Raw genomic sequence first — 134,969 nt, 5'->3', positions numbered from 1 at the left:
TCAGCCCTGTACAGTTGTCACATAACATTTTTTTATGTACCATGTTAAACACATTTTAACATGGAGGTCTATAAGGACTGAGTCACTTTTCAGACCAACCCCTAGAGGCTGCATGAGGAACTGCAGTTTCTGGTACCTCTAAAAATACTTCACAGCTGCCCTCACACCATTTACACCCCGTTCACACTGGGGAATCCAGTTCCTGGCATTATCCAGTTTGATTTCAGCCGGATTGGCTCAAATGTGGCTCAAGTGTGAATGCAAATGTGGCTAGCGAATCTGGCTAGCGACATGCTACTTCCGGTTAGCGATGTGCTACTTCCTGTTCACAGGGTGCGACGCCGGACAAAAAAACCGCACGATGCATGCACACACGCGGTCCTACTGTGGCCTGAACGGACTCTGTATATAACGAGGCGCCACCTAGTGGTTTGGAGGACAGCAAACACGCTGGATGAAGCCGGATTGAGCGCAGACACAAGTGCGTGCTAGCCAGATTTGAAAATAGGTCTGAACGCATCCAGCTTAAAGGCTGTCTGGGCTCAATCCTACTCTAGCTGGAATGACTTTCTCCAGTGTGAACGGGGCCTTAATGTCACTGACATCATCACAAGACTCATGTGACACAGACAGAACACACTGGTTTCATCTATTCTGCATCTTCAGAGTCTGTTACTGCACCATGCACAGCAGCTTGTGTTCACCAGAACAAACCTCCACCACCTCCACCACCTCCAGCTCTCAGTGGCCTTCAGAGCTCTCACTGAAGTCCACAGCTCATCTGCTTGGAGCTGTTCCACAGCACCAGCAGGTTCTTAGACAGGAAGAGTCGTTATGTTTTATGCAAAAAGTGATTTACAATCTACAATACAGAAGTCATACTGTAAATGTAATTAAATAAAGTAGCATAAAAATGAAATTACTCATGACTTCATGAATGAATGTACTTTAAGTCATGGGAGTGAACCTCCTGACAGCAGCTGAGAGGGGGACAGACGGTGTCACATGTCACGGGGTTAAAACAGTCTCCATAGGACACCAGCTGACTTAAAGCAGCAGTTCAGCATTCTGGGAGAACAGTTTGATTCTCTGGGATTTCAGCTTGATGCTGCTTTTATGAACTCCTTACTGAACAACAGTACGGAGCAGTAACAGCACACAGCAGCTCAGTATGTGTCCATTGCCGGTACATGAGTCCCTCTGACATTATGAAAGCATCATTATGTTACTGCAGGTTGTTTTTTTCTTTGTTTTAAATATCTTTGACTTTCAATGGTGCTAAAGTGATAGTGAAGGTGAATAACAATTAAAAATTTTGACTGAGATCTGCGGAAAAATTGCTAAATTTGCAAATGGAGGCAGAAAATTAGCTTGTACCTCATACTGTAATGTTCACATCACAAAAACCTTACTTTAAAGTGGGTATTTTGTTCAATGAAAAAAAGGGAATAATGACATTTTTACATTGAACAGATGATTTTTGGTCTAATAAAATGGTAATTTAGTCTTCTCACATTGCTAGCATACAGTTTTATATTCAAGTTTTGCTAGACAGTGAATGTATGAAAATTAAGAGCTAAGGGTTACAGAGGTTTCTGAAAGAGTTTTGCCAATAAAGGGCAAAAAAAAAGTAGCTGATTAATGCCAGCATCAGTTGACCTCCGAATAAATATCACCTGTTCAATTCTGCACTGAAGATGAAAATCAGATTTTTCTAAGCTGAGCTAATGGTGACCTGATTGAAGATTGAAATGTAAGTAGCCAATAACATGCTGACATCAGCACATCCCTGACAGTGTGTGTCAGTGTGAACATGTCAACCTATAGTCTGTCAGCATGTCTGCCTGTATCAGGGTCTTTTCCGGAGACAAAGACTGCAGTGTGAGTGAGGACTGGATGTTACAGACCGGGCGGAAACATGGGGGGGGGGAAGAAAAAATTACACTAAAAATAGATACAACTATAAAAGAACTGCAGAGGACTCGCCGATGAGAAGAGGAACATCTTCCAGAATAGTTACAGAAAACAGATCGCAGGAGTCGCAGGAGTCCCGACTGTGACCGTGAGAGTAAATAAACTCCAGTCCAGTGAACTGGGTCAGAGTTCACATCGTCAATCTGTCTTATGTTTTTATTTTCTTTGATATACGACAGTAATTAATAACAAGATCACAAGAATTAAGACTGTTTACTGTGTATGAGGCCATATGTTGAATCATTAATTAGCCACAGGCCTGCAGCAGTTATACTGCCTGTGTGTGTGTGTGTGTGTGTGTGTTGTCCCACAGGCAACACAAGCTGTTACTGAAGAAGATGCCTTCGGACACACGCACACAAACAAACACAGAGCGAACTGAAGAGCCACACTCTGTATCTCACACATAGTGAAATAATTTGATATATATATATATATATATATATAGGATGCATTTGAATGTTATGTCGCTCTTCTGACTGTGTGATATAATTGTGAGGCATGTTGACCTCTGCGATGTGAATTGCAGCTCTATGCTAAATATAAAAATGCACATGACAGCACAACATATATCACTGTTGCACCACTGCTGTGCTGTTTTTGGCGACTTCTGCGTATTAGAGAAAGTGTCATGTCGTGGGAAACAAACTAATCATTCCATCTGTTCTGGTAATGTATGTGGATTTCCACCCAGAAAATCCCCACTGTGGGCCAAACACAACCATTTATCTGGCGAGGGAGCAGGTTTGAAATGACGACTGTTCACAGTCTTTGCTTGAAGTCGTCCTGTTGGACTGGCCGTTTCTAGAAATCTAGAAGTCTACTACTCATCATGATGCTACGCAGGACCCCATATAGTAAGCACAGGGTGACTTCAAATCAGTTACTCCCTACTCCATCCATCCATCATCAGAACGTGCCATGTCGTGCTATGCAGGGTCACGGGGGCGGGGTTGGAGCCTATCCCAGCTATATCTAGAGGTGAGAGGTGGGGTACACCCTGTACAGGTCACCAGTCCATTGCAGGGCAACATACAGACAAACAACCATCCACACTAAAACTCATACCTACGGGTAAAATTTAAAGTGACCAACTGACTTAACAAGCACATCTTTGGAATGTGGGAGGAAGCTGGAGCACCCGGAAAAACCCCACACAGGCACAGAAAGGCCCCAGTCAGAATCGAACCTTCTTGCTGTTAGGCGACAGTGCTAACCACTGCAACTGTAGTGACTAGGGGTGGGACGGTTCACCAAAAAAATCAGAACCGTTCGGTACACGTGTTTCGGTTCGGGGCGCGTGTTTTGGACATGCACATCAAGTAATACGGGGAGGCATTTTTACCACAGCATGGAGACGAGTGTTGGCAACTTGGCGTCTCTCTCGCTACATTTGGCGGCTTTCCAAACTTTTTTTAATCTAAAGCTACTAGTGACTCTCTCTGGTGACTTTTGGAGACTGACGTGAAATCATTCTGCAGTCAGGCTACTGTCCTCGACATGCAGCGACCGTGAGCTCCTCCCCCACATCAACGCACTCACAGCCGGTCACTCTCTCTGCAGCTTCATGCAGCAGGTTCAGCTGCAGGCAGAGCAGAGAGACCCGCAGCACTCTGCGTCCAATCGTGGGCAAAAGCTGCCAAGGGTCCCGTCATTGTTTGGCCATAGGGCCATATGTAGTGATTACGGAGTGATTTCGGACACAGCCACAGTCTGAGTTTCATTCTTGCTAACAACAGCTAGCAGCTAAGGTTTATTTATGCTAACAACACCTAATTAGAAGCTGGGTGGTTTCCCCTAGTAGGAATTCTGAGACTGCAAGATGATTTTAGACATGAGTTCATATTATTTTTGTGCTTAACAATGCTGTTTACTAAACATCAGCCATTTTGGTTTCATTCCATTGACTTTCCTCCGATTGTTTCTCTCATTCTCCCAGTGAATAGAAGAATGTAAACAGGATCAGTTTGGATACACAACATGACCATCATGATAACACGACAAACTATCTGGACCTGCAACAATGAACATGTTAAACGAATCAGCTGTTGCACAGATCAACCTGACAGATCGGACTCTTCAGAACACACACACAGATACTCTGCCTCCACTTTAAGCGAGCAGTTTCATCCGCATCAGCTCCTTCCTGTAGCCAAAGTCCTTGGTGATGATGTCACATCCTGTCTGGAACAACGGCCATTGTCTTCCCCAGGAAGTAAACTTCCTGCGCACAGCTTGTTCTTCCACCATTAGGGTCACTCGGTACACCCTGAATCTCTGACAAAGGGAAGAGTCCAGATGAATCAATCAACGCTCATCTGTCTCCACGATGATGGGATTCACATCTGCATAGTCTCAGGTAACAGCCTCTGCTCTGACACGCTGATTAATAAATATGCTTCTCCTTTAGGCCACAAACTTATCAGTCACCTCTTTTATCTCAGGCTCCCCAAGGAGTAATTAAACAGACTACTTAGTTACTAAGAGCAACGTGCTGCTGCCTTTGCAAACAATGGAGGGAGAGGCAGCCGCTGCTCACACCTCAGTAGACGAAACACTGCCCCGGTTCTAATTATGCTACTTATGAAACTACAGAAATGTCACATCAGAACAAGTGTTTGTGCACAGTGCTGAGGTGACAGTGGAAGTGTTAAATACATTCTTCTGCTGAGTCTTAAAGTAGCACAGAGGAAGTCTGTTAACCTGCAGCTTCATTAAGCTAATGAGCATCAATTAATTATGCTAATGAGCTGCAGTTAAAATCTCTCCTGGAGGGAAACAGATAGGCTGGTAATGAGCTGAAGGCTGAGGCGCAATCTGATTGGTTCAAGCAGCCGTTATCGCAAACGTGTGTGTGTGTGTGGGTGTGGAGGGGGTCTCCATCCTGAATTGTATCTCTCTCTGGCCCTGACCTGCTTATCTCTTGACAACTACACACACACACAGTCAGATCTTTTCCTGTCTGGCAGGAGGCAAGGCAAGGTCTGTGTGTGTGTGTGTGTGTGTGTTGTATCCAGCTGTTGGCTTCATATCTATGACCTCCTGTGGTGGGCGTATGTCTGTGTTAGGGGGAAGGAAGCTATAACGGGTTAGCACCAATATCACCTCTGATGAAGCCTGTACGTGTGTGTGTGTGTATGTGTGGAGTGTGTGTGTGTGTGTGTGTGTGTAGTGTGTGCCAGAGAACAGCAGATGGAGGTCATTTTGCTTGGACAAATGCGTGGACAAATGCACAAATCAGACCATCAAGGACAAAACTTTGTAAACCGGCTGAGTTCTACGTGTAGAGGTGTGTGTTCTGTCCACCGTCATGTAAACAGTACGTCACCAGAGGTGATGACGCTTCGTCTGACACTGTGTGTGTGTGTGTGTGTGGCAAACAAAAACTCTCTAAGTTTGTACAACCCTGACACAGGGCCAACACAGTCTGGTTCTCAATGAAAAACCAATGTTGGTCATTTGTACAATTGAAACAGAGAATGTCTATACCACTGTCTGAATGTTTCTGTCCAACAGAGACACATTCAAGACAGTCCAGGATTAATGGTGTCCTATAAATCCAAAAAACATGACGCACACCCGCACACACACACCTCTATCTGTTTTAGTGCCATTCACTCTTATTCATAAAGGACCATCTCAGGAGCGCCCTCTACATGAACTGCAGCCAGTTTTCTCACAAAGTGAGAAGATATAAGCAGGAAGAAAGTTTTTTAAACTGTGACATCACACATTAACACCTTGTATAATTTAAAGTGTCCCAGGATGTTAATCCACTGTCAGCCTCATTACACAGCATGAGTTCAGTGTCAAGTCTGGATACTGGTGAATTAAATGAACCTTCATCTTGACAGGTTCACTCATCCTAACGTCTTCTCTGGGACTGAAAACGGCTATGTCAGCATTAAAACAGAGACTGCAGTGTGATGTCTCACTGCAGCGCACACATCTGCAGCTGGGCCGTCTCCCACAGCTCTCTGACTCTGGCGTCACACTGCTGATGATTCATTAACAGACTCCGCTGGAGGTGAAGCACTCTTTCTCCTGATGTGCAGAGAACTGTGTGTCCTCGACACTGTGTCTTAACATCACACACGCACACACACAGCTGTACTTCATCATGAAATCTGATCCAGAGGAAGCACCACGAGGCTTCTGGCCACATCAGTAAGCTCATCTTGAACCATTTTTGCTGCCACAACAACCAAACAGAGTGACCAACAGGATGAGTTCTGCCCCTTCAAATAAGAGAAATCGGTTGGAAAATGTGACAACAACATGGCAGGTTTACCATGCTCCTTGAAGTCCATGCTGATGTTAAAATGCCCACCTCCTCTTTGCCTGTATTTAGATTAACTGGGAGTTTGTGGAGACTATCACATCACAGACAGTTCATCCATAGTTAAACAGTCTAAGATGATTCCAATCAATGGGATCAATGAGGAAATTGTTGAAGGAAATCGAAGATTAAGAAGTGCTTGAACTTCACTGTCATGTCTTTTTTTCCCAATTTCAAGGAAAACCATGAGGGAATTTCTTTGGCAGAAAATGTTCACTCTGACACCATGAGACATTAGGACAGGATCACACTTAAATTAATAAAAAAATAATCAACAAATTCAAATCTGAAGGATGTAAGCTGCAGCTTGACTGTTTATCAGACCTTTTCTGACTCATTTTATTTACTTAATGTCTTCTTTAATTGACTGGACCTGCCATCCATCTTGGCTTGAAACCACCGACAGTAAAATCTACTGACAAAGCTTCCCTGAAGTGGTTTCCGAAGAGCCGTTTTGAGGTTCAGTGGGAGGCACCGGGATGCTCCGACTGTTGCCATGTTGGCAGTGTCACAGTCTGCCAAATGTCCAAATACTAGGAGCTGAGGCAGGCAGGAAATAATAGGAGCTGAGGCAGGCAGGTAGTCGCAGAAGCAGGACGTTTGCTCCCATTATTATGCATCATTTTAGGGCCTAATATAAAATAAAACAAGTGAGTTACAGTACAGTTGACACTAGAAGGGAATATATCACTTGTGACCAGAATGGTTTTTTGAACCAGGCTGTAAACATGTTTATTTCTGCTGTAAAGTTGGACATTTTAACATGGGAGTCAATAGGCATTGTCTCACTTTTGGAGCCACCGCCTAGAGGTTGTGGCATTAACTGCAATTTTTTAACACTTTCACATTAGCTTCAAGTCTGAGCCGTCTGCTTGAGACAGATCCCATTTGTTTACATGTATGATGTCATTCTATCATGTGTCCTCAGTACCTTCAGGCCTTTACTCCCATGACTAAAGTTCAACAATGAAGTGACCCGATGCTACTGTTTGTCATCGAAAGAATCACATGTTGAGCTAAATTCAACATGGAACCAACACATGACGCACACACGCACACACACAGCCTCAGGGTGGTCAGCGCAACAAAACATCAAGACAACTGCTGACCAGGGAGCTATATAAAATACAACACAAACATGTCCCACATCAAATTGTGTAACAACTACAGCAGCTTAAAATGTAAAATGCATTTTATAATTCTGACATATATGCACTTTTAAAGCAGGTGCAAAGGTCAACAAAAGTGTAAAGTGGAAAATAAAGCCACATCACCTAGAGGTCAAAGGTCACCACAGTAACCACTGCTTCCTCTTAGCTAGGTTTGTTTATAAATACCTCAGAAACCATGGAAACTGTCTTGAAGTTCCTCTTTGGGTCTTGACAGAGGAGAAGAGGTTTTTTGGCGGCGGTTGGGGTGACAGGTGTCGGCTCACGCTCTCGCTCTTCCTGCCATCACAGGAAGTTCCTCTCAGCCAAGGCCTCTCCTGTTTAAAGAACATCAAAATAAAAGCACTACATGCTGACCCTCTGTCAAAATAAGAGTTTAACCTCTCACCTTTTGTCAGCGAGAAAATTAAACATCCTGAACACACTAAAACACACACACACACAACCACAGCGTGGTCTTCCTCCACATTGTAAGTGTGTTTCTGATTGGACACAGAAGAAGAGGGTCACTGTGACATGTCAGGAGTGAATTTTAGCCAACAAGAAAGTGATCTTTAATCAGTCTGTTCAGAGAGGAAATCAACTATAGTGTATTATTTTTTTGTACGATAGGTCAATATAAACCGAACAATAGCTGCATTTAACCGACTGAAATTGTCCTAACAACATCTCCACTGTTAATTCATGTCTCAAAACAACAAGGAAGTCTTCTCAACCAGCTGACAGCTGCAGACTCACAGCGTCGCCATGGTAACCCGTTTCCAGGAACTGCTGTTTATTTTCCCAGCTAAAACAAACAAACAGGAGCCAGAGGTAAGAATGGCAGGAATGGGACGTCCTGTGAAGGGGAGAGCTACATCCAATCAGAGAGGAGGGATGCAGTGACGTCACTTCCTGTCAGCTCAGCGCCATCACTGGGAACTAACTCTGATGACTGAAGCATCTCTCTCTCTCACACACACACACTCTCTCTCTCTAATGAAGGTCTTCCATCCTTACCATGGCGGAGAGTATTTTTCATGTTCATTGTGGTTGCCAGTAGCGATGTTGACATCAGAAAATAGAACAGCTGGCATAACTGGAGGCATCGCCACAGCAACACAGACCCACAATGCCTCTGGAGCAAAACAGCTGTTCTGTCCAGGGGCAAGAGACCGAGACAGAGAGAGGAAAAAGCAGACAGTGAGAGAGAAAGAGAGAGCGAGAGAGACACACACAGACCATCTCTTGTAGTGAGGACTGAAACTGAGTCAAAATTGGAGCCTTCAGAGTTCTGCTGAACATAGTGGAGGCAAAAACACCGACATTCACTCATCAGGAGGATTATTAGTAAACAAGACAACCTATTTTCATGCTTCAAATACCTCAACATATCATTAGATAAATGGGCCCACTGATGGAGGGCCGAGTCTGGATCCTGGCACAGACATTCTGAAAATACTCAATTAGTAGGTAACTTATCTCACAACATTTGAAGCATGGAGTCTTAGCTGAAGACTACTGAAGGAATGTTCTCAGAGCAACTCTGGGTCAAAATAAATATAATAATATATAATAAAATTAAAATGGGGACAAATAATGAATCGTCTTTCTGCTGTTTCTTAACATTCAGTACTACAAACCTTTATGAGCACAGATGCTGGTGTTAATAAAGCCCCATTTATGACATATTGATGGGAATGTACAGTTTTTGTTTTCACAATAAATGCCAAGTTGTTTATGTCTTCATATTTAGTGCTAGTTTTTCTTTATCCCTCTTTGTAACAGCATGTTATTTGAAGCCCTTGTGATGAATAGTAGCAGTAATAGTAGCATAAATTCAGGAAATCAGCTCTTTTTCAGAGGGTTTTGTAGCATACAAGCTAATGTAAGTCAGTGAACTTACTGAGGCACTGAGACAACAATTGTATCTAATACTGCCGAGGTTTGTTTATTTATTGACCACAGGATTACAGACACTCACAGAGAAGCTGCAAAGGTAAAGCTGACTTATCCATGTGAAGTGTGTGGCAGCCTGTGATTGGACCAGGGGTCAATCAGGCCAATCAAGAGGTGGAGCAGGTACAGTATGTGTGATCAGGTCACTGCACCTGGAGAGGAACAATAAGAAAACCTTACTGCTCTGCTGGGAATAAATTCCATTTAAACAGATTACAAACCGCACACAAGTCTCATAGCCAAACTAGGAGGAGCCATTAAGTCAACAAGAAAATCACCTAAACTGCTGAAGGTTTGCATCATGATTCTGACCTCCTTCCTGCAGGGTGGGGACCGTATCAGTACGCCTCATGGAAAAAAAACCTGCTGACATGTAACAAAGAAATGCAGACAGACGGACAAACACTGAGGTCAGAACGTCAAATATGAATCAGGACATACTTTGTGTGTGTGTGAATACCATGACTAATTAAAGTTTAAATTTGTCCTTCCTGTCCACAGTTCCCATGGCGACTGTGGGAGAGACTGAGGAACTGTTTGATTGTATAGCAACATACAAATACACACTGAGGATGGGACCGTCCATGTTGTACTGTATGTTTAGCCGTTAGCAACAGCATGTTTGTGCGGTAATGTCTTTGATTCTGTAGGTGCAGCAGACACACAGATGCAGTGTGTGTGTGTGTGTGTGTGGATGTGTGTTGTTGGTGTTTCTGCTCTATTGTTCCATTTTGTCCCAGATCTGACAAAGCTAACTGCATAAATGATGAAGAGGCTAACACACACACACACACATACACACTGTGCTGTGTTTAGTTGTTGGACAGCAGAATGGAGCTCTGTTGTCACATCTGCAGCTCTCTGCATTTTCCTTCTTAAAGAGGTCGGAGGTTGTTCCACCACTGGGAGGTCAGAGGTCAGAGGTCGCCTGCTCCCCGTCCTGCAGCCGCTCCTACCTCTCTGATGTCTTTAAGCTTAAACTTGAGTCTCAATGTGACTGCAGTTTGAGACAAAGAACTTTTTCTTCACCTCAGTGGAGCACAGAATTAACAGAGCAGTGTGTATGATTACAGATCCAGGTAAGAGTTAATATACAGATGTGTGATCTGTGAATCCAAAACCAGATGTTTCATATAGACCAACAGTTAGATGCCTGACCTCGTTTCCATCTGTAGTCAATGTCAGGTTTAAAAGAAAATGTATCTGAATCCTTAAAGAGCTTTAAGAGGGAAGTCTGTCCCCATTTTTTGGTCTTTACTCTTAAACTAGAAAATATCTGGCTGCTAAATGTTGTCACCTGTCAAGTGTAAGACAAAGAGCCTGATGACAATATTTAAGTTGAGTAGCAAATACATGCCTGAACTAAACTAAAAATCCTGGAACAGCTCAGTCAGGTGATGATCTTCTGTGGGTTTGTCAAATCTGATCCCATTAACAACAGTAAATGATCTGTCAATGTAAACAAGTTGAATATAAAACAGCGCATCAAGAAATATTTTTGAACATGCAATTATTATTTTGTCCACTAGGGGGGGGGGAGCAAGCATTGGGCAAAAGTCAATGAATTTTGGTATTTGTCTTTATGTTAAAGTAGATGGGATCACTTTCTCATTGTGTCTCAATCAATATCAATATACTGAAAATATTGACTTTATGTGCTTTAATCTGTACTACAGTAAAAAAAAAAAAAAACAGCTCCACTCAGTACAAGCTCTACCACACCAAGCGTAACCATGTATCTAAAGTGGGGCTGGTTGTGAGTCGGCCTACTTTACAATTTTCAATTTCCAATGTGTCCAGAGGAAGTTTTTTGCTTATTATTACATCGGTTTGACCTGATGATTTTGCGCTGAAATTAATCACACACTCGAGTCTGTCGGCTCCGACAGCGTTTTGATTCACGTGCATCTGTGCAATATCACAGATTTCTGGAAAAATATACCCTCATCTAGTGATATCAGCACAAAACCTGTGGAGGAATATTTAGACAATTTTTGTCATGTTATAATATTTACAGACACTATCATGTCTCTCTGCACATGTCCTGCGCACAGAGCGAGACTTAACACAGGAACGCAGCTTCGCCGAATGATGCTTGGATGATGGCTTAACATCCAGCCTGGTCTGGGTCTGTCTGAAGCATGATGCTGCTGCTGCGAGCGGGTGCGCCTACAATTTATTAGACTAAAACATTGAAATACGTCAATGTTCATATGCTTAAAATGGACGGGGCAGCCTGTTTGTAGTCGAGCTGTGACAGACAGACACATTATTGATCCGCGAGGGGAAATTCAGGATGCAGACTTTGTTTATTTCTATGAAACGCTGCCACACTGCAGATGTCTCAGACATGGTAGAGGAGGACTGACTTAAATGACACGGTCAAAACTAAATAATATTCAGAAAACCACCGGCCGGGTTCGCTTCAGTCCATCTGTCTGTCTCTAGTGGGTCGAGCTAAACCAAAGTAGTGAAAACAAGGGTGTTTAAAGATCGACTGTTACCTGTGAAACGGGTGCGCCGAAAACACCCCCATTAGCACTTGGTACATTCCTCCTGATAAAATTGCGCTACAAAAAGTCGACCAATCGGAATTTTGGTCAAGCCAGAACATGTTGACCAATAAATCGACCAGTCGACTGGGAGATTACAGGCCTAGTAAATTCAACTCAAATTCACTGGCGATACTAATTCTTTGTATAGAAAAATAATTACTATAGCTGGCGACGCTAAGCAAAACTACTGCAGTTCCTCAAATGGCCACTTGAGGCTTGTCAGAATCTCTCTCAATAGACCTCCATGGTAAAATGTCACCTGTTTTTGGTCTGTAGGGGTCATTTCTCCATTCATGACAGCTTTAAATGGAGTGAAAAGAAAAAGAAAACTCAGATCGACCAATGAAGGCCAAACAAATGCTGATCTGATCAACTGGAGCATTCTCATTAATTCTGCATCCTGAGCAGACTAAAACAAGAAAACAATGAATAATAAGGAGTGTGTGTGTGTGTGTGCAGTATTTATGCATGTTATACCTGTGGGATTATATAAAACAATGCAGCATCATAATAAGTGAACCACATATTTATCACCTGCAGTGTCAGCTCTGTGTGGGCAGGCTCCCATTAATCACAGCGGCTGTGTTCCTCCAGCGGGACGTTCTGATCTCAGGTGGCAAACCATCTGTTGCTCAACACCACTTCTTCCTTCTTCTGTGGTGAGACCTACAGGATGATAGATAAAAAGAGACGAGGAGTGACAGACTTTTTTTTCTGTGGGCTCATAATGTTTTGTCTTATGATGGACATGTCAGCAGATGGTCAAACACCATCTCTATTAAGGGACATGCAGCAGTGAACTTGAGTGTGTGTGTGTGTTTTCATTCTTCTTCTTTGGTGTTGTATTACTGCCATCTTGTGGAGATTATTATTTCCTACACTGTCCAGTTTGTGAGGTGTTTTTATGGCCTTTAAGAGGCTAAATGTCTTCTGTTATTTCCCTTTTGTCCTTTTTAGCATATGATTTGATGATAAATTTATTTTTACTGGATCATCTTTTTGTAAGGTTAGGCCTAGAAATTTATAGTTAACCCTAAAAATGGCCTGAGCTGAAAACACCACCCTCCAACAACAGCTGAGGGACAGCAACAAGAGACTGGCAGACACGCAGCAAAAGATCATCCAGACCCAGGAGGAAAATCAAACCAGACTACTCACTCTGGAAGATCAGCTGAGGCGCAAAGATGAGAGTCTGAAGACCACCCAGCAGGAGGCCAGACAGGAAGAACTCAGTGAACCACCTGTGTCAGAGAAGGAGAGAAAAAAGGACAGAGAGAGAGTATAACCAGCGCGTTTAGTCTGTCCTGTCCCATTTTACTGCATAGAAAACGTAACTTCTTATTTTAACTCATAGAACATTGAAGAAAACGGAGTAATAAGATAATCTACCTCATTGGTTCATTCGTGTTACCGCCCGCCATTTTTCATCTTCTTCTTCTTCGTTTTTTTTTCATTCTTCTTCGTTGTCTTCTTCTTCGGTGTTAAAGAAATCAGCCCAAATGACAAGCTAATCACGGGGGGGCGTGAAACCACACCTGTCAATCATCTACCCGGAGCCAGCCCGCTGCTGATTGGTCAGAACCGATGGGCCTGTGGGCTAAATGAAGTTAGCTTAAACGGTCACTAGCCCATTTATACCAGAAGTCACTGATTATCACAGTCTGACAAAAAGGATTTTTCTTGTAGATTACTTTCTCTCTCACATACATTTACCCAATAACTCTACCATCTGAACTGTTAACTGGCATTTAACTCTTTTCAGCCACAATTTAATACTCTTGCTGTGGCTAACTTAGCATCCTGAAGCAATATGAACAGAATCAACACGCAGCAACAACTTTTCTTCTGAATTTTTTTTTCTAGTATTAAATTTAACACTTTCAGAATGTTAATTTGACTTTTTATGAGTTTAAAAACCGCCAAACTGAGATTATAAGCGTAAAGTGTAGCTTCGCCTCAATTTCCCATCAGCCCCCTCGGCAATTTCTCCGGAAGAAAACCCCCCGTTTTTCCTTTGCACTTCCTCTTTCCGTCATCGGAGTTTAGGTAGGACAGCTACTTTCTGATCCCCGTCTGCAAATCGGTTCTAAATCGTGATTTTATTAGGCCATCCATTCTCATGAAACATTTCTAAGTGTGTAACAAGTATATAAGAATAATAACCGTTAATTATTTCAACTGTAGACATCTGAATTTGAGCATTTTTGAGGTTGTGTGTCGCTCATTTAGTGACATGGCGCAGTAGCAGCGGTGTGCTAACAGCTAAGAGGCCGGCAGCCGCTACACACACGGCGGATGTGTGTTTGAGGCATTTTCAGACAAAAAAGATCATTTAGTTTGTACATAACTGTCCAATGGGACAGAAAGTTGACTCCGACAAACTGCACAGACACATTTATACAGTTCGCTTTGAAAACAACGTTAGTTAGCTTGCTAGGCTAATGACTATTTAGCAGCTTGAGGGGGTTTTTGTACAAACATGTTAAGTGAAAGTTAATTTCTGTACGGCTTTAAGGCTTTTTACACATTCTAGAGCACTTTAATTTTTTACAAATGTTGATGTTTATTAAATCGTACCTTTGGCGACAGGCCTCTAAGCTAGCATTCACATGTCAAGCCGGCAAATACCAGCTTGTTTGCTTGAGGTTGTCAGGGTCTTTGAAATCATAATACATGTTAAATATTTCCTCTCATGCTGCAAACATTAGCTAAAGTAGTTTCTGTTTAGTGTCTGTATGCTGTAAGTCTAATTGTATCGTTAAATATCGATGCAGGGATCCCTTCATGTGGTCCTAATGTTCTATTTCATCTGTTTCAGTACACGATGGGACGTGTGATCAGGGGACAGAGAAAAGGTGCGGGCTCCGTGTTCAAAGCCCACGTCAAGCACAGGAAAGGTGCAGCTAAACTCCGTCACATTGACTTCGCTGAACGCCATGGTTACATCAAGGGAATCGTGAAGGTGAGTGACGGCAGGTTCAAAAAAAAAAGGTCCAGGACTCTGTGTTCGGTGGGTTGGTTGTAAAGGGTTGTTGTTGTTTTTAACCCCCTCTCAGGATATCATCCATGACCCAGGCCGTGGTGCTCCCCTGGCCAAAGTGGCCTTCCGTGACCCTTACCGCTTCAAGAAGAGGACAGAGCTCTTCATCGCTGCTGAGGGCATCCACACTGGACAGTTCATCTACTGCGGCAAGAAGGGTAAGGCCGCTGCACAGCGTCTCATGTTCTCCTGGCTGTAGGTCAGAGTTTGGCCCCAGTTTCCTGCACCTGTGTCCCCACACACTGTAGTCAACACTGTTACAGTTTGAGGCTTCTTTTAACTTGAGTACAGGCACCTGCTGGAGAGAATACAAACCTGGAGGATGAATGAACTGAACAGAATGAATTGATTTAGCAACAGCTGCTGTTTGTCATTTAACTGTTGAAGGTGGTAAAGGATCAGAATGTTTTAAATGGTGTTGCATGTACATTTTTATGAATAAGGATGAGAAGGTCTGTATCATCCGATAAAGCTTTGAAAAAGGAAATTCATGGGCAGACGTGTTTTTTTTTCAGTGTAAAAAGGACACTATAGTAGATGTTTAAGGCCTGCTAGCACAAAAATAATAATCCTGTTGTAGAGGTGTAGTCTCAGATTTTATGGACTAAAGTCTTGTGTACATTGTAGTTGAAGAAGTATGTTCAGACATGAGAGTGAAGGGTTAAAGTTGGAGCACAGTGAATACAGAGGTATACCTGAAGGTGTGATTTTTCAACTTGTTGATCCAGGATTTTTGAGCTATACTGGATGCCGTCTGCTCTTCATGCTGGTTTCCTGGATCTTATTTATACATGAGATTTGCTGGTGCAGTGCTAAGATGTCATCAAGATGGGGGGGGGGGGTGCGTATAGAAAAGATTATCTGTACTGCACTGTTCGTAATTTGCAAAGGCGCTGATGTTTCATTGTTTATCTGTTGTCCCACAGCTCAGCTGAACATCGGTAACGTTCTGCCCGTCGGCACCATGCCTGAGGGAACCATCATCTGCTGTCTGGAGGAGAAGCCCGGCGACAGAGGCAAGCTGGCCCGCTCCTCTGGAAACTACGCCACAGTCATCTCCCACAACCCAGAGACCAAGAAGTCCAGAGTCAAGCTGCCATCTGGCGCCAAGAAGGTCATCGCCTCTGCCAACAGAGCTGTCGTCGGTAAGAGACGCTTTGGAAACTGGGCTCTAGAGATGAATGTTTGAACTGCAGAATGTAACCAGACTGTCTTGTCTCCAGGTGTGGTTGCTGGCGGTGGTCGTATTGACAAGCCCATCCTGAAGGCCGGTCGTGCTTACCACAAGTACAAGGCCAAGAGGAACTGCTGGCCACGTGTCCGTGGTGTGGCTATGAACGTAAGTCAACACGAATATACAACACTTCTCCATCTAAAGTACCACACAGGCAGAGTAGACAGGAGTGGACACCGTTTAGTGGGGGGATGACAGGGGGACATGTGGGAGCTGATGCTGAGCTCACAGTGATGGACAACAAGGTCTCAGTACTTAAAAACTGAAGACATGGTGGAGGAGACACATTAGTTGTTTAGGCCCTGCTCACACATCTGAGCGCTTGCTTGGATCTGTCTTTCCCACGAAATAAGGATTGTTTGGACCTCTTGGTTTTTGTGACTCTGTTTTGAAAAGTGGGCTTTCTCTTACAATGCTTTCCCCCCCTCTCTCCCTTCAGCCTGTTGAGCATCCCTTCGGTGGTGGTAACCATCAGCATATTGGCAAACCCTCAACGATCAGGAGGGATGCACCTGCTGGTCGCAAGGTCGGTCTTATCGCTGCCCGTCGTACAGGCAGACTGCGCGGAACAAAGACCGTCCAGGAGAAGGAGAACTAAATCTGACTGTCTTGATAATAAAATGTTCCAAAAGAATCTGTTTACTGGATTTGTGTCGACTCCATATACACAAATATTTCGATTAAAAAAAAAAAAAAAATTAAATAAATTCTTTGGGTGAAGTTGGAGCAGTAGAATGATCACGTCAGTGTTAACATGGGCAGTGTCTGTTGAATCTATATAAGCAAACGCTGTACAGATACCTAAAGTGCTTTCAAAGTAGATGAAACTCACTAGATGAGGGACACGGTGTGGTTTTCAGAGACATCAGTTAAACAAGACAAAGCAGCTTTAGTTAATTAGGTGTGCAGGCCGAAAGCTAATTGCTTCATTCAGGTATAACAAGTATCAACCTCTTTTAATCTGGTGAAAAATTTAAAGCTTAAACTACAACTTTGAATATGAGCAGTTCAAGTCTCTGGTTCAGATTCTGACCTGTTGCATTATTAAAATAAACACAAGTCCTGAAAGTCACATCTATTTATAGACCCTGTGCAGAGGTGGTGCTGCAGTACCACGTCTGAACACTGGGGGGGAGCCTGAGTTTTATATATATATATTTTTTATTTTTTTTTTTAAAAAGCACTTGAGACACTGACCTCTGTCCACAGTCAAGTCATCATGTGGTCTGCCACTCAACTGAACCAGTCATTACTTCAGACCTTTAACACAGAGGAGACAAACAGGAACCACAGGTATACGTGACAAACATGGTGATCTGCATGCTGGTTCACTGCAACCGTTTATGGAGCCAAAAATCAACAGATCACAGCTGACAGATTCATTTATACAAGGAAATAAAACACCAAAACATCCGGTTCATAATGACAATAACAAAAAATCTCTGGATGCAAAATGTCTACAATTAAAACTGAGACAACTGAGCAAGATTCCATGTTCTTTATTTGCTAAGGGCGCAATGCTTTTTTTGTTATATTTCTGTGCACAAAAAACCTCACAAAGTGAAAGTCCACATCGCGACTGTAGCTCCAGAATTCAACGTCACACCATGGCCAAAACAAAAGTCGGCAAAAAACAGGGCGCAGAACTCTGTACAGTCAAATATCTTCTTTAAAAATAACACAAGGACAAAAATGTTCCTCTTAAATCAAATTCTATTTTTAGTGAAATACAACAAAATAAATTCTATAAAATAAGAGCAAAATATTTAAATATAATACGGTGGGCAGAATATTTTCATTTGCAGGAGTATTTGGTATGTTTTAGACAAAAAAAAAAAAAAAAAAAAATTCAAAAAATACACGCATTCAAGTTACCAATTAAATACAGTATTTACTGATGTTTACCTTTTACTCCTACAGAATTAACAAGTTAGCTCAAGTTGCAACATGACTAACCAGCCGCTATTCTTACGGTAAAACCCTGCTGTGGGACCTAACTCTCCATGGAGCGAGTGGAAGGGTGAGTGGAGGGGGAGAGTGGGGGTGAGGCTTTTGCAGCTGCGTTCAGGATCATGTCACTTCACCCCGAACAGCAACCGGACGCCAAAAAACCTGACCGGCCCCACACGGCAGAGAGGGAAAAAAACAAAAAACAGGGAAGCCGATGGGCAACGAGTCTGTCTACGACTAGGCTCTATTGAAGAGACAGAAGCAAAACCACACAGTCTATTATACACCAGATAGCCCAGTGCAGCGATCCTGTTGCATATGTGTTCGTTTGTCTTTTTCAGAGTTCCTATAGATGAAAGCTAAGCTGTCTAAACCCACCGAAACTTGACTGCCGAATGTGAAGTTGGAGGATTATAATGTGCAATTGAAAAGCCACTTATTCATACATTGGTTCAAAAAAAATATCGCCCTCATTGAAGATAGGGTAATATGAGTAGAAAAAAAAAAAAAAAAACAAACAAACAAAAAAAAAAGAAACCTAAGGGTAACAACACCCTCTCTGGAGATGTGGATTAAGAACAGCTTCAGGTTGTTATGATCACAAGTCTTCCCTTGGGCTACACTATTCTGGTGAGAAGCCATGCTAAATGTTACAGCATATTAACTAGAGCTTCAAAAAGGATTGAATTAATTACCAGAACAAACAAACAAAAAAAAAAGAAAAAAAAAGAAAGGCAATGAGTTTCAGAACAATGTTGCATCACTGCTTTTTCACATCAACCGAACACCGTTAAAGTCCACCCAATCATTCCATATCTCACACTAAAACCAACCACAGCTCGTGTGTTGATTTGGCATGGGTCATAAGGTTGCCAAGGAGCTTAAGAATAATAATAATAATAATAATAATAATATAATAATAACAATGCGTCCTTCTACAGTTGAATGACCGAGTAACCGTCCGATGGTAGAACAAACTTTACTGCTGAACATGGGTGATAAAACAAAGAGGAGTTGTTGTCTTCTTACAGTTTTTTTTTCCTTTTTTTTGGGAATTTTTCTTATTTATAATATCCATTTTTGTTTCTCATATATCTGCAACATCTCCCGACAGCAAACCATACAGAGTTATGGTACTGGGGGGATCTGAACAGTCAAAAACATTAACATACTATGTACACCTTTTCGTCGTGTAGACAAGCGCATCAGCATCGTCAGCTCTGGGTAAATGTGTTTTTTTTTCCTTATTAGAACTCTTGTCCACTCCCTCGCCTCTGCAGCCGCCAGCAGGCCCCTGTCACACGGTCAGGCGGCTCCAGGCCAGGGAAGAGCACCTCCCACAAAGGGGTGTGGGGGGGAAGAGTCAAGTGGCCTGGAGAAGGGAGGGGAGGGGAGGGGAGGGCCTGGCTCTGCCCTGCCCTGGGCCCACAGAGAGAGAGGGAGACCGAGAAAGAAAAAAAAAAAAGGAGAAAGAGAGGGAAATAGAGAGAGGCGCCCGGCGAGGAGCTCTGTTGACCGAAGGATGAGAGGAAGGAGAGCGGGACGATGGAGGCTCGAGGCACAGCAGAGGATGGGGGGCGGGAAGGGGGGGGGCGGGCGTTACTCCTTAGGCGGGGCAGGCGCTGGGGTAGAGGTGGGGGCAGGGGCGACCTCCTCTGTCCCGTCCCAGTTCTCTTGTGCTCGCGGGCCCGGGCCAGGTGTGGGGCCTGGGCCTGGGCCTGGGGTTGGGCCTGGGGTTGGGCCTGGGGTTGGGCCTGGGGTTGGGGTCTGAGTCGGGCCTGGAGTCGGGGCAGAGGCAGGACCTGGGCGCTGGGGGTTGTTCATGTGCTGAGCAGCAGGCCCGGTGTACGGCTGCCCATGGGGGTGGTTGTTCTGTTCAGGACACAGACAGAGAGAGAGAGAGAGAGAGAGAGAGAGAGAGAGAGAGAGAGAGAGAGAGAGAGAGGGGGGGGATGAACTCAGGCCAGAACACTGATACACGGATCAAATGTAAAACATGAAGTGCCTTAAAAAGACAAATACGAAGGGTGGAGGTAGAAGGTGACCAAAAGCAAACATTATTTTTATTTCTCTGGTTCTCATAAACCAATAAAAGCACAACCTGAGCACATCCAGCTAAACCTGTGTCTTGTTGCTTTGAGTATTGAGTATACTGTATAGACACTAAATGAGATTTAAAGGTAGGGTAGGAGATTTCATTCTGATGCACTTTTTGTTAAATTAGTGTAACTTCTCTTTACAATCCGATAGCAACCAATTAGTTCGACAGTTTCGCATTAAAACGAAGAATATGAATCATCTGTGGAAGCTATAAAACATCAGCCAATCCTCCGGGTGGACCCTGCGCGGAGTATTGGCTGGTTGTCACTCTCTTCCTGCTCTGTGTGCACCAGAGAGGTACGTGCATGATGGCCGAAGTCACAGACCGCAGCTCGTCTTCAGGTGATGCGCGTCCATGTGATTGGGAGGCGTGGCTTCAGGGTGTGCTCCGAGAGAAAGGGGCGTGTGTTTACTTTCCAAATCTCCTACCCTACCTTTAATCCACAGATCTGAAAAAACAACAAATTCACCATTTGCTCCTGTTCGAGGAACACAGCTCTGAGACAAGTCGTCCTATTTTAGATGTTTGCTATTTAAACTGAAATGTCAGGAGAGAAGCACACCGAGTCGGAGAAGTCGCCCGCTCTGTTGCTTTATCCCAAACCGACCAGAAACATGAGCTTGTGTGAGCACTCTGGCATGAAATAACCTCTCAAGGAAAAAAAAAAAAATTATCACCATGGTTACTGGCATCATTAATGGACAATGCTGGGCTGACTACGGGAATCGATACCACTTCCATGTTCCAGCTTTTCTGTGCTTTATATAGGTGAGGTACAAACAATGCAGCATTCCCAGCAGGGTGGAAAAAAAAACAACAAACCAAAAGCAGAGCAGGACTCCGAGACGCTACCTGCTGAAACTGTGTGGTTCCAGGAGAGTGAGGGTACAGAGAGGTGTCCTCGGGCGGTGAGGAGTCTTGATCATCAGGTGCTTCCTGTTCATCAGGCTCCTGTAACATGTGAGATAAAACGTTATCACAGAATCAGAGGGTAAACTGGAATTTTCACCTCAACATCAAGTGTGTTGCTGCTTATTTGTTTGGATATATAACGTGTAGCTTTTTCAGTGAATAGGCTGCGTGGGAAAAGTCAAATTTTACTTCTGCGCTGTCAAGTAAATGAGGTTTAAATGAGATTAGTGTGTGGGTGGATTCTAACACCTGAGAGCAGCCCTCTCAGCATGAAACTGGAAACAAAGCTAACAGGGTGAACAGGAACCTCTCCTCTGGCTGCTTAGTAGGTAACGTCAGTGTGCAGTTTTCACAGGATTTTCATCGTTTTCTTACTCAATGCATATCAAACTAACTTTAGTCAAAGGTGTAACAATGGTAAAGTGATTTAATAGCACACCAGCATGTTGACATACTGCAGGGATGCAGGTGGCTGGCTGCAGCACACTCAGAAGCTGAGGAGGGAGCAAAACCTACACCCTGAGATGTAAGGCTGGCAGCTGTGTCTGCACTGTTGCACCTTGTCAACAGGAGAAGAAGAAAGGAACGGTCTGTTCACCGTCTGCAGCTGCATTATGCCAGTTACACTATGCACACATTTCAGCTGAGGCCGGCTAACTTTAACTATAACAATCATTAGTGTGTGTGGTCACAATCTGTCTCATCACAGCCAGTTGAGTGAGTGTGTGGTGGTGGTGATCTCATATGTATACATGAGTGTGTGTGTGTGTGTGTGTCTAGCCTCTGACTAAGCTAAAGGCAGAAACTGTGCATTTGAAACTAAACAAGTGTTACATGTGTTCCATGCTTTCTCTGCTGATTCTTTAGGTAGATTTTTGTTTTTTCCCTCCTTTATGTTGTGGTGCCTGGAATACTGACCTTCCCTGGGCTTCCCTGAGTACACTTGAGCTGTGTATGGAATATTACAGGAGAAGTGTGTCATTTGACTGGATTTGTCATCATTAAAAAAAATATACAAGTGAAAAAACGTGTGTATTGTGACTTCAGTATTTTCATTTTTTTTTTGGCTATAAATAAAAATAACAATATATAAGACAGAGAAAATTATGCATTAACCATTAAAGAGCTTATCGCACATACACACCTGAGTGGGTCATGTAATGCCATTCACTGATTTGTTGTGTTGAAGTCATATTTATGCAACAATCCTCAGACTGCAACATACTGTGTGGCTGTGTGTATGAAGGGTTAAGATATCAGAGCCATTACCTCCTCAGGACAGAGCTCGCAGGCCTTGGCCAGTGTCATACGTGCGCTGTGTGAACGCTCCAGGAAATATCCGTTGGAGGTCTCATTGCTCTGCACAGGAGGGGACCAGTTGTTGTAGGTATACTGGGGATTTCCTGTGTATGGCCTCCTTTCCAGTTCATCCCCTAACCACTCTACCGCCCATGTCCACTTTCGTTTCAGGTCGCCATTACTCTGTACACACAAATACAGACAAACAGTGCTGATTAGCAGATGTCGTAGGAGCAATTTGTTCATAATTAGGTGTTTAATTTGATTTATTTTGTGTCAATCTGTGCTGCTAAACAAATCATTCTTGCTCAGTTCAGTACTTCAACAAGTACTGAACTGATAAAACTGTGATCGCTAATCACATTAAAGTAGTGCAACACAAGGTGTAAATAAAAAAGGAAGAGGTAACTTATGCTTTGGCTAACTGTGAAGCTAAAAACCACCCAGAAGATGAAGATAATTCATTCTAAGTGCTTCAGGAAACACTTGTCCTACACTCAAGAGGAATCATCATGTCAGTGTTTCCTCATAAGAGAGGATGGACAGGCTAAAGCAAGTAAAAGACACTGAACACCAGGAAGTGCTGGAGTACCTGTGTTAGTTATATCCTAGTATGTTAACTCCACTACATGAGAGCTACGATGCCTTCTGCAATTACATGACCCCATCTTCTACCATCGGCTGTTCCCATCAGTCACCACAGTCGATCATCTGTTCCCAACTGAATCCATCCTCTTCTCTAACACCAACTAACTTCATGCCCTCTTATAGAACATCCATATATCTCCTCTTTAGCCTTCCTTTTGACCTTTGCCAACAGCCTTCTACCAATATAATCACTATCCCTCCTCTGCATAAATTCAAACCATCTCAATCTGGCCACAAAACCCGAGCTGTCCCTCTGCATGGACATAACTGTCTCCATCTGTGAGTGAACGTACCTGTAGTATCTGGTAAGCCACAGAACAGTTGCTAAAGAGGGCCACCATACACTTAATGCACTGATAGGCCCGTTTCTGGTAGTGGTTCTTGGAGCGCTGGATGGTGTCAAAAAGCCCATCTCTGTCATCGGGAATGCCCTTTAGCACGTTGTGGATCCTACGCACCAAAAGAGCGAAAGAAGAAAATTCAGAAAACTCAAAAACCAAACCTAACAGCTCAAACTCTTCCTTCAATCTGACCGGTGTGTTTGCCAGGAGTCCTCGATGAGCAGGATCTGTAGCAGCAAGTCTAGGTAAGGCCTCAGCTCGTAGGTGTAAGAGTACGCCACCTGCAGACGGATACACGCATGTGTAATCAGAATACCACACTTATACACACACTAAACCGCTCAGAACTGAAACAGCACGGTGTTTACCTGCCAGAGCAGTTCACTGAGCACAGTGGAGGAGAACTGAGGGTTCTCCCAGCAGCTGAAACGGAGCAGCTTCACCGTCTCTTCAGAGTTGCTGCAGTCCTCGATGATCTTCTTCACGTAGCTGGTCCTCACAAACAGGATCTCTGCAACGAGCTGCTGCACAGGCATCACTGGAGCTGTCAGGTTGGTGTCCCCGTACGGGTTAGGGAGTGGCGGGTTACCTGTGGTGAGGAGAGAGGAAATTCAGAGCAACTGTTCTGAAAAGCATCCAGGTCTTAAAGGTAAAAAAAAATATATAGAATTTTTAAGCCCTCAGCTCCAAGCTATGCCACACAGCAACAGCTCAGAGTGGCTGATCTGTCAGTCACTTAGTCCTGAGCAAGGATGGAAATCCTCATCGGGCTCCAACTCACACGCCAGTGCCTTCCATCATCCAGTAACACACTCACCATTGATGGACGATTGCATGCGTGAGGAGACATCGCAGCAGCGGACTAGCTGGGAGACCACAGTGTAGAGTTTTCCCAGCTCAGCGTACTGGTACTTAATTGGAGGGCCGGGACCCTCGTCCAGAGCGACCAACATGAACGTGGCAGGAACGTTCAGCTTCAGCAGCTGGGTCTTTTCTGCCAGGCCTGTGTGTGAAACAGGACGCAGCTTTTGTCAGTAGTGTACAGCTTAATTTACATTTTTGCTTAAATCCTGTACAATTCACTGAGGCACAGATGTATATGACAGGTCGGTGCGGTCTCGGTGCTCCTTACCCAGATTGGCATACATGACAAAGAGGTTGAAGTACTGCTGCAGGTGACGGCCGTGCTCGGAAACCTCTCTTCTGAGCAGGTTGAGTACAGCTCTCAACAGGTGGTCACTCAGACTGAGGTTATCACAGCCCTGATACACAAACATGGAAGAACCACAGCAGGGTTAATCAGCTGCACAGTGATAATCTGCCAGAAAAAAAAAGTACATTCTAAAGAACCGTCAAGCTCAGCTGAGATCTGACACCGACCTGAGCTGAGGGCCCAGGCGAGGCGGTCGGGGAGGGGCAGGGGCCGTCTTGCAGGGAGAAGTGAGCGATGAAGACGATGAGCTTGGCAAACGCCCCACGGACCTCAGCGCTCGGGCATTCGAGCAGGTACTCGGAGAACCGGTTGGGGTAAGCAAACAGAACGTTGTGTGCAAACCAATAGCGTACATTCTTACTGTGTCTCAGCAGGATGCAGAGGGCGTCATACCTGGAGGGAAAGACGAGGAGAGTATTTATAGACGGGGACAAAACACACACACACAGAAGAAAACAACCTATAATCAGCAGGCGGACGGAGCATACCAGTCACTGGCAGGACCCCGTACTACTTTCTTGGTGTGAAAACCTGTGCTGAAGAGGAACCTAGCAGCCAGCTGAGCACTTATCATAGCAATCTCCTCTGCCTCTGGCAGAAGATGGTCTTGTCCTGACAAGAGGAGAGCAATCATTATCAAAAGACACAGAAAAACATCATTTACATTGACATAACCTGTCAATGATCTATGAAGGTGCAAAGACTAAATGAAATGATCATGGAGCAAATACATACATAAATGCAATATATACAAGACAGACATACTACAGCACACCAGCCCTGAAACTGATGTCATAAGAATCACTCTTTTAATTTCTTTACATAATTTGTGGACATCCTTTAAATAATGTGAACCTCGGAATGATCATTCTATTTCTAATCGGATCTGCCGAAGTACAGAACCAACACAATGAAAAGTGTGTTTCCGTTCGTCCTGCTACTAAAAGGCTTTATTTTACGTCATAAATAAAAGATACCAGGAATTTGTGTGGCCCCGAACCTTTGTCCTATCCATTTCCATTTCATCTAAAAGCATAACTAAGATAAAACTGAAATGCCAGCTCACAATAGGAGACTCCAAGCAGACAAAAACACAGTGCGCCAGCTAATATATTGATGCACGCAAAATAAAACAAACTGGGCTCCACGTTGGGCAGTATATATATAAACTATACAGACTGATGCAGTGTATTCTAGGAGATGTGAACCATTTAGTCCCTCAACCTTATTTTTCTGTAGAATATTTCTGGGCTCTTGCATGTTTAATAAATGCAGTTTCCGGCAGCTTATGCTAACCAACTGAGGAAGCTGTATATTAGCATGGTTAAAATGATTCACTTCTTATGCAAGCAGCAGCAGCATCTTTAAGAGAGGAGCCTTTGAAATCTACAGCTGAGATATGATAAGGAATTAATCAAAAGATCAAAAAAAGCCTCAGGAGGGGGGCTGGAGAGCGAAGCTGCAAGTGGAGGAGCAACGTGATTCTGTGCGTGTACAACAGTAACATTTTTAACATTCTGTCAACATAACCGGCTCGTTTGTGATGCTCCTACTTATCAGATTTCTTACCTGAGTTGTTTTATTTTTCTCTTGCTGTTCAGATTACTGTGCTGCCATCTGGGCTAAATTGTTCTCATAAAATTGGGGATTTTTAGAGTAAAGTCTCAAATATTGCAGCTATAAAGCATGTTGTGTTTATAAAGAGCTTCTGTAAAGGTGAACATAGGGTTAGAGGTCAACCTAGTGATTGAAACTTCCTTAAAAAAACAACTGAAATCAAATTTAGGAGTAGTAAAAAAAATGCTGCATACCTGGAGGAGGGTTTAAATAGACACTGTTACAGGTCAGAAGTTTCTTAATGAACTGGAAATATTCCAGGCTGTATTGCATTCGGTTGTGCATGAATTGGACGTTCTGCTTGCGGACGCTGCACTCGATGACACCAGGCATCTTGACCTGATGCGGCTTGGTGGAGGAGATGGTTAACTCCGAGATGTATTTGACCAGCTCGCTGTCCTTGTCCAGTGAGTCCATACGCTCATAGAACAGGATGTAGGCATTCCACCAGCGCTTCTGTCTGCGGTACGACATCCTTTTCATCATGTGATCAAACACCTCGCCCATATACTCCCCTCCAAAGCACTGGTTCTTCATCTCCTCCTCATCGTCCATCTTGCACTCAGTCACATCACCGTCATCAAACTTATACCAGCGATTCTTCTCGCCGTCACCCCCGTTCCTCTGGATAATGTAGGAATAGTAGTGTCCGCCGCTTGCCTGGCCTGAGTGGACCAGCACTCCTACCAGACGATACTTGGAGCTGCCTGGTGGTGTGGGTTCAGAGGGCTCGTTCTGTTGGATCACCTGGTTCTCTGGGTTGACATCGTCGCCCTCCAACTTGGCCACACCTGCTACCGTGTATGGCTCCATGTCCAGCTCCCTGGGGAACTCAAAGTAGTCATTGAACTTTATGGCACACTCCCTCTCCCAGTCGTAGTCAAAGCGCTTCAGCTGGATGGCCAGGACAGGCGGCAGTTTCTTGATGAGCAGACGCTTCACTGTGTCCACCTGGCAAGAAGAACAAACATTACATATTACCTACAGGTCCTTTAAAGACTGTGGGTCAACACCGTTTTCACATTTTAACCTGAAGGAACAACAGTCTCACCTTCTTGTTGCACTTCTCACAGTGGTAGGCATTGGCTCCTTCCAGTAGATCTCCTTTAACATACTGCTCCATAGAGTCCAACAGATTCTGGTGATTTCTGATGTCTACATTGAGTGTTGTGAATGACTCCTCACACTCATACCTGACAACAAAAGTTATTAAGTAAAAAAAAAAAACAATCCAAGAGATGTTAAGTTTCCTCGGATGACAACACTTACCTGTGCGGGCATCCCTGGCAGATTTTCTGGTCAGCGAAGGACCCTCCCAGCACCTTGCTGAGCATGGCAGGGTGGCCCAGTGCTTTCAGAGCTTCATCCAAACTGTCCACCAAAGAGTTGAAAAATTCCAGCGCATCATGCTGTTCCCTCAAGTTAACTGGCTCACCCCATAACCTTAAATATAATGCACAGGATTAGACATCAGCAGTTGCGCTAAAGGCAAAACGCAGGTCTAATAAAAAACGAATGAGTCCTTTAAGAATACCTGAACTGTTTCCAGAATCCCCTAGGGACATAGTACTGAAGTCTGGATGCAGCCAGGTGGCCAAAGATGACTTGTAGGTGACGGAGCACCCCGATGTTATACTCTTTCCTGTCCTCTGACTTACTGGAGGGTTTATCATCAAACTGGTGATGGTAGCTGAACACTTCATCGCGGGGATCTACATTACTCTGTGGAGACGAAGCAAACAGGTGAAACACTATCCCTGGAACCACAGCTGTTGGATGTAATAGTGTCATTGGGTGAGAAACGTAACTAAATTGTCACAAGTGGTCCTGTAACTACAAAGCCCTCAGCTCCAAGCTGAGCCTTACAGGGCATACAAGCTTGGAGTATGATATCTGTCAGTCATCAGATGCTGAGCAAGGATGAAAATCTTCATCGGGCAAACACCTTGTTGTAAAGTACAAATTCCAGTGGTACCTCATTCTCTTGCTTCTCATCCCCAGACATGTCATCATCTACATCGGTGCCCGTGCCTTCAATGGCCAGGATACCATTGCGGATGGAAGGGATCATGTAGAGCTGCTGAATGACAGAGTTCATGTAACAGGTGGCACCAGCATTCTTCAGACCTACGAAGCCTTTGTTAGGCCGCGGCCCCACTGGAGGCAAGTACTCCCACTCTGTCAGTGTCTCACAACCTAGAAGGAGAGGGAAGAAAGAAAAAAAAACGCTCTCGCATACTGTAATTTACAAGGTGTCACCTGTGAAGCCGCAACAGCACCGTCTACTTACCTAAGTAGTACATGTCAGTCAGAGTGTCGACTATTTGTTTGAGGTTGCGCATGCAGCCGACAGCCAGCGCCACCAGGAGCTCAAAGCCAGCGTTGATGGAAGCAGGGGTGCTGCACACTGGGATGGCCTGCTCTGTAGGGAACTCGCCACTCTTCATGTATTGCAGGTAAACATTAGATGCCGGGAAGATGAAATCATCAATCAGCTCCTGATTAAGAAGAGAGAGAGAAAAAAAAATCTTAGTAACATTTTCAGCAAGGAGGCAAAACAAGAGACGTTCATCATACCTTAATGAGGTTTGCTCCTCCCTTCTCACAGCCGATGTAATATTTCTTTTCTGGTGTCTGGAAGGCTAGAAGCTCTTTGGTGACCCCAAGGTGGCCCTCCAGGATGGTCTCCTCCACGCCTGTCTCTCCTGTCCTCTTTACCTCATCCTGGTAAATAAAAACATATCGTGAAGCATGAGTTTGGCTACACACTTCGGATAGTCACGACAAATATGTTTAAAAAGTCATCTCACCCGTATCCGTTTCAGCCAGTCGATCTCGTTGTTGAGCAGCACCTCAGCGTTTGGCAGGTTGATGTTGCTGTTGTAGGCATAGTTCAGCAGATGTCTGAGTAAAGTGAAATAGTCCCCAGCGTGTTTGGCTCGCTCTTTGGCTGTACTCTGCACAGATATGGGACAATTAGGATTATTTGGACTGTGGTGATGCTGATGATGATGATGGAGGACATAAAAGGGACATATAGCCACTCACCCCCAGCACAGTGAAGAGGAGGGTGATAAAGAAGAGGAGGGGTCGATGGCCCATACAGCACCTAGTTGCCATCAAGAAAAACTGCTCCTGGGCCATTTGACGAACAGATCTGCGAGAGATATGATTCAGCATGACAACAAAATCTACTCGGTACATTTATGAATCAGCAGTATACTAGTACACTTACTTGCTGTGGCAATGTAGCAGCAAGTCGATGATGAAGGTCTGCCAAGCCTTCTCCTTACTGAGTGTATCCAGGGCTGTGGGCATGAGGGCAAAGCACAGTGTCATCACTTCCAAGGCCTCGCAGCACACCTGCTCATCTTCTCCATCTGGCTCCTTCGCTGCGTTCGTCTACAAAGAAGAAGAAAGATTTTATTATATTAAGCACAGTGCTGATCAAGACTTTTGTTGACAAAGCTTGCTCGTCTATCATTTTAATGTCTTGCTGGAAGTTAACAAAACAGAAAACAAACTTTTACCAACAGCTTTTTACCTTCTCGTATATCTTGCTGATTTCTTCATTTGAACTGAAGACGAGCTGCACCGTACCGCAGCCTGAAGCCCACACTATTTTCTGTACAGCTCGGATCACACAAATGTCTGGGATGTACTTCGATGCCTGGAAAAAATTCTGGTGAAAAGACAGTTCCATAAAATCTATTATTATAAACTACAAATATAGACTTCCATCTGCTCAGCCAGCGTTTGCCTGAACACGTATTCCTTAAAAGTCCATTTTTTTAAGCTTTACGACTTACTCTACAATAAATATCACATCATATCATATTAACCTTTGGATCTCTATTGAGACATGACCCTTTTAATTACCCCTCAAACTTCATTACAGTCACTGTATTCTATTCGAACCGCTCCCTGGCAAAAATCGATTCCATTAAATGTCCGGTTACCTCATCAGAAATCTGCTGGGCCAGGCGAATGGCTACATTTCGCAACATGCATTCAGAGGCAGGGTTGGGGATATTTTGCAGGGCACTCTGGAGGACCAGCGCCTGGTCATGAGTGGCCTGATTTATCTGCAGACATGCAAAGTGGGGTGGAGAGACAAACACAGATATGTCAAGAATATGGCTGAGACACCAGTTAGACAGGTTTGTCACTGTGTGAGTTATGTGTGTGAGTGCTAACCGGAGAGACAGGAATATTTCCCTCAGCATTGGGCTGGCAGGCCTCTGCCACAGCCTTCACATGCCCAAAGCCAACCGCAGTCAGGAGGAGCTTGGCAATTTTCAGCGCGTTGAGGTACGCCCCACGCCGTGTCTCCATGTCTGCCGATGGCAGGAAGTTGTTCCTGGTGAGCATGCTCAACACCAGGGGCAGACCACCGCTTTTCAGGAAGTTGTACTGGAAGTCGCTAGCATCTTCGCCCAGAGTGGCACTTGCTGGCATTAGCAAAGCATAGACGACCTGGAACATGCAAAAGAATTTAATCAAAACAACAGATATTGTAGAATTGTACTACTACTATAGTACAACTATAAATCCAGTTCAACTCAAGAATTGTGTATCATGAGGTGCCACATACCAACACAAAATTCATTTTTGAGTACCAAAACGTTGCAGCACTGTTCATACACACAAGTTGGAGCTTTACTACAACACAAGCCAGTCAGTATCAGAATGCACAGCATCACAACTTCCGAGTCTCACCTCAATGAGGTAGAGCACTTGTGAGGGTGAGGGGCCGAAGAAACGCGAGTCCAGTGAAGGGCTCAGGCTGTTCTCGCCAAGCTTGGCGTGATCCAGACACACAGCTCTCAGATTCTCCACTGTTGTGTTATCTACAGACACAGAAAAAAATCACAAACATGACCACTGTGTGCAAGAGTGGCAGTCCCATTTTTCCATCATAGTTGGATAATATTGCGAGCACAGGCGCACGCATACCTGGCGGCATGAGCTTCATGAGAACTCGAGCTCCATCTCTGAGAAGAGGCATGTTTAGGTTGCAGCCCAGGTCGGCCACTTGCCACAGAAAGGAGATGTAGCGCAGATGGAGCGACATAATCTGTAAAAAAAAAATGGAGCACATAACGGTGTCTTACAATGAAGGGAAAAGAGCACAAATCACTGTCAACATCATTACGAGTGACTGACATTTGGTAACACTTTTTACATGGCTTAATAATATGGTTTAGTATCTGTGGTGTTAAAACTTACCACACCAGGAAGACAGCTCTCCACTTCAGGATTGGGCCCATCACTGTAGTGGTTGCCATGGTTACCAGGAGAGCCAGTGGATGAGTCAGATGAGCTGTCTGGACTCGAGGGCATGTTGGCACTCACCTGGGTCAGCTTGGCTGTAATCAGCTGTAGAAAAAAAAAAAAACAATACATATGACAGTGAGTCTGAGATAATGCTGGATGAATATCTAAGCACTATTAGTGCAAGGACACACACACATATTAAAAAAAAGTGTAACACCGCAGCCCTTTCAGTAAGATTATTTCCTCTTTTATTGCTAAAGAGAAATACATTCTCACCGTTTTGTCCTTCAAATTGAGCTGTCCAATAAGCTTCCTGTCGTCAGCTGGATCCACTACCTCCCCACCAATGAAGAGCTCAATCTTTGTATGAGCAGGATTAGCTTTTATCCTGTTTAGGATGCCACGCCGAACTGAGCCAATGGTGTCATTGGTGTGTGACCAGATATCCAAATCATCGACCTGACGCCCTTGGTTGGGGAAACGTACGATCAACGTGATATGCTTCCCACGGAAAGCTCTGCAAGAGGAAAAAGAATACAGAGATTTAGATGGAACGTGGCATTAGCACACAATACACACACACATTTGCCATTTTGTGACGCTGAACCTCTAAGTGCAAGGTGTCTCTGGTGATGGTCTTAATGGATAAATGGACAATAATGGCCCCCGTGACTATACCTGGACATAGGCAGTATAGTCCTTTCCTCGTGGTAGTCACTGTCACACTCGTTGATGTACTCCTTGAGCACGGTGAGCACTCGCACCATGCGGATGGCCTCCTGACGGGCACAGTTGATACTGTCCTTGTCCCCGTCCAATACACAAAGGGTGTCATAGGATGCTTTCAGACGGTCAAAACATGACTGGATAAAGTCTTCGTGAATTTCAACCTAAAGGAGGAAGCAAGGGTAGATCTTGTAATTACACAAAATGTAAAAAAAAACATTTGTCACCTAAGACAATTATTATTAAAGCTGCAAGCAGCATTGCGGGCCAAACAAACGCATGTTTACAACAGAAATTTCCTGCTTGCCAGTAGGTGGCGCTGTGACAGTATCATCCTATTAGCCAGTGTTAATTTTGTTGACGAATCATTTTCGTCATAGTTTTCGTTAACGACCTTTTTTTGCTGATAAAAACGAGACGATAACTAAATAAAAACTAACGCACGGTGCCAAAAACGAAGACGAAATGTATTGACACTTTCGTCAACGAATAAAAACGAGACGAAATTATTGATGGAGACGAGATCCAATCAGAGCAAATTTTGTTTGTGGAAAGGGAGGGACAAATCAGGAGACGGCGGCAGAGCGCCAATCAGAAGTGATCTCTCTGTGTAAGGACGTTGCGCCGCGATGCTGGAAGAAGGCGTCCTCATGCATGGTCACACAACACAGGAGAAGAACAGACACACGGACACGTTTAATTTCAAGACAATCAAGACGGTTTACAAACCGTGCGGAGCGACTATCAGCGGTAAAAACAATAAACCTGAAGCGACATTTGCAGACGAGTCATCTTAACTTCCGTTCAAAGATACACGTGACAAAATCTATAAATGAAGACCCCGCTGCTGATGGTTTTACAGCATGCGACCTGTTTCTAAGCTGTCACTGAAGTGTTTTGCTGTAGTTATGGAGGATTCATGAAGAAGGTCATGACTGAACAGTGTATTCAGGGAGAGCAGCTCACTGTTCACTGCTGCTTTTGTGAAAAGGTCATAGCAATTAAATAAAGAGATGTTTGTTTCAAATAACACAAGTTAAAGCTGTGCCTGTTTTTATTGCACGATCAAACCTTAAATATTTCATGAAAAATATATATCATAGAATTTTAGTCGACTAAATCCACGGCAGATTTAGTCGACTAAAATTATTTGATATTTAGTCGACTAAAACTAGACTAAAACTTTAAAAATGTTGATGACTAAAACGTGACTAAAATCAAATGACATTTTAGTCACAAGACTAAAATAAAAACTAAATCCGAAATTGCTGCCAAAATTAACACTGCTATTAGCATAATATATATCTGTTCAGACTTGGGTCCATAGCAGTACTATAAGATTTTGTCCACATTGCATGAAGTATGTTGGTGGTACTGCAGAAAATACAGTGTTTCTTTGTAATGGCGAATGGTCAACTTTGAGGCCACGCCCCCGCCACACTCCGGGGGCGGGGGCGTGGCTCAGCAAAGTTCTAAATTTTTCAGCCGAATGAATTTTTCTACCAAGTTTGGTGAGTGTTAAGGCCTCCAAAAAGGAAAAAGGCCAAAAATCTTAGGGGGGAAAAAAATAATAGGGTTTCAATAGGGCTCTCGCACATTTCGTTCTCGGGTCCTAATAAAAAAAATGACTTGAATAAGATTTTAAACAGGCACAGTACCTGATTGACTTGCAGTTTTGGTCCAAGGTTGGTGTAGATTTCTTTCAGCAGGTCTATGGCTCGGCTGGCAATGTCGTCACTACCTTGAATTACGACCTGAGAGAGAATATAACCTAATAAGTCTTCAATGCAAACATGTCTCAACTACTCAAGCACGGAAGAGCATCATTATTAATCTCACAGAACACATTAGGTGTGGAGGGGAACTTCAATATGCAGAGGTTCATGAAGAATAAAATATTCATCCCAACAGATGTAGATAAGTGAATTAAATACGTGTTTATATTGTGTAAATATGAATAAACATTAAAACCGTTAAAGGCATGTTAGCAGAATGTGCTTTGTCAACATGCAGTAGTGACACATTCTAAACAGAAGCTTTCCATTGTTTCAGTTAGCTGAGGGGAGTTAAGTGGTGGTCAACAAAATTCTTGTGTCTAGCCCAAATAGGAAATGTAAACAAAAATCGGTTGTGTTGCAATAGCTGTCCTCACCCTCCAGAGATAGTCCAAGCCTATGAGCTCCAGGTCATCCATCATGTAGGCCCTGCGCTTTGCTACGAGCTTGCCCTCTCTGCAGTTGACAGCCTTGAAGAACCTCTCAAAGCACTTCATGCCATTCTCCGTCAACAGAGATGGATCCAACTGCAAAACATTGTTCTCAAAGAAGTCCTTGTTGATGTCTGGATCCAGGTCTGGTTCATCACCCATTAGCTTCGAGTACCTTTTGAGTGTCAAGAAAGTTAGCAACATTCAAAATTTGCAAATGTAAGGGAATGAATTCAAGCTAAAAAAAAAAAGGTGAGCAAAAGCAAACGGTACCATTTGAAGCAGGCTTCTCGGTCACAGAGAAACACAGCGTTCTCAGCCAGACACTTCCAGATCTGCTTGGCCTGAGGGGCGCACAGCCACAGCTGGCCATCTTTTAGTAAGAACCTGCAAAACAAAACAAAAATCAATAATGAACACTGGAGCCCTGAAGGTCAGAGTGAAGGTGACGGAGGTGGTCCAGACTCGTATTGTAATTGCTGGTGGGGGATAAGTCCCTAGGTAGCACTTGAACAATCCTAATTACCTAAAGCTGCCCTTGAACAAGGTACTCCAGTGGAGCAGGTTGAGGCCAACAGCGTGTAAACAGACATACTACTATACACAATCTAAACAGAATTAAACTCATTTCACAGTAAAAATCAATTTTAGTACAAAAACTTGCTGAATATTTCATTTTTCTACACTATATTTTTGGCAAGCATGCTCATCATGGTGACGTACCTCAGGAAGTTTAGTCTTTCCTGCACTTCCTGGACATGGCTGTAGCGGCTTCCTGGTCTAACTGTCTGGGGGTCAAACTCAGCTTGTTCTTCTGTAAGAGCACGCATAAGACCAGTGAGACAAAACAACCAAACCAACCACACAGTACCATTTCTGGTGCAAGATGGCGTACCTTTGGAGAACTGCCTCATAGTCTCCATGTAGGCTGAGAGGTTCTCGGCCACCAGAGTGACCAGAGCGTGATTATGCTGCAGCTGGTTGATCAGGTCATGGCGGTAAAACACATGTGGGCTTCTCTGGGTTTGACTGAAGAGAGAAGAGTGGTAGGAGTTGTGGATGTAAGAGATACAAAAACACATGCTGAGGGAGAAAGCAACAAAACAAAGCTGATATATTACACAATTTTATTATTATTATTATTATGTCTGATTAAGAAAACATAGAATGACTGGTTTCTCATTTGTTTCTATCAGGGAAATAAAGAAAGCAGCTTTGAGTGTATGAGTGTGTGTATGCACGAGTGGGTCATAGTATAACCAGCAGAGGAGGTCATTTGAATAAAGGCCATTTCCTGCCTTGTCTCCACAATCATGTTTTTTGGTGTGAGAACAAATGAGACTGCAATTCACGCAGCTTTGATAGGCATGGCAGTAAAAATAGCCAACCGGAAATCTGCACCATATTCCACAGAACTTTAAAATTTGAAATACTGCAGTTTCACAGTGACTGTTTACCCTTTGGTATCAGTAGCATTACTATAGTAACAAGAATCAAGATATACCAACAACAAAAAAACAGGAAATAAAAATAAAAATCAGGCGATCTAATCAGATATTGTTATAAATTTGAATACGTGGGTCCAAGGCATGAAATACCCCTGATACTTTGCATTGAATGATTGGAGCTGAAAGGAGCTGGCATCAGGAAGAGTGGGGCTCCATCTCAAAGGACCTTTCATTAAGTTGGGCAACTGACTAGATTAAAGAGCTGCTCTGTGTATGAACGATGAGCTGCGTTCAATACTGACAAACTGCACAGAAACTCCCAGCAAGTGTGTCTAAAAAGAAATGATTCAGCAATTATGTTCAGAAATGATGTCACCACACCTAGTATGCTGTTTTGGCTTTGGTTTATACAACAACCACACCTTCATATAATCATAGTTATATCCTGTAGTCTCTCTAATTATGTTTCAACTGATTTAAAAAACAAAAATCATTACATAACACTCGTGATAATTGGAAGCTGCTGCATTAAAAATCACATTATGTGGTGGAAATCCTCCCACAAAATGTAATAGAACAAAACACAATCCTCCTGCCAAGAGTTCAACAACAAGAGCATGACATCTGAAAGGCCCCTGACTATTATATTCAGACTACAAGTGCCATGTCTCAACTCCTGTCACTAGTATTTAGTCATTTGAGATGAAACCCAAGAAATAATTGCTTAAGCAGATACATGGCAGAGATTGACATTTTTACATAGTGTGTGTATGTATATATATATATATCATAATAAACAAGAGAAAGTTAGACTTGACGTAACACAGAAATAGGAAGAACCCTGGAATTAGCACTCAACTTACCCCACTAAGTTCGTTTGTATGTTAATTGGCATTTTCTTTCTGAAAAACAACAGGCATGTATACTACATATTTTCTATAGTGACTATAAGAAATACATTTTTTAAATAATTACTGTTTAACAATATGATCTCAAACCAGTCAATTATGTGTTTTTACGCCTGTAAACACTGGTTTGATTTTCATGACTCAAAAAAACAAACAAAAAAAAAAACAGGGTGTAAACAATAAAATTAATCATAGCTGGAGGTCATTAAGCTACATAAGTTTCAGGGTCCTGATATTTCTAAAGCTGGCATCCTGTCGTAAATTACTGGGACATCTAGACAGCGTGGAACCGTCTGATGTCCGAGGGGATTAAAATCAAGGCGAGTGGACTTAACGGCACAATTTTTGAAGATGTTGCACTAATTCCACAATTTTTCTTTTTACCTGAAATAACTAAACCCTCACCAAAAATGTTGCTGTAGACAGTTTTAGTTTGTGGTTGTGCTTATACTGAAGTGGACATTGTGATTGGACAGACTTGATTGAGCTTTAAATACAGGTTTAAAGTACCACTCAGCAGTCTTTGAGCTACAGTTACAGAGTAAACATTGTTGCAGTACAACAAAGCAAAAGAAGAGTGCCCATCAACCTGAACTCATTACCGCACACAGTGGGGGCATGTTTTAAGTGGAGTCATTACCACACAGTGTGGGGCATGTTTTCAGAAAATACAGAATCGAGTCAGGCAGTAGAGATTAAAACATAATTTACTGAGAGATATTTAATGTAAGTGGGATAACGGTGCCTGCTGCCCAACCCTGTTAGTTGGTAGTGTTAGTGTAATTAGCGCACTGTAAGAGGTTTCATTTTCTATAATCCATTTACTTTTTATGAATACTAAAGCGTGTATTCTAAAACTGATGTGCCTCAAATACATATAATAAAAATGCCACACACATAATGAGTCTTGTTTCTTACAGCTTACCAGGCAACATGAACAAATATGTAGTGATAAAAGACGTAGAACTATATAAAAGGAACATTACAAATATCCTGCATGTGATCCATGATCTTACCTAAGGTTTTGAGGCGCTTCACCAAAGAGGCTGCAGATTTCTCTGATCTGCTTCAGGGCAGGGATCACCCATTTGTCATTGGTTCGTAGCTCTTCTATGAAGCGATCTATCCACTGAATCTTCTGTGTGTCTCTGTCCTGTGAAGGAAAATTATACATTGTGAACCAGACGAACCCTTCATCTGTTATGTTACATCTCTCTTTATCCTTAAAAACATATTTACCTGTGAACAACTGTAGTCCAGTATCTTGATGTGAGCACTAAGAGCCTGGTCCATGATGTCTACAGGCACGTCATCGCTGTGCGCCAGGTTCCATAGCAGGTTGAGGACCTTGTGGGCCATCACGCCATCCTTATCGTCTTCAGCCAAGCGCCGGATAAGTTCCAGCAGTTTCTCACGCTGCTTCTTGCTGGCATTAGTCCAGCTTGCCTGCACGAGAGGATCAGCGGGAGTTCAGAGGTGAAGGCAAGCCACAGCACAGGATATTGTTCGGATATATAACAATTACATGACGGCACATGGTGTACAAAACAACACAAAACCACCAAACTGACAACAACTCCGACTTACCTTGAAGCAGTCGAAAAGGTGATCGAGCTGCTCAGGTGAGAAGTCCCATGCCAGCTTGGCCAAGAGGTCATGGACATTTTTCACAATAGCTTCATGTTTGCCAGCCTGCAGGCGTACAGACAGCAGTTATGATGGGCCACGTAATTTCTGACTTAGCTTATGAGGGCCTCGTCTTGTTTAAAATAAAAGCACAAGCTGAAAACTGTTTTTTTTACACATAAACTATAGCATCTGCTATGAAGAGGTCAGTAACATAAATGCTGGTTTAGATTAATCTGGCCTAAAATAATAACAAGAAAAGGGAAAGATAAATGGTGTGTTCCTCTCTCTGGTGAAGAACTGTGGCATTCATGAAAACATTCTAACCAGTTCAACAGACGCTCTTGTGCCCGTCCAAAACATTCTCAGAGGCCACAAAAGCACACTGTTCATCTCTACAGTGTTGCACAAAACAACATAACTACACACTTACGTCATGTTCTATTACGTGACATCACATACAGTATAATGATTTGTTTGTCCAATCTAGCAGTAGTGACCTCTAGAAGCTGGATTATATAATAATACTTCTAACGAGGTAAACTGTAGATTACCTGTGCGGCCCAGATGTTGTCCAGATCCTGCATGGTAAGAGCTTTCTCTTTGATAACGAAGCGAAGGATCTTCTCCAGTTTCTCAACATACTGTGGCTGATGCAAACTGTCCCTCAGCACAATAGACAGGATGTGGTTCTGCTGGATCCACTCCTGAGGTGGGATAAATGCATATTAGCGATATGGAACCATTTATGGGCAAAGTAGAAAAAGGAAGGAGCTAATCTTACCGCCATGCGCTCTGCAGTCAACCACTCCTCCTCTTCAGGGTTATGCCGATGAGTGTAGTAGGACACACTGGAGATCACCTTGTTAACTTCGTTTAGTGCATTCATTTTGCCGTTAAAAGAAGAAATTTGCAATAACCTGGACACAGAAATGAAAATGTCATTAACACCCCTCTCATGTTGTAGAGAATTATGAATTTTAAGAAACCACTTCTCACCTAAGAATCATTTTTAACCTAAAAATCTCTAAATTCTTTACGGTCTCCTCCTGCCCTGGTACACGAGAAGCCAAATTCTTCAGGGACTTGATTATCATGGACAGTGCGTCATTTTTGGCTTCATTCTTGGCCTCTTTCTTTAGCTCCTCATCGGTGAGATTCTCTAGAAACTGTGGAACCATCTCGATGACTGGAAGGAAGTACTTCTTTACTGTGTGCAATGTGAGGAACTCATAACACTGGCCAAAAGGCCTGTAACACAGACAAGAGGGAAAAACAAAATCAGCTCAAATCAGCATTGTAACATAACCGTTATGTTGCAAAGCGCTCGGTCAGCAAATCAAATAAATATTGCAGAGAGACCACGGTTCAGTCTCACTTGATAAGTGCAGCGATGATCTGGACGTTCAGTGCTTGGCCGCTCATGAAGCGATCGTGCAAAATTTGAAACCCGTTTAACGTGCCAAATTTGTTTATTAAATCCACCAACCAGCCCTGTGAACAGAAAACAAAAAGAGGGAAAGAAACTCAGTACATTTCCTTTGCACTGTGGTAGTTTGTTTCACAAATAAATTTTAATCCGTTTTTCCCCCATGCTCATTTGACCGGGAACACCTTCACACACCTCCATCTTCACAAAAACACAACTGCTTTTCCTTAAGCTACATTTTACGCCGACAAAAATGTTGCACTGTCAAATATTGAGAACTGACTGATTAGATGTCAACCACACTAAACTAAACGGCAACAAAATCTGACTTAACACTTGCACAGCGTAACCCTAAGTAGTCCTGGGCCCACTGCCAACAGAGGCAGACAGGAAAGCGGCGCTGCGGTGCTGCTAATACTGACCCTGTGCCCACGCTGAATTCATCACTCTTTCACTGTGAAATTCCTATTCTCTGGTGTATCCACCTTCTCCTTCTGTATAATCTGCTTTCTGACACAAGCACTAAAGTGGCATACGGACTGCGAGTTCCATATTTTCATTATCATGCTACTCCAGAGACAGTTTCTCTTTGTTTCAGTGGGGAACCACGGGATAAGACTAAAACACCACTTGATGGATTTATTCTCAGAGGAAGAAAGACAGGCCAGCTGTTCCAAGAAGGAATAAAACCCTTTTTCTTCTTGATTTTTGATGTTCAATGAACCTAGCACCTGCTTTCTACATATGTATTATCATATTATAAATAAATTACAGACAAAAAAGGCCAAAAAGGTCAGTTTGGGGGTAAAAAAAAGTTAAGAATTAGCTCTCAGACTCTATGACGTTAACATGTTTTCTGGTGATTATCTGTTTGTTTACCTTGGGGGATCGTGGGTCTGGTGGTCGGGCAAAGAGCTCGTCGTCAGCCAGCTGTGCTCCGGCAGGTACGGTCTCGGAGGGCCGTGTGCCATTGTAGATGTGGAACTTGCAGTGAGGGTTGGTGGCCATGGCCAGGAGCTCCAGTAGAGGGAACCAGTCCTGAGAGAGCTTTGCCACACACAGCTCCACCAACCGGTGTGTGTTATTGATGATACACCTCTGTGGGACGAACATAGGGCAACAGAATAAATGAATGCTTAAACTATGAGATGTGGAGAAAAACAAATGCTACACAAGAATTATTAAAAAAAAAAAGTCAAGGCCAAAAGGGATAATATCCTTCCTCAAGGTTGCAGGGCTTCACGTCTGGTTTATTAACACTGTTCCTTGACAAGAGTTATATTAAATCTTGCCAACCACACCAGCTGTGGAGCTGATGAAGTTGCTGTAATGTTAAATTAAAATAAATAAATTAAGCGAAACATGTGAGCCAGACAGGCAGGCGGCTAACACGGAACATTTTACACTTCTGCAATTCCATTGGCCTTTAATTAAAAGAAAAAAAATGCTTTAAATATTACGCATGATTGAGTTTTGCTTTACTTTAGAGCTGTTCTGAGAAACGCAGTACTAGTCATGATATCTGCCCACTGACCCTGCAGTCAAGTGTCCCCAGACTTACAGCTGTCACACACACACACACACACACTTTTAAAATAGACAACTCACATTTTATTTAAGACACTCACATCTTGCAGCTTCACTGGGATTTCCACATTGTTAACAGGTGTGACGTAAAAACAAATAAGGCACACGCATGCTAATCATGCCATAAGTGAACTGCCAATAAACCGAACATCCTGCATGGTTAACGTGTCTGAAGAAACCAGATATGAGTAATCAATATGCTGCTGACCTACTGCAGCATTCCAAGTAACATTTTACAGACTTTAGTCACTCACTTTAAAAAGGCTTTTGAACTTTAGACCACACTTCGTACCAGAAGTAAGATCAGAAGGTATGATCAATCCTGATCCTGATGAAAATTAAAAATGCTCATCAGGTGACAGGGGAGACAGAAAGTTCTCCTCTTGATGACCTACTCCGTCTCGGTGGTTTATTGTGAAAAGGTTGTAGAGATCAATCTCCCTAATACAAAACAACAGCCCACCTCACCTACTTGTAACAAAAAGATCATTGATCACTGCTGACGTTGCCCCTTTCCCTCAGCTCTACAAAAGCTTGACAGAAAGCTCGGTGTGGACAAAACCCAGGTCTGAACAATGCATGCTTCCAATTAAGCCAAAGAAGCTGAAGAATGAATACAACTAAGATGACTGTGCTGAACCTTTACTTCCTTTTACATAGGTCTGTCAGAATGTGAGCTCAGTGGGGTTCCACATACCCATCAGGCAAAGCCAGGGCATGTAAATGTAAAACTTTTATTTAAAAAAAAATGCTGCATATATTCATAAAAAGGCAAGAAAATGATGACAACTCACATGAATCTCAAACTTCCAGCCACTGACCGCCTCATCTGTCAGGATCTTTGTGAAGGAAATGGTCAAACCATCTCGGAAAAACCTCTGACATGCCTCACACTTCACATCCAGTCCTGCAAGAAAAGACATCCATGATATGATAACATAGCAATCAGCCTGTTAAACAGGCAAAATATATCAGGCGGAGAAGGCATCATTCCAGTGGGTTTAAATAAAGTAAATCTCAGCATCAGCACATACAGTGTGATCCATGAAGCAGTTAACAGAAACAACCTTAGCTGGCAATGGTTTTTATACTCTACACACATCTTTATTTTCTCCATTATACTCATTTATTTGCTGTGTTATATTTATAACAGACAACAGACACCATGTTGTTGCTATGTAAAAAGGACATCTTGGGTTCCTGGAGTATGCGGAAGGCTATTAATTTAATTGATCTTGTTAAGGATAAGATCGATTAAATCGTAGAGCAACCTGTGCAGCCTACCTTTTTTACTCAGGTCTATTGCAGCTTCCAAGAGGACTTCTAACTCTCCTTTTGGCAAAACTGGAACAACCCAACGAGGCCTGGGAGAACAAACAGACATGAATAATAATAAAAAAACAGTGTGTGTGTGGAAGGCTGGGATACTGCATGTGACTGTTGTGATGTCATGTTCTGGCTTTGAACACACACTGGATTAAAGAGGAAAAAGAGGCATCTAGAACAAAATAAGAGCAACGAGTGGGGATTTTAAGTCACATGACCATGGATCCAGCAAGCAAGTAAAGTACCTGTTGATCATGTCATCAAGCTTGGCTAGATCAGTGTGAGGAAAGGCGGGCTCTTCCTCTTCCAACTGTGGGGGCCCATCAGCCTGACCCTGTTCATCTGGTGGGCTCACTGGAGAGTTCTCATTAGATGAGTTAGGAGATGATGTCTAGAAAAAAAACAGCCAAGAATCAGCACATTGATCTCTGAAGGGGAATATTTCTACAGCCTGTCTACAGTATAGATACTAGTGATGAGAAAGACTGAATTCACATGATGCCGGTTCGCTTACTTATAACCCCCATTCATTTAATAATGAGAATCTTTTAATTACATAACATCAGGAACGCTCAAAGCTGCAGCACCTGTGACCAGACACCACAAATATTCAAGCGAAACTGATATAACTGATTAATCTCTCCCTAACAATGCTGGTAGATAAACTTGCGCATTCATCACATAATCGCCATGAAGTTCATGCAAGTATGACAGAGGGAAGACCAAAAAGAGTTGAATATAACATACAGCAGCATCATCATTGTATTTTAGATGGCGTCCATTTCCTAAACCACAGCAGCTTTTGCCTGGTAGCTGACAATCACTCACAGTCATATAATCAGCTGAAACCAAAGCATGATATTTAATATTTAATCACTCGTCTGGTCATTTGCTAATAAGCATGCAAATCGTGCCATGGAGCAGTTTTGATAACTGATGTACATGCAACAAAGAAATAAAACATCAGACAGACAAAATATTTTGTAGCTGATATACTTGATAATACAATATATATAGGTAATAGCCAAAACACACACATAGCCAAATGTGTTTTTCATTACTGAAAACATCACTGGTGGAACTGACTTACTGACCTGCAAAGAAAGAGTGGAACTTTCTATACGTCTGTTTCTATGGAGACGTACACCAGTTAAGAGACAAGAGCCACTATTTGTTTGGGGGTTTCTTTTGTACTGGCTACCAAGAGTACATGCTCCTAAAGAGATTCTACAGAATGCTATTCTCGAAATACAAATTACTTGTTACTTTGTGGGTGTATCTCGGTTTCGTTACTGTCAAATGAAAAGACTGGAAGGAAGAGCAAAGGCAACACTGAGAATCAATGAATGTGCATTTAAGCATCAGTTCCTTTCCCTTCTTTATGTCCTCCATCTAATGAGTGTGCATCAACCTGAGTGGTGGTGGTGGTGGTGTGAGCAGCTGTGTATACGTGAGAGTAAAGAGGGATACACATCATCGAGAGAAATGCATAACTGAGAAATATAAAATGTGGGGGTGTGTGGTGAGGGCTCCTTCTGCTTGGCTGACCTACATAGGCAGCTTGCCTCTCACGTCTCACCACGGCTCATCTCTAACCAACACAGGCCTGCACATGCACACGCACAAAGACACACACACACATCCTTTATCCATCACTCAGGAGGCTCTGTTCATTGATGCCTCGCCTTCACTCTCTTTCTCCCTCTTTTCCGCTCCCTCCTCCCCTCCCGTGTTGCCCCCCTCAGGCATCTGTGTGTGGTTAGGTATAAGAAATATTGTAAAGCTGCAATGTTTTTACTAACAAGAAACACACAAAACATTCATTCTCCCTTCTTCCATTAATTACACGTCACCTTTGTCTCACTGTACTTTGAGTGTTAGCTAGAATGAGAACGCTGACCTGGTTCTGTGGCAGTGGGGGTTGGCTCTGAGCGTCAGGTGCCTGGCCCTGGCCCTGACTGTCATTGCCCCCCACCGGAGAGCCACGCGTAGTGGCCGTCATGCTCGCCACAGGGCAGATCTTGGCAATCTTGGCCTCTTAGGGAGCGCTGGCCAGGAGGGAAATCACTGCCACCTCAGCTGTGGAGCAGAGGGAAGAGAGCCCGAACACGCGAGAGAGGGACACAAGCACCTGGAGATCTGGATGTGCTGCTGAGACCATTGCATAACCTAGAACAGGGATGAAGGGCAAAGGTCAGAATTATCAGCTTGCTGGTTAAGTCATGCACTATAAACACAAAACAAATGGGTTAGCAGGTTGTTAGAAAAATGACAGCAAAAGAAATAGACTGTGTTTGTTAACCAAAGGCTACTAAAAGAAGTTATGAGCCAGGCATTAAAGAGCTCACACGGATCACCAATTTAAATGTCATTAGGTTAAGAATATACAAATCAAAGATTTGTTTCCAATTCACCACTTCCTTATTGCACCTTACAAAGTCTGCTACTGCAATTTATTTTCAATTACAGTTCTCAACTTGTCTCCTGCATTGACAAAACATTTGATATTACAACCGCAGCCTCAACAGTTAAATGACTACAAACATTTTTCTATTAGACACCAAGGACATTTGTCAACCTGTAGAAAAATCTGCAACATCCACTGTCGGCCCATGCAACCTCACAACAATAGTATCTAATGTGTCAGAGTTCTTACATATTGACGTGCGTAATAACCTAACGTTCCATCGTACAATCTGCATGCATCAAACTTGACGTCGTACAAAAGTTTACTAGATCCACGTCGCATAGTGTCACACAATGGTCTAAAAATCACATACATGTGTATACAGGCCATTAGTCACAACAGCTGCAGAAGTGCATGAGAGGTGCCTGAATTCAAACACGCTGGCTAACCACTGGAACATGTCCAATTCTGAGAGAACCCAAAAGTAATCATCCAAAAGCCTGATATTAGAGAACCCAAAGTAATTGCTTAAGTCTGGAAACCCCGGTGATATTGATATATATGCCACAGTCTGATGTGTGCAAGCAGCCCCCGAGATGTACATAATCAAACGGTCCAAACAGTTGGGCAGATAATTCAACCGCTTTATGGCACAGGAAAACTGTGTGCAACTGTACACAAGGTCAAAGTTAAGTCCGAAAGCTGGTCTATAAACTGTGAAGATTGTTTACCGCCAAACTTTTGGTTCACTTTCTTTTTCATATGTCTTATCAGAGCAACACACTCCACCTGCCCCATCTGAGCCACAGTCACACCATCTACAGTGTGTGAAATAAAACAACTACTCTCAATATGAATGCAGATAAAACCCATGTTAAATGAGACCAGACATTCCCATTAAACACTGCCTACAATCAGCAAGACACAATACAACACATGAAATATGTCACTGCAAAGTTAAAAATAAATTATTTCTCTGCCATTTCTCCACTCATTAAATTTATATGCTGGTTTAGCTGCATAGTTTTTAGCTGGAAAAGTGTAATGTCAGCTTTACTGACTAGGAATCAAGCCAGAACCTTCTTCCACAGTGAGTCCTGGTTACGGATAATATGAAAAACCATGTGTTCTGTGTAAATACTATGCCCTGAGTAGAATCAAAACAAAAAATAGATACATGGCTGGTGTACTACTGTGCCTGTAAACACACTGAGGTGGGCAGCATCATTAGTAAAAGAGGAAATGACAAAATGCATAAACATCAACACATCATCATCTCCAGCTGAAAGCTTCAGTGAAGTTGACAATAACAACACAAATTGTCACTAAGCTCCAGGGGGCAGGAGAAGAACACAATGATTTCAATTTATTTTACTCCCTAAAATTCCCAGCTGCACACAAACATCAAAAGTTTACAAGATCAACAAACTATATATATATATAAATATTCATATTCATGTAGGCCTTTAAAACAGAGACATTATTACTGCTGCTGTTCTGCCCTCTGGAATACCGGCAGGTTATTACAACTAAACAATGACAGTATCTCACAAGCATCTCCCTGACATACTGTGAGTACACGTAGGCTGATTTAACTACATTTTGAGTTTGTCTTCTAATATACTGTAGTCTTTGTTTAAGTGGTGGTGGCAGTGTGCTTTGCTTCAGCATTTTTTTTTTTTTTTAGGGTTGCAGCTGCCATTACAGACCAGACAGTACAGTCCCCCCCCACACACACACACGGGCAAATTTTAAAGAGAGTCTCTGGCTTGCTGGGAACGAACTGTCACATTTATCTAGGGCTGCTATCGGTGAAGCCACTCAGTAGCTATCAACTAAAGGGGTACAGGGTGGGTGACATACATGACGCACAGACATCAACAGCCACTTTTAGGGGGACAAACATTATGCTAGGTGCAGCTGGGGCCTTTTGGACAGAACCGGCTTTGAGATGTTAGTATGATTTAAACATCTAACTTGTATAAATCGGTCATGTGATGTTACAGGTTCTATGATGAGCCGTCTTTAAAATGTAATATCCCAGGCACATATAACTGTGACATTATGTAACTATCGCTACAAAACAAGCGCAGCGAACTACCATTAACAGCTGGTGGTTTAGTTAGTTATCGCCTGCTGCTAGCTAGCTAGCTAGCTGGCTGGCTGGCTGCCGCAACTAACGTTAGGTTAGCCTGCAAAAGGCGATCCGCCCAGACAGCAGAGCGGTGAAGGCCTTATCATCCAAAGCCCATTGCGCTGAGACACGCAGGCCTCATTATTTCGTCTGGGGCCTGACGTTATACTTTTGCCCTGCAAAAAAAAAAACATTGCTGCACAACTGACGAGCATGAGTACACAGATAAAACGATAAACAAGTGTTAGACATAATCAATCTAACGTCGTCTTTACAGGGCCTAGCTCCCGACCAGCCATGTTTCTGCTGGAACGCCGTTTGCAATGAGCATCGGTCGTGCTAACAGGGAACAATCTAAACAGTCGATGGTGTAGCTAGCATTTAGCTTGTGTGTGTGTGTGTGTGTGTGTGTGTGTGTGTGGATAAATACCCAAATGTACACTAACGCTTCTTGTTTTGACAAGCGGGGCTTGTGAATATGACTCGACAACAAATTAGATATCAAAAAAAAGGACCAGTCTGATAAAGCTCAACGTCAGTTTTCAGTTTCCAGCCATGGCAGCGTTCAAAATAAGTTAACCTAGCTTGCTGCTTGGATAACGTAAAATGTTAGTGACAGGGGAGACGTCTATTTCCTGAAATTGAACTGAGTGTTCTGACCCGTATCGCCTAGAGCTAAGTTATAACTTAGCTAAAACAAATTGAAATTCTGATTTCGGAGGTCCGGTTGAGACAAAAATATGACTGGCGATGATGTCTTTATATAGTCTTCATAACAAAACAATACAAAAATGTTAGTGGATGATAAGTACATTTGCCTAACTTGTAAACATGAGACGTTTAAAGGAAATGTTCCTTCTCAGTCTGTAGACAGCGACGAGGACCATTTGCAGGTAGCTAGCGTTAGCTTGACTTCAGTGAAACTAGCGGGGTAAGCTAATCCGACTATGCGCACTGTTATGGTCATGAATTGCAGTTTAATCGCGTTGACATTGTCAAAGAATCAGTCATCAGCAGCTACCAGATAGCTAATCGATAACACAAGTAACCCCCCCAAAAATACAGCAACGTTACCTTGCACACAGCCACCAGCTGACGCTAATATTAGCAGTAGCCAGCTAACAATCACCAGCCAACATACCGAGCTAGTTAGCTAACAACTCACCAGGAATTTGATATGACTTCCCCCTCTATTCACGGTCTACGTCCAAGCCTTGAACGATGGTGTCGTCGTATATTACATAAACGTGGCCTATATCAGTGACAGTTTCGCAGGACACAAACCTGTTACTAGAAAAATCTAATTCCTACGTTTTTTCCTCTGCTTCTGGGTGTTTTTCCTGCGTCACCGGCGCGGTAACAGCCCCCTAACTCTACCTAGTCCGATTTCTGGGGCTTGTCACTTCGGTCCCAGCAGTCACTCACAACTTGAATCAGTTCAACATGGCGGAAGCGCAGTCGGACACAAATGCTGCTCAGAAAATTAGGCCAGACGACAGCGTTCAAGTCCAATAGTCAGTGATGTATGTGAGCAGGTTTGCACCACAAACCAGAGCAGCTCAGCTAACGCAACACCCGCTGAATGGAAAGGGCATAAAACCCTTCTCAATTCTGAAGAGTGACTCCGGGTCCAGCAGTAAAAACCCTGATCCGCAGTTTGGTTAAAACCAGGAAAAAAAACAAGCGGAGCGACCCCAAGCACTCGACTACACCGCCCCCTATCGCACCGGGTGATCATTAAAATACATAAATATTATTCTTTTATACATTAAAATGGTCATATTACCATCATACAATGCAATAAAATATGGCATGACAGTATTTTTTAGAAATTAAAAAATAGAGAAAATAGACAAACTTCATCTCAAAGCTCCAGTTTCCTCTAAATAAAAAGCAATAAATTGCAAATAATAATACATTATCTATGGTTAAGGTGTACCAAACTCCCCCTATATGTGCTGTTTATACCTGATTCCCAGGTATAGTCCCAAATATCCCTTATGTCATAAGTGAACAGCCATATGAATATCATACCAGCAACACCAGCGTGGGTGGTGTCCCAGCTAAACATTGCTCCATAAAACACAGTATTAAAGCAGGACATATTTTCTATATTGCTTACATGATGATGGGTATTTTAGTCTTTAATAGCAATGGCCATGTGTCATTTGTTTAAGAGTTAAGATTAACTTTAATCCCCACAGTGAAATTAGGTTGTAGTATCCAGCAGCATATATCAAAGAGAGACAATAAATGCAATATATACAGTATAAGCACACATAGCAGCACATGTATGAACATACAACACGTGTGTTTGTGGGCAGGACTGCCTGCCATTCAGTGCACACCAAACAGAACAAATCACTCGACGTCCTACTGCAAAGAATCCAATAATTCAGTGGCTTAAATAATAAATATAGAAATCTGATAAAATAGCAATGCACTTTTTGTTAGGGGTGTTTTTATGGCTCTCTGATACTGAGATGCTACAGAGGAAGGATGAGAGGAAAGGCAACACAGGAAGACAACTGATCTGCCCACATCTCCAGATGATGAGACAGCAAAAAGCAATGCCAGTAGCATCGAAGTAACCGAGCCCTCCACTCCTTCCCATCCTGCATTACTGAACGTCCTTCCTCCTTATTCAAATAACGCCTGTTTAACCCAGGAGTAAAATGATTTTATTTCAACACTCTAAGTGCTTTTAAAGGCAGACTTGACTATGATGGCCATTCCTCTCTCCTGTGTATGATTACGCATCATTTTTAGGCGTCTGGACTGATGGTAATGGTGTTACCCCTGCAGATAGACAACTGTATGTCTCCCATGCCTGAACCACTATGCCCCCTTGCTTAAGGCAGCAAATGGAACGGGCATTCTGAGGACTTCAGGATCTCTTCAGGCTGACTTTTGTTTAAATATGTTTTACACACACAATTTAACCACTGTAGCATTTATAATTTTAATATTATTATTTTAAAAAAATTATACTAATACCAATACTAATAATAATAAAACTTATTTTAAGTTTACCTCCTTAAATCCTCGAGTTTCTTAGAAACAGCTGCACTGGATACAAATATAAGTCTATATATAAGTATTTATTAAAAATATATAGCCTTGTTATTGCTTTTGTTTTTGGATTCTGCTTTTTTGTTTACTCGACTTCGTCACCTGTTACCAGGCAACAGATTGGATGAAAATGACTACATGACAGTCTGCTACAGGCGTTAAGCTAAGCTAAGCTAGGCTGTAAACATTACTGTGCATTACACAGTTGTTATGGTTTGTAAACCTGGCATGAAACAAATCGTTTGGCCCCGCAGCCTCGCTAGGCGCTGAAAAAACACAGGGACCGGGAAGACATCGATGACTCTCACTCCTGAAAAGTCTTGTCTGGGTTTTCTTTCCCACCGCACTATGCTAATCTGTCCCGACAGCAAAGATGGCGGCTGAGCGGCGTTGAGTCTTCCCCGTTATGAGCTCCAAAATTCTGTGTATTTGCTGAGTTTTTCTACGGAACAAGAAAAACAAGTGCGTGGCAAGAGACTGCTCTGATTAAAGAAATGTTGTGAGACTGCAGGGGAATTCTTTTCACTCAGACTACAGCTTTATTAGTTTACGTTGTAGCGCCTGGGCGTGCATCGGCGCAGCTAGCTGCTCTGTGTGTATCGTCATTGTAAAATGGCTCCGGTGCAGATCGGGTCAGATGGGCAGCTCGTCCCACTCAGTGGCCCGGTTGTTTCGGGTCCACAGCTACCACCACCGGGGACACCGGCCACACAGGGGGTCCGACTCAGCCTGCTGATTGAGTTTCTTTTACAGCGGACCTACCATGAAATCACGCTACTGGCGGAACTGTAAGTAATATTTAGCATTGTAGGCCTCGAAGCTAACTGGTAACTGGCGGGCTAGCCGGCTAACGTACCTAAACTCAAAGGATGCTCTTCTTCCAAACACCAAAATATAAACTCTCACGGCTACAGACAAATTTGTATGTTGTTAATTTAAGGGCGAAGAGCTGTAATAATTTAGATATAGTATAGTAATAACACGTGTAACTACTGCTACATGAGCAGGCTTAAAAGTAAATAACACAATCATGTCTGGAATATATCAATAGTGATTATATGTGGCAGCTGTTTCAAAGCTAGTGCCAAATTGTCAGTGCACAAAGTTTGGAAGGAAATATGTATTGATAGTTTGATAATTGTGGATTTCATGCTGTTTTTTAGGCTCCCTAGAAAAACAGATATGGAGAGGTAAGTGTTCATAAACATTTCATTCATTCCTCGTTATTCTCTCTTATATTCTTATATTTAAATGCGTCTTTAACTCCTGTTTCCCTTTTCAGGAAAATTGAGATCGTACAGTTCGCCAGTCGCACCAGGCAGCTGTTCGTGCGCCTCCTAGCCCTGGTGAAGTGGGCAAGCAATGCAGGGAAAGTTGAGAAGTGTGCGGTATGTCTTGCGTTATTACTAATATGTTACTAATATAGTATCCGCCAGAGCCCAAAATGAACTCATCCTTGCCTCTGTCTGTCCCATGTATCCATGGTAACAGATGATCTCCAGCTTCTTGGATCAGCAGACCATCTTGTTTGTGGACACAGCGGACAGGCTGGCATCGCTGGCCAGAGATGCTCTGGTACACGCACGCTTGCCCAACTTTGCCATCCCGTTTGCCATCGATGTGCTCACCACAGGGTCATATCCTCGCTTGCCCACCTGCATACGAGTGAGTGTTAAATGTCCTTTAGTGTCTGCGAATTATGAACTTATATGATAAGATGATCATTTCTGCTAATTGTCTGTGTGTGTAGGACAAGATTATTCCACCAGACCCCATCACTAAGGTGGAGAAGCAGACCACGCTGAACCAGCTAAACCAGATTCTACGACATCGCCTTGTCACCACAGACTTGCCTCCCCAGCTAGCAAATCTCACAGTTGGTAAGCACTGACAACCCTCAGTGATGCATTTTTAAATGACAGCTATTCTTTTGGTTTGAGTATTGCCAGGATATTTACCTTTTGCCTGTGTATGTATTTGTACAGCTAATGGGCGTGTGAAGTTTCGTGTGGAAGGAGAGTTTGAGGCTACACTGACCGTGATGGGAGATGACCCTGATATTCCCTGGAGGCTGCTGAAGTTGGAGATTCTGGTGGAGGACAAAGAAACTGGAGGTAGAGCAGGCACTCCTCCAGCTTTACTCCACACTGAATACCATTACAAGCTGACTGACTGTATGCTTCATTGCTAATGTTATGCCTTCCCCATTTTTTTTTTTTTATCTATTCCCCTCTCCTGCTATATTTGGACAGACGGCCGAGCTTTGGTCCACAGTTTGCAGGTGAACTTCATCCATGAGTTGGTCCAGTCACGTCTATGTGCGGATGAAAAGCCCTTACAGGACATGTACAACTGCTTGCGTATCCTTTCTTTGTCTTAAGTTCGTCTCCACATATACACCGGCGTTTTGTGTATGACCTGCCTGCAACCACTTGGCTTTTGTCCCAGGCTGCTCTGAAGTACTGCAGTGGGGTGAGAGTGTGTGTGTGTGTTGGAGCATATAGGGTATTGACTGGCCAAGCAGAGGAGGGCAGCATGCCAATGAGAAACACAGCTGCAGAATTGCATCCTTCTTAGCCCCCCTTCATTAATTCTCAACACAAAAGTCTTTTGTCAACGACAAGGAAAGAGCAGCACTGTTCCTACTATAACCAGGCACAGGTCATGGGAGATGCTTTTAATGTTTTACGGAGATGAGTGTTAAACACCTGTTGATACTAGTAATGGTAGCAATAGTAGTAGTAGTAAAAATTGCTTTTTTATTTGTTTGTGTATCTTTGACAGCAGCAAGTTAAATTACCTGCAAAAAAAAAAACATAAAAGTGTGTCATCTTACCTCAAATTAGGTTAGCAGTCCTTCCGTCGGACACTGATAATGGTAATGGACCTGTCAATCAGTGGTCCAGTCATGATTCTGTAGTAAAATATATACGGCTTTCCTGCAGGGAAAGAAACAAGTGCTTGTTAGCATTCATACTATCATCAAAGTCCTTAATCAAGCATGCGAGCTGAGCACAACTGTGCTAATCACAATGCTAATCAGTACATCTCTGCTCTGCCTTTCCCGCAACACTCTGTCAAAGAGCGGTCTGTGTGAGGCACAAACACCCCTTTTACTAAAGAAGTGTGTCTTGAGGATATGTGTGTGAGTGAGTTTTGAATGTTAATGGCTAGATGTGTATAAAGTACTTCACCTCCATCCACCTGGACTTGGTATTTTCCCACACTGTTTTCTTTAACTGCATTGTCTGCAGACTCCTTCTGTCTCTCGCTGCAGCTTGAGGTGCTTCACTCTCAGACTCTGATGCTGATCAGGGAGCGCTGGGGGGACCTGGTGCAGGAAGAGAGATACATGCCCGCAAAATACCTCACGCTCACTGTCTGGAAGTAAGAGTTACTTAACCGACCTCACATATATGGACAAGAACACAATGTTCTTGAAACAGAAGTCAAAATTAGCAGCCAGAACGAACAGTTTTCATCACTTTTCTCTTCGTTTCTATAGCCAACAAGTTGTGGGTCGTAAAACTGGAACAGCTTCTGTACACAAAGTCACCATCAAGATCGATGAAACGGATGTATCTAAGCCATTACAAATATCTCATGAGCCTCCTCTCCCTGCCTGTGACTCCAAACTAATGGAAAGAGCTATGAAGGTAAATATCAATTATATGTACAGGCCAATGTAAACCCGAGCTGAGTTTGGTAACGTTGCTTCTCTCACTTGTTCAGATTGACCACCTGTCGGTGGAGAAACTGTTGATTGACAGCGTACATGCACGGTCCCACCAGAAGCTACAGGAACTGAAGGCCATTCTAAAAACCAGCAATCCGAGTGACAACTGTATGTTTACATTCTTATATATTTGTTTAGCAACACCCATTGAGACCAAGATGCTGATGGCGTCATTTTTACCTGTGTATATCTGTGTATTCCAGCATTCATTGAGACTGCTTTACCCACACTTGTTATTCCAATACTGGAGCCATGTGGCCGTTCAGAGTGCCTACACATTTTTGTTGACCTGCACTCTGGCCTGTTCCAACCCATGCTGTATGGATTAGGTAAGCATGCACAGAAATACACTCGTATCTATCTTTGAAAGCAATCATTTGACTTTAATTTACTGTGTGTTGTCTGTAGATCAGTCCATGCTGGATGACATTGAAAAGACGATCAATGACGATATGAAGCGCATCATATCTTGGCTTCAACAATTAAAGTAAGTCCTCTGGAAATAAATGTGAGCATGCAGCTAAAGGTGTGAAGTTTTTGTTGCACAGTTGAGAGCAGGAGCAGAAATGGGAGCGAGTAAAGAGCCAACAGTAGGAGACAGAGTCTAACGCCTGCTGCTAGCTTGTCAAAATTGAGTAATTGCAGGCAGTGGCAACAGTTGGCATAGCAGGTGGGATGATGGGTTTAGAGATGAATTGGCTGTGCTGTGTGAGTCCTGCACTAGTGAACCGTGTCAGGGCAGTAAGTATGAGATATGAACCCTGGACTCTTTTGCAACTCAGTTCTCATTAACAGAGATTTTATTTCTGTCTTTGGTCAGGTTCTGGTTGGGGGAGCAGCGCTGTCGACAGTCTGTGAAACACCTTCCTACTGTGTGCACGGACGTCCTTCACCTTTCCAACTCTGCTTCGCACCCCGTTGGAAACTTGTCCAAACACAAACTCTTCATCAAGCTCACACGTCTGCCGCAGTACTACATTGTGAGTTCCTCAGCCAGCATGTTGCAGAAAAAAAAACTGCTTGACTTTCATCCCTCTTACTTTTTTCTCATATTTCTTTCCCCTCTTTCCTTTTTTGTAGGTGGTGGATATGCTTGAAGTGCCTAGCAGTCCCACAGCGTTGCAGTATAAGTACTCATTCTTGTCAGTAACACAGCTGGAAGGAGATGATGGACCCATGTGTGCACAACTTCTGCAGCATTTCAAGCCTAACCTAGAACATCTTGTTAAGGACACTACAACAGGGAGAGGGTCCCGTCCTGGGACTAAGAGAAAGGTGATTATACTGACACCTTTCATTATAGAGATCAATACATTCTGTTCATAGCATACCCGTCTTTAAGTAAATACTGTCTGGTCTGAGTACATAGGAATGCATAAAGCCATATATATGTCCCTTTGTCTCTGTTGCTCTGCAGATTTCTGGAGATCAGGGGGACCCAGAGCCAAAGAAGCCTAAGCGGTCTGGGGAAATGTGTGCCTTTAACAAAGAGCTGGCTCACCTAGTAGCAATGTGTGATACCAACATGCCTTTTATTGGCCTCAGAGTGGAGGTAAGTCACAGTGCTCAGAGAGTTTTCATATTTTTTATGAAGTGTTTAAATCATTCACAGTCTTTCTAATGCTGCATGTCTTTGTGTCACCGAGTAGCTGTCCAACATGGAGATTCCTAACCAGGGTGTCCAAGTGGAGGGAGACGGCAGCAGCCATGCAATACGTCTGCTGAAGTAAGGAACTCAAAGGATCTCAGATATGCATTTAAGAGCGCACATCTTTTGTTGGCAGTGATTCTACAGGGTTTGTTATTATTTTGCAGGATTCCTCCCTGTAAAGGTGTCGGAGAGGAGACCAGGAGAGCTTTAGCTCGATCCCTACTGGACTGCACCTTCCGTCTGCAGGGCAGGAACAACCGAACTTGGGTTGCTGAACTGGTCCTGGCCAACTGTCCTCTCAATAGCACACATAGCAAGGAGCAAGGTATACACTCATTTACAGAGTGGTTTTTATTGACCTTGTCTCATATTTTTTGCTAAGTGGCTCCAAATTAGGAGTAAAAAAAACATTGGTTTTTAAGAGTTTCTGTTTCTAATCCAATCCATCTCTACCCTGTGTTAGCTTCTACGCGACATGTGTATCTGACCTATGAAAACCCTCTGTCGGAGCCAGTGGGCGGGCGGAAGGTTGTTGAAATGTTTCTCAATGACTGGAATGCCATCAGTCAGCTCTACCAGTGTGTTCTCAATTTCTCTCGTGCACTGCCAGGTAAGTGTGTGTTAGTATGGAAAGCCAAGATTTCACTTGAATACGAATAAATTAAAACACAGAAATGTGTACATCAAGACAAAAGAAACCATCTAATATATCTGACTTTTTTTCCCCACCAGAAATGCCATCTTTCCTGAGCCTGTTCTCTGAGGTACGGCTATACAACTACCGTAAACTGGTGCTGTGTTACGGCACCACCAAGGGCAGCTCTGTCACCATCCAGTGGAACTCCAACAGCCATCGTTTTCACCTCGCCCTGGGCACAGTGGGCCCTAACTCTGGCTGCTCCAACTGCCATAATATCATCCTTCACCAGCTACAAGAGATGTTCAACAAGAACCCAAATGTGATGCAGCTACTGCAGGTACACGAGACCACAAACCACATGTGCCACACACTTCTATCACTGCTGTTAAACCAGAAGGAGGAAGCGAATGAATGAATGTCAAAATTCAATAGTCAAAAATGCTCATTGTGCTTTTTAATTTTATCTAAAACACACACACTTAAAAATATGATGCTGGTCTTCCAGCTAAACAGATTTCAAACATATTTCCTTAAACTTTCTCGTATTTTTTTGTGTTCCTGATCATTAGTAACATTCTCTTTTTGGTTCTTCAGGTGCTTTCTGACACGCAGGCTCCTCTAAATGCAATTAACAAGCTACCAACAGTGCCCATGCTGGGCCTCACCCAGCGCACCAACACTGCCTACCAGTGCTTCTCCATCCTACCCCAGTCACCCACACACATCCGCCTGGCGTTCCGAAACATGTACTGCATTGACATCTACTGCCGCAGCCGTGGAGTGGTAGCCATCAGAGACGGGGCCTACAGCCTCTTTGACAACACTAAGATTGTGGAAGGCTTTTATCCTGCTCCAGGGCTCAAGGTACAACACGCTCAGACACACTGTAGTGACAGAAGTTTGCTTTACTTTACCTGTGGCTTCGCCAACCAAGGACTATTTTTTCTCTTTCTAGACTTTCCTGAACATGTTTGTAGACAGCAATCAGGATGCCCGCAGGCGCTCTGTCAATGAAGACGACAACCCGCCCTCGCCTGTGGGTGTAGACGTCATGGACACTCTCATGAACCAGCTGCAATCTCAGCAGCAACAACAACAGAATATGAGAGGTGGCGCAGGAGGAGTATATCCTCCTCTCACCTCGCCACCGCCAAATTACCACGCCAATGTAACTCCCTCACCATCCATGATGCCCACCCAGTCACCAGGTAACGGAATGTGTGTCACTGTGGTGTTTGTCTAAGTACGTGTGAGTGAACCGTCTGTCATCTCAGATTGTCGAGCTGCCACACAGCATCATGACCCATCACAAACATTGTCACCAGCCTCGCTGCTGACTGACTGTCAGAAAAAGCGCCAACATGTGTGCCCACTTTAAGTTTGTTAAACCATCGGATCAGTTGTGTCTTCTCATGCAACATGTACACGCCTTGCAGCCACGTGGAAACAAAGCATGCATTTAGTTCTGCTCCTTCCATTCTCCTCCATCTCAGCCCACCAGCCAGAGACTGCAGCCCTTCCGCCCAGCTTTATCGTGTATGCACATGAGAGAATGCGTGTGTGTGTAAGGAGTTCTTGTCATCCTTAGAGTCTGATGAGCCCTTTGATGTATATGTGTGTATGTGTGTGTGTGTATGTGTACAGGGAACATCCATGCCTCTGGCTCCCCTAGTGGAGCTCTGAGGGCACCCTCTCCTTTTGGGCCCACCCCGTCTCCGTCTTCTCTGGGCATAGCCATGGGCCAGACCAGCTTTGCCAGTCCCCACGGTAAGCAGCGGGGTGGGCATAAACGCTGACCCGCTGGTGACTCTGCTCTGCTGGGCAAGGGGCTGGAACGGGCTGATTTTGAATGTTTTCCAGGCTGCAGACATTTGCAGACATAAGGCCTGGAAAGTGTGGGCACGCAGTGGTGTATTTTACTTGGCTTTATTTGTTGATATAGGTCTTGTCATGTGACTGATGACGGTTTCTTTTTCACTCTTAGGTCCTTTGGACCCAAGCTCTCCATATGCCATGGTGTCTCCGAGCCATAGGGGCCAATGGCCAGGTTCACCCCAACTCTCAGGTCCTTCTCCTGGTGCAAGGATCCATGGAATGTCCCCTGGAAACCCTTTGCTGCACTCGCCTATTCCTGACCCTCATTCTCCACGTGCAGGTACCAGTAAGCACTGCAGTGTTGATGACAGATGATGATATCGATTTTTTTTTCTCTGCAACTTCACATTTATCCCTTTTGTATCTCTGTGTTTGCTTTAGGTTCACAAGTCATGCCCTCTAGTATGCCTCCACCCCGCAAGCTACCTCAGCGCCCCTGGGCCGCCTCCATTCCTACCATCCTCACCCACGATGCCTTGCATGTGCTTCTGCTCCCCTCCCCCACTCCCTGCATGGTGCCAGGCCTGGCAGGAAGCTACCTCTGCTCGCCGCTGGAGCGCTTTCTGGGTTCAGTTATCATGAGGCGACACCTGCAGAGGATTATCCAGCAAGAGGCCAACGTAAGTGCCACACGAATTCAGAAGAATCAATCTCTCGATCATGTTACATCAACGATGTCGCCTCTCCTTCAGTTATCTATTGTGAACTCCAACGAGCCGGGTGTGATCATGTTCAAGACGGACGTGCTCAAGTGTCGCGTGGCTCTGAACCCAAAGAACTACCAAACGCTGCAGCTCAAAGTCACTCCAGAAAACGCAGGTCCGTGGTCTCAGGAGGAGCTTCAGGTGCTGGAGAGGTTCTTTGAGACCCGTGTAAGTAAAGGCGGCGTGCAATATGCGTCTCAGACAACAGGATAGAAAGCACGGCTGCATCCTTCATCTTCTGTTGTCCTCCTCTTTAGGTTGCCGGTCCTCCCTTTAAATACAACACTCTTAATGCATTCACTAAGCTGCTGGGGGCACCCACTAACATCCTTAGGGACTGTGTACGCATCATGAAGCTTGAACTGGTGGGTGAAGCAGCGTCACAGCTGTTAGTTATTGAAGAGTATTTTGCGTCTGTATGCGTGAATGAATTTGCCCGGCCTCTTCTTGCAGTTCCCTGACCAGGCTGGACAGCTGAAGTGGAACGTCCAGTTCTGTCTCACAATCCCTCCCAGTGCTCCCCCCATCGCGCCTCCTGGGACCATTGCTGTGGTGCTCAAGTCCAAGATGCTTTTCTTTGTAAGTGTCCGCCTTCATAACGATGTGAAATTGAATTACCAACTTGACCCTGAGTGCATTGGGTCTGTTCTGCCCCACAGCTGCAGCTGACCCAGCGTATCCCAGTCTCCCAGGAGCCAGTGAGCATCATTGTGCCCATTGTGTACGACATGGCCACAGGCCTCACCCAACAGGCTGACATTCCCAGACAGCATAGCTCCTCTGGGGCTGCAGCACTCATGGTCTCCAATATCCTTAAGAGGTTCAATGAGATGCATCCTGCCAGACAGGGTGAGACTCTCCACAACAGACTTCCATTTTAACAAAGTGTCCTCAATGTTATACTGACTGTCTTCTTCTTCTTCTTCCTCCAGGTGAGTGCACCATATTTGCATCTGTTCACGAGCTGATGGCCAACCTCACCCTTCCTCCTGGCACTCGTTAGTGGAAGCAAAAGAGCCAACATGGTGAACAGACCATCGAGAGAAGAAGCTGTGGTCCTTCTGGACTTCTGATCTGATGCATGGTTGCTGTTGAAAGTGGGGGGAAAAGCCCTTTACGTTCATGGACTGCAGTCTTTTCTGTCAAGTTAGATTTTGGAACAAGGATGACGACGATTAGATACATGAGGATATAAATGTTATTTTTTCCACAGTGCACTTGTAAACAAGATTATATATTGAAATTAAGGTTGTTTACAAAAATATGTACATTGTTGTATATTTGCGTGTTGAAAAGATTCAGGTGAGGAAGATTTTTTGCTAGAGCTTTGTCTTCTGTTTTTTTTTTTTTTTTCACTTTTATTATTGTAGTATGAGAGATATATTCGTTAGCACACTATTTAACTTTTTTTTTCTGGCCTTCTCTTTGTTCATACCTCTGCATTTCTGTTTCAAGCTTTGGATACGGTTAAACTGTGACAAACTTTATAAGCCAGTTGTATTTTATTAAGACGCATTTTGAGTCCTGATTGAAAGATTTGAGGCATCTTGTCAATCTTTGCTATTTAATAAACCAACCTCGGAGTCGGTTTGTGCTTTGAGAATCTTCACCGGCACGCCTAAACGAACCTTAAGTCAGCTTAAGTATTACGAACAAACTATGTAAAATATAAAAAAAAGTAAAGGTGCTGATCATGCAGTCCCTTCAGCCACTCATTATTATAGTCTATTATAATACCGTGAAGTGTCGGTACACTTTACAGTATTATATTTGCTGATTTATTGAGTTCACTGAGTTCACGTGAATTTTATGTTAAGCGGTAAGATTTAAGTTGATTTTTGGTGTTTTAATTTGTAACATTGGATCATATTCAATTTGTAGACATATATTATGTTATTACTATCAAAAATAATTGGCAGTGACTGGACAATTAATCAATTCAAAACTAGATTGTGACCCTGTTACAGTTGATACATTTTGATATAATTAACAAATTATAGGCTAACTTTATCAATTAACTGCTGCTGCAGAAAGTTCAAGCAGAAGGAAGTCTGAAAACTGCACTGTACGGGACTTTTCAGGTAAAATCCTGTTTTATTCTCAGAATTTTTGGGCAAAGTCAAAATGTAGAACACATTTTCTCCCTCAGAATTATAAGCCCCCCCCCCCCCCCCCCCAAAAAAAAAAAAATTCTAAAAAAAGATTCAGATTAAAAGTCAGATTATTCTTATTTTTTTACAATGGGCCTAACCCTGCTGTCAGTGAGGGAAACACCTCTGCGTCTCTGTGTCTGCATCCTCACCAACAAGTGATGCTGTCATCCTTAGACCATGACATCATTGTAAGAGGCTGGTCCTCTGTGTGTGTGTCTGCGGGGGACGAGGCGCGTTCAACACCGCAAATCACAGACTGCTCGGTTGCTGTTGCAAAGGGCGTGGATGTTGTTTTACTGGTATTTCAGCAGCTACATGGTTCCTCCGGGTGTTTTTAATCACTTCTCGCATCGTTCTCTGCACGTAAGCGACAAATGAAGGATGAAAAACGGGTCGTCGGCTCTTCTTCACCCGGCCTGAACGTTTGACACTCGAACGCACCTTCTGCGATAGATACCTCGGACCAAATGCAATGAAATAAACGGACTATGAAGTTGCCTGCGGTTCCATGTGCTTCAAGCGGCTTTTAGGAGCAGGACAATAGGATACAAGGTGCGACAATCAGCCGGTTGTGTTCAGACATGGCAGTGAGCATAACGGAGCCGCTCCGTCAGCCGTGCGGGTACCACGAAGCGTTTAAAGGTAAGTCCCGGTGTCTCTGCTGCAGGTTCTGACCACTCCCCTTCAGTCTCCATCCGCCGTCCTTCTTCCTGGGACCTGCTGTAGATGACATGTGCACGTTGTTTACAGGGTGGGGGTCAGGGGTGGGGGGGCAGGCCTACTGATGTGGTTTTTCTATGTGGTCAGTGGAGCTACAGGTGAAGAGACCGCTGATGCCCATCCAGCTGAGTCCTGAGCAGGTGGGCCTGGAGATGCTGTGTCTGTGCGGGCAGCTGGACCTCCTCATCAGGGCGCAGATGCAGCAGGTAGAGTGACATGAGCAGGAAGTTCATTCCTCCAACCGACCAATGCTGACACTACTGAGGCTACACTGAAGTCCTGGAAGTAGCCAAAGAGACTCATCAGACAGAAGTATGAGCCTCTGTCCTTTATTCCTTCAGTACAATGATCCAATGCTTCATATGTGTGAGTGGTAACAGTGTGTGAAGCTCTGCTCTCAGTGTCTGCTGTGAGCTCCTTGTGCAGCAATAACAGCAGCTAAAGGTTTCCAGTAGCTGCTGATCAGTCGTCCACAGCAGCTTGGAGGAGTCCATTCCTCAGTACAGAACAGCTTCAGTTCTGACATGTTGCTGGGTTTCCTCACATCAACTGCTTGTTTCAGGTCCTTCCACAACATCTCAGGTGGATTAAGGTCAGGACTTTGACTTCAGAACATGAACTCTGTTCTTCTGGAACCGTTCTTTTGTAGAACCACTTGTGTGTTTGGGCTCGTTGTCTTGCTGCTCTTTCTCTTCAGATCCAGCTCACAGACAGATGTCCTGACATGTTCCTTTAGAATTCACTGCTGTCATTCAGAATTCATTGATCCATCAATGAGGACAAGCTGTCCTGGTCCAGATGCAGCAAAACAGGCCCAGACCATCATACTACCACCACGGTGCAGCATTTCATTCCAACCAAACAGTTCTATCTTGGCCTAATCTGTCCATGAGACATTTTCCTAGCATCCCAGCAAATTACAGCTGCAATATTGGATCACTTCCCTGAATAAATTATGACAATGTCTAATATTTTATCTCATTTGTATGACTGGGTTCTCTGAATGTAAGTCATCTCCATTATCATGTCTTACTTCTTGTAGGTTACTCAGCCTCTACCGTCAAAATATGGACATAAATCAATCTGCAGTAAAAGCCCAAAGAACCAAGAGCACATCAGCTGAAGTGAAACAAAATGTTCCTACACACCCAATAAATGAGTCAGTTAGCCCTGGGTGGGCTGCATGTCAATTACTGTGCATCTGCTAATGTTACTCATAAATCACGTTATGTTCAAAATGAATGTCCGCACAGCTACACGGCAGACTTGCACACATTCTGCATCATTTATTTCCTCCTTCTAAACATTTATTCTGCTATAATTCACATCATCATCACCAGGAAATGGTGTTTCCTTTAGTTCCACCAGCCCACCGTCCTCTGTGTATGATGAATTCACACAGTCCTGAACTGTTTACCTCCGTGAATTGTCCCTGTGAGCCTGCCTCGTGCCTCCGAGGCCCACGGCAGCACTAAAAATGCAGCCTGAACATCACTCTGTACACATGTTCCCTCTTTTTTTTATCCTGCTTTATTTATGTTGCAGTTCCAGGAACAGTTAGGACAAGGCTGTAGCCCAGAGGAGTCAGACACTTTCCAGGCTCAAGGTTTGCATAATGCAGGATCTAAGAGGTGCATTTATTTATTTTCTACAGCTTCTGTATTTTTGAGTTTTTTTTTCTGCTCTATGCTTCACAAAGGATCAGAGATTCTTGACCAGATGCTGCAGTGCCTTGAACATCTACCAAAGCCTATGCCACAGCTGGAGGTATCCCACAGATGGAACAATAACACACATATGATCCGATATGATCTGTTACATGCTGTATGAGACGTGTGTGTGTGTGTGTGTGTGTTTTCTCAGGACTACCTGGACATGTTGGGCCTGTCGGCGATGTTTCCCCGTGTAGAGGTGTTTCTCATTCAAGGCAGTCCTGTCGACATGCTGGAGAGGCCGCTGATGGACGGTGAGACCTGCATGAAGAGTTTGATATGTTAGTTCAGTTTGAGACAGTAAGACATTTTCACAGTAAAAGCATGCCCCGAATATATGCACTCACATATATCAAAGTACTGTTTTCTTTATGTCCTGATTACATTATCAATATATCTGTCAATATTTTTCATCCATTCTTCATATCTGTACATGTGACAGGTCAATATCAGCAGATAATGTGACCCGATCCATATGTTTTTAGTACGACTCCAGCTTGTAGACGAACAAGCTTGGTACTTAAGTAAAAGTACAAATACCCAGCAAAATATATACTCAAGTAAAAGTAGAAGTGCTGCATCAACAATCCTACTTAAGTAAAAGTCTTAAGTACTTTTAAATGTACTTAAAGTATTAAAAGTAAAAGTACTCACACACTGAATATATATGATTGATTTCCATTGCAAAGGATCTGAACAGGTTAAAATAATCAAAGAAATCATCTTAAATGAAAATGGACCATGTGTAGTTAATGTACATGTTCAGTCCAGAAGCAGCTGTGGACAGGTCTGTGTGTCATGAGGCAGACTGTGGGCATCAAGTGAGAGAGGCTGCTGATAACAAACAGGCATTCAGCATGTTTACTGTGTCAGTGTTCCTGCTGTAGATTCATGTTATGATTCATGTTCATCAGACATTAATGGATGGACCTGTGTTAGCAGACAGCAGCTAACTAGTTAGCTAACTGAGCCAGAGCACCGGCAATCATGACTGAGGCTCATTATAGAAACACAGCTGGCAGCGTGACACCACCTCCATGCAGAGTCTGACCTCTCATCAGTCCAGCACTGTGTTCATCACATGGAACAAGGAACTACAGACACTGTAGAAATGTAGTGGAGAAGAAAGTACAGGTAACAGCTGCAACATGGAATGGAGTAAAAGTATAGAGTATGCACTATTATTTTTACTTAAGTAAAGTATAAATACATAAAAAAAATACTTAAGTACAGTAACGAAGTACAAATACTTAGTTACTTTCCACCACTGAGTGTAATGTATAATTTTTTGTGTATTTTTGTGTAATGATAGGATATAAAGATCAACAAAAGGGGTTCCAGCATGGATCCCTGTGGAACCCCATAGGACAGATTGGTCCGATTACCTTTATACTACCACTTTATAAGGACACTTATCCTTCCAATCTTTGTAACACGGTTGTGTCAGAAGCACAGGATTGGCATTAACAATAAATAAATACATAAAACAATAAAATAATCAATATAAATAATAAACAAAAAATAAAATACAAATCAAACCAGAGTAGGCTACTTGACCAAATTGACTCCATGGTAAATGTTATTTATAATTATTAGGAGGGCTCCTTAATCACACAGCCGATGTCGTTGCAGAATACTTCTTCCATATTGCCAAACTGAACCAACTCCTGGTGCTGAGTCAGCAGCTAGAAGAGGACATCCGGCACCTCGGGAGCCATAAGTACATCGCCCACCAGCTCTCCGTCATATACGTGAGCAGAATGGATTACAGACGATGTTCTCGTCTCCTCTGTGTTTTCATTCAAACGCTGCATCTTAATGTCTTTTGTTATTATTGCAGCAAGTCATCAGCTCTTTCAGGGGAATTCAGGTCTTCTCTGAAATCAAGAAGGATATCGAGGCCAACTTCAAACAGATGAAGCAGTCCCTGGTGGTGGAGGAAGGCTCCAGGCACGAGCCTCAGCTGGCTGCTCATTATATTAACTGGTGGGTTTTAGACTTTTAACTGTGAGGCGGGCAGGGTGGAGGTGATGCAGTCTGATAACAGCCGCTGTTCTCCGTGCAGGATCTTAGAAATAACTCAAAGCTTAACGTCGCTGGTGTCGTCACTGCCAGAGGAGCTGATGGAGGACGTCCACCAGGCCGTGGCCTTCATGTCCCAGTTCCTGTCCTGACTCTGATGAGTGAGCTGATGACTGTGAAAAGGTGCTACACAATTCACCCAACCATGGTGGGACTGGACTTCTGCATTTACACATCATGTCGGTTTTTTAACGTGGTCTTTCTGAATGTGGTCCTTATTAGTCCCTGTGGTGAGTCAGCTGTTTGGGATTGAATGTATGCTTGCAGAATCCCTCCTTGCACTACTGTTCCTTTTTTTTTTTTTAACCTGAAGTGGTCTAATAAATCTGAATGCAATAGTGTGCAAAATGTGTTTATTCTCTTCTATGACTTTAATTCAAGCATGTGGGATCAATCAAGTTGATCAACACTGTGTGTGGAGGCGCACAACATGCAGTAAACTATACACATTTAAATGTAACATGGTAAAATGTTTCTAAATAACAGTTTTTTTAAGATCTCTTTTATAGTAAATTATAAAAATATGATGTCACTTACATTAAACAGCATACAGATGGTGCAGAGTCTGCAGACCCCATCATAAGTGGATCCGATAACCTGTGCGGATCATTAAAAAGACTCTTAATGAGCAGAAAAATTACCCAAAATAAATATACAGTGGCACAGAGTAGCACTCAATTCAACACAAGTAACCACAAAACTATATACAACTACAAGATGACCACAAAGTGACCACAAGAGTACTATAAAATGACTATAAAGTGGCACAAAGTCACCACAATGTGACACCACCACAGCTATAAAGTTACAAAAAACAACAAAGTCCCGCTTTGACAGAGAAATCAAGAGTGTTTGTAGCCACAAATGACACACTGTGCCAAAACGAAAATGACCAAATAAGCTGCACAAAATCACCATAACTTCATGCAATTTACAAAATGTGTCACACAACAGCCATAAAGTTAAAAAAGTGACACAAAATCATCACAAAAGTAAACATGAAGTGAAAGCAGAATGACCACAGGTGGCACAAAGTGTAATTTATCAACTAAATAAGAATATGTTGGCACAAAATGACTAAAAAGTTTTGTAAAATTACCATAAAGAGGCACAAATTGACCATAAAGATGATATAAATCGAGAAAATATGCCAAACAATTACACAAAATAACAAATAAGAGATGAAATATCGCACAAAATGGCCACAGGCGTCCCACAGTTAGACCATAAAATGATCAAATGTGAGTCAGAAACAGAAAGTGACCTTTAACCTGCTGCATACAGCTCACCTGTTGTGTTCAGACTAGTATTAAAGATGAGTAAATGGCTCCCCCTGCTGTTCAGTCAGTGCATAACACCAAAGCAGGAAATACCATCACTGCTCCCTCCTGAATTAACAACTGCTGCACAGTGCGGCTACTCAAAACACACAGGACGCGGACCAGCAGCAGGAGCGATGACACGACCCGCTGCGGTGTGTTGTTGTTGTTGTTGTTGTTGTTGTTTAACGTTGCCGTACAGACGTGAGACGTCCGTGTGACTCACCGAGTTAACCCTCTCCTCTCACATGTGTCTGTGTTTGCTCACAGCGCTGCGGCTGCACTAAAACTAAACCGGACGGCGCTTGTCTGTCTGTCTGTGAGATGAGACATGAGTGACGTTTGAGAATAGCCAATCACAGCCTTCTGTCTAGGCGCGGCAACCAATCAGCAGGGGTTAGGCTGTCCAAGACAACTTGACTGTGAGAGCTGGGGCAGAGAAGAAGGAGGATATGTTTGAATTCTGTCAGTCTGACAGGCTTCGCACTCAAAACAGAAGATTAAAAACCAAACGGAAGGATGAATCACTGTAAAGAGGGTAAGATTAAGAAGTTTAACATCGAATTAACCGCCTTTATGTCTACTCCTTAGTTTAAATCTGTTGTTGCTTCATCCTATAACACAATAACCAACGTAACTTCAAGTCATACTTACTTACAGTTTAGTTTTTAGGAAGAAATATGACAGTGTCAAGATGTGTTTTCTATTCTGTTTCCTAAGCTAAGCATCCACTGTGTGTGCCGAAGTGTCCTTGAGCTAATCTTTAGCAGCTCCTCCCAGTGGAGGGAAGCATCATCCTGTCACCCCAGCTGCCTGCAGGTGTGACCACATGTTTATGCCCACAGAAACCATGTGTTGGTTCTACTTGAATGCAGATGTAGACCCCCATCTGAACCCAGTGTAAAGATCTGAGGAGGACATGATACCAGAGCCCACGGCTGCATCCAGATCCTCGCAGCAGAAGTAAGAACCCTACACCAGAAACAAGCATGTGTCGCATCTTTACACTGACAGCGTGATTTCCTAATGATTCATTCATTAAAATTGTTGATTCCCAGTAAGAACCCTCATGATGAGGCCACTTCGTCTGGTGCTGTCAATCACTCAGAGGAGGATTCTGGGAATGAGAATAGACAAAAGAGCGTGGTAGGTGCATGCACGTGGTTTTCTGCGATGATTAAATCCTGTTCTTGTGGTTTTATCCATGTGTTTACAGCCCTGTGTGTTAATATTTCTAACGCCGCAGAGACGACGGAAAAGAGCCCACAATGGCTCCGAGAACGTCAAACGGAAAAAAGGCAAAGCCGGCTGCAGCCGCCGTGTCGGCAGAGCTGGAGGCAGCCATAGTAAACAGAAGCACGTGGAGGCGGTTACACTGTTTGAGGTCATCACCATGGGCAGAAGCGCCATGCAGGTAAGACCTCAGCGATGGACGCCTGCTTTGATAAAAATGTGTAAGTAAGGATGATAATGCTGTGCTGTCTGAGCAGGTGGTGATAGACGACTGGATCGAGGCGTACGTGACGGACAGAGACTCCTCTCTACTCGACCTCATCAGCTTCTTCATCCAGTGCTCTGGGTGTAAAGGCAAGACAGCACACACACACACACACACACACGTAGAATACACTGTAATCATGGCAACTCTTTCTTTCTAGGTGTGGTCACAGCAGAGATGTGTCAGAGCAAAGAAGACAGCGACGTCAAGAGTAAGATGGTGGAGGAGCTGGATGAGGTATCACATCCTCTAGATTCACACGTGAAACAAGCGTGACTTTTAGGGACAGAAAGTGTGTGTTTGTGTGTGTTTCAGGTTGCTGGTCTGCAGTATAAAAAGTTTCTGGCATTTCCCTGGATCCTCACCGTCACATGGCCCATGGACTCAGTAAGTCCACAATGTCTCATTCTGTACATTATAGCAGGTGTAGAGCACACTATGAGAAGGAAAAGTGCAGTCATTGCAAAAAAAAAGGGTCAGTACATGCTATGGACACACACAGTGGAGGTACCCTGACTGCAGAAATAAGGCCTCCCTGGTTTCAAATGCAAATAAAACTGTAAAAAAGTGTCTGTTTTTCAAAGTCTAGCACCTACTAAGTGACAATAGAATGAAAGGGAAAGTAAACAGAAGCTCTGAGGAGCTGGGGTGTGTGTTCTGATGCAGCTTGGGTTCACTGAGCATGAATCCTGTTCTGCAGGAAGACACCGTTCCACATCAGAGTCGGATTTTATTTTCACCTGCAGCAGCTTCAACTGAAGGCTGAAAACTAGAAAATGTTATGAGAAGTTTTACGTGAGGTTGCAGCTGTGTTTGCAGTCACCCACTCACTCCCTACTCATTATATAAGGATGTGGCTGTATAGGAATATATAGTGATCTCATCGGGGGGAAATCAAAAATGCATTTCAGACTCCACTGGCATCATTGCTTTTGTTTAATTAAAACATACTGCATCACTACTGGCTGAGTAAACACTGAGCACAATGCACGATGGAACATGATGCTAAAGTAGTGACTAAAGCTGATGATGATGCACTATGGGTTAGTGTCTCGTCCGAGGCAGATGGCGTCAGACAATGCACTAACACACTGATAAAGCTTATTACTACAGAACTCATTATTACACAAAACATTCATGTAAGAGTAAATTAGGCAAACTTCCTCAGTGGACTGTGTGTGGGCCAACCACAATGATCAGAACTTTCTGTTAATCACAGCTTCGGAAATAACAAGACCTCAGAATGCAGCTGTGTAATCAATGAATATCGTCATTTAGTTCAGAGTGGAAGGACCCAAACACACGACAAAAAGCCAGAAACTACCAACAAAAGTTGAGCTTTGATAAAACTTAAAGCCGAAGAAATATCCAAAATTTCTAAATATCCAGAAAAGACAAAACAAACAAAAGCCAGGTGTGTACCTCTAACAAAACAGGAACAAACCAGAGACGACGCTAGGACAACACTGACAAGAAGAATCGAATCAGGTGGCAACCAGGCGCAACACAAGAACAAACACAGACAAACTGACAAACAGACACGACAAAGGGAGCACGAGGCCTAAATACACAAGGCACAGGTGAAACACATTAGGGCGGAGACAGCAATCACACCAGGAAGTAAACAGACAAAGATACACAAGGAAGACAAGACCTTCAAAATAAAACAGGAAGTGGAACCAAAACGGGGCATTTCTCAGTTTATGATAACATAATATTAGGATTAGGATTGACTATTAATCCCTGTAGGAAAATGTGGTTGTCACAGCAGGAGTATAAAAGAAGAAGTAACAGTAAAAAAAACTCATATGCACATACACATAGCAACACACACACACATGTAATTAATGCATAGATAGAATTGTCTTTGACTTTGCTGGCCTGATGCTGAGCTTCATTGCTTCCTCTCTGCTGCAGGACAGCGCGGAGTATCCCCTCGTTCAGTCCGGACCGTACGGCCGCTGGTTTCACTCGGAGTTCTGTGAGTTTGTGTCGGTGCTGGTGGGTCAGTGTCAGCACAGCGTCATCTTTGACGGCTACTTGATGAACACCCTCATCTCGCTGCTCACAGAGCTGTCGAACTCCTATGTGCGTGCGTTCAGACACACCTGCACGCTAGCTGGTAAGACACAGCATAACAATGAGTACAGCTACACGTGCATGTAGTGTGTGGTGTGTGAATGAATGTGTGCTCTGTGAAGCGGTGAAGCTGCTGAGCTCTCTGGTGGGCGTGGCTCTCAGCCTGAGCGTCGGGATCGAAAACAGTCAGAAACTGTACGACGTGCAAAAGAAGAAGACAGCGAGGCAGAAGAGCGCGCAGCAGCTGGAGAGGATCCAGAAGAAGATCTCAGAGGTGAGGGCGTCATCTGTGCAGGCTTTGTGTGAAGGAGTCACAATCAGCTGACTGTGTGGCTTCTTCTTTCTCCTCAAGTTGCAGGAAAAGCGAGCGGAGGTGGAAAGCATGATGGACGTCATCTTCAAAGGAGTGCTTCTCAAGAGATATCGGTACAGATGAAGTGAACTTTCTAAACTCCTGATCTGATTCATATGTTGTTTATTCAGTTTGAGTTGGTGTCTGTGCAGCGATGTGCTTCCAGAAATCCGCTCTATCTGCATGGAGGAGCTGGGTTTGTGGATGAAGCTCTACAGTTCTGCATTTCTCAACGACAGTTACCTCAAATACATTGGCTGGATGATGCACGACAAGGTAAACACGAACCGTGTGACAGCACAAGAACCAACTGAACACTCACAGACTGAATTAAAGGGACGGTCATTCTTTCAGGTACCAGATGTGCGTCTGAAGTGTGTGTTAAGTCTGCAGGGTCTGTACGGGGATCCGGTCCTCCTGCCGAAACTAGACCTCTTCACCAGCCGCTTCAAGGTAAGCCGGCCCAAAGGAGAAGTTTAAGATGTTAGCTTCATATCTGGAGCATCCATCCATCCATCCATCCACCCATCCATCCATTCATCCGTCCACCCACCCATCCATCCATCCATCCATTCATCCGTCCACCCACCCACCCATCCATCCATCCATCCATCCATCCATCCATCCATCCGTCCACCCATCCATCCATCCATCCATCCATCCATCCATCCATCCATCCATCCAACCATCCACCCACCCATCCATCCATCCATCCATCCATCCATCCACCCACCCACCCATCCATCCATTCATCCGTCCACCCACCCATCCATCCATCCATCCATCCATCCATCCACCCATCCATCCACCCATCCATCCATCCATCCATCTATCCACCCACCCATCCATCCATCCATCCATCCATCCATCCATCCATCCATCCATCCACCCATCCATCCATCCATCCATCTATCCACCCACCCATCCATCCATCCATCCATCCATCCATCCATCCACCCATCCACCCATCCACCCATCCACCCATCCATCCATCCTTCCTTTTTCCAAACCACTAATTCCATCAGGGCTGTGGTAGTAACAGGGAGCAGAGATGCCCAGACCTCCCTGTCTCCAGTCCAAGGCCATATATAGTGCTTCCAAGAGGTCCTGGCTCTGGAATACGGGTCTCATGCAATGTCACAATAAGTCTTAAAAAGCTTTCTATGGCTCCAAAGCTGCCTTCTTATACATAAAGTATTCCTTCTGTTGTGTTCCAGGACCGAATGATCTCCATGACTCTGGATAAGGACAATGAAGTGGCAGTTCAGTCCATGAAACTACTGGTTCTCATCTCCAAGTGAGCCTCTTTGTTGCTGTCTTCTTTTTGATTGTCGCTCTCTGCTGAGCGTCTCCTCCTCACTCCTCAGAACATCTGACGATGTGCTCACTCCAGTCGACTACAAGCAGCTGCTCCAGTTTGTTTACTCCTCACAGCGCCCTCTGGCGGCCACTGCAGGAGAGCTGCTCTTCTCCAGGTACAAACGCATCCGTCACCCTTTAAAAACAGTTTGTTTTGAATCGATGTTCATATTTGAGGCTGTTTGTCTCTGGTAGGCTTCTCAATGCTGTAGCTCCTGCATCTGATACTCAGGATGGAGTAAATGAAGAGGAGCAACTTAAACAACAAATATTTGCCAGACTTAAAGCTCTGCTGGAGTTCTATCAGGACTCTCAGGTGGCTGTTTACTTGTGCTATTGATGGGACATGATTGATATGTGGAGTGTGATGCTGACTGCTTCTGTCTGTGTACTTCCAGCTGCACAAGCATGTGGTGTACCTGGTGGACAGTCTGTGGGACTGTGGTGGATCTCTGCTGAAAGACTGGGCCACACTCACATCTGCACTGCTTCAGGAACCTTCCTCACACAGTTCAGGTCAGAAAATACTCTGATTGATAACTGTTATCCACTAAAAATGGGCTCAGACTGCAGACACTTTGAGCCTGTTGTGTGTGTGTAGGTTTTACTCAGGCAGAACAAGCAGTACTTGTTGAAATCCTGGTAGCGTCGGTGCGTCAGGCCTCAGAGGGACCAGCTCTGGCAGGAAGGAGTGGAGTGAAGAAGGTAGAGAGGGAGATCAGAACATCATTTCTTACACACCTTCAGTGTAATAGTCCTGTATAATCATATAAATGTTCATGTTCCAGGTAATGAACGCCAGAGAGAAGAAAATTCAGACTGATGACTGCTTAAAGCTCACCGAGCACTTCGTCACGGTGCTTCCTAAGTTACTATCCAAGGTATTTATTCCACATGTAACAGTTAATATATGAGTCACTTTGTGCTGCACAGGCCACCATATTGTTATAATGCTAGTTCTTTGTTGATGTTCTTGCAGTTTTCAGGTAGCTGCGACATCGTTGCCTCTCTGATGAGGATTCCTCAGTTCTTCCTCTCAGAGGGTCCAGAGGCTGAAAACACTCAGGTCTGCACATCTATTCTGTATTTAACTGAAAAAAAAAACTGGGAAACAAACGACTGCAAACGTTTGTGTGATGAAATCATCAAAACTAACGTGCAGCTATGGCACTGACATGGACCTGGGACTGGTCCACATGGGTCTGATTGGTAGCAGAACATTTCCAGCTGCAGAATCAAGCAGATCACATCGTAAATGAAGCTAATAAAAGGTGATGAAGCGTCACGATTACCTGCCGACATCCTCACACGTGTCACTCGGTGGCCCATCTCCTCTAATCTGTGCCGCAGTCAGCTCAGTTAAAGTAACAGCCAGAAACTCCACATGGCAGCACAGAAACTCTGCAGCTGACTGTGCACTACAGCAAAGGCTCAGCACAACATCAGAATGAGACGAGCCTGTCCCAGTCTGAGGACATTAACAGGGTTTCCTTTGTATTTGAGGGGTTAAACGTCAGGGCTGGTTGAAAATCAGAACACAGTCACTGTTAGTCCTGTTTCATTTCCCGCAGGTGGCGTCCACCCTGCTGGCAGAGATGGTGGCTGTTCTGCACCTCCACTCGGGCCCTGCTGTTCTGGAGGCAGCGGCCCGCACATACCTCAATCTGTGTGGGGACGAGACAGCCTGGTGCTCCGTGGCCCGAGCCTCCAGAGACTCTCTGGTACAGAGCTGGATGGACCAGCTGACGACACTGCTGGAGGACTCAGTGAAGGTGTGGTGGAGTATAACCAGTATATAACCAGTGTCACTGAGGTCAGGGGCTCATTAATGGCCGCCTCTCTTTTACAGGGCGACACTTTTTCTGCTGATGAGGACAAAACCAGAGAAACTGTATCTACACTGAAGAAACTCAGAGCTTTCCACAAGTGAGACTTAACACAGTGATCCCTCATTATTGTTTCACTGCGGTGCCTTTATGTGTTGTTGGACCTCTCTCTGTGCAGCTGTCATGACCTCGGCCAGTGGAGTGTGTTTGAGCTGCTGTCTCCTCTCCTGTCAGTGGAGAGCAGCCAAGGAGGAGCGCCGACGGAGGTACCATCATAACCAGCTATATGTGTGTGTGTGTGTCACGTGTGTTTGTGTCTGAAGTATTGTTTTGTCCTCAGGTGCTGCTGGAAGTTCTGCAGTGTTTGTCCTACTCCCTGCTCTGGTCTCTCAACACAAGCGGTGAAACTCTGACCTGCAGGGTGAGTTATATCTGCGTTATTGTGGCTCTGAGGCGGGAACCTGGCGCCCTGAACCTGTGTGTCATTAAAGGGTTTTAAATTGTTAGTGGTGTATCATGGTTCCATCCATCCATCTTCTATTAACCCACTTGTCCCGCAGTGCAGGGTCACGGGGGGGCTGGAGCCTATCCCAGCCAGCTTTGGGTGAGAGGCGGGGTACACCCTGGACGGGTCACCAGTCCATCGCAGGGCAACACAGAGACAGACAACCATTCACACTCACTCACACCTACGGGCAATTTAGAGTGACCAATTAACCTAGCACGTCTTTAGAACGTGGGAGGAAGCCTGAGCACCCGGAGAAAAGTCCCAGACCCAGTCAGAATGGAACCGGGAACCTTCTTGCTGTGCACCACTGTGCCACCCTGTATCATGGTTTTGACCTGTTATTGCTGCTGTTATTGGGGTCACAGTAGTAGAGAGTGCACAGAGCACACTCACAAAAGTTAAATACAAAATAAGTAAACAAATACAGAGGACACGAATGTGTCAACTGTGTGAAGGTAGTATTTGTGATGTTCCCTCTCTGAATGGCTTTAAATGCTGCACATTTGTCTGTGTGTGTGTTTCAGGAGAAGGCTGTGGCTCAGAGGCTGCAGCTGCGTCTCTTCTGCGACAGAAGTCATCGCTGTCTGTCCCACTGCGACCTCAGCGTGAGGCATCAGGTACGGGTGGAAGCACCAGCCGACCTGGTCTGCTTCTTCTTCTTCTTTCTAACTTCCTGTCCTTCCTCCATCCTTTCAGGCGTTTCTGTGCGTGTGTGACGTGCTGACCGCTCACTCCTACCAGCTGAACGTGTGGGACCCCACCTCGTTCGGCCCGCTGCTCTACACGCCGAGTCCTAAGCTGCAGAGGGCGCTGTTGACCTTCGTGTGCACGCACGTTTTTATTGGCTCGGACTGTGACAGCCAGAGCCGGGGTGAGACTTTGTTCAGCCTGAATGATTGTTTCCCTTTAATCTTTGTGCAGATTTGAATCTACAAAGAGAACACGAACTCTCCTTTCATCTGAGAATATGCTGAAGCTTGTTGTATGAGAAAACGTCTCTATGATAAAATGTCACGTTTCAGGTCTCTGAAACATAAAAGGAAGCGAAGCAGGACTCACTGCAAATGTCATTGTATCGTTGCACAGCAGGTGGCGCTGTCACTCCGCCGCTGTAGCACTGATTGCAGTGGCAACACTATTAAACGCACGGCCACACATTTGGCCTAATAAGCCAGCGCAGCGCTGCCTGCTGACTGTAAACAGGCTCTGATTTCCACACCTGGCCTGACAATTGACCCCTTGAATTACAAAGGAAGCCCCGCTCATGTCCTCACACTGAGCCCGGCTTGTCTTAATTTGTATGAAAGGATGTTACAGACTTTGTTATGCAAAGCGACGCGGATGGTAAATGCACGCCTATCTGTTCTAAAATGAAGATTGACAGGTTGGGGTGTTCCCTTTGTGCGGGGCCTCCAGGTAAACTTATGAATTCATTCATCGCTCACTGTAACAAAAACATGTTATTATTACATTCATACAATGAGCTCCCTGCCTCAGAGACGTCCAAATACGGCAGAGTCCAGAGAAGTCAATAACTGTCCTGGTGGGAATCTCTTAAATGTTCCATACAAGGATTATTGGTTTCTGAACATGTAATAAAAAGCTATTGTTTTATTGGATTTGCCTGGTAACGGTTTTGTGATACAGACGGTGTTTTCTATTAGCTGCTGGATCAGAGATCACTCGGAGGGCAAGGGCACTGAGTTAAATCATAAAATCAGGGCAATCTCTTTCCGTGAGAAAATTCCATTAACTCTGGCTCACCTCCGAGTCTATTTTATTAGGCCCTGTGAAAGATTGAAGCCACATGGTGTCACAACCATAACTCCAGTCTGCTGTTATCTTTGATTTCCACCTGCTAAAGCCATTGTCCTGAAACTGACTAAAACACTCTTTCCTGCCTCTGCTTTGTTCTTTTCTTTCTGTTATATGATTTCTTATGATTAATCACTCCTCTCTCTCTCTCTCTCTCTCTCTCTCTCCACCACTTCACATCCAGCCATGACTGCATCTGGCTCTGCCTCCGTCAGCGAAACGTCTGAAGTGGAGAGGCTGGAGGACCTCCACAAGAGGAGGAATCTGCTGGCCGCCTACTGCAAGCTGATCGTACACGGGGTGCTGGAGATGAGCATGGCTGCGGAGGTCTTCATGTTCTACATGAAGGTAAAAGCTCTGGGAAGAAGCACTTGTTTGCTTTCCCACAGAGAGTTCACCGAGAAGATCAATAGCTTTCTCTGGCAGGTAAATACAGGCAAATAGGAGGAAACAGCTAGCTGACAGAGTCCTGCTCCTTACAGAGCACCACATGCAACATATGTATTATATAATATGAATTCATTATTTGATCCTATTTGATTTAAAGGTAAGAAAATTATTAAAGAAAGTCACCTCTAATACAAAGGAGGAGGTGATAATCACATCGAGTCTGATCATGTTCAGGGTTTCTGGTTAGATGCCTAAAAAAAGGATGAAATAAAGTCTGTAGTTGACTTTATTTCATAATCATCTTGATCATTTTTCAGTATTATTGCAAAAATAAAACAAACGTTTCTATTTAAAAGTTTTGTTCAGTGAAATAATTCTCACTAATAATGAACACGTATTTTTTATTAAGCCTAAACACAACCACCAGGTGTGAAAAGCTAATGCTAAGCTATTATACCAGGGTAGGTGCAGCACGGTCACATGACTATGACATCACCACCAAGAGTACCAGTCATAGTAATGTTAGCAATCATAAAAACAAACAGTAGCTTCTATATACGCATGTATTTTTTTTTCTTGTACCTTAAATAAAAACCCCACTGACTCCAGAATAAGAACAGGAAGTTCTAAAGACCTTCCCTCCTCGCTGCTGTGTGTGTCTGACAATGACAATATTGTCTCTGTTTGTCCTCAGTATTACAACGACTTTGGAGACATCATCAAGGAGACGATGTATCGGACCAGGCAGACGGATAAGATAGAGAGCGCTCGCACACTGGTGCTCAGTTTGCAGCAGGTATAGTCACAGTCCATGCACATGATGGACGAACTTTTGGATGCAAAAAGACGCTGATGTGTTGTGGATCTACTTTCCACAGCTGTTTGTGCGACTCAAGCGTGAGCAGGAGAGCGGCGGCAGGGCTCAGCCAGGAGTCCAGACCTTCACCAGCATCAAGGAGCTGGCCAGGCGCTTCGCCCTCACCTTCGGGGACCTTGTTAAGTTTCGGGAGTGTGTGGTCATGATCCACAGGTCAGCGGCTGTTTCATCCGACTCGTCGGATCTGTTTCTGGCGGAGTTTTGTGCTTGAACTGTGTGTTTTTACGCCTACAGGAACGGCATAGAGTTTGTGTTCCAGGAGTTCAGTCAGACTCCAGAGACGGCTACACCGCCCTACCTCTCCTATCTGACCATCCTCAGCGAGTTCTCCAGCAAGCTGCTCAAACCAGACAAGAAGGCAGTGTGAGTGCTGCAAGAAACACACACACACACACACTCTGTTACATTTCTGAAAGCCTGTTCTATCTGTGCAGGTTCTCCTACCTGCAGAAGAACACTGCCGAGCACATCATTGACCTCAGGGAGGAGTGCTGGCAGCCCCTGATCTACTATCGAGCCTCCCTGTTGGCTGTTGCTGAAGGGGAGGATGCTGTGTCCTACGTAAGCTCAGACCGGAAGCCCAATCGCTCCCCCTTGTACAAACAAAAAATAGAAGGTACGGCACAGCTCACAGAATCACGTCTTCATCATCATCAGGAGCATCATGTGTGCATCTTTTTCCTCCTTTTAGGCAGCAAGTCTCCTGGTCCGTTCAGCCCTGCTGATCCCAAAGCTGGCAAAGCTCCCAAGCTCAGCTTCAGTCCCAGGTGAGCCTCAGCAGTTCGTAACTAATCTTCATCCCTAACACCCGCATGACTTTACATCTCCTCCTCATCCTCAGCCTTCAGGAGAGGACAGCTGACACAGACCCATTCTCTGTCCCTCTGGAGCCGCCTGCAAAGAGGCTGCACACCGAGGGATCCGTCCTCAGCACCGCCAACGACCCGGATGACGGCACTGTGGAGGTGGAACTGTGAGGAGAAGTAGAGCTGCTGGAGCACAAGGGCTGATTGACCTCCTCTGCACCTTATACGTGTCCCAGGTTTAACCTAACAGAAGACTAAAACCAACAATGACAGCCTGACAGACATCATCACACTAAACACTGCACTTTTCAGTAAGATGAACAAACACCCTCCTTCTGCCACATGTGTATTAGTCCACAGCAGAAAATAGTCCCCAACAAATGCACTTTTTACTCCGATATGAACAGGTTTGTCCAAACACTACAGCGCCAAGCTTTTCCTTTTTGATTTAAGTAAGAAAGTTAGTCGGGCAAAAAAAATTGGTTTTACAAAAAAAACAAAAAAAACACGACCAACTGTATTATAGATATGATCATTGTTGATTCGTCACTTTAAGGACCATTTCTATGAGAATGTGTAGACTTTTTACATGCAGTTTGCTGTATTTGAATGTTTAAATTACCTTTTAATCCTAATTATATATTAATAATTTTTTTAATTTGGATTGCACTTAGTTTAAAGTTCTATTGCATTATGAGGTTTTATTTTATTTTGCTACTCGCCACTACTTGATGTAAATTAATTTAAATAAAAAACGTGCAAGCATCGTCTTTGCAGTAGTTGTTGTTGACGAGATGAATGATATTTTACAGCAGGGATACCGAGGTGTTTTTTTTGTTTTTTTGGGCGAAACAGAAATGTTGCAGTAAACAAACACTGGACAACAGGCTTTATTATTATTAATACAAAGAAAAGCAAAACATTTTAAAATTGTTCCTTTCATTCTGTTAAAGTACATTCACAAATGTTTTGTACTTTTTAACATAGAAAAAAAAACAAATATCTAAAACACTTGCTCAAATCATTTACAACACAGCAAGCACAAAATACATATTTACAATCATTTATAAATCTTTAATAATAATAATAATACATAACCCCATCTCACGCATACATTAAAGTGAATACAGACCTGTACAGCTGTGTGTGGCCGTCTGAACTGTGTGTGTGTGTGTGTGTACAGAAGGCTGGACTGTGGCTTGTTTGGCGTCTACGGTAACGTCTGACTGACAGCCTGGTAGAGAAGCCTTCGCTGTGATCACTGGAATGTAACGTTAGCCAATAAGTTCCATACCTGACTGAAATCAACATGGTTTCTGTCCAACAATAACAGCAGCAGCTTCCAGTGTGAAACTAAATGTGATCCGGCTCATGTGAATGTGATTACACAACACCGATGTTCGGATGAAACCAAAAAAAAGTCGCCCCGACGTTATTGATGTCAGAGATTACACATGCAGGAAAAACAACCTGTTAACTAGCTGTGTGTGGAGGGAGCGAAGGTCAAAAGCACAGCGCCTGTGAAGTCCTCTGTGGGGAAAATATGAATGTGGTTTGACCTTCTGCTCCTCCTCCACCACTTCACCAACACACTGACTGTCCTTTGTCCGGTGAGGTGTGTGTGTGTGTGTGTTTGTGTGTCCTCCACCAACACAGCTGAGCAGACGGTGCTCGAGAGAAGATGCATCACTCGAAGTCATCTTCATACTCGTATTCATCCAGGTCCAGGTTGCAGTGCGGACTGGGGATCTCAAAGAAGTGTCTCTTTGTCAGGCCCAGCTCGTTGGTGATGTGTTGCCCTAAAGGGCTCACGGGATTCTCATACCTGAACAGAGACATGGAGCAAAGAATCCATCACAGGGGAAGTAGGAAAACTGTGGCATCAGACACATGGTATCATTTTATAACAGGAGAAAATACACGGGGGAAACAAAACTGTATGAAAATCATACAACATGTGCCCGAACATGTTACAGAGAGAGTTAGGGAACACACAGTTTGCTTTCTTGATGGAATAAATGTGCCAGTTAGCTTAGCTTAGCACAAAGATGGGCAACTTTAGAGGCAATGTTAGGCTGATTCCTAATGCTAAGCTAACTGGCTCTTCATGGTAGCCATTACAGTAACATTTCTGTCCTGCTGTGTAATTCTTGGCAAGAAAGCAACCAGGCGTGTTCCACACTGTCAAACTGCTCCTTTAAAGAGAGGAGATCATCAACAAACCAGTGTGACTGGAAAGGCCACAGGAGCACCACATGAAGGCATGAACAGAGGAGCGGCAAAGATGTCCAGCTAAAAAACAGACTCCCAGCGATACTGGCTGACAAGGCGACTGTCGGCTGTCAACAGTGTGCTCAGATTGGTGGGGGGGGGGGGGGGGACTGGGTAGAGGCTAGGAGTGGGTTTAGGACTAGACCCAGAGAGGAGGAGGAGGAGAACACTTAGTCCCTGCTGAGAGTCTTACCTGCTCTGGTCAGCAGCCTGCCTTTAGAAGTCAGTGGTGTTCCTAAAACCGCCACACAACATACCTGTCAACAGCCTCATTTATCACTGACTGACTCTCAGAGGGGCTCTGCTGCAGGACACAATCCTCTAATCAGAGGAACATCAGGATCTGCCGGGGCATGCTGTCTATGAGTGTATCGACTTTCCCTCATACTCCAAATATCTATTAGAATTCGTCACACTCCACGTTTAACACTCAGCAGGCATAATATCATTACTCCCACTAATATCACACAAAGAATTACAGTGAATGATTTAAAATTTAACAAAAACATGCTGAGAAAAGAAGAGAAAAGGTCCAACAGATGTTAAAAAACAAACATCTCAAGCTGCAGCTCTGTTAAATTTCTAAACGTAAAAACGTTTTGAACCGTTAGCGGCGGTGCACTTACACATCATTACACTGATCGTTGGCGACCTCTTCAGCCACCAGTATGTCATATTCCTCTGCGGCGTATTTTTCCCAGTCTGACACTTCCTGGCCGTCTGTGTCTGCCTCCTTTTAAAAAACACACATACAAGATCACGTGATCCCTTCAACCTCCGAGGAGAAAACTTTCACGATAACATTCCGTTAGAACGTCACCGCTCTCACCCTGATGACAGAGAACGGGTCCTTCTGCTCGTGGTCCAGGTACTTCTCAATGTTATAGAACGTGTCGAAGAAGATGTGGGACATCTTGCACCTCTTCAGGTCCCGCAGAGTGATCTTACCTGGACAGAGAAATCCGAGATGTAAGATAAGTTCTCTCCGTTGAGGTGCTCATGAAAAACAGACTTTTATTAGTTAGGGATATGAAATATGTAAGAAAAGAGAAGCCTCACAACAACTTTATTTTTAGATTCTGATGAATCAAGTGCTGTTATATGGTAGATACTGTAAAATATTGTGATGCATAAAATATGCATGACACTGAATGCAGAGTTTAATATCGGTGAAGCAGTGAATAATGCTGGTTTGAGAGAGTTTTGGAGGAGGTACACTGTAAATGTTTGTTATGTCAGGATCAGGTCATCAAATGTAACGTCTTCATCTCCAGCTGCTCTTTATATACAGTTGTATATGGTGGCAACAGGCCTAAAATGTTACCCACAATGCCTCTGAATTAATGCTGAAATTGGAAAAAATAACTGAGTAAAGATGTTACAGGTTATATTACACAACTCCAACAGTGGAGCACAGCACCCAGCTGCCTAAGGGTCACATTCCTGCTGTGGCTGTCGATACTAAACATGCACGCCCGGCCGCGGTCGGTTCTAAATAACACAGTGGAAAAGCTAAGTGCCGGAGGGAATTTGTTGACACGGTGGAGGACACCAGCAGCTGGTGGTCCAGAATGGTCCAGTCTCTCGTCTATGACCGCTCCCCTCTGCTAATGATCCCCCCACCCCCGCCCCCGCTGTGGACAAACCTCTTACACTCGTAGCTGTGTGAACTTCTGAGAGTGTGTATAAATGTAAAACAGGCCTGACCTTCGACCTCGGGCTTGACGAGGTCGAGCATTTGGCAGAGGCAGTCCTCGAAGGGAAGGGGCTCGATAGCCATGGCCTCCAGCTTCTGGCACTGTTCGTCGTAAAAGTACTCCAGTTCATACATGCTGAGCACCCCGTCCCCGTCCAGGTCCATGCAGCGGAACCAGTACTCTATACTGGACACAGGAAACAGGATTTGGGCAGAGGTCAGTGTCAGTGCTGAAAGGAACAGGAAGGACGGTGTGGACGTGTGTCGGGATACCTGGTGTCAGTCTTCTTGTCTTCCTCAGAGATGAGGAACCAGACAAAGTCGGCATAACTGAGCCGCCCCTCCTTATACGCACGTCTGTCCCTGAGGGAACAAACCACCAAACTAATATTAAAGCTGGCGCAGGAGACGAGGCAGCCATCTTTTTCACCTCAGTGCTGTTTTTTTTCTTCTTACCTCGTTACTGCTCCTGAGAATAATCTCTCAATCATCTTGTGTGAAATGGCTGGAAAATATATACAGCAAAGAGGTTACTGCCGGGAAGAAAAATGTCTTTTCTCTCCGAGACAACAGCTCTCTCAGTTACTGTACAACTTTTGCACAACACATGTAATCCATTCTCACAGACTGTAAATCCAGGCAGGAGCAGAGCAGCTCCCTTTTTCATCTTGACAATACTATAAATCCTCCGGTCATCATTTTGACCATATAGTGGTAGAAATTGCTCCAGACATGGCGTCATTGGAGCGGAGTATATATGCTGCTCTCTTATTGATCTTGTGTCTCATTTCCCCTGCCTCACTCACAGGCCATCAACCAGCAACATGTGGTGGGGGGTGTGTGTGTGTGTGTGTGTGTGAGGAGGAGGCGTCAAAGACAAATCTTTTTCCTGGCGGTGTGGGCAGTAAACCTGGCCCCATAACATTACAAATGTCATTTCTCGTTAGTGTCTGTGGACCGACCGTGTCGTCAGGTGGCAGGAAAGGTTAAAGAAAAGTGAGAGGAAGAAAGGTGAAGGAAGGTCGTGCACCTTGGTCGTTGTGCCGTGCCAGGTCCTTCGGGTCGATGTAGAGGTCGTGGTCAGTGTCCAGCTCCCAGAACTTGCAGTAGATGACGTAGAAATGCTCATAAGAGAAGAACTCCGTCAGCTGGTTCACATCCTCCTCCTGGTCCAGCAACGCCACATTCTGGCCGGCAAGAGAGAGTAAAGTTATCAGTCAGTCATGGTTCCTTAGACGAGTCAGTCCCCATTGACTGCCATGTTAATATCTCCAACAGCCTGGTACAACAAACCGTTTCATGGCAGCTGTTTTATATATATTTTGTGAGGTACATTTCAGGACAAATAGGCAATTTACCTGAAGAAAGTTGCTTTTCCTGAGCTCAGAACATGTTATCTTCCCCGTCCATGACCGGTTCACATTGTAAAATATCCTTTGAATCACCTGAAAAACCACAGTGAACAGTGTTCGTACGACAAAACACAACCGCACTCTTATAAATCAGTGCCGTGTCCATGTTACAGTAACGCACTGTGGTGATGTATCGTGAGTGGAAGTCCGGCGCCTCCTTCAGAAAGGCCAGGCCTGCGTGTGTGTTCACCACATCCTGAAAACATAAAAGCCCAGTCAGATCGCTGTCTGTCCTTTTACAGCATGACAAAGTGAACAAACACACACAAATGTTACAGACCAGCTCAGTGTGTCATGCTACGGCCAGCATGCTAACAAATACATATGTTCACTTCAATCCTTTCCAACAGCAGACCACATCTGTCTCGGTCTTTTTTAGTTGACAGAACACGTTCAAAGCAGGAAAATAAATGCACGCTGATTCAAACATCAGAAGTTGCCAGTTTCTATCTACATCACTCTGTCATGCCATATGCTTTATAAATTGTGCTATAACAAAAGGCTCCAGGCCTCATTGAGAGAGAGAGAGAGAGGGACCGTCCAACTGAAAGGTTTCTTTGAAATCCCAAACACCGGCTGAACCGGTTCTGGGATGAGCTTTTTGATTTGTAAAGATGTTTGCTAGCTGTTAACCTTCTCTCCCACCTTACGCCATAAAGTCAAAGGAAGTGTGCTGCATTTCAAATAAACTGTAGCCGTGAAACTCCCTCGTGTTTTTTATTTTTTGCTTTGTTCTGCCCCCCCCCTTCCTTTCATTCGACCGGGGGTTGACATAAATGCGAAGGCGGCAATGAAATTAAAAGGCCTTATTTCAGGGCAGCCGTCGTGCCTCTTTGACTCTTACTGTGAGAAATTAAATCATAGAGAAACACATAAATCACAGGGCACAGGAAACAGGCGGGGACAGTCAAATCTACTCCACTGCAATCCGCCTTTCATTCATCAAAACGGTCAAAGACGATTCGCCCGGGCCGAGCTGTACAAATTAAACAACGCGTGCCACAAGGCATCTCTGCTGGTATGCTAACGTGTTCAGCTTGGACCGGCTGCCCTGCCAGCGTGAAAATGAATCAGGTGCAGGGTGGGGCCGGAGCGGCACACTGACAGCCTGTCAGCTGGACTGAGGACACAAACAGCCACCACAGCAGGTCCACATGGAAGACTTTCCAAGCGCTCAATTAAACATGGCTTTTAACACAAACGAACGAGCCCACCATTTGTAATATCATTTCACAATGTGTGTCACGTTATCATCTCATTGTATTAAGTGCTGGGCTTAAATCCTGCATCGGGGGGGGGGGGGGATCTCCCTTCAGTATACCTTATTACTGGCTTACAGTGAGGTCCCTGAATTAGTCCTCCACCACATAAAAAAGCTCTGCCTCAGCAGGACTGTCTGAAAATTAAGTCCAGTTTGCACCACCCAAGCCAATGCAATTTCAATGCAACTGCCAAGTCCAGCCCCCCTCTCCCTGGGTGTGCTGCAGCCAGTACCTGCAGGAATGGAATAAAGTCGTCTTGTTCCAGGTAATTACAGCCAGGCTTGGCCAAGAGGTGCACAAATTTAGAAGCATCATCGTGACAGGTCTGCAGAGTTCTGGAGAAAGAAAAGAGAGAACAGATGGTTGCAAGGTTACTCCCTACTCTGGCCGTTGTGTTCTGTCTTTTTTTAAAATCAGTCTTCCAAGTTTTACTAAGGATTGCAAGCGCAGGTACAGTATAAATATATTCTGAAATTAGGATTCTGAATTGCTGCCGGGTGATTATAAGCACGGAGTGTTATGGTAGCAACAAGAAAATAATACGAGTGTCTGTTGTGGCCCCTCATCTAAGAATGGCTCAGTCATGAGCTGGAGTCAAAGGCCAGGCCTGTGCAGTCCTCTGGAGGCTCTCACATTAATACAAGAGCATGTCTATTGCACACGGCTGAAATTCTCAAAGCCCCGTGGTATTCCTTTCAGTTTCACACAGAAAGTCACTGAATGGATGTTTTCATGTATATATATACTGTACAGATGCACGGAAACCTCCCCCTTGTGGTGTTTATGAGGGCAACAATTTCAGTTTAGAATTGAAAAGGATAATGGGATAATAGCAGAGAGCTGCGATCCCCAGCGAGTGGCCATCATTGTTAAGATTGTACGAGGCTTTTGGCTGCGAGTGAATGCACCAGTGGTCTGTTGAGAATAAGCGTAACCATTGTCTTACTTTCTCCACATAGCCACAAACTTGTGAACGGACACGAAGCCCGTCCTGTCGCCTCCAGCCAAGCAGAACAATGGCACTTTCCAGTAGAGGGGACACTCACAGGCCTAAAGAGACCAGGGAGGCCAGGGAGAGAGAGAGAGAGAGGAACACAATAAACAACAACATACAGTTTAAACAGACACGGTTCCAGACTCATCACTCTGTTAAATCACTTTCAGACCTCCCTAAGGAAACCTAACATATCAGGGACATTTTAAAAATCATCAAACATTCTCACCTTGGCAACCTGCCCCATGTCCTCAATGGTGGCCCTTTCATTTGGGAATTGGGAAAATATTTTCTCAATTTTGGAAATGAGGCCGTCGATGTTGAGGTTGGCCTGGGGCCGGCCCTGTGGGAAGTAGAACTTGGGAATGCTTTCACTCAGTGCTGTGGTGACGGGCTCCTCCGTCTTCACCTGGGCCTGAGGACACACACACACACACACAGACAGACACAGGAACTGTTAGCCACTGGTGCTAGCAAATGCTAACACCACTCAGCTTGAGGACTCCAGCGCGTGCCGAGGCCCGCCTTAACGCAAACTCCACACACAGCCAGCACTCATATAACCACAGCTCTCAGATTCCCCTGAGTTTTGACTACTCAGCATTCATAATCATTATCCATTTATCTGTAATAGATACCCCGTGACTGAGATTCCTCTATAATACACCCTGTAATGGATTTCCACTAATATGTATCAGCGGTAATTAATGCCATGTATATAATAAACACAAATAATAAGTGACAGGGAGGATTCATGTCAGGTAATTCAAATAATTGTGGTAATTTTTGTTCATCAATCATTAAAAAAAAAAGCCCTAATGTGTGTTCGGTCTTTAACTGGAGGGTGGAATCAAGAAGAAACATGGCGCAGCCATGAAAGTGATGTATACAATTTATAAAGTAAAGGAATAAAAGTATCAGCCAGATCAATACATTTGACTAAACATGCATGAACAAGCGCATTTAAATGAGCAAATCAAACTGAACTAATGTCTCCAAGTAAACCACACACACCTCAGGGTTTCGGTACATAGCGCTAAATTTAATTTACTGGTAGGAAGCCACAATACCCACACAATGAGAACGAAATGATTGCAAAATGATGCACTACAACAAGAGAGCGAGTTTAGACAGTGCTCCTAATTACAGACACGGTAGTTGACAATAACAGGCCTACATATAGGATTAAAGGCAGGCATGTCGTGTATGTACAGCATGTGTTACCTCTGAACCCCAGACAGGAGGTACAGTACGGTATTACTACGTCAGACATACCGCACAACATCACATACATACATACATACAGCGATAAAAATCTACACAGTGTACAAAACATGAAGCCGAGTAGCTGAAGCTGGATATTATATTTTTATAGCCATTCTGCATGAGGAGCCAAATGTGCTGTGATGTTGCTACATATCAGCCGGTTACTAAAAACAGCTCGAGCGGAGCATGCTTCGCTCGTAATCGTCATCTCATATCCAAAGACTATTTACATGACTCGAGAATTTGCTAACTGAATCACTCTGTGGCCTTTAGTAATCACATAAACACACGGATACTCAGTACCCGGTTACTAAGGAATATAAGAACAGCCTCAGGTGTTTGTTTTGGTTCAACACACTCTACCTATTGTTCCTTTTAACAAATCTACCTAGTCTGCATGAAGCAAAACTTCTAACAATAACTCAATAAAGACATTTAGAGGGGTGTGTGTTTTAAGTCATCTTCTATACATGTTGATTTCTGTGCATCAGCATCGACTGTTCTGCTGTGTTCAGTCAGTCATAATCTGCTCATTTAAACTGATGAATGCTGCTGCTCCTCTGTCCTGTGTGTTGGTGTCAGCCATGGCTATAAAAGGACATAAACATCTCCTGTTGCCCTGCCCTGCACTGTCCCCTCTCTCTCTCTCTCTCTCACTTCATGCTAACCACTAGCAGAGCTCTTGAGCACAACTGCTAAGCCACATGACATTTTACACATTCACCGCACAAAGATGCGGTCTGAAAGGGGACAGCGGAGCAAATGAGCACAACACACCGCACAGAAGGAAACATCTCGCCTCATGTCTCTCTGTGGAAATGATCATTAGTCCTTCAAAAAGTCTAAATGATTGCACAACACTCATACTTCATAAAGCCCAGTAATGTGAGAAGGCGTGTTGATGCTCAGCGGGTGCACCTTAACATAAATTGCACAATGCATTCTAAATACTAAGATCACATGAACGGCCCAGCCCCCCCGTGGCTGACAGGCCAGCGGTGGTAGAGAGAACGCTCACACAAACACCTGCCTGTCCTTGCTGGAAGGCTCTGAGCCTCTTCTTGAACCGAGAGGGCAGAACAAAGTCACATCCTCGTGCCAGCAGAGCCAGCTCCTTCCTCAGGTCAGGGTCCTGACGCAGGGACAGCTCCCTCATCCTCATCCTCGCTCCAGACGGGACGGGGCACACATATACACAAACGCACACAACTCTCAATCCAGCGTTATCCTCTTGATTTGCAGTCAGCCCTGTGAGAGTAAAATTCAGTGGAGGTCCTCTGTGTGTGTGTGTCCCTGTGATTGTCCTCTGTCAGAGTGAGAGCCTCTTAATGCAAGGGAGCAGCTGCTACTGTGACTCTCTCTCCCATTCCAGATCTGGTCGCACAATCTCAGCTCAGCCTGCTGCTGTGTCCCGGTCTCGACCTAACGTGCACACACACACACACACGCACACACTCACACTGACACACTCTCTCTCTCTCTCTCTCTCTGTGGGGTCAGGGAGCCCTTGCCTCAAAGCTGCTGGGGAGATAAGGAGTGACTGGGTGCATGTGTGTGGGAGTCTCTTAGTGTATGTGTGGGATGGGAGGGGTGTGTGCGGTGGATCTGCCCTTTCCAGTTTGCATTCCTCAGTGCTCATGGAAGGTTATGAAAAGAGACAGACCTGTTGTTGCAGCCTGCGGCAGCCACTGGGTCCACTTGAGGATGCACCGTCATAACATGATGACACACTACTCAGTGACTTCTGAAAAGCTCCCACACCCTTCTAAGATGGAAACCAGTAAAAGCTGTATATGAAATATTTACTATATCTCCCAATAAGTGTTAATTAGAGTAACAGAATGCCACTGAAGAGAATGAACATGCTATGACAATCTGATAGGTAGGTGACATGGTACGTATTTCCAACCATTCTTCACCTTACCAACCGGTGGGCTTTGTTTTGCCTTCACTTTGCAAGCTTGGGCTGCCAGCCATTCCATGTCTTATTATAGTTGATGGGCAATAGAGGAGGAGGAGAGGGGGGGGGGGGGGGGGGGGGGGGGGGGACATGTCAAATTCAAAGACTGATGACCAAACCCGTCTGCGCCTATTAAAAGCACCACCAGCGCTGTTTAGGCAATCCATGAGGAAACTGGATCAGGAGAAACAAGAGTGTGTAGATTTACTCCTCAAACAAACATCCACTTCCGGTGGTTGCTGTCCTGGAATGATAGCAATTACATCAATTCTCCATAAATATTCTGATCCAACAGCTGCGCCGCCGACTGTACATGGGGGATAGCCCAACATGGCTACTGATACGAGCGCTAATTAGACAAGGCTGGCACAGTGATGTCCACAATAGAATAATACATAAATATAAACTCACATCTGTGGTTACTGTAATACAGAAACTAAAAGCAGGCCTGTGGTATTTTTAGACGACAGGATCAAAGTCCACAGTTTTCCACTGGTTTCTGCTCAAACCCAGTTCCTGTTGTCCTCCACACAGGACACACTGCACATGCTTGATAAGCTGTTTGTATGATGGCTTTTCACAATGGCTGCAGATCAATTCAAAACAAAAACATGGAAAGGAAAACACCAAAGCCAAAAACACTGGCAGACCACATGAAACCCATCAGCTCTCATGTTCATGTTAAACAAACCCTGAGGTCTGTTCCATAAACAGAGACGTCACAAAACAGCAGGTAGAACAATGTGCTATTTTACACCTATAAAAATAGACCCACTGTTTTAAAAACACACACACAATTGGAGGAGAACGGCACTGACAGTGTAAAAAAAGAATAGCTCTAGCAAGCAGTTCCACTAACCTAACTATTATGGCCCCGTTCACACTGGAGAAAGTCACTCCAGCTAGAGCGGGATTGAATCCAGATAGCCTTTAAGCTGGATACATTCAGACCTATTTTTAAATCTGGCTACCATATATGCGTGTCTGCGCTCAATCCGGCCTAACCCGGCTTGTTTGCGGTCCTCCAAACCACTAGGTGGCACTTCGTAATATACAGAGTGTGTTCAGGTTCAGTAGGGCCGCATGTGTGCATGTGTCGTGCATTTTTGTTTGTTCCGCGTCGCTCGTTTTTTCGGTTTAAAAAGCAGTTTATTCCTTTGTAGCCCTGTCGAAAATAAACTCGGGGCAAAGCTGTCATAAGGATGGTTGTTTACATATGGCTTTTGTACGCGACCCGGACACTGTCCCCATGAACCGGAAGTATCATGTCGCTAGCCGGATTCGCTAGCTGCATTTGCATTCAGACCTGAGCCACATTTGAGCCAACCCGGCTAGATCCAACTCCTAGAGGTGGATTGAAACCAAGCTGGATATAGCCGGATTCGCGGTGTTCACACTCAGAAAAAAAAATCAGGATATATCCAGATACGGCCCAAATCCCACTCTAGCCGGATTGATTTTCCCAGTGTGAGTGTCCGTGCAGGCAGGATGTCCAAACAATATCCCCTTGAGAGGCCGCCTTTATGATTGAGACAAGCTGCTAACCTGCCATCATGTCCATCGTCTGATGGGTCACTGTGACAAACAGAGGAACATGAGAACTCAGACTGACCCCACAATGTGTCTAAATCTGCTAAATCTGATTTGTACACAAACATGTGTCCAGTCATGTCCGCTCCATTGCGCAACAGATTAGATTATGAAACACACAGTCTGGAGTTAGAGTCCATTAGCAGGTGCAGATGTGTTAGAATTCAATACGGTCACATGACAAAATTGTATTTTTACGTGAGCTTTAAGAGACGACAACAACAACAGGCAACAAAGGGCAGAGAGGAGGAACAGACTATACGAGGGTGGAGCAAAGCCGATCAAACATCCCTCAAGGCCTTTCCCATATGTCAATATATGTCAAATACTGTGTTCTGCAGGCTTTAGTACTATCAGCATAACTAATGTGATCGAACCAAACATCCAAACAGAAGGGATCTGAACCATCTCACAAGCCTGTGGTAGTGCTGCAGTGGGCTAACAGCATGAGTACAAGATCAAGGCCAGCACAACTGGACGTCTAAAGCAGGGATTTGGGACTTTGTGCCTAAAATATGCCAGATTGACTGATCACCCAGGGAGCTCACTGACTGACAGAGTGGTCCTGGGGATGGACAACAAGGAGGACATGATGTAGACAGATTGCGTAAGAGGTATAATGCAACTCAAAAGAAAAAACTGTGTAGCCTACATGGCGCAAGAAGCACAGCAATGTGTCTGGAAGGCACTGCAGATAAGAATCCCCCCCATACTTACACAACAGTGTAAAGATTCGACTGTATGACGACAGCTTGGGAGACCACAGGTATACTTATTATTACCATATTAAACCTTCATCTTTTTCACCCTTTAAAACCAATGACAGTTTAAGCCTTTACCAGGAAATGCATTAAAATATATATAATAGAAGAAAGCTCTACTATAAAAGGTTATAACAGGATACTTTTCAATTGACAATTGTCAGTCATAGAAGAATTCTGGCACCTCCTGATAGAAAGTAAAATTTGCAGCATTGAACTCTCCTCCACATCTGCTGCTCTACTAGTATGGTACTAGAACAATAGATGCAACATAAGAAATATCCTCTACTCTTCCACTGTTGGAACATCAATACATAAAATCATCAGACCACTCTTTGTAAATACACTCTGCAGACTCACAAGTGACCGTCCGGGACTCTAAAATAAAAGCGCTTGCGGGAAACAGTTTAACACCTGGTTCTCTCTGACAGGTCAGGCAAATGATAACGTGACCCTAGACCCCCTGCTGCTTCAAATAGCTCCTATGTTGCTAAGCCCGACACCAAGCATGTTATAAAAAGGCATCTTGAGAAATCTGTGATCCTAAATGCAGACCCTGAGAAGAACAGAACAAAAGTAAACTTCATATTGCTGCTCTATATTTCATGTCTGACCTATTGCACCCTGAGGCTGTTTGATGTGTCGAGCTGCGCGGCGGACCTGAAGCCGAGCATTCATGGAAATCTGATATTTACTGTACATAGTGTAAATAAAAGATCTGCAAGCACACATCCTGACAATGAGCAGCATCTAATAGAAGCAAGTTTCAAAGTAAATTACACAGAGGATGAATACGCTGCCACACCTCATCTCACTGGCAGAGTTCTGGGTATCTAATGCCAACACAAGGAAACCAAGGCTATCTATATCAGTATCTGATGTCAAAGTCAGACCAGCTGTTGCAGGCTGCATCAGTGTGACATAAATTGAATTTTTGAGTAATCCTTTGAAGAATGCATCTGTATGCAGGAATTCATTTTGTTGTCTTAAAATAGAAGTATTACATTCATACAGCCTCACAATCCCTTTAATATTGAGTGACACAGTGTGGCCACATGCCACATGGTGCATCACAGCAGAACGCACAAACTGTCCAACAGTTGTTTTGTATTAATTCGTGGCAAGAGGGCATTGGGGTCATTAGGGGGCAAAGGTCAATGCAGAAGAAAAAGGCATAGATGTGAAAATAATAAGGCGTCTGCAGGCGTCTGTCAACCCTAGCTCAAGCAGTCTGACAAGATGTGTATCTTGATCTGAAATCGTCAAGTATAAAGAACATGCTATACGTTTGTCTGTTTATATTATTTTTACTGTTGCAAATTAAGGCTAGATCTATTTTACGTGACCATGTGCAGGTTTTTTTCCTCTCACTCAGAGAGGATGGTGGATGGATGGTTGAATAGATTATTGAGGGGAAATTCAGGTATATCCAGTAGCAACATTGGAACAAACAGCATAGCATGCAAACACAGGGTACTAAAAATAAAAAAGCTAATTAGTGCATGTACAGGGTGGACTAAACATAGGCACATATGTGGGGAAACTGCTGATGGATGCTGGCTGCCAGCATCAGATGTGCAAAAATACAAGAGGTATTTACCATTTGCAAAATATAATAAAATACACTACAAGCAGGTAGGACGTATGTGTAATGTATAGAGGAATTTAAGGTGTGCAAATATACAGTATACATACAATTAGTACTGTATATACACTATACAGCATATCAATAATCTATGTAAGTGCACAACAGTATTCATGGAGTCTGTACAGTACAAAACAAAAAGTAAATGTGGCGTTATTGTTGTTTTTTTTACTATTTAATAAACAAAATGTCATGTTCGAAAAGTAAAACATCAAATATTGGAACATAGTTCCAAACATAGTAGATGAAAAGGGGGGCCTAGACCAGTGAAAATCCAATATATGTTTGAGTTTATTAAACTGTGATTAAACGCATTCTGTTTCCGGTGAAAAACCATTTGGAGGCACCCAAAAAATATTTTTGTTTAAGGAAATATTGTTGCTTGTCAGTCCTGGTTACATGCTCGACATAATAATAATAAACATTAGCTTGACAGAGAGACATAAATATCTCACTTCTTGTCTACTATTAGGTCTGGTTCTCCTGGAGTTTAAGCCAGAGACAGAACAGATGTCGCAGCAGTGACTGCTTGGACGTCTCCTCATGCCCATCTTTAGCATGTAAACAGCGTGTAGAAGGTGGAGTCTTGAGGAGCACGTGGCCCCAGCTGTCCGGCTGTCTCACTGTCATCACACTCACTAATATCCACACTGTACCACAAGCCCCGGCTTTGAATACACTTCACATCTTGACACAGTGTGAGTCCTTGAGCACACTTACGAAACATCTTGAGCCTTTTAATTGTTTATGTGCAGCTGTAATTTTTCCATAACTGAAACCATCCATAGCAAAATGCCATTTATCTCTAGAGACTTCAGTCACACAGCAAAGATCTACAACACACAGGCTGCAAAGCAGCAACCAGAGTGCCAGGGATAGGCTCGGTTCAGACACTCCCACCTCTCATACCGCACTAATTCATGGGTGAGGTCTAAACATTTGGAAAGAATTTGACTAATAATCACTACATATGCCTACAGACACGGAGGCTCCACTATGACAGTGCAGAGTGGACAGTCTCCCCCAGGCCTTTGATGCTGCAGGCCTCTCAGCGGCCTCTTGTGGCCAGCCAGGGAAAATAACCTTTTAAAATAAACATAAGTGCAGAGGATCAAAAACTGACATCAGTCAGCAAACAGACTGGGAGGCCTGAAAAGTGCATGCACAGTGCATGAACCTGCAGCGGAAGCTGCTACATACACACAACATTCACCACAATTGCTGATAATCGCTATAAGCAACATTGTATGTATGTACAGTATAATGTCATACTAACAATAACACATTTGGCATCTGAATTAATCAATAATACGCCTGAACAAATCAATTTAAGCATGTTAAGGTAACTATAAACTTAGTTTTGCATGTAAATTGTGTAATGTAATAATGAGATAATAAATGTAAATAAGTGCCATGAGACAGAGCCTGAAGTTTTTGCCACACACCACACAGCTCAAGGGAAACACAGTGAGACACTCCTTGTTTCGGTGTTATTAGAAGAAACTTTAGATGAATGCCTGTGGCATGAGGTTCCATCTTGTATAAACCTGTAAATGCTGACTCACATCCAATGACATGCTCAATCTTTTGTATGAGTATGAGATGAATTACCTTCTTTGTGCTGACAGACCTCCGTAGTACTCTGCTGTTGGGTCCTGTCACTCTGCTGGTATTACTGCTGCTGCGGGACGGCAGGGTGCTGGTAGATGGGGGGCTGGAGGTAGCACTAAGGGGACCAGGTTTCTTCTCTGCCAGGTTCTTCTGGGATGCCACGTTGTTGTTGTTGGCACTGAAGCTGAATGACTTTTTATTCTGGGCGTCCACAGGGCTCAGGTCAACGGGTCGTCCACTTTTGATTAGGTCCAGGTAATCTTTGAGTAGTGACTGAGTGGCAGGGTCACTCAGCCAGTTGAGGAACAGCTCATCCACCTTCATCTTCAGAACAGGCTGCAGGACTTGTGGTGACGGCATTTTGCTCATTAATTCTTCCCTCACAGACGTAAACAAAACCTCACAACACACCCCTCTGGCTCTGAACTCCCACTATAACGTCCATTACTGGTACACACCTGTGGAGTGGACAAGATTACAGTGAATAAAGTGCATGTCTGATAGAAAGTAACACGATGGCACAGCCTGCTGTCAGCTACCCTATGCTTTGTGTACACACTGAGGGCTCACTATTGAATTTTAGCGCGAAGCATCAATGCGTTAGCCCAGAGGCGAAAGTAAACGCGAATATATATCGACTCCGGTAATATCACTGGCTATTTTAGTACCGTTTCTGCAAACCACAACTGGTCAAAGTCTGTGTTTGCATAGAGAACACGTACAACTACCCCGCTATGCAGGAAGGAGCAGCCAGAGATAACGGGAGATGGTCAAATCTGTGTTTACGCTAGCTAAAAACTACAATCGTGTTAGCTTTAGCAAGCTAACGCTACATGGCTAACTGATGGTACTAACCTCGTAGTGGATGGAAAAACAAAGCCGAATCACTCTACAGCATTCTTCCTTCATATGTGACGCTGCCGTGGCCGTGATTAGCAAACTGTGAAGCACTAAAGCCACACCGCGGTTCCGTTCTTCATTTCTCTGAGAGAGAAAACAGAGAAGACAGGCAACTTTTCAAGATCGCGTTCCCCTGGTAACCACACCGAGATATCGCGAGATTTCCCACCGAGCTATGAGTTCTCGTCCAGTAAACAAATGCTCTCCGTCCTGTTCATTTCAAAGTCTTAAAAGTACAGAAATAATTATTTGTTTGTCGTTATTTCTGCACTATTTTGTCATTTGATCTATTCTCTTATTATATATATTAATTCTCAACATAATCTCAATTAAGAATAATGTTAAAAAGTAAGTGTTATAACCAAAATGTTCAAAATAAGATGATAAAACGTTTTATTATACTGTATTTGTTCAATGTTTATAATAAGTGTAACAGTTTTTATATTTAGAGGAAAAATTAGGAAGTTAGTTACCTAAAAATTGAACTTAATTACAGCATAAATTGTGCCTATTGATATAAAATGCTGAGGTAAGCAGTGCTGATTTTTACTACATTGTTAAATTGTTGTCTTCCTCACATTTACAATTAGGTTCTACATTCTTTTATGTTTGTTTTATGTCATGCAAAATCCAAATTTGAGCTGCTCATTTCCTGGAAACTCGCCCTTTGTGTCCAATTTAGCCTCATATGAACTTGATCCTGACTCTTTTTGCATGAATAACAATGATACATCTGCGCCCGATTCTACTCGCTTCTCCTCAAAGCAGCTGGAGGAGATGAGCACCTGGTGCCCATGGAGCTGGACATCCTTATTGATCACGGTAGTGGGAGGAGGAGGAGGAGGAGGAGGAGGAGGAAGTGGAGGAGGAGGAGTGGACTCAGACACCATGGCTCTCCTTTGACTGCATCCCCAACGCAACACAAGGAAAGGTCAGTTTAAAAAATGCTGTACACCCGCAGCAAAAGCAGGATGGGAACATTTTATGTCAGACCATAAAAAAAAACATATTAATTTAAGCACATTTATAAGATGAAGAAACACATTTTAACTGACATTAACTGACTCCATGGCCGCGGGGTCAGGCATTAATGGTGCAATAACAAATTCACAACAACAACATAATCACTGTGTTCCTGTAAACACAGTGTTGCTGTGTAATTATACTTATTATGCTGCAAAAATAACAAGTTTGTCTAGACTAATCTGTTCCCTTTTGGGAAAGATGAATTATAGCTGTAAATCATTTTTTTAAACTTTCCAGTTTTTTGTCATTTCTGCGTAATGATTTGTTATAATTCTTCCACTTTGAGCAGTATGACTGAGCTTTTTAATGAAGATCATAACACAGCTGTATGTAAAGTTGCCAACAAAAAAAAAAAAAAACAACCTTTTCTCTCTTTGCTTTAAGCATTAAAAAGACATTAGGGACACCTATCGGTCCAAACCTCTATCTCTTTAATAACCTCATCCAAAGAGCCTCTAGCTTTGTTTTAAGAGCAAATTAAGAGTGGTTCCACAGATGTGAAAATTATTGACAGAGTTCTTCTTCTTGATTGCTTCCCTTGATAATGCCTGTAAATCAAATCTAAAGACATCCAGAGTTGTGTGCGGCGCAGCACGTAATGAGAAAGCTCTTTGTTGTGCAGAGCGGCGAGCCTTACATGCGTTTTAGAGCCCGATCAATATCTGAAATGAGAAGAGAAAAAGTGAAGGTCTTGAAACTTTAAACTTTGCAACTTTTCAAAGTGTAATTATGCTGTACAAATAGGATTTTACCCAAAGCTGTGTGCATGTTGTTATTTTTTTTTTTTTTTAACGCCTTGAAGGACATTTCAAAGGTTTGGCCGAGGCTGAAACCACGGGGGGACAGCTGGTTAGCGTAGGAAAGTGTTAGTGAGGAGTTCATGTGTGCAGCTCTGTCAGCTATGCTACATGGGCGCTCTGTGAAGTAGACGATAAGCAATCTGCTCTAATAAGTAGAGTGAATAAAGTTGAAAGTGTTGTGCTGCAGATATGTGCTGTAAGAGAGTTATTTGGACCAGATCATATTCACTTAGGCCACAGGCTCATTTTAAGTTTGTTTGGTTGTTTGGACACAACTTCTTTCCCATTTTTCTACATTTTAGATTTTTTTTAATTGGAGGGAGTGCCAAGTTATGAAATTAAATTACAGCAGAACACGCTTCACTTATTAATTTAATACCACTTTTGGCTTATTTAAGTTTAAATTACAGCAGTTTTTGTCCAGTATTTCAAATTATTCAAGCAGTACTTGGATTGCTTGGATTGCAGCCTGCCATCCGTCCAAGACCTGTACGTCTCCAGGACTCTGAGGCGTGCAGGTCGGAGGTCACAGCCGACCCTTCTCACCCTGGACACGGACTCTTCAGGCAGAAGATTACGGTCCATTCGGACCAGAACCTCACGCCACAAGAACAGCTTCTTCCCCTCTGCTGTTGGACTCACTTCACAAGGACACTTTAGTATAGTCACTGCACAATGACGACTATCTGCACTGTTTACTTCCATCTTGCACTACTATGCACACCAGTACCACCTCACCGATCCATGTGGTACCTGTTACACTTTCATATCAGGGTCTATGTTTGCAACTACAACCACCACTCATGTCCGGTTCTGTTCACTGTATGTCTGTAACGTCATGTCAATTTATAGCTTTACTCTTAGATTACAGTATTTACCTTGTTTACTTGACCTTATTTGATCTTATTTACCTTATTTTTATCTTATTCATGTTAATTATTATATGTTTTATGTATGCACCAATCACTAAGGCAAATTCCTAGTAATGTGAAATCTCTTCACTTACATAGCAATAAACACTATTCTGATTCTGATTCCTTGCAGATATTACAGATCCTACTCCTCCAGTCAAACCATCATACCTTCAAGTCAGCCCAGGTATTCTATAGATATTCTAACCTGTCATTTCTGGTCTACATTCGACCCTCAACATCACACGGTGACATATTTCCTATTGGCTGAACCCTCCTATCTGTCTGAACCCATTTTTAACCCCTGTTCAGACTGTTTATTTACTTAGCAGCTGATTTGGTTACATTTTTGTGTGATAAGCACAAACCTCAGTCAGACCAACAAATGACCTCAACATCTGTTCCAACTTTTCCAAAATTACCAAAATAGCTTTAAGAGATTTCCCAGAAGATCTGCAGAACGTCCTCTCAGTTATTCCCATTCATCTATAACTAGATTGTAAATTGTAGAAATAATTGGTAGAGATATTATTTTCTATACGGTATATTTATTTGTGTTCTTAAAAGACTCCTTGCTCGACTGCCTGCTGTTGTATTATCTCTCCGTCATTAGACCTAAAAGGATCAATATTTTTGCACATGTGGAGATGTCTTATTCTCTGGATTCAAACACAAAGACAGCGGTGGAGCCGTGTACACTAAACTCGCTGTTCCGTCATCTGATTATTAGTTTATTTATGCCTCAGCCATCCGTGTGTGTCTTATTATAACTAATCCTGACAATGTTCTCCTTCCTTTTACAATACGATGTCAGGACAGTGCTGTAGCAAACAATAAATAAATAAATTGCATAAGCCATGTGTTGTTTTTTAACAGCTGTATAAAGGAGAAGCTGCTGAAAGTGAGCCGCAGACCCAGCTGTGAATGTATGTAAAAGTAATATTGGAACAGACAGCGCCTTACCTCTTCTCAACATCTCACGGTCACGGGTGAGCATTAAGGGCAGCGTGCGGGTTTTTATCTTCTCGTTCTTTTATCTACACCGAGCTGAAAACAGGACTCGAGTTATTGTAGATGCAGAAACAGCAGCGTTTTGAGACACTCTAAGCTGCCTGCTTGTGATGAAATATTCACACTGTTGAGGAGAAAATGTTTAATATAATGTTTAATTGTTGTAAAAGCTTCACTTCCATATGTCTAGGACATCATAAAGACTCACTGACTGTTACAGGAGCTGTTTTTTAGAAGCAGAGCGAAGCCACAAAAGGTTTTTCTCTGTGTGAAAGAGTTGACTTGAACTTTACATCCAGTGTGTGTTAAAAATGTTAAAATACAAGAGCTTTAATACGTTTGGATAAAGAAAATCTTTTCACATTTATTATTCTTTGTCGTACTTTCTTGTATTTACATTATATGCCCAGCAGTCATGCAGCGACGCTGTCAAACCCACACCCACTGAGCTCCGTCTTCACCTTGAGGGCTAGTCTGTGGGTGCTGGATGAGCTCAAATCCACATTAAAACACCAAAAACTGATTGACATCAAACTCCTGCCTGTGTAAGGAAACCTGTGCAACCCTGTCCTTCTACCTTTAGTATGTTTTTAATCACTCCTTTTCAGATATAGCAAACAAATGTGGCCCACGTCTGGCATTGATACGGCACTGGTGGAGGTAGCCTCTTTTGGCTAAGATGTGGCACTGAGTAATCTGCCTGTGAGTCTATAGTTCACAGTTGCAGGTTACTTGGATCATTTTTTTTTGAAATACTTTAATAATCCCATCAGGGAAATTGCTTAAGGCTGCCCAGCAAAGAGCGCCACACACCAGTGAGTGCTCTGGAGGCAAAGCGGGTAAAGTGCCCAAGGACACACAACAGTGACTAGGGTGGAGTTGGGATCGAACCACCAACCTTCCGTTTATCAGACAACCACAGAGCCACTGCTGCCCTTTTTTTTTTTAAAGGATTAATTTTTTGAATTTTTACATTTTGAAATACTTTAATAATCCCAAAAATGTAATCATTTTGGTGCAGATGTGGCTACGGTCTGGCTCGCTCGCTTGTGGTTTCGATGTGGCATCCCACGCCAGAAGTGGGCCAGATAATAACGCTAAAGTGAACCAGATCATTTTCTGGGACGTGTCTCTTTGGTGCACATCAGTTGTAAATCAGTTGTAGATGATCCACCAACAGTCCTGAAACGTCTCTTCTTCGGCCCCTTGTGCACAGTGTGTGTTTTATTTCCAATAATAGGCAGACTCTGTTGAAATCTCTGTTAGCATAAAGCAGAAATTGAACAGGAATATTGCGAGTGTAGTGATATTTTTGACCAGAAAGCGCTTTGATCTTTGGTCTTAAACATTCTCTGTTTGATATGGCTTTCATATGAACCGTGGTGTGAACCTCACTTTTTTTTTCCCCCGCCTCCCAAAATGGCATCGAGTACTGATGAGCCTTCTCATAGCTCTTTCATGGCTACACTGTAAACACGCTACACTGTTTTTATTCCTTAAGAAAATCACAGACGGAGAATCAAACTGTCTTCAGTCAACATTTAGATTCCTAATACGCTGTGCGAAACGGAGGCGCGGAGGAGGAGACTTCTTTCATTAGACACTTCACTGAGGCTCTGAAGTTTGCTGCTTCCATCTGAGATGACTTTAAAAGAGAAACAATGCCTCTGCCTATTGGGGTCTTTGGAGATTTTCTCTCTCATCGCATATTAATGAAAGAGGTGGCATGTATGGAGATGGAGAGCTTCAGCGAGCAGCGTGTATTTTCACAGTTTTGTAGCTACTGTACATGCTAACTCTCAAAAAAATGATGCACATATTCCTCACACAGGATGGAGAGATGCTAAACAGCTGCCTGTAGAGGGCGCACTTCACCTGGGCTGCACCTTGTTCATGCTCTCTCTCTCTCTCTCTCTCTCTCCCTACATGCACATAAACACTCAAGAATAATCATCTTATATCAGGCACACAGACAGCATGAATTAGAGGTGAGTCCATGCCAGTTATTCTGCTGAATGTACTCTACATCACTGGCCTCCATTTCTCCTTTAATGAGACAAGGCCCATCAAGACGGAGCGGGAGCTTTTTGATATCCTCAGAGGGGCATGGCGCGCAGACACATTAATGCTCATAATTCATAGCAAATCAAGAAGGATTTTGTTGGAAGAGAGGATCACACCAATTACCAGTTGTTTATTGTTTGCTATTGTTGTGTTTACTGCAGTCTAATCACATTTTGGAGGTCGGCCACAGCACTAACATCAGCTCCAAGTGGAAAAAGCTCTTTTGAAGCCTTTCATTTTCGCTGCGCCATATTAGCTGCACTGAGCGGGCCCCTCCACAACATGCTGCCTGTGCTTTCAAGATAAAAAGAAGCCAACATTACATCACGTTCTAAATAACTTCAAGAATTAGGGAAATTGCGAGTAAATTGGTCACCTTAAAAAAAAATAAAATAAATAAAACAACCACCAGCCCATTAAGAACAATGTGTTTCATCTATTAATTTGCCTCGAGATAACCATCGTTTACATAATGGCTCGAACATGGGAACAAGAGTTTGTGTTCGATTCTGGCCAGACAAAGCTCCCCTCTTTTCCCCTTCTTGCCCCTCCTATATGGAAAAAGCAGAATCGTGGCATGAAAGCAAGAAAATCATGGAAATCAGCGAGGCCTTCATTATACCAAGGTCATTACAGCTGGCTTTTATCCTCCTCTGTACTTATAGGAGGTAAGGGAATCCTACTCTGCATCACCCAAGGCCTCACCTTTGAACGCACACGCAGGCTTACACTAAGGCCAGGATTCACTCTCTCTCTCTCTCTCCCACACACACACACACACACACACACACACCGGTTTCTCTTTCATTTGGCCTCCTTGAATTTCATCATTCATTTTTACATCACATTATAGTGTGGTGTGTTAGTGGTCGGCTTGTCTGCGTGTAAAGGGCGGCTGTTACTTCAGGAAAAGCCTGAATAATGCACTCAGAAAAGGCAGGAGGACGATTCGGAGGGAGAGCCCGCAACAGCAGGGACGACTCCCAGTTTACACCATATATATGGATACATTAAGTGAGGCAAATAGATCAGTCAGAGGGCGCTGTAGGTGGAGCATGTTTTGAGGCCACATGATTGAGTTCTAAGATTGTCGTGTTTCATCTTCTTATGAGGGTAATATGAACTAAATCTGAGCTCCTGGAACAATGGAGCGCACTAACTGCAGACTCCGGTTACCATTTCAGCGTATAATAATAATAAAACATTAAGTTGATGCAATTAGGCAATTACTTTCAAAGTAACCCAAACCCACAATTTGAAGGAAGAAAAAAAAAATAAAAAGCGCTCCACCTTTAAAGTTAATATTTTTAATGGGCATCAGAAGACAGTTGAGTCTCAGTGGCTCCATCAGAAAAAGGAGGAACTGTGATCTTTAGGCGAAGGAAAGTGTTCTCTTAATGTGAGCCAAAGATGGTCTTCTCTTCTGTCTGCCTCAGTGGCTGCGTCTGATTTCAAACTCTCCATTGATCTGATACCACCAAGAACTGGCCTGCATATTAAACCGAGGCTCCTCTGAGACACATGAATTTTTGTGCATGTGTGTGCTCGTGGCTGTCGTCCAGGTTTCAGAGTATTATAAGAAAAAAGAAAGAAAAAACGTTTTCAGAGTTATGTGCTGTGTCCACTGCTAGTCATACCACACTGTAATATCCCTCAGAAGTCCAGCTCAGCGCCTGCCAGCACACATTGGCCTTCAGTTCTGATGCTGACATCATTTAATCTTCAGGAGGAGCTTGCAGTTTCTGTCCCAAATCCTTGATCTGGTTCACCTTACAGGATAAGCCCTTTCTGTGCGTCCTCCAAAGTAAACAGGCTCGTTATTGTATATACTCTCTCTCTCTGCTGCCCATCCACGATGCATTAAAAATAATTAAAGCTGCAAAATGGACACAAATGTTCTCATCTGGTCTGCCTGGGAACTGACAAAGGGCCAGGAGATATCCTGTTTCACCAAAGAACACGTGTGAGCACATAAACACACCAAGGGAAAAATGTTCTCTCCTTTTTTTTTAATGAAACCTTCTCAAACTGTATGAAAACAATCCTCTGCTGTCTGTTTCTGTGTCTGCGTGTTTTTTTCCAGGGCTGTCTCTCATCAGATTATAGGACTGGCAGAGACAGCGCTGGTAAAGGATGAACACCGGGCACCTGATCGGACAGGATCAATGAAAAGCAATTAGATGATAAGTCTGCGGGAGCGGGGTTGCATGTGCGTGACTACAGGGGCCGAGACCTTTACAGCAGGGAGGAGACAGAGGGGGAGATAAACGGGTCCTCTTCAGGTGAAGGAGCCTGTGATGATATGCGTGGCGTTCGGTATTTATGTGTCTCCTCGTGTGATTTGCGCCCGGCTTATGTGTTTTGCCTAACATCTATTGTCATAATGATGTGTGATTATTACGGGAGCAGGGTTTTCACAGCAGGGGAAAAAAAAAGGGGGCTGAGCTGACAACAGGTTGGGCCTCCCTTTGTGTCTTCGTTTGAACGCTCAGCAAATACATATTCATGCTCCCAATATGCACACATTTGTTTATAATCTTTGTTTATTTGGGTTGCATACATTAACAAAAGCACCCTTGTTTTCTGCTGTGGTAATGGAACACAGAGGTAAAAGGTATAAGGAGACGGAGCCTTGTTATTTCACTGGTATCCTTATTCTATTAGGCTAAACTGGGATGTGTTGTGTGTGTGTGTGTGTGTGTGTGTGTGTGTGTGGGCTGAAAAGACAACTTCCAACCGTTAAGCATATCTCCTGTGTCTGGATCCAGAGTGCATGTGTGTGTTTTTCTTCCAATTTGTGGGTGTAATGATGACACACAAACAAAATAACTCGAGCCTAATCCAGCCTTTGTTAGTTCATTGTCATTTTGTTTCCATCTTTGTGGCCCTTAAAAAAAAAAAAAAACACACTGTAAACACAGTGTACAGCTGCAGTAAGGTGCCCCCCCCCCCCCCCACTTTGATACATGTGTGTGTGTGTGCATGTGCTCATTTCCAACACTAGATGGCTCTGTGTGCTGTGTGTGTGTGTGCTGTGTGTCAGCACCGGTGCAGCCTCCTCACGCTTTTATTGGCCTCAGAAATGCAAAGCTGAGCAAAAGACTTTTTGTTAATAATGCTTTGAGACACGCAGGTTATGAAAACACACACACGGCACCCTAAACTTAACGTTTTGATGTCTGAATTTGCCAACCTTTCATTTTTATTTTATTTTTATGAAGCCGCAAACAATGGATTAAATACACTGTCATCAGAAAAGTCACAGATCCACACACACGCTGAGGTGAAAGTGCATCTGAGTGTATTTAAAAATAAACTCTATGCAATGTCAATTTTAATATATGTTCCACACATTTATACTTTTATTTTTTTTGTGGATCAGAAAAGAAAGACAGAGTCAGAGGTAGTATTAATGTCAAAAGAAACCACTGAGAGAGTTATTTATCATCCTACTTATCATAATTATTCTGACTGCAGTGTGTGTGTGTGTGTGTGTGTATAAGAGGCTATTTGTAGTTTCATTATGTGCAGTAAATGCAACCACATAGAGGCACTTGGCTGTATTGACTTTGAAGATTGCCTTTCTTCTTCTTCCTCTTCTTCTTCTCCTTCAGAGGCCGTCCGGCTCTTTAGCCCGGAGCTCCCAAAACCGCACAGCCGGCCAGTTCACGGTGGCCTTTTATTATGATGTCAGCACTTCCCTTAAAGAGCATTCAATATCTCCAGGACGACCGTCGGAGGAACATCAATAGAATATAACACAGATGCACACTGGGAGCGGCTATGATTCCTCATAGCTGGTCAGTTCATTTGCTCATTGATTTATTGGTAGCTGACAGTGTAATGGAATTAAGTAGCAGTGATTAGCATCACCGAACAGGTTGTTTGTTTGTTTGTTTGTTTTTTTTTAACTCAACCGGCTGCTGAACACACACAAAGAAAAAAAAAAAATCAGCGTCTTTGGGTTTAAGAACAATCAGAACAGTCCCAACGTTATGTGACTGTAATTAGACTCTCCACTGAAGACAGAAAGTCTCCAGGCGAAACCAAGTAATACAAAGAAAGAGCAGGAAAAACAAATGAAAAAAAAAGGTGCCAAGTGCAGGAGAGGGATATTAGAGGCAGGCCTATTAAAAGATCAGGGAAATAAGCAGAGCTTTGTCAGACAGTTGCACCGAAATCACCCACATAAATCAGGAGCTGAAGTTATTAGGTTGCTAACACAGGTTATTCTAACAGAAACCGAATAAATACATGAAATAAATGACATGCATTCAACTGGTGCAGCTGGGCAGGTTTGGGTTAAAGTTTGATGAGGCCGGATGCTTTCTGCATCTCACCATCTCTCCATCCACACTACAGCATCTCCGGCTCCTGTAAACTCATGCAAAACTGAAATGAAATGAAAACCTTCTTAGCAATATGCAGATTTCTTTATGCAAAGCAGCGTTACCTATGGTGCGCGGACGGCAGCTTACGCCTTTGATCAGTCTCTCTGACATCCTCTAACTACTGAGAAGAAAAGAACTTAAAAATTGTAAAGGCTCTTAATTGAAGTGAACATAAAAGAAGATACATGGTGTTAATTGGTATACGCTAAGAATAATCTAGACCTTGGAGACCACTGTCCCTTACCGGCCCCCCCACCCCTGCCAAAGTGTCAGGATTTACATCTTTAATTCAAGATTTCCCCACATTAATTACCTCGCAGGCAGCGAAATGCGGATCACTTCATTTTAAAGTATAATAAACATCCAAATACCCCCCCCCCCCCACCCTCCTCCTCACCCTCCTCACCCATGAATATCAATTTTGGTTAGTGTGCAAAAGCACCGAGTCTCCTGTTCTTAGGGAGGCTGTGCAGAAAGGAGGAGGAGGTGGAGGATGTGGTCCAGATAGAATTTATATTTAGTGAAAGCCTAATCGAGGCGCACACTGTTGGACAGAAACCTTCACTTTAATCAGAACACGCAGAAAGATGCAGAATTACAGATAAAATTCCAATCACAGGTCGCCGGGAAATGCACATTGTTTTGGGAAATGCACAACATATTTGGCATGTTATCATTTTGGCATGGCAACTAATTTGAGTGTGTGTGTGTGTGTGTGTGTGTGTGTGTGTGTCCTTTCTGCAGTGAAGTAAAGCAATTTGAACACTGGGCTCCAGTGTGACCTTTGATTATGAGAGGAATACAGCGCCGCTCATATCCCAGGCCTCTCTCTATGTTCCTGCTCAACATGATGAATGGGACACCCTGAGCTGCAGGACAGAACAACCATTTGAGAATCCACGGTGACACACACACACACACACACCTGCACCTGTGTGCACACACAGAAGTGCTGACAGACAAATGACACTCTGATGGAAAGTGAAGCACTTTTAAGTCCTTAAATGCCACACACACACACACACACACACACACACACACCTGCACTTATCTCCTTCTGTTAAGCACATTTAACACTTCGCTGCCCTTGAAAATAACCAGTTAAGTTGAGGCTTTTATCTGGTGCACAGCCTCATGTATGGATGTATTAGTAGAAAATAGACACATCTACTATTGAAGCAGGTTCACAGAGCACCCCAATGTGGTTAATATTATGCAGTTTATTAAACAACAATAAGCAATTTATGTAAACACAGTTCAAACGAGCGCTGCTCCTGTACACCTTAAAGGCCTCCTTTTTTATTTGAAGTGTTTTATTTTTTTTATTTTTGGGCATTCGTTGTAATGTATCGACTCAAAGTGCACGATACAGTGTTAAAACTGATTTGATATGGAAACCTGCAGGGACATATTAATTAAAATAGCAATCTAATTAGCATTCCACTGTGACCTAAAAGTTGAATATTATTAGAGCTGCAACCGTCGGCTGTGATGAAAAGAGCTTACATGACAGTGAAATTGAAATTCAAAGAGCTGCACATAATGTACACACAGATCAAAAGAACAAACGGTGGAGAGAAAAATAACACAGCAAGAAGTTTTACATTTCCTCAAGAGGGGGGGGGGGGGGGTGTACTGCACCCACACACACACACACACACACATGAAAACACACACTCAGTATTATTAGGTAGCTGGGCGGAATTTAATCTAAAAAAATAATCCATATACAAATATGATGCTATCACAATGAATGGGATCTCAGTGCTGCTTTACAAACATTTGGCCACGGCATGAACCTATGAAAGTTTTTATAGCTGTTATTATAACCTGATACAATGAACAAGGAGCTAATTTAATGCATTTCAATGCGACAGATGAGTAACTGTATATGACAGTGAAAGGATGCAACTACACCCAAGACATGCCGTAATACTTTAATAAGTATAAACGTTGTAGTTCACTTCCTGTTTACACTGCTACCTGCTGACTGACTGACTGCAGATCAGCCTGCTAGCATTGTTAGCACAATAGCTAGCTTCCTACACAGGTCTAACAAACAATAGAAAACAGCCACTTTGCTACATGTCGCATATTTATCATTATTTTCATCCATTGCACGCTGCGGGGAAACAGAATACGCTTATGTTATGTTATGTTTTTACTAATTGATGTCAGGGAAACACTGGCATCATCATCACCATCATCAGAGAGGATCCTGGGTGATTAACGTGCCACATGCATTCAGTGTTATATGGAGCGGCAATGCAGGAGAATGTTAACTGACCCAAAGTATTTCAAATACATAACAACGCTGAATCTGCACTCTGAAACACTTAAATATCTTTCAAAGTTTCACATCAGTACTTAGAGTTAAAGTACTCACAATGGTACAAGTACTGTACTTAAGTAAATGTTCTTTCCACCATTACTCAGCTTTCTAATACTGAAGCATATCAGGAGGTTTACAGGACGTACAGATCTTGTTTTTACACCAATAGTTATTGACAGCTTCGTCCACATTGATCAATAACTGAAATGTCCTCATCCTCCCGGCACTTAAAAATGTCAATAGATGATTTTCTGACATGAGTACTTGTAATATTTTTATCATGATGGTTGACCTGAGGTCAGGGGTTTCCAGCCGTTTTTATTCGTCACCGTGTCCCCGGTTGAAACTCGATAACCAGCCCTCCACGCTCATATTGAAGTATGGATTTCCTGGAGTACAGCAGCAGCAGAGAGGCAGAGGTTTACACGGCAGCGATCGTTGACACCACACTTGAGCTGACATGCTTCATCATATCAGCAAACAAGCTGCTGCTCACAGTCTCTGAGCGCCTGGTTAACCTAAATCAACTGCCACAGCTTACCCAGATATACATTAAGCCTCGCACAGGTCACGACAATCAAAACAGACCTCACAGGGGTCAGCGCACTCCGGTCCTGCTCCCTGTTACTTTAGTTTAACCTTGAGGGGGTTGTGCGCTTCCTCTGCATCCCCTTCAGGGACGCTTGCATATTCCAGCCGAGCTGCACTGCACTGCACTCTGGGTAAGGGCCTCTGCTGCTTCTCCAGCGAGCTCCAACAAGCGGCCGTGTTAACATGTGTCCCTACAGTGGGGCCGGCGCGCCAGCCAGCAAGTGATAATTATTCATTAGTATTCATTAGTGTGAGGTGCTGGCCGGAGCGGGGCTCATGTTGAATCAGTGTTCTGACGAGGCCTCGGCCCCGGCGCGGGTCAGTGAAGAGCCGGTAATTAGGCCCACCAGTCAGGAGGCATTTTCCTAAGCACAGCACGTGAGCTTAAGAGGGGAGAAGATGCAACCGCCGGGAGAGAGGCTGCAGGAGCAGAGAGGGTGTGTGTGTGTGTGTGTCTTTTTCAAAAGAAAGTCAACCTTGGCCTTCATGCTACCCTGTCTGGGTGCTGAGTAGCTTAACCTTTCTCCATCAGTCACTCCATCAGCGGTAAAAATGCAGGATAACCTTGGCTGTCTGCTGCGTTTCTTGTTTTTATGTTTTCCTTATTCCTCTTTGAAGATGTTTTTGTTCTCAGCTCTCTCCTCTCCCTGTTTTTTTTTTCAAATCAAATATGCATACATGTTCCCGTTTGTTTTACTCTGCCTTTGTTGCATATGTTTATTTATGGGTCTTTGCATGTCACATGGTTGATAATAGCAGCAGTTATTACCACTTACACACATAATTGTGTAATGGTTAGCATGACAGAGTGGTCGCCTCCCAGGAACGCTGTTCCGAGGCCTAACCGAATTAATCTAATCGGGAGATAATTACGCTGGCTGGAACGAAGCTGCATCAGATTCATCAAACTGCTTCCTGCCCCCGTGAGCCATTAAAGGAAGGAGATCCTGCGAGCTCGCCGAGGTTAAAGGCGCCCCGCGCGCGCTCAAAGCTGGTCCGTGCCACAGCTGTCAGTACACATCTGACGCAGAAACGGCAGCTTTGACGTTGACTGACAGCAATTGAGGAAACAAGGGGTCAAACATTGAGACAGTGTGAAAGGAGAACGCTCAACACCCCCCCTCCTCCCAGATCCAAGTCCCCGTGGAGGACAGCAGAATCAAGCAGGATGATGGCTTATCCTCTCGACACATAATGTCAGTTTACCTTGAATTATAACAAAGAGTATAAAACACTGACAGCCCGTCTCGCTGTCTTGTTCTTCCTCTCTTCATTCACTCATGTACTTGTGTGGATACACATGGGTGAGGGGAGAGGGAGCGCCATGCATAGCCTCACTGCATCCTGACATGATTCCAGATTAGACAAATTCCCTAAACTACAAGAGAATGGCATGACACTCTCCTCCAACCACCCCTCCCCGCGCCCTCCTCTCCTCCTATTCCTCCCCCCTTGGTCTCCACCATGCACATTTTTCTCCTTCAGATTTATGACATTGGCACATAGGTGCAGTTGACAGCTCTCAGATTGGCGCTGCAGAAGAGGGAGATCCCAAAGTGAGACTGGTTAGCTGGGTAAATCTATCAGGGGTCCTTCCAGGAGGAGGAGGAAGAAGAAGAAGAGGAAGAGGATGAGGAGAGCATGTGTATGAGAGGGGGAGAAGCCAAGGGAGAGCTGGAGGAGGAGAGAGAGAGAGAGAGAGGGGGGGGAGAGAGGGAGAGAGAGAGAGAGAGAGAGAGAGAAGGAGGCTCGGTGGGGCCCTGCTGAGCACATAAGCTTCCATGCTGAGCACAACCGTGGCTGGCTGACAGTTGTGCTCAGCCTTCACTGTAATAATGAATAAAAGGAAACTCCCTGCAGATTACACATCTTCCGTGTTTTGACATTGACCTTAATACATAATTTAACCACAAAGCCTGAAGAGTGTGTAACGAGATAAGAGAGGACCAGAGGATAGAAAAAAAAGATGCCTGGGCTAAAACATACAGGCCAAAAAACCCCTCAGCTGTAATAGCTCTAATATGATCGAGCCTGCGAGGACCAACAGATTTCTAAACAAGATGGGGGAGAAGACTGGAGGATGGAATATTATGTGTGTGTGTGTGTGTGTGTGTGAAAAATACAGTGATTTTCCTGCTTATCGAATTCCCAGTGGGAGGAGAATGTAGAGCTGCTAAACCTCAATAGAATAGTAATGTGGCAGTCCAGGCTGTTGTGTATAAGTGTGTGTGTGTGTGTAGGTGTGTGTCACCTCACCTCCCCACACCCTGTTTGTATGCTTCTCCTACAGTGTGTGCAACTGTAGACCCGCGGAGTGTGATATCTGAAAGAGGTATTTGTCACTGTCAGTGTCACTTCTTGGTGTGTGTGTTTGTGTGTTTGTGTGTTTTCCTTCGGGCGTCTGAGTGTTGTGATGTTTTGAGTGACTGTCAAGAGCAGTGTTTGCTGAGCCAGCACTCTCATCCACAGGTTATGTCACTCCAGCTGAGGTCACCATGTCACACAGACTGTCAGGAAATGCTTTCTTTAGCCAAATCCCCCCGAGGAGAGAACTACCAGACTCACACAGCGGTTAGACTCATGTGTGCAATGCAGCCTTAAAGGTGCAATTAGTTTAAAAAAGAGAACTTTTCTCTAGTGGGGTCACTATTGTAACTGTCTGGACACATGTTTACAGATCAGGCAGCCGGATTCTGGCTATAATTGTCGCCATGTTGGAAGTGTCTGAGTCCACCTAAACTCCAAGTTAGTCCAAATACAGGCAAAGAGCACGAGTTAGCGAGTAACGAGTGAAGCTTAAGTGGGTGTGCAGTCACTCATTTTAAGTCTTACTATTATTATTATGAGTGAAAACATAAGTGTAAACATAACCCCTGTACAGTACAAAGTACAACGTGAACTTATCTTTAGAGGCCGAACTGGGCCGGAAACATGTTTATTTCTGCTGTAAAGTTGACATTTAACATGGATCGGGTGTCTCACACCTGTGGCTGGGTACTCAAACACTTTGTCAGCTCTCCCAATAATCCTGCTCTGCTAGCTTTGTGTCCTGGTGGACTGAGGTCAGATCAGACACCACAGGTAGGTAGCAAGCTAACTTTAGCAGATATCTCAATACATGAGCTGCATCTCATCAGCAGCATGACAAAGCATGCCTTTATAGCATCCTCAAATGTGGCCAGAGCCTCTTATCTGACAATGCTCAATGTGACCTTCAACAATTAGGATTCACCCGCCTGAACTATAAATATTGTATAAAACCTCTCCTCTGTCTATTTTATGTTTGGTGCGATCACTTGTTTTTTTTTTTCTAGTGGGAAATGTTGCTGCACATGATTCATGCATTAACAATCGTTACCACCCAATTAAGGAGGCGGTTACGTCACTGGTGGCCTGCTAGGTGCTGTGAAACACAGATGCAGATATTAAATATGAATTAGAGAGGCCGTATATGCCCCCTCCTCCCTTCGCTCTCTCATCATCTTAACTCCTCTCAAACCCTTTCGTCTTCGGGCTCTACAAAGACAGACTGTTCTGTAATTGAAGCAGCATGTCAAAGTCGTCTTCCTGTCCGCATGTAACCCTCTGATTCACACTCTTCTCATTAGTGTCATAATTACCTCTGGTTGAAAAGCATAAGCCTGAGCAAGCTCCTTCGGCGAGTGCTAAGGTGAGAGTGCGGGGCCTGTGGCGCTCTCTGTCGGGGGTTGAGGCTGACCTCCAACCCAGTAGGGGGCGGTGGAGACGTACTGAACCCAGCCTGCATGATGTCCACGGCTCTGCACATAAAGGGCCTTTTTAAAGGCGCCATGCCGCTTTGTATGGTAACAAGCAGAAAAGTGATTGGCCGATAAATGAAACATGAGAAATTGCTGGCTGGATTAAACGAGCTCTGCTGCATTTTTTGCTCCTTCTATCATTCACGCCTTAATGAAAATGCCTTCTTTTCTTCATTTTGGGACCCCATGAAGACTCAGACACCTGTCAGTGTGTCCTTAGGCCTTGGCCTCAGCCTGTGTCTCTGGGCTCTCAGAGCTCTTCAGGGGATTTACTTGGCTGCGGCCTAACCAGCCCTGAACAGCCTCCAAAGCGGTCCAGCTGGGTCGGACATCTAGTGTGTGTGTGTGTGTGCTGTAAGTGTGTCTGTGTGTGGACTTGTGCCATCATGGCTCGGTTACCACACGGAGCCACAGCTATGACTGTGGTGGCAATAGTACTTTGGTGCTTTGCCATCAGGCTTCTCTCCAAGGACTATGTCAAGACAGAGGGAGTCTTGGTTGCGGATATGTGTGTGTGTGTGTGTTGGATGATGCAGGGCGGTGCTCCACTTCTGCAGCAGTAATCTAATGAGCCTGTAAACACACTCATTTGACATCATTAATTGGAAGGAGATCAGAGATCGGGATGTGTGTGTGTGTGTGTGTGTGTGTGGTAGCGGTTGGAGGGTTCTCCCATCAGAGAGGGTTCTCCCAGATCAAAGATTTAGTGTGAAATCCCTGATTATGCGACAGAGAGACACATTAGAGGCAGTTTTCTGCCAAGCTGAGAGAGCAGCAGAGTGTTCGGTCAGTGCCAGCAGCAGGCCTTGATTTCAGCAACACACACACACACAGCTGCCCTCTGTTTGGTCCATTTTAACCATGAGTGGACAAATCAAAGTGGGAAGACAGGGAGTTAGTCTGCTCCCGGTTTATTGATTTTGAAGTATTGCAGCAAATTTAAACACATGAAGCTATAGTTTGGACGCACAGTGACAAAGCGTCTGCCGGTGCGTTTGAAAAAAGTTTGAGTCCTCTTTCTAACTGTCGCACAGTGCGATCCATTAGCTTTAATTGTGCTGCCATACTGGTTCAGTCACATTCGTCAGCTGGATCTAAGCTGAGGGAAACAGAGGTGCAGCGCAAGAGTTGCTTGTTCGTATAGTCGGAGTGCTCGGAGTGTAACCCAGTCCGGTCCTTAATGATCTATCTGTCTACCACCCGCACAATGGCCCACACTGCTGTTCGCTTTCATTTACAGAGTGCCAGTCTCTGAACTCTGCTCATCAGCCCTTTGTTCCTGGCTGTTTCATGTTTTTTTTTTTTTTTTGGGATGGGGATGGGGTCGGGTGGGGTGGGGGGGGGGGGGGGGGGGTAGCTGTGTATGGGATACTTTTGAGCAAGTGGTTTAGAGAGACAGCTAGAGCAGGAATTTTCCAGTGCAATACATTATGAAGATTTCACTTTCTGCCTTTGATTCCGCTCTGACAGTTATCCTTCAGCCCTCCTTTAAAGTCCCACTTTCAATCCCTAATGGCTGTCATGTCGCTGCGCTCTCTGGACTCTTACTCAAAGTGTCATTGGCATAATGGTCGGCAGCCGTTGGCCTCTTTTGATCATCCATGCTGTGTGCGAGAGCAACTGGAGCTGAAACAGTGAGGTGTATGAGGTGTGTGTGTGTGTGTGTATGTGTGTGTGTGTGCACTGCTTGCGCCCCTGCTCGGCTGCCACTCCCAGGCAGAGCTCCACGACCGGAAATCTAAAATTCACTTTCAAATAGTTTTCCTCCTGTTCTTGGTGCCTAATAGCCAGGCAGTGGAAAGTGTGTGTGTGTGTGTGTATACTCATTAAAGGGATAGCACAGGTTTCTACTGTATCAGCATCTCAGGCTCAGCCCAGTTTGGCACTCCCTCAACGGTTATGCATACGCCAACAAAGAGATGAAGGGCCGCGAGGGAGCCAACGAGACCAGGAGTGAGAATGAAAACTGTTGTGTGTGTGTGTGTGTGTGTGACAGTGAAGCGAGGCCTTGGACACAGCCAAACTCGAGTTCAAACACCGCGGCCTGCGTGTCAAACCAGTCCAAGTAAAATTAACACTCACCAGGCCAGAAAGAACACATCTAAGCAAGACAATCAGGGCCAGAAAACATCCGGAGGAGCTCTGATACCTTCCAGATAGAAGCCGTGTGCCTTCACCGAATGACATTATGTTCAAACATCCTGCGCTCTGTGCCTGGATCCAAGCACTGTCACACTTCCAGCAACACCGTCTCTCTCTCTCATTTCCTGCCTGCTTCCACTATACCACTACCTACCTATGCCCCACAGCATCGCAGGCTTCAATCCAGGTGTTAGCCAGAGCCGGTTCCAGAGCCCTGGGGCCAGAGATGCTGTGATGCCCGGATAGCAAAGACAGAGCTCTGAAGCCAAAACATGGCCTCTGAATTTGACAAAAGCAGCATATGATGTGTACATATAGGAGTGGAATGACATCTCTGATCCCTGACGACCCTGCCTTTGACTCTGTTGCTCTCTTCATGCTTCAAATCTTTCTGAAACTTCTAACATAATGTTGAATTATCCAAAGCAACAGTCTGAACTTTGACCTCTGTGTATTTGATGCATTCAACATCAGTATGATCACAGTCCTGCCTCCAATTCTTTATTCTCGCCTTGTTTCTCTACTAAAACTTCTCCTCTTCTGCATGAATCGATTTATTTTATACACACACACACACACACACACACACACACACACACACACACACACACACACAGATACATACATGTGAAGCCCTCCCCTCCCCTTTTACACCACAGAGGGATACAGATCAGAGCACACGGCCAAGATTGTGTGTGATGTAAAGTTCTGGAGAATAAAAGGTGTCTCATCCAATAACATATTTCCTCCATGTATCGAAAGACGTGTCAATTTCACTTACACCTGGCGCAGCGGTTGGAAAACAGAGAGTTCTCTGCTTCTGAAAGACAATGCCATACCAGTCACTCCCCACCTGAATGACTGATACATTAAACATGCAGAAAGCAGCGGGAGGACACTGGGGAAGGAGCGTTCAAAGACGAAAACAACGCATCCAAAAACATGGAGGAAAAAAAAAAAAAAAGGAAATACAACATGGTGCAGCTGCCTGATGCTGCAAACTAGCACGTGCATTAAGGCTTTCCAGGAAGAGACAATATTCTGCTGTGCAGTGCTAACATTTAGCTGGCTCTCTATTCTTTCCCTGCTGCCACACACATCTATTTCTGTGTCTCTGTAATGTTCTCACTTTGCCAAAGTGAGCATTTCTCTGCTTTTCCATACGCTGAAAGCTTTTCCGGAGAGGCAGCTGATCACACAGGCTTTTGTACAAGAAGCAGAGGAGCATCTCTGCCTTCTAGTTCCCTGACAGGACTGTCAGAGTCCTACACGCAAAGCCTATAGACCAGTCGTGTTACTATCCGCAGTCTCCGCCGTGCTGGTGAAATGCTGACACAGCTGCCCTAGGCCTGGCCTGTTGTAGAAAATTAATTCAGGCATGTCAGAGGACACCTCAGTCAGCGAGGCAGACAGACAGAAGGGGTCCTGTAAGGCACCGGTGTGAAGAGGAGTAAAGTCTCCGGTCTCCTTTGTTCACTGCTGGACACGTTAAGACTCCATTAAGGAAGCCTGACACACAAGGCAATGGCTGTCTCTGTTCTGACTGAGCAAGCAACTTATTAGCAGACTGGAACTTCTGCCTTCTCTCTCTGAGCCTCCCTCACACAGAAACATCCACCATCTCAACAGATCTGAGGTCTGAAGCCCAACTGACACTAGAAACCATTTTTAACGAGGAAATCTTATCGTTCACTTGGACAAAATCAGACCCTTAAAAAGACACAGATGATACTAACATAACAAAACACTGCACAATATAAGTGGTAACATTAGCAAGTCACGCTAGTTAGCTTCAACTTTCCATCTGGGTACATCTAGCTTTTAGTTTCTGAGTGACATAGGATCAGATGTTAACCATGGTGTTGTAGCCAGAAGCTAGCTATTGAGATGATGAAGAAAATAGGTCATATGACTTATTTTATTTATTTTTTCAGAGCAAGTGGTAATCTGTGGGGCTGAGAAAAGAAGCATACAGCGAAGCATTAAAAGATGCAGTTCACACCTCAGCCTCTAGAGGCCGCATTCAAAATGGAGTCAAACCAGATAAGATAAGATAAGATAAGATAAGATAAGATAAGATAAAACTTTATCAATCCCAAAAGAAATTCTTTTGCCAGAGTTAAATTAAATCCAAAGAAGTAGAGCAGTATGACTGAGCACAATACATGTTGCATGGCTGTAATATAGAGATAAGAGGTGACATATAATATAATATATAGAGATAAGCGGTAGACACCCGTGTTAAAAGGAGCCACGTTACAGCAGAAACAAACATGTTTACAGATTTGGTCTGTTGTTTTGGAGCTTGTAAAGTCGCCCCCTGCTGGCTATTATTATTATTATTATTACTGTTGATGCTAACAGCACATCATCATCATAACCTTTGGCCTTTTACTTTGGATCAAACCTTGTGCCCTTGTTTATTTCTAACAGAGCTGCTTGTGCTTGATTTATCTCACTGACAGAAAGTCAAACAAAACTAGAAATAAACTGTAAAATGTCACTGTTACATAAATGTCATAATTAAGGCTAACAGATAATTTAATTATAAAAGAACAGAGGGAACTGTAAGTTGCAGATGTCATCATAAACATGTCCGTTCATTCAAGATTTCTAGCTTTTATGTAATGAACTGAATAGCCTGTAACTGCTTCCCATAGACGTTTGACTAATATCACTAATTGTGGCTGCTGTATTTCATCTGCAGATGAAGATGTGATTTTTTTTTAATCAGCCTGCAGCTTCTGTTTCTAGACCTACGTTCAGACTGCAGTCTTAATCTTCAGTCTTTAGTAAAGGCCTTGGGGAATCCTTCCTAATAGATCCTCTTGCTTAGGGCCTCTGGCTTAATCCTCGCCATATTCCACTTCCTATGCTAGTTTTCTAAATACTTTCAATTAGGTGGCTGGCAGGGCATTTTGTATCACTCCATGTTCTGACCACTCCTCTTGTTCTGTTTGTTTCGTGGTTATTTTTTTTTGGGGCAGGGTGGGTGGGGGGGTTTGACCTTGGCGATTAGGAAATAGCCACGATGGGACCTTGGCGATTCATCTTCAGCATCTCTCTTGATATACAGCTAACTTCATAGTGAAATGATAATTAACTCCCAGCATCAATTAGCATTCAGTGTGTAGAAGGGTAACGAGAAGCCAATTACAAGAAAATATACATAATCAATTATTTATTCACTCTTAATTACAGTGAGTTTTACCCTGTTACAGCAGCGGCAGTTCAATTAATGACCTTCAGCTATCTTCATTTGAAATTGCCGTGGAGCAGAGGAATTTACCAAAAACCCCACCGTGAAACAAAGCCGGAGAAACACAAACACACACACACACACACTTATACACACACTCATGCACAAACTCAGAAAATGAACAAGGGAAAGTGAGAGAGAGAGAGAGAGCGAGCTAGAGAAGGAAGAGCAAGAGAGAGAGAGAGGGAGAGGGAGCAGAGGAGGGACGGGACTGGCACTATCTGTCAGTCAGATGCCCAGAGCTGCGGTGTTACACGGTGTCACCCACACGACCGAGCCGTCTGTCGAGGCCACCTGCCTCATTATGGGAAATGTATGCATCTGGGGCAGGCTCTGGCTGGCTCATCCTCAGCATGGGCAGGAGGGAAAAAATGGCACACTGGCAACTATTACTGCATTATGTTAGCAAGCTGTACACACTGCATGCATACACACTCAGAAAACTAGCAGGAGCCCAGAGTTTCAGTGAATGGAGGCTGGAAAAATGATGGAAGTGACTGGAGGTGTGTGTTTAGATTTCTCGCACGGTCGGTTTGTAGCATGTGGCAGCAGGATACGTGGAAAAATAATACACTATAAGGATGGAATATTTAGTATTTATAGTTTTTTATGTGTTGAAACTTTGCAAGAGGAGCCTGATGAAGTGAGCAGGTCTGACAGAAGAGGTGTGTGTGTGTGTGAGAGACAACATGTCAGTCAGAGGACAGTGGAACGCAGCGGCAGCCTGGACCCTGTGTGACTGTCCTCCTCTCTGGCCACAGGGTCTAACAGAAAGCACTGCGCTCAAATGGAACAAACTGATCACAGCAGAAAACTTTCTGCCTGTCCATCCCCACCCCCCCTCCCTCCCCGCTCCTGCCTTCAGCCCATACCTGGCCTGAATACCATTAGACCTAATGGAGCGCGGTGTGAGGGACAGCCAATCATGATGGCGTCCCGTCAGTGACACCGACATGTATCTTGGTGCTCATTATCATCCTTGAACAGCGCCAATTTACATCTGATGCTCTGACTAATTCTGCTCCAGTGTTGTCAAGAGGCATAGGAAGTGGCCTGGCCGTGATGACAGCGCGGCTGTCAGGAGCCCGTGGATGGAGGATTCCTCGGGGCATGATTTAATGCCCATGTCAAGCCCCGCTGTCAGCCTCTCTCTCTCTCTCTCTCTCTCTCTCCCCCTGCTCCCTGCGCTCCTTCCCTCCATCCAGCCATTAGGATTCAGCCAGCGGAGAGATGGAGCGATACAGCTGGCGATTGGCCTGCTTAGGATTCACACTCTGGGCAAGAAAATAACACGCCCTGTTTCACAAGTGATTACCCCTTCCCCTGTAAACTGCAATTAAGGCTAAAAAAGAAAGGCGGCAAAGAGGTGATGGAGAAACAAAATGTGTGTGACCGTCGAGCGGAGAGGAAAACCTTCAGCGTTTTCCCGTGTAGCTGCTTGTTTGTTTAATTTCCACTCGACAACTTTTGCCTGGTGTTGCGCTGAGTTGTTGCGGTTTCTGTTTGGTTGTGTAACACCCACAGACTTCGTGGCCCCTCGCCCTCCCCTGTTGTAGAGTGATTAGCATATTGCATGATGTCTCCTGATACTTCTTCTCGCTCTCTGTCTATTTTTCTGTGGAGAATACTCTTAAAACGTCCATATAATGTCAACATTCAGTATTCCAGACATGCTGTTGGAGTTGAGCGTAAAGCTGCGCAGGTTTTTGCATATGCATGTGTGAGACAGACGCTCTGAAACAATGGTCAAACCTGAGACGGCTGACCTGCGTTGACCTCTGCCAAAGGTCAGAGGTGAGCAGGACAGATGGCCATGCAAGAACAAGAGAGTGGACAAGGGTCCGGACGGTCTACACTCCCAGCGTGTGTCACATGAGTCGGAAACATAGATCTGCAAAAACATACACCCCCCCCCCCTCGGTCTGTGTGGTGGTATTCCTGCAATATGTTGCTGCAATATGTTGCCCTCCCCCGGCCTCTTCCTTTCTGTAACAAGGCGGTGATGGATGACCAGAGGTCCTGCTGCCTAATGTGCAGAGTGAGGACATATGGCTCAGTCTGGTGCACGAGAAGAGCGCTAACACACAACACCGCTAGTGCCTGAAAAACAGAGGCTGCTGCGGTTTTCGTGATCGTCATCCGGCTTCAAGATCACAGTAGCAGAAATTAACCTGGCCGTTTCCCCTGCTTTAACTTTTAATGAACATTAATTAGATTCGGTCTGCCTTGTGCGTGTTTTGGCTCGGCTTCACGTCCTCTCTGGCCACATTAGGCTGCGCTTGCAGCCACTGATTGCAGCTCTCACAACGCTTCAGCTGTGTGAGAAAAAAAACACATCGGGTTTGCAGCATTAGCTCTGGAAATCAGTCAAGAAAACAGGGAATGTTTATGTGTGATTTGGGTGATAGATGATAGGCGTTTTTATGAAGTGTTTCTTTGGTATCCTTAAGCTCTGGCTCAGCATTTGGCAGACCGGAGGAGGCAGACTGGGGGAAGTTGGCTGCACTGGTTTGGGGATCGGGCCAGTTAGCGTTGGCTCTGCCTGGTGAGTGTCTGGGTTAAACCTGCAGGCCTGCAGTTCACAGCATTCATTCACCCCGAGAGTCTGAGAGAAGGCTCCGGAGCTCTTTGTACACTGAACACAAGAATTAAAAAAATAAACCCACAACAATGGTGGAGAGTAACTAAGTATTTGTACTTTGTTACTGTTACTTAAGTAATTTTTTATGTATTTATACTTTACTTAAGTAAAAATAATAATACATACTTTATACTTTTACTCCATTACATGTTGCAGCTGTAACCTGTACTTTCTACTCCACTACATTTCTACAGTGTCTGTAGTTCCTTGTTCCATGTGATGAACACAGTGCTGGACTGATGTGAGGTCAGACTCTGCATGGAGGTGGTGTCACGCTGCCAGCTGTGTTTCTATAATGAGCCTCAGTCATGATGCCGGAGCTCTGGCTCAGTTAGCTAACTAGTTAGCTGCTGTCTGCTAACACAGGTCCATCCATTAATGTCTGATGAACATGAATCATAACATGAATCTACAGCAGGAACACTGACACAGTAAACATGCTGAATGCCTGTTTGTTATCAGCAGCCTCTCTGTTCACTTGATGCCCACAGCCTGCCTCATGACACACAGACCTGTCCATAGCTGCTTCTGGACTGAACATGTACATTAACTACACATGCTCCATTTTCATTTAAGATGATTTCTTTGATTATTTGAACCTGTTCAGATCCTTTGCAGTGGAAATCAATAATATATATTCAGTGTGTGAGTACTTTTACTTTTAATACTTTAAGTACATTTAAAAGTACTTAAGACTTTTACTTAAGTAGGATTGTTGATGTAGCACTTCTACTTTTACTTGAGTATATATTTTGCTGGGTAATTGTACTTTTACTGAAGTACCAAGCTTCAGTACTTCCTCCACCACTGCCCTTCAATATATCAATACAGTGATAAAAGAGAGTAGACATTCTTAAATAAACTTTATAAATATTTACTATTTGATTTGTTGTTCAACAGGTGGATCGAATGCATAAAAGACAATATTTTAGCATGTAAACAATTCAGGAATTCAATAATATACATGTAAAATTCCATTGTTCCACTTGTTTCATGTTTCATCTAGTACGACTGACATAGAACTATTTTTTTTCGTGCCTTAGTCTCATAAAAATGACATTAAAATATTTAAATAGCATCGCCTCCTTCCACAGGGACACCCTGACAAATCTATATTGCATAAAGTTTGTTTTAATGTTTGCTTTAATGCCTAATGCATAAATAATAATCATTCAGGAGGTGAAAGAAGAGTTGTTGTGGGAAACGAGGCGCCAACGAACCCACGCAGTTATTATTTCCAGTTTGTGGTTAACTTCCTGTCTGAGGATGGAGATTGATGGATAACCAGAGTGCTCCTGCGTGTCTTGAAGGGAACTATTGATCGCTGTTACCGTTGGTTTCAGTCTCCATTTGTTGATCTGCTCATGTTAGACCAATGGCTGCATGGATCATAGAAATGACCCCGGCTCTCTTTGTAATGATGTTTGCTCCAGACCGGACTTGGTATGTTAGTTTTTTTTGTGTGTGGACGCTGATGGGCTGTGATGCTACAGAGTTGGGAAATGCTCATGTATTCACAGATGTATCATCGCACAACAATTGTAGCAATTTTGATAATGATGCTCTGTGAATTATGACACTTCGGCTCTCCGTTCATTTGCTAAATTGTGTTTAGTGTCGTTTTTATTGCAATTTTCATCAGTGCTTTTTTTTCTCCCTCCCCTTTAAGAAGAGACGGGATCATTAGCTCAGGACTGTTCAAGCATGCACAGAGGAAAAATGCCATCAAAGTTGTCACAGAAAATGTCCTTGTTCTCTAATTTATAAACAAAAAACACAGATTTTCCCTTTCATGTGGCTTCTTGGAGATAATTATGACAAGATGAAAGCAGTTAAATTCCTCCCTCTGTTCTCTGCTCTTCAGATGGTTCCCCCATTGTCAAAAATGGAGATGAGATTTCATGTGGCTGTCACTGCCTGCGTCCCCGTCTCTTTTCCTCCTCCTTCCTGTCTCTCTCTCGCTCTCTGTCTCGCCGTTTCACTCCTCTTTGTCAGTTTTTATTGAACTCTGATATCAGAATCTGTAATGTTTTCAGAACTGCCAATCAATCAGTCACTATCTGTCTCAGAGGTTGCTGTCCCCTAATGGAAGGGAATGATTAGCTTTTATCAGCTCACGGATTTATATGGTTTAAAGCTCTCGCGCACAATCAAAGGGACAAATAAGTCCTCTCCTTGCTCGCATATGTTTCTCTGCACACACACACACACACACACACCGCAGTGTTGACGGGATGTCTGTGGACCCCTCCCCTCCCTCACACACTCCGAGGCTGGTGCACTGCAAGTGTGTCGTGCCACGCTGTGGTGTCTGCGAGTGTGTGCGCCCTCCTGGGAGGTAATTACCAGAATAAATACAGTAGAGGCCACGGCTGCTAATTTATGCCTGATTGTTGACAGTCAGAGTATTGTTTAACATGCACGGAGAGGGCCCTCGGTGTTGTGTTGCATGATCCTGCTTGTATGTATGTGTGTGTGTGTGTGCCTGTGTGTAAGAGAGAAAGAGGACAGCTTCTTGTTTCTTGTGATTATCCTTCTCTGTGTCTGTGACCCCGCTGGTTAAACAGCAATGCAGACAGTTACAGTGATAATGTCTGAAGTGTGCGTGTGTGTGTGTGTGTCTTACCTGAGCAGTTTGTGTACATTGCTCGTGTTTTTTTTGTGAGGGCCAATTTGAGTTTCAGGCCTTGTTAAAAGAAAAGCAAGGACACTGACCGGCCTCCTTCAAAGGACAGTTTGAGGGTTCAGACTTGGATTTTTGGGTTTTAAGGCGGAATTTATCTTTAGCATGTCGCTCCGATGTTCAGGACAGACCACAGCACTGTGTGAAAATGGAGCTAATGAGGCCACAGTGTCGACATGGCAGGGGTGCCGACAAAGGGGGCTTCAGTGGAATAAAAATATGGGGTTTCACTATTGACAGTAAAAACTATGGACAAAGCTTCCTATTTGTATGTGAAGAGCTGTTTTGAGACTCGGTCAGACGGTGTCACAGTCCGCCAGAACTCCAAATACGGACAAGGAGGAAGAGCACGAGTGGAGCTGAGGAAACAGGAAGCTTGCGCCGCCTGTCGCTCGAAGCGGTAACGGCCATAAATGTGTGCGGAAGTCTGAATATAATTAAAAACGAGCAAGTATTCACCCCTGTGCAGTTGACACCAGAAGGGAACTTATCAATTGAGACCAGAACCGTTTTTTTTTTGGACCAGGCTGTGAACATGTTTATTTCTGCTGTGAAGTTGGACATTTCACATGGGAGTCTATGGGACCAGCCCCTTGGACCCTGTTCAGACTTGTGTAATCAACCCGGCTACAGCAGGATTCGGGCTGCATCCTGCTCTAGACGGAACAGTGCAAATCCTGATTTCAATCTAGCCGGATTCGCTGAAATCTGGCTAAGGTCTGAACGCAAATGCGGCAAGTGAATCCAGCTTGACACGTCATACTTCCGGGTTCACAGGGACAGTATCCGGGTCATGTACAAAAGCCGCGTGTAAACATCTGTCAAACTACGAACTACAAAGGAATCAACTGTGTTCTGGACCAAGAAAAAAAAATGAACAAATGAAACTAAAGAAACTGCACAGCACCTACCATGGTCCGAACGGGGTCTGAATTTTACAATGCGACGCCAAGTGGTTTGGAGGACAGCAAAAACGCTGGATTAAGGAGGAAGTCACTTCGCACTGAGAGCACCTGACCTGCTCGCTTGACGATCCAATATGGCGTCTTTTTCCGACATGGCGGTGCTCCTAAATGAGACCATTTGGATTTACTTTTGTGCTGTGGGTGGTAATGTTTCGAGGTGAGGACCGGCCCCTTTGCACACAGACACTGTTTGTGTCAGACTCACTTAGATTTCATTGATAAATTTGATCTTTTCTAGGTTAAAGACTTTAAATCGGGTACATTTGGATCTGTGGTTGTAAAGAAATCCTCATCAGCTCACATCTCCTCCAGTATCGCCCACAAGCACGTTCTATTGACTTTCCTTCTGTTCCTGCACCACACGCTTGTTATCAGATAGAGCAGCTGTGACTGTGTGGTTGAGGGGCTTTTAACGCCTCATAGACACCTCGTGAACTTTATGAGCATGAGAGGATAAAGAGTTCACAGTGCTGCAAGTCGGAGCGCTGCTGAGGCTCAGCGTTACGCAAATTAACTGCAAAAAGTCACTCGAATGGAAGTTCAGACGCAGCCGCCCCAAATGAGGCTCCAATGAAGTTAACTCTGGGTCCAGAACTTTTAACGATAGCCTGGGTCTATCAAAGATATTGGATATTAATTCATTAATAATAGATGCTAATGAGCTTTGAAGTGGTGTACTGTTGGGTTTTAGAAGTCCCCAGTGAGTAATGAAGCATGTGGAAACACCTTTGAGGTGCTGAGGGCCGGGGGGCCTGGCTGGAGGAAACACTACAAGCCTTTGTATTAGAGCTGATTGAGCCGGTCTGCACCCCGGCTTCGTTACAGCCGACCACTTACACGCCCCAAATCCTACCGAGGAGACCGCTGATGAATTTGTTTAATTGAACGTAAATAATGAATTCCCAAGGAAGAGATTTGGCCCAGTTGTAATTGCCAGAGATCAGAGTCCACAATACCAAACTTCAAAACGCTCGAGCCAGGCGGTCGTAAGAGCCGTAACGATGACTTCGAAGAAAAAAGAAAGGAGCGATATCGGGAGGGGGGGGGCAACAGAGGAGGAGTAACAGGGACAGAGACGGAGAAAAGACGACGGACTAATGAGGAACAAAGACCTAACGAGTTTTGCGAGGAAAATGAAGTGTTTCCAAAGTCGTCTTTAAACTTGGCGAGATGAAACGCGGGTGCAGCAGTTGTTTTTGACAGCTCGGGACGAGATGGGCCACAGCTCAGAGAGAGCAGGGTAATTCCCTATTCCTTTATATTACCCGCTCTCTCTCTCTCCGCCTCTCTCTGCCTCTCTGCTGGGAGCCTGCTCATCCCTCTCTCCACTTCCCTACATTGATTCTTGAATTAGACTGTTTTATTGAATAATTAATAGGCCTTTTCCCATGATTGATGATTTGCATGGCTTGAATATTAGCTTTTCAATCAAACGCAGCTTGTTCTAATGTAACCATATTGAAAACATGTCAAACACTGTTTACCCACTTTGTGCGCCATGTTGTCTTAAGTTCTGGGTGCCGACGCCTCACAATGCTCAGCGGTGGGGAGCGGTCCTGTCGAGCGCTCGCTCAGAGCTGATTACAAGGCCCTCGAGTTCTGACACACTGAGCACGCATACATACATACATATACATACATATATACAGCTAACGGGCCAATTCGCACAACGACTCTAAGCAGTGTGCATGTTAGCTACACAGACCCTCAGAAATATACACAGAAGAGCCCTTATCTTTCCACTGAAGAGCCATCAGTTCCCCAAAAGAGCCTGTCTAACAGTTACAGTAGCGCTGTGCTTAGTTTGAGTGGCAGTGAGGCCAGTCTGGGAATAGATTGTCAGGCATATTGCGTCTACCATCTCAGCGCTGTATCACAGAGAGAAAGCACATCAATGCTGGGAGAGACACATGCATTAAGATTCCCTTTTAATTTGACTGGGATTGAAGTCGAGCGCTAAATTACGCCGTCATCCCCCCCCCTTCTGCTTAGGCTCGCCACCTAACCCCCCCTCCCCGTCGCACCCGAGCTTGTTTTTTGTTTGTTTCGCTTATTTATTTATTTCCCGCCTTATTTATTCATTCACTCCAAGAGTCCGATTTTCTGAGAGCGTGTCAGCGCGTCGCTCGGCGCATGAAAGCGCTTTGCGTGGCGTTGTGTCTGGTGTGTTTAGACGGTTCCAAACATGTGCATGGTTAAATAATTTACAGCGAAACTGACTAATGACAGGCAGTGATCATGTCGAGACGAAGAGGCCTGGGTGACTGCTGATCAGGGACAGAGCCTGTCTCTTTCCCTCACACTCACTGCTGCCGCCGCTGCTGCTGCAGTTTGTGTGTGTGTAGTTGTGGATTCGGTTATGTTGTGGGTGTGGGAAGAAGAAAACATGCTGGTGTTGGTGGAAGCTGCACAGATTACAGTTCACTCCACTGCTATATATGGAGTGGATGGATGCTTCCCAGGGCATCTGTAGAAAATTGATTGTGAGTTTCATTCATCACTTGGGTTTGGTGTGTGACAGTTCATTCACTGTGTACACAAGGAAGCTGTGAGCTCTGCATGCTTAAAGTTCCCGAAACGTTTCATGAAATAAAATGCATATGAACCTAACGATGAGTGCTTTGCACAGCTTTATATCCAGTGGGGGAGGAAGTACTGAAGCTTGGTACTTAAGTAAAAGTAGAAGTGCTACATCAACAATCCTACTTAAGTAAAAGTCTTAAGTACTTTTAAATGTACTTAAAGTATTAAAAGTAAAAGTACTCACACACTGAATATATATGATTGATTTCCATTGGAAAGGAAGAAAGAAAGAAAGAAAATAATCAAAGAAATCATCTTAAATGAAAATGGACCATGTGTAGTTAATGTCCATGTTCAGTCCAGAAGCAGCTATGGACAGGTCTGTGTGTCATGAGGCAGGCTGTGGGCATCAAGTGAACAGAAAAACAGGCATTCAGCATGTTTACTGTGTCAGTGTTCCTGCTGTAGATTCATGTGATGATTCATGTTCATCAGACATTGATGGATGGACCTGTGTTAGCAGACAGCAGCTAACTAGTTAGCTAACTGAGCCAGAGCACCGGCATCATGACTGAGGCTCATTATAGAAACACAGCTGGCAGCATGACACCACCTCCATGCAGAGTCTGACCTCACATCAGTCCAGCACTGTGTTCATCACATGGAACAAGGAACTACAGACACTGTAGAAATGTAGTGGAGGAGAAAGTACAGGTAACAGCTGCAACATGGAATGGAGTAAAAGTATAGAGTATGCACTATTATTTTTACTTAAGTATTAATACTTAAAAAATTACTTAAGTACAGTAACAAAGTACAAATACTTAGTTACTTTACTTACGATATAACATAGTTGTTAAAAAGGGTTATGTTCAGGTAGTAGACATGAGAAAATTCAACACAAACTGATCAGTCAAAGACACATGTAAATAGTAAGGCTCGTCATATTCTTTATATTTTCACGCGTCATTTTGGTTTATGACCGACTTTACAGCACAAACCTTGAAATCAAAAACTCTGCTCAACAGCACTGAAAGTTCAAATAATACAGGCTACTATTACTCAGCATGCATGTCTCCCTCTGTGACCAGTTTCCAGCTTCATGTTCATGTTTTGTGGCATTGCATGTGAAATGGGACCACTGTCAGCTTGGGTGTGTTTTCATTACTACATCTGACTTCCAGCTTCCAAGGTCCAACAGGAAGCTGCTCACAGAATGGCTACAAGAGAGGAGGACATCCCTCAGCTCCCTAACTGTTAGAAACGACAGCCGAGAAGGCCGCAGCACATATTGTACATGTTTATTTCCACTGTATTGTCTTCAGACGGACGCCATCTTTATTTATACATTAACTGATTTAACACACTACCAGAATTATGCAGGATTTATTTTCAAGAAATCAAGACTCATTCTTTTATAGTAAGTATTACTATTTTCATTTTACCTAAACATTCACAGGTCTTTTAGCACTTATAGCTTCTTTTAGGACTTATTGTTTAATTCTGTTGATTCTGGGGGGGTTTAACTTCTTTAGCTTCTGAAAATGTTACAATGTTTGTATGAAAGGTGCTATATAAATAAAGTTTGATTGATTGGTTCGATTAATATTAAGACTTTGATTATTTTATTAAAGGCATGAATACACTTCATGAGCCTCCTGCCTGCCCATCTCCACCTCTTTGCACGTATTCGGATTAACTAAGAGTTCAGGTTGACTCTGGCAACATGGCGACGGAAGGACGCTCAAAACAGCTCTTTAGTGATGCTACACAAACTCTGTTCACTGTAGCGTACAACCTATGGCTGGCTGCGCTGGTCTGAGCTCGTTCTTGTTAGGTTTTGTAGGTTGGACCCAAAAGCAGGAGAGGGAGTTGAGTGCACTTTAAGATGATTTACTGAGGTTAGGACAGGGTTAAATACAGAGTCACAGGTGATGGTGTGGTGGCTGGCAGACTGGCTGGAGGTTCTGCGGAGACAGAGGTGAGTTCCTGGAGACAAGAAGCATCAGGTAAGTCCAAGCAAGGTAATCAAAGGTTTTCCAAGTTTTAACCACAGAAACTGTCCAACATTGATATACCACGTGGTAGGGCAGCTCACAGGAAATCCGGTGCAGGTGAGTCCGCCTCCAGCCAGTCTGGACCACGCCCCCCCCCGCCCTGAAAACACAAAGAGATCCCCCCATATGGAGGACAGTGAAAACACCAAGCATGAAACCATACCCAAAAAATAAACAAAGTCCAGATTCACAACAGTTCTTTTATCTTGGGACTAGGGCTGCAACGATTACTCAAGTACTCAGGTAATATTCGTCAGCATTCGGGATGGTCAGCATTTTGGGCGCAAGAGGTCCCGGGTTCGAGACGCGGGTGAGCCGTTTACACACAAACACACACACAGGTCCAAAGCAGGTATCCACCTGCTGCTAGATGCAGCCGTATCTATGGAAAAACAATGACATTTACGTGTGATCCGAGTACTCGAGTGATCGCAAAAATAATCGGCGACTATCCGAGTATCAAAGTACTCGTTTGTTGCAGCCCTAATTGGGACACAATAATGCATGAAAATGTCATTTAACACAACCTGCCGTGCCTCACTAGCTCAGCTGTATGGGTGAAAAGTTTCTGCAGAATGGACGTAATTAAAAAATGTTAAAACACAAAACGCCTGAACTTCATGTTTTCACCTAATTAAGTGGCATATTTTCATTGTATAATTTAATCTGATTAGCGTGAAATACAAGGCAGGGATTCTGCAGATATATTCAATTTCCCACAATTCAATAAGAAGCCGAGCAGCTAAAGAAAGAAACCCAGCATTAAACAAAAACACATATAGCACAATAACAACCTCCCAAACCTCAGCTCCTCTCACTATAAAGGCACCTTGAAGAAGAGGGCCACTCCCTGGGGCTTACCAAGTATCTGATCTATTATGCAAAAAATCATTAGGCTAAATTAAAAAGCTGTTTGAGGGTAACCAGATCCTTTAATGAGGTCAGCGAGCAGAGGAGCGACATTAAAACACAACCCCAGAACAGAAACACAAGACAAGACGAGAGGGAGGCCATCGATTATCAATCACGCAGGTCATTATCTCGCTGACTCTCTTTGTGTGTTACTGTGTGTGTGTGAGAGACACACACACAGTAACACACTCAATTACAAGCACATTCCGTTCCTCTCACTGTCTCCTTCTGTCCTTATTTATCAGACAGGTAAACTTTTCATCCTTTTAAGCTTCCTCACAACTTCACTGGTCAGTCTGTGACAATCGCAGTAATCAGGACGGATTCTGCATCTTCTCCTGCATGTGTGTGTGTGTGTGTGTGTGTGTGTGTGTGTTTAGGTTCGTCTGACAGTCTTAGCAGAGTTCCTGGGAAAAGACATCAGTTTATTTGGCATGGTGGGCGTCTCTGTCTATTTAATTAGCGGTGTTGAATCTCAAGCAGGCTGCAGATCTAAAAATACAACCAAAATGATGTTAAAGAGACAAGATACAGTAAAAGCTGACAATTATGTTAATACAGCTCAGTTTTGATAAAGATATACACTAAGATGTGTCCAAACTGCCTGCTGGAGACGCACAACGCTGGCTGAAATGTGTGTGTGTGTGTGTGTGTGTGAGCCTGCTTTCTGTACATTAGCTGCATTGATTTATAAACAACACATATGCTCCTGATTATATTTACATCTCATAACCATAAAAACAAACACATTATGTGAGTCTTAATTGGGTGACAGTGAGCGCTTTAAAGTTTCGAATCATTTAGCGTGAATCAAAGGGGACAGCCGGCCTCATCAAGTCACGCAGAACGCCATTTGACTTGCAGGCTGACATCATGACCTCATGCTGTACTTCAATGTTCTTTCTTCTGGGACTAGCTGTGTTATCTATGTTCTGTTACAGGGACACGTCCATGTCACCGTTTACATGGATATTTATTAATAACAACAAGTAATACACGTTAAACGAGATCATGATGATGATAAACATGATCAATATGCCATCAACTATCTGATCGATTTTTATCATAAAGTGGACAAAAGGCAGACCTGCATGGTTGTCTTCATTCATTTATTCATTACCAGGTAAGCATAAGGTCTTCTTCAACTGCAGGATCCTACAGAAAAGCCTTTACTGCTGGACCTCTTTCAGGCCTGATTCACTACACACGACATCTTTTAGGCCCCGTTCACCCTGGAGAAAGTCAGTCCAGCTAGAGTAGGATTGTATCCAGATAGCCTTTAAGCTGGATACATTCAGACCTATTTTCAAATCTGGCTATCACACACGCGTGTCCGCGCTCAATCTGGCTTGTTTGTTGTCCTCCAAACCGCTAGGTGGCGCCTCGTACTATACAGAGTCCGTTCAGGCTGTGGTAGGACCATGTGTGCACATGCGTTTTTTTTTTGTTCTGTGTCACTCGTTCCTTCGTTTTGTTTTCGGTTTAAAAAGCAGTTTATTCCTTTGGAATGCCCTGTGGAAAAACAACTCAGGGCAAAGCTGTCATAGTTCGACGGTTGTTTACATACGGCTTTTGTACGCGACCCGGACACTGTCCCCGTGAACCGGAAGTATCACGTCGCTAGCCAGATTCGCTAGCTGCATTTGTGTTCAGACCTGAGCCACATTTGAGCCAATCCGGCTAGATCCACCTCCGAGAGGTGGATTGAAACCAAGCTGGATATAGCCGGATTCGCGGCGTTCACACTCAGAAAAAAATAAAAAACTCAAGATATATCCAGATACGGCCCGAATCCCGCTCTAGCCGGATTGATTTCCACAGTGTGAACGGGGCCTTAGAGGTTAAACTGTAATGGAAACAGCTAAACAGCACAATAAAGCTGCTGTATGGTGGACCCTGGTTTATAGCAGGGGCTATGTTCCAAAAATAAGTGGGCCGCTTTATTTTTTACAATTATTACAGATGTTTATAGATGTTTCAAGGCTGTAAAACCCCTCACTACACACATTCTCACACTGTTCTCTTTAAACACTCTCAGATTCAAACCTCCGTAGAAAAATAAGTCCGGTATTATAGAATGAAACCAAAGATCAAACCCTGTAAAAAAAAGCATGCAAAATTGCACCGAACAAAAAACAAAAAACAAAGATGAACCGCGTTACAGCGAGGAACACCTGTACATGTAAACATCTGGCTCAGTCCTGATAGGTCAATGCTCCGTTGTGCTTCCTACTATAACTTTCTAACATTCTATGCTTGATGGTAAATGTGTTTTTTTTGTGTGCAGGAACAAGAAACATCGTCATTAACTCTTCTTATTCTGATTTCATTGCATATAATCAAGCTTTTTTTCCACTGATCCGTTGCACTCAGACCCAAACAGAGCTGAAAGAAATTCTCTGCTGTGCCACTCATGCCCTACAACTCATGACTTGTCTGTGCATATATCTGGTTGCATGTGTGTGTGTGTGTGAGGTGTTTGGAGGGTTGATTAAAACCTAAAATAGCTACCTGGTGATGTATCCAATCAATCACTCTCGCCCTCTCTGACCCTGTGACCCGTCCTCTCTCTCCTTCCCCCCTCCATCTGACCGACTGTCTGCGTCCATTTTCTCATCTGGTATCATCTCTCCGTCACCTGGCCATGCTCTGGGGACGGTGTGTGCGTGCTTGTCTGCGTCAGTCGACCCTGTGACCTCCAGGGAGCTGAGTGAGGGGTCTCAGTCTGGGCCCGTATCAAACAGGACAGTTGGCACGGCTCAATCCAATGCAATTACGGCGGCTGTGTTTAGCGCTGTCAGTGCAGGAAACCGGGGAGCTATGGGTGGAGGCGAGTGCTGTGAATAATGGAGGAGTTGGCGCTCGCCGCAGAGCTGCAGTCTTCAAATATGTAGCCGCTCTGGCCCTGATCGCTCTTCACCTGTGAGAAGGGCTGTGCTGGTGTTTTTAGCCGTTATTATGTTACTCACAGGGTTCTGTCAGTGGCGACTGTCAGATTTGGAGGCCTGAAATACTTTAAAGGACACGCAGCACTCATTTCGCAGGCTGCAGTGCTTTCAGAGCAACAGTTGTCAGCTGATCTGAGGACAATTATTTCAACACCTGCTCACTGCTTTTTGCTAACATGTGGCCCCCCTCCCTGAGTCTTGTGATAACCCCTCAAAAGCCGGCACAGACCGGTCTGACACTGACACCACAGCAGCCTCTCCCCTATATGTTTTTAATCGTTGGGGTCTTTCTTTTGTCGTTTTTGATCCATTATGACTGTGGCCCAATTAAGGAAATGCCTAACATGGTTTCCACAGCGACAGGGGGGGGGGGGGGTCAGATGTCAATCCTCCAACCTCTGCCTTTGATTTTGCTGTTACACTGTAGCTGGATTGGCTCTGACGGATGTGTGATTGTGATGGCAGATGAGAGCGAGGCCTGTGTGTGTGTGTGTGTGAGGCAGTGTGCTGCAGAACCCGATAAACTTTAAAGGTTTGTTTCCTCTGTGTTCTTCCTGTTTGAGTGCGACTGAGCGGTTCTCTGTGACCTTAAGGTGGTAGGCCTGCAGCCTCATGATTAGAGGGTCACCGAAGCAAACCCGGCTCCAGCTGTTCCCCTTCAATCCCCGTACAGTTCCAGCCACAAATGGGAACAGTTTGATGACATCACTCAGTCACAGAGAGGCCAGTGGGAAGCCTGCTCTGCCCCTTTTCCCCCTCACCTCTGAGATGGTGTTAATGAGGCGTGCCTCGTGGAGCTCTCGCTCTCTCGGTTTCCTTCAGCTGTGCTTCCATGGTTCAGAGTCATCACTGGAGGAACCTGCAGGACAGAGCAGAGTAGTACTGTCACAATAAAGGCTCAGAAAACATGCAAATGTCATCCATAGGTTTTCTGACCAGAGATTTTTAATAGATTAAAGGTCGGGTAGGAGATTTCATTCTGATGCACTTTTTGTTCAATTAGTGTAACTTCTCTTTACAATCCGATAGCAACCGATTAGTTCGGCAGTTTAAAACGAAGAATATGAATCATCTGTGGAAGCTATAAAACACTAAAAACATCAGCCAATCCTCCGGGTGGACCCTGCGCGGAGTATTGGCTGGTTGTCACTCTCTTCCTGCTCTGCGTGCACCAGAGAGGTACGTGCATGATGGCCGAAGTCACAGACCGCAGCTCGTCTTCAGGTAATGCGCGTCCATGTGATTGGGAGGCGTGGCTTCAGGGTGAGCTCCGAGAGAAAGGGGCGTGTGTTTACTTTCCAAATCTAAATCTCCTACCCTACCTTTAATCCTTAATAAGTTGAAAAAATGCTGCATAAATGAGAACTTTTAAACAATATGTTGTTTATCTCTGCTGTAAAGTTGGACATTTCCTCAGTCGGTGTTTCTTGTTATATGGATCTGTTGCTTGTGTGGATGTGTTCATCATGTGTAAGGTTACGGTCTAAACGGCAGCTTCATCACAGATGTGAGCTTGCTAGCTACAGGCCTTGTGGCCGCTGGCTTTTTATGCTTGTTGTGTTAAAACATCTTTTGTTTTTAAAGTGTTCCATGCAGCTGTGGAGCCTTTTTCTTCCCATTGCTTTGTTCCTGCTGGTGTGCAGAAGAGAACAAACAACAAATATGTAGAGCCTTTATTGTGAAACTAATGTGGACCAATTTATCTCTTACATATTTTGATGTGAGGCTGGGTGGAGCAGAGACACCCTGCAGCTCCTGACTTCTAATGACTGAAACCTGAGCCTGTAGCCTCTGTAGCCAGCGAGCGGGCCGAGCTCCGTGCTCCTCTCCCGTTAGATCTCCTTAAAGCTGAGCAGTAGGAGGTAATCTTCACACACTGTGATCTTGTCATCCACATCACTCCAACAAGAGTTTTTTTTTTTTTTTAAGGCAAAATGCATCGGGTCATTGTGAGGAAGGAGCATGTCCCTCTTTATTGTCTGGAGGCA

General features: G+C 44.0%; 6 protein-coding genes across 16 annotated transcripts; 4 read left to right on the top strand and 2 right to left on the bottom strand.

The window, feature by feature from the left end:
* The first annotated feature begins 14,753 nt into the window (after positions 1 to 14,753).
* rpl8 (ribosomal protein L8) lies at positions 14,754 to 16,883 on the top strand. The gene is made up of 5 exons (XM_028393842.1): positions 14,754 to 14,937; positions 15,032 to 15,173; positions 15,942 to 16,160; positions 16,239 to 16,354; positions 16,689 to 16,883. The coding sequence occupies exons 1-5, from the start codon at positions 14,800 to 14,802 to the stop codon at positions 16,845 to 16,847; spliced, it is 774 nt and encodes a 257-aa protein (XP_028249643.1). The 5' UTR covers positions 14,754 to 14,799; the 3' UTR covers positions 16,848 to 16,883.
* Positions 16,884 to 17,732: 849 nt separating this feature from the next.
* Positions 17,733 to 49,000, bottom strand: usp9 (ubiquitin specific peptidase 9). Of its 8 annotated transcripts, XM_028393837.1 has the most exons (49): positions 48,570 to 49,000; positions 44,764 to 45,032; positions 43,109 to 43,254; positions 42,822 to 42,901; positions 42,332 to 42,444; positions 40,830 to 41,048; positions 39,900 to 40,015; positions 39,521 to 39,772; positions 39,306 to 39,441; positions 39,076 to 39,228; positions 38,483 to 38,587; positions 38,135 to 38,341; positions 37,912 to 38,048; positions 36,851 to 36,889; positions 35,435 to 35,568; positions 35,263 to 35,353; positions 34,813 to 34,926; positions 34,486 to 34,714; positions 33,992 to 34,087; positions 32,286 to 32,497; positions 31,884 to 32,124; positions 31,560 to 31,709; positions 31,287 to 31,407; positions 31,050 to 31,180; positions 30,528 to 30,806; positions 30,290 to 30,415; positions 29,875 to 30,012; positions 29,566 to 29,732; positions 29,379 to 29,487; positions 29,141 to 29,287; positions 28,908 to 29,054; positions 28,621 to 28,828; positions 28,306 to 28,526; positions 27,865 to 28,052; positions 27,600 to 27,773; positions 27,382 to 27,523; positions 26,525 to 27,281; positions 25,202 to 25,325; positions 24,881 to 25,106; positions 24,633 to 24,762; positions 24,318 to 24,503; positions 23,869 to 24,089; positions 23,693 to 23,781; positions 23,453 to 23,609; positions 22,482 to 22,694; positions 22,131 to 22,160; positions 21,153 to 21,251; positions 19,942 to 20,071; positions 17,733 to 19,911 (listed from the first exon to the last, which is right to left on the bottom strand). In XM_028393837.1, exons 2-49 carry the CDS (start codon positions 44,863 to 44,865, stop codon positions 19,799 to 19,801), a joined length of 7,845 nt encoding a protein of 2,614 aa, XP_028249638.1. In that variant the 5' UTR covers positions 44,866 to 45,032; positions 48,570 to 49,000; the 3' UTR covers positions 17,733 to 19,798. The 8 variants fall into 8 exon arrangements, with proteins under 8 accessions (XP_028249638.1, XP_028249635.1, XP_028249637.1 ...); XM_028393834.1 differs by having other exon boundaries at positions 17,733 to 20,071; positions 48,570 to 48,999; XM_028393836.1 differs by having other exon boundaries at positions 17,733 to 20,071; positions 29,875 to 30,000; positions 48,570 to 48,999.
* Positions 49,001 to 50,680: 1,680 nt separating this feature from the next.
* med14 (mediator complex subunit 14) lies at positions 50,681 to 60,670 on the top strand. Of its 2 annotated transcripts, XM_028394054.1 has the most exons (29): positions 50,681 to 51,264; positions 51,640 to 51,666; positions 51,759 to 51,864; positions 51,968 to 52,141; positions 52,227 to 52,356; positions 52,462 to 52,590; positions 52,729 to 52,836; positions 53,731 to 53,863; positions 53,982 to 54,132; positions 54,209 to 54,320; positions 54,416 to 54,541; positions 54,621 to 54,699; positions 55,033 to 55,192; positions 55,293 to 55,487; positions 55,630 to 55,764; positions 55,862 to 55,938; positions 56,028 to 56,188; positions 56,327 to 56,473; positions 56,596 to 56,840; positions 57,098 to 57,367; positions 57,459 to 57,711; positions 58,148 to 58,270; positions 58,488 to 58,658; positions 58,760 to 58,998; positions 59,071 to 59,250; positions 59,340 to 59,447; positions 59,536 to 59,661; positions 59,742 to 59,931; positions 60,015 to 60,670. In XM_028394054.1, exons 1-29 carry the CDS (start codon positions 51,089 to 51,091, stop codon positions 60,083 to 60,085), a joined length of 4,302 nt encoding a protein of 1,433 aa, XP_028249855.1. In that variant the 5' UTR covers positions 50,681 to 51,088; the 3' UTR covers positions 60,086 to 60,670. The 2 variants fall into 2 exon arrangements, with proteins under 2 accessions (XP_028249855.1, XP_028249857.1); XM_028394056.1 differs by lacking the exon at positions 58,148 to 58,270 and having other exon boundaries at positions 50,683 to 51,264.
* Positions 60,671 to 61,489: 819 nt separating this feature from the next.
* LOC114426575 (uncharacterized) lies at positions 61,490 to 65,898 on the top strand. Its single transcript, XM_028394080.1, has 8 exons — positions 61,490 to 61,877; positions 62,043 to 62,161; positions 63,501 to 63,561; positions 63,655 to 63,722; positions 63,819 to 63,921; positions 65,300 to 65,418; positions 65,508 to 65,653; positions 65,733 to 65,898. The coding sequence occupies exons 1-8, from the start codon at positions 61,817 to 61,819 to the stop codon at positions 65,839 to 65,841; spliced, it is 786 nt and encodes a 261-aa protein (XP_028249881.1). The 5' UTR covers positions 61,490 to 61,816; the 3' UTR covers positions 65,842 to 65,898.
* A 1,570-nt stretch (positions 65,899 to 67,468) lies between these two features.
* Positions 67,469 to 79,354, top strand: LOC114453862 (cohesin subunit SA-2). Of its 2 annotated transcripts, none has more exons than XM_028433786.1 (32): positions 67,469 to 67,606; positions 67,944 to 68,031; positions 68,127 to 68,214; positions 68,315 to 68,482; positions 68,559 to 68,655; positions 68,727 to 68,803; positions 68,882 to 68,953; positions 70,484 to 70,688; positions 70,768 to 70,919; positions 70,998 to 71,071; positions 71,150 to 71,273; positions 71,352 to 71,450; positions 72,215 to 72,294; positions 72,365 to 72,472; positions 72,552 to 72,672; positions 72,755 to 72,872; positions 72,958 to 73,061; positions 73,145 to 73,237; positions 73,336 to 73,422; positions 73,928 to 74,128; positions 74,206 to 74,282; positions 74,361 to 74,448; positions 74,523 to 74,603; positions 75,215 to 75,307; positions 75,387 to 75,561; positions 76,690 to 76,853; positions 77,590 to 77,691; positions 77,774 to 77,925; positions 78,007 to 78,135; positions 78,207 to 78,388; positions 78,464 to 78,539; positions 78,614 to 78,749. In XM_028433786.1, exons 2-32 carry the CDS (start codon positions 67,988 to 67,990, stop codon positions 78,747 to 78,749), a joined length of 3,567 nt encoding a protein of 1,188 aa, XP_028289587.1. In that variant the 5' UTR covers positions 67,469 to 67,606; positions 67,944 to 67,987. The 2 variants fall into 2 exon arrangements, with proteins under 2 accessions (XP_028289587.1, XP_028289586.1); XM_028433785.1 differs by having other exon boundaries at positions 67,475 to 67,606; positions 67,914 to 68,031; positions 78,614 to 79,354.
* A 271-nt stretch (positions 79,355 to 79,625) lies between these two features.
* ppp2r3b (protein phosphatase 2, regulatory subunit B'', beta) lies at positions 79,626 to 96,081 on the bottom strand. 2 transcript variants are annotated; one of them, XM_028433787.1, is made up of 14 exons: positions 95,902 to 96,081; positions 95,047 to 95,504; positions 86,443 to 86,628; positions 86,166 to 86,269; positions 85,452 to 85,554; positions 84,079 to 84,153; positions 83,904 to 83,990; positions 83,576 to 83,732; positions 83,002 to 83,050; positions 82,819 to 82,908; positions 82,557 to 82,732; positions 81,679 to 81,797; positions 81,476 to 81,582; positions 79,626 to 80,403 (listed from the first exon to the last, which is right to left on the bottom strand). In XM_028433787.1, exons 2-14 carry the CDS (start codon positions 95,413 to 95,415, stop codon positions 80,265 to 80,267), a joined length of 1,761 nt encoding a protein of 586 aa, XP_028289588.1. In that variant the 5' UTR covers positions 95,416 to 95,504; positions 95,902 to 96,081; the 3' UTR covers positions 79,626 to 80,264. The 2 variants fall into 2 exon arrangements, with proteins under 2 accessions (XP_028289588.1, XP_028289590.1); XM_028433789.1 differs by lacking the exons at positions 95,047 to 95,504; positions 95,902 to 96,081 and adding an exon at positions 88,510 to 89,044.
* Between the last annotated feature and the right edge of the window lie 38,888 nt (positions 96,082 to 134,969).

The sequence above is a fragment of the Parambassis ranga genome, chromosome 21, assembly GCF_900634625.1.
Source record: "Parambassis ranga chromosome 21, fParRan2.1, whole genome shotgun sequence".
NCBI classification, from domain to species: domain Eukaryota; kingdom Metazoa; phylum Chordata; class Actinopteri; family Ambassidae; genus Parambassis; species Parambassis ranga.
Note: the sequence above shows the minus strand (reverse complement) of the source record. Positions and strands in the feature narration are given on the sequence as shown.

What these genes read in the sequence shown, in the direction of transcription:
- usp9 (XM_028393834.1), bottom strand. Translation starts at nt 44,865, where the DNA reads ATGACGGCCACTACGCGTGGCTCTCCGGTGGGGGGCAATGACAGTCAG. An exon ending in TGGCTTACCAGATACTACAG is followed by an intron (nt 22,695 to 23,452) that starts GTACGTTCACTC and finishes TTGTGTGTACAG; the next exon opens with AGTAATGGCGACCTGAAACG. An exon ending in GAACCACACAGTTTCAGCAG is followed by an intron (nt 20,072 to 21,152) that starts GTAGCGTCTCGG and finishes TGTCCTGAACAG; the next exon opens with AACAACCACCCCCATGGGCA.
- LOC114453862 (XM_028433785.1), top strand. Translation starts at nt 67,988, where the DNA reads ATGATACCAGAGCCCACGGCTGCATCCAGATCCTCGCAGCAGAA. An exon ending in GTGCTTCTCAAGAGATATCG is followed by an intron (nt 71,072 to 71,149) that starts GTACAGATGAAG and finishes GTGTCTGTGCAG; the next exon opens with CGATGTGCTTCCAGAAATCC. An exon ending in TTCCTAAGTTACTATCCAAG is followed by an intron (nt 73,238 to 73,335) that starts GTATTTATTCCA and finishes ATGTTCTTGCAG; the next exon opens with TTTTCAGGTAGCTGCGACAT.
- med14 (XM_028394054.1), top strand. Translation starts at nt 51,089, where the DNA reads ATGGCTCCGGTGCAGATCGGGTCAGATGGGCAGCTCGTCCCACTCAGT. An exon ending in TAATGGAAAGAGCTATGAAG is followed by an intron (nt 54,133 to 54,208) that starts GTAAATATCAAT and finishes TCACTTGTTCAG; the next exon opens with ATTGACCACCTGTCGGTGGA. An exon ending in ATGTGATGCAGCTACTGCAG is followed by an intron (nt 56,841 to 57,097) that starts GTACACGAGACC and finishes TTGGTTCTTCAG; the next exon opens with GTGCTTTCTGACACGCAGGC.
- LOC114426575 (XM_028394080.1), top strand. Translation starts at nt 61,817, where the DNA reads ATGGCAGTGAGCATAACGGAGCCGCTCCGTCAGCCGTGCGGGTACCAC. An exon ending in GTACCACGAAGCGTTTAAAG is followed by an intron (nt 61,878 to 62,042) that starts GTAAGTCCCGGT and finishes CTATGTGGTCAG; the next exon opens with TGGAGCTACAGGTGAAGAGA. An exon ending in AGACACTTTCCAGGCTCAAG is followed by an intron (nt 63,562 to 63,654) that starts GTTTGCATAATG and finishes TGCTTCACAAAG; the next exon opens with GATCAGAGATTCTTGACCAG.
- rpl8 (XM_028393842.1), top strand. Translation starts at nt 14,800, where the DNA reads ATGGGACGTGTGATCAGGGGACAGAGAAAAGGTGCGGGCTCCGTGTTC. An exon ending in ACATCAAGGGAATCGTGAAG is followed by an intron (nt 14,938 to 15,031) that starts GTGAGTGACGGC and finishes ACCCCCTCTCAG; the next exon opens with GATATCATCCATGACCCAGG. An exon ending in CATCTACTGCGGCAAGAAGG is followed by an intron (nt 15,174 to 15,941) that starts GTAAGGCCGCTG and finishes GTTGTCCCACAG; the next exon opens with CTCAGCTGAACATCGGTAAC.
- ppp2r3b (XM_028433787.1), bottom strand. Translation starts at nt 95,415, where the DNA reads ATGAGCAAAATGCCGTCACCACAAGTCCTGCAGCCTGTTCTGAAGATG. An exon ending in ACCCGTTCTCTGTCATCAGG is followed by an intron (nt 81,583 to 81,678) that starts GTGAGAGCGGTG and finishes GTTTTTTAAAAG; the next exon opens with GAGGCAGACACAGACGGCCA. An exon ending in AACGATCAGTGTAATGATGT is followed by an intron (nt 80,404 to 81,475) that starts GTAAGTGCACCG and finishes GTCTCTGTTCAG; the next exon opens with GTATGAGAATCCCGTGAGCC.